The sequence below is a fragment of the Aquila chrysaetos genome, chromosome 2 (assembly GCF_900496995.4).
Source record: "Aquila chrysaetos chrysaetos chromosome 2, bAquChr1.4, whole genome shotgun sequence".
NCBI lineage: Eukaryota > Metazoa > Chordata > Aves > Accipitriformes > Accipitridae > Aquila > Aquila chrysaetos.
This window is the reverse complement of record NC_044005.1, coordinates 49,389,751-49,533,929: the sequence shown is the minus strand read 5'-3', so window position 1 is coordinate 49,533,929 and position 144,179 is coordinate 49,389,751. Positions and strand designations below refer to the sequence as shown.

The 144,179-nt window shown below is 38.9% G+C and overlaps 1 long non-coding RNA gene across 1 annotated transcript; it reads left to right on the top strand.

The window, feature by feature from the left end:
* Positions 1-33,105: 33,105 nt before the first annotated feature.
* Positions 33,106-113,333, top strand: LOC115337689. Its single transcript, XR_003922221.1, has 3 exons — positions 33,106-33,173; positions 111,568-111,682; positions 113,030-113,333. It is a non-coding gene; the product is annotated as an uncharacterized LOC115337689 (long non-coding RNA).
* Positions 113,334-144,179: the final 30,846 nt, after the last annotated feature.

Sequence of the window (144,179 nt, the reverse complement as noted above, 5' to 3'; positions counted from 1 at the left end):
ATGGAGCTGGAAGGACTGTTTTTGATCTTCTCAGCACCAGTGCAGAAGATTGCTTGACACACATGGGGAAGATAGGATTTGATGCCACACGAGGCAGTAAGGGAGAAGGTGTGGGAATAAGAGTGGGGAAAACCACAAAGATATTAGCCTTGCTAGAAGTGAGGGGAGTGAAGTAAGGAGGAGGAATAACAGGGGAACACAGGGAGAAGAGGGAGCTGAGAAAGCTTCTGTGTCAAGAAATTTGAACTTAAGGCAAAAAAGGGCAGAGAAAGTATTTGGAGACTATGTGATACTGACTGAGGAAGATCTAGAGACTTTCAGCAGAGACAAGGTAGAAAGCAAGACCAGAAGAAAAGAAGGATGTGGTTGCCATTATGACAATACATAGTCACTTACAGTAACCTTGATTTTGAAAAGTTAATTTATTTTTAACTGTTGACTTGATGGAAATCTACAAAAGCCTTACTATTCTATGTGGGTTTTTTAAAATGCTTCCCCTGGGCGGAAGTGTGTCCTTGAGATATTTTCAGAGCTTTCCATCTGTTTACCAAACAATTTCCACTTGCAACTTAAAAGTAGAAGATAATTAGCATTAGGGTTATTACGTGTGTGTTCTCTCTGTGCCCTTTACATATGCAGTGAGTAAGCTATTGCAGAGAAGGAGGCTTGGCTTAGATTACAAACTCAGACTGAACATACACATACGGGTAAGCAAACACATACATTTACTTAAATACACTCACAGGATAATCATATGTACACATGCATATACTCCTATAAATTCCTCAATATATAAGGAAATGGTTACAGTATAAACACATAAAGAGAAGGATAATGATAAGTTATGTCCCTGGGCTCTTTGTTAATGGGAGTATCAGTTTGCAGAGGGGAGGGGCAAGTAACTAACTTTAAATAGCTTTTACCAGGCAGTTTAACTGAGGTTGTTAAGATACCCTGCTAACTTACAGTACCTCAAAGAAATATTTCAGCTACAAAGAAGTTGGCTGTATATGGTGAAACAGATTTTCTTGTTTGTCAAGGAACAAGTTATTGGACATTTACCGTCCGGTGATTATTTCATGCTGGGGCAACTTTGGTTGGTCTGGGTTCCTGCATCCCTTCTGATACCAGTTCTATGGAAAATAGGTAGAATGGGAGCCATATGTCTGTGCTGTGTAGGGACTCCTGTTGACTTCACTGACACTTCAGAGGGCAAGTTTTGGGCAAGTAAGATTTGTTTGCACATCCAATATGCTTTTGTCATTTGTTCCTTAATTAGCTTCTCTATTTGGTTGTATGAGTTCTGACTATCTCTGAGCAGATTTTGATTATAAAAAAGGCTTACCAAAAATAGAACAACAACAAAAAATCCCCAGAACTGTGTTTTTCTTGAGCACAGTGCAAAAAAATGCTTTTGAAGAGGAAGCTGCATTGCCAGAAGATGAATGAATACATAGGCAGTATGAAATAGGTCTCAATTTTCTTTCGCCTGGGGGTTTATAATCATGCACTCTGGGGAGCCAAGGCCAAGAGATCTGTCTGTAAGAATCAGCGTTCTAGCAGATCTGAGCCACAGTGTCACTTGTTGCCACTGTGATGGAGAAATGGATGAGAATGTCAAGAAGAAGAAAGAAATCTTAACCTGAAAAGACAGGGCATAAACCAAACAGAAACCTAAACTGAAAGCAAATGGAAAGAAATTAATTTAAAGCCAAATAACAAATGGTTGAGTCCAGGTGTGGGTGTGTTGTCACTATGACCACAGTCAGAAACCCTGGATTCTCAGGTTTTGGTTCTACTTTATCATACATAATATGGAAAAGATGTCATTGGGAAAGGCATCTCATAGAGGTCCACAGGGTCCTGAAGGTGCATTGGAAAGAGCTGCTTACTGGCTTTTCTGATGCAAGAATTAGGGGACATGACATGGTACCTTCAGGTCGCAGAGTAAAAAAGTGTGTATGTGAGACATGAACTCCTTGAGTTTGAGGCAAGATGTTGCAGGTTAATTTTTACGTAGGTTCAAAAACTGAATTAATAGTCTCATGGAAGACAAAGCCTGTAAGAAATGATAAACATAAAACCAGATAGGTGAAGAAATCCTAGGTGGAAATTGTTGAAGTCTGGCAAAGTGCTCTGGGGAAGTATTGGTATGTCCTGATTTCAAACTCCTCCACATTCTCATGTTCTAATGACATTGAGCCTTCTATTCTCTATATGAAAAGATAAAAAAAATATATCTATATATACACCCCACACACACTTTGAGGCATTTTTAGCTTGTTCAGGAAATCAATATCTAAGCTGTTCCTCAATCCTCAAAAGTTGCTGTAGAAGTTAGAAGATATTCATCATTAAACAAAAATATTTCATTTTTTAAAAATTTTTATTAGTGTTGATTGTCAAGATTGCAAACAGTGTTTAAACAGTGTGTTGTGTAAAGATTTCCAAGCCATGTGGAAAGTTAGAATACAGAAAACTAAAGGGAAAAGCTGCCAAACCCAAAACAGAACTTCAGTAAAGTAAGAGATGCTTTTTGTATGCTGAGATGCAGAAAAAAAGAAAAAAAAAAAAAAGTAGCACCTTTGCCCTCATCACTCTCCTCAAAAACTTTGAAGCCGCCCATGATTGGGTAGGAATCAAAATGGTAGCAATTACATTAATTTCATTACTAAAAGATCAAGGTCACAACAACAGCAATTACCTGCAATTTCCCATTCCTGCAATTATATTATTATGAAAATGAACACTTGCTAACTACAGTAAAGCTTTCAGGGGCACTAAAGTGAATTTTTTTTCATTTCAGCATGCTTGCTAATTGTGTCAGGACTTCAGTGTAATGTGATTACCATTGCTTTGGTCTCATCAGAACAACAAACTGTAGATAGGTAGTGTGTGCTTCTTCTAGGCTTCATCTATACATGAATTTTATACCAGTATAACTATTTAGATTAGGAACACTGAAAGATTTATATCACTATAAATCCCAGTAGAATAAACCTTTTGGGAAGGAACTATATTAGCATAAGTATGATTATACCAATATAATTGGCTCCAAAAGAAGCAGTTGTACAGTTTGGTGACACAGTATAACAAGATGCAGAAAAATGTTCTGTTTCTGATCCAGTCATGTTGGTGGAAGAAATTACCACATCTTGCTGCTAGTCACCTGGATCTGCCAGCAAAGTATTTTTCATGTGCATTCCCTAAATTGCTTCAGGCAAAATCAGCCAGTGTATGTCAGTGAGAGAACTTAAAGCGACCTGGCAGCTTTGCCTGCGGTGACTCGGGGAGCACCCGAGCAGACTGTTCGGCTGCTTGCCTGGTGTGGGCGATAACTTCAGCACAGGGACACTCACACCAGCTGTTGGAAGTGGAGCGGTTGTCTCTTCCACTGGCAAGGATGAATTTGTAGTGCATGTCCACAGCCTTATAGCTGTGTTGCATTCTAGTGGAGATAAGGCTTTACCCGCACAGGATTTATGCTAGTAAATGCACAATTTCAGCTGACTCTCCCACTGCAGGCAGCCATGGTCCGGAACATTTTCCAGCCTCACCTTGTAACAAAATACGGTTTTTGCTTCTGCTGCTATAATAGTAGTAGAAGTAAGCTAGAGTTTTACTCTTCTAATAGCTAGAAAGCTTCTCACTACCAGTCTATATTTAGTCATAGCCTGTTTATAATTCCGTGCTCCATGGTCTGTTTACATCCTTTAGCTTAAATAGCTCTCTTCCCACATTGACATTTATGTCTCAGAGTTATCTGTAGAAAGCATTCATATCTCCTCTTAGCCGTTGTTTTACCTAAGCCTAACTCTCAGTCAGACTCTCATAAGCTCTGCTCTCCAGCCATCTCCTGCTCTTAATACTCCCTGAATTGCTTCAGGCTGAACTTGTCATTCTGGAACATCAGTATCCAGAACTACCTGTAAAAAATAAGATTTTTCTGGGTGCTTTTACTACATATAACTTCTGTGTCCTGCTAGAAATGCTTGTCCCAAAGCATTCTTGATAGCTTTTGCCTTTATTATGGCTGAATCATTGTAGTGTCTCATTGTCATCCAGTTATCTATAGATAATGTGTTTCTAGCATATAGCAGAAATTCTTTTTTACTCCTGCATGCATGACTTTGTACTCTGTCCTTTTATCTCCTACTTTGGTCCCAGAGGACTTCCAGTTTTTCTTTTGCAAAATTCCAATTTTTCTCTGTATTGACATTATCTCCCAACCAGTGCCGGCAGTGAATTTCATTAGCACATTTTTTGTGCCAATATCATTAATGAATTTCTTTGTTAGATGCTGTTAGGACTTATACTTGTCCCTTCTCTCCAGCATGATCATTTGTTATCTCTTCATTATCTAGTTATTATAATTCTTGGGGAACCACGTTCTTTAGCTTATAGTTTGGCAGCCTACCAATGAGGTCTAATAAGAGTAGATCTCCTATATAGTACGTTTTTAGAGAAAATACGTTTATCTTCACGCAAAGAGATTGTATTAGATAACAATAAAACAACAATGGGAGAAACTAGTGGACTTTCTAGATGCAGAAAGAGGAGTGCTTGGAGCTACCATTGGGTGAAGAATGTCCAAAGCTAGTGAAGGGGTGCTGGCTTCTGGGGGTCACTAAGGCTGAAATTACTAAACAAGGTTGTAAAATCAGCCAAACTGAGGCCAATGGGAATAAAGGAAAGGTGGGTGGGTTGGTTGTTTGGGGAGAGGGGAAGGGGAGAAGGGGAGCATGAGGAAAATCCAATAATGTGATCAGGGCAGTTGGAGAGTATCTGCTGAGCAACCCTGTGCCCGATCAGCAGAGCTCTGGCAGGACAATAAACCAATGGTGGGACCATGCAGGATATTGGACTTGCTTCTGCAGTCGGGGTTGGTAAAAAATGAGGAATGTTAGACATTTCATTGTAAAAGGCATTTCCTTTTAATAAAGGCCGGTGATGACATTGCTTTCATTGCTTTGTGGTTCTATGTTTTTATTTTTTTTCTGAACAAATGTCCACCTTTGGGGGACATCGAACATTTGTGGGTTTGGTTCTCACACCCTGACACTGGGTTCCTGTCCTTTTGGGGTCTGCAGTTAGCTACTGTTATGTAGCATCTCCTATTGCAGCTTTCCCTTTCAGGATGTTCTTGTGCTAGAGAAAGTGAAAATGTAACTGTATTCCTTCTGGACACTTATGAATCAGAATCCAAAACTATCTAGTGGCTATTCTTTCCCATACTGTCTGTTAATGAGACACTTTGTCCTTCATTGTACTATCAACTCGCAAAATATTTCTCTGGAAATCGTATCTTTTATAAAAATACAGATTTATGGAAGAAGTTCTGGGTATTTTATTCCTTTTTAATTTTTTTTTTTTAATTTTTTTTATTACTATGAACATAATTCTAGTGACTAGTGGTAATTCTACAGTCCTGAAAACACAGGCAATAATTTAGGTAAAGTTACCATTGCTAACAGTGTATCAACATAAGGAGTTGGTGTAACAGGATAATTCATCGTGAATCTTTTATGGTTTAAACAAAATCCATGATATTAGGTAGCACTAGCAATAATGCTGATGGATACTGTAAGGTAGGACCAAGGAACAGAAATGAATTGCATCAGGTAGCACAGCTCATTGAATAGTATGTCCTCTGATTATATTGTCATTATACACATAAGCTGGATTCCAGCCCGGATCATTTGTATGTTATCTTTGATCCTTAAAGACATCTAAATGTCAAGTTGCAGCTCTTCTGTACTTTATTAGCCAACTGCATACATTATTTTTTTCCTAAACAGTTACTTTTTTTCACCAGTTCTGTCATTTCATTAGATATTTTCTTTTGAAAAGAGAAGGGGAAAACTTGGGAAAAATATTGTGAAGCTGCTTTTAACTAACATGGTAAGATGCCATTAGAGAGCTCTTCCGTTACTAAGTTAGTGAGCTTATAGCCATAAGAAACAGTTAGAAAAACACATTTACCCACATTTGCACTATTTACCAATTCTTTTCACATCTGTAGTTAGTGGAGAGATAGACCATCCATCAGAGATGTGAAATTATTTTCATCATGGCCTAGTAACATCAACTGCCAGTAGCTAAAGCCTTGTCTCTACTGGAGAACAGTAAAAACTTTCCTTTGCATCAAACTTTTTCAATGCTTTGTTACATCAAAATAGTGAACCTACATAAAAACCTAGCAGAAGGAAGGAACTGTATTTTTTTACGTTGATGTAGCTGTGCAAAGTCCAGTAAAAGGTACCTCTGTTTTGTCTCCAGTAGGTTTTTAGATCAAGATAATGATCTTGATGCTGGAGACACACCTTTATTGCAGGAAAGACTAACCCCAAGAGGGGCTGAATGGTTTAAGAGGATTTTAAAGTGTGGATGCAAGTCAAAACCTCATTATTCTTTAAAACAGCATTCCATCAAAACCCTCAAAGGCGAAGCCATGACTCACAGCAGCGCTGCCTTTGGTGCTGGAAGAACAGGATGGTTTCAGCCTATGTACAGTGACTCGCTTCAGGTTATTGCCTATTTAGAATTTGCTCTATAGAAAGATTTCCAAATGCACTTGGCATGCAGGTCTGTATTTGTATTGGAACTCAGCAATTAGTGACAACTTGTTTATCTATGGCACTTTTCTTCTGAAATCTCCTCTCTCTCGCTCTCTGTCTGCAGCCATTAGCTCTTCAAGTCTCTTTGAGGTAGGCAAGCATACTCACTTTTCTTTTAACCCTGGAGAAATTGAGGAACAGATAGTCAGGTAGACTTGATTATGGTCTGTTTTCCAAAAAGTATGAATGTAGGTGCTAGAAACCGACGTTGCAAGAATTGATTTCCTACAAAATTCTAGACACTCTGAATTTCCTGTGAGGTAGCTTAGGTGAAGTTAGTAATACAGACCTTTCTCCAGGGCTGATCTTACTGGGGAAATCTTAATTTTTATCATGATGGAGAATGCGTTAAGTGTATGCCAGTTTGGCTCTCCCATGATCAAATTAATTAAAAAAAACAAAACCAAAAACTTAACTGGCAAAGATCGCCTTTAAAGGATTACACTGTCTTTATAAATATTAAGAGTATGCTGTAAGTGGATATGAAATATGCCATGTGGATTTGTGACTAGGAGGAAATCCATGCATTGTACAAAAATTCCAATCAGAGCAGGGTTTTGGTAATGAATTCTCTTATCAATGATAGTGCAATAAAAATATCATTAAAGTCCTGAAAAGCCCTGTAATTTTCACTCCTATCTTGCACACAAAACTGAAGGGAAATAGTCTTGTGTCAAACACACGGAAAACTGCAGTAACCTTGCAAATTACCTGCATGCCAAATTACCTCTGTGTTGGCCCTGTACAACCATTTCTGGCTTGATGTTTGGCTTTGTTTGACCACCCCTGTGTGTAAACTGTATCTGAAATCTGCAATGCTCTATGCAATTATGAATTTGTTAAAGGGGACATACACTCATTTCCTTCGCTGTTGTAGCCTGAAAGCTAAAAACCAGGAAACACATCACGCCTTCAATAAGCTCTGCTATGAAATAAAACACTGTCTCCATTGTGGCTTAAAAGATTTTTTTTTTAAGGGCATTTTTGTTGGTAGTATGAAAGGTAAATAGAAATGATGTGTTATACTGAAAGGTGCTAATGGCTTATGCCAGGCTGTTGATTTATGAGCATTCAGGCCTTGGTGGAAGATGCTACTCAGATTAAAGCATTCTTCTTGTTCTGGCATCGAAAGTTTCAAGGCTTCTTTGTGTTGTAAAGAAACTGTGCAGAAGGTGCATAGTCACCTTTCTTATAAAGGCCATGATATTTCAAAGGAGTTGCTGAGAAGTAGTTTAAAGCTTGGAGCAGAAAGGCAAGACCTAGTGTGTTAGACTGGTCTGAAATCAGAGAGAGAAGGGGAGAGATGTCCGAGATGGGATAAAGGTCCTTGGCGAGGTTGGTGCCACGTGGCAGTCCTGCATTCCTTTCTAGTTTCTTCCCTGTAAGAGGGAATGGGTTTGTACACAGAGAAGCCCTGTAATCAAATACCTAGCTGAGTGTCACTGACAGCAAATCTAAAGAGGCTTCCTACTCCCTAACCAGGAGACAGTTTAAAGTTTGGATGAAAATCCGGTAGGGTTTTCCAAATTACTGCATGTTGTTCACTAGGCCTGTAAACAAAACGCAAGTGTATTAAATCATTAGTCCAAATAAGGGGAGAGTGGTAGAAAGGGTATAAAAAAAGTCTTCAAATTTATTGGCATGTAATTTGTCTTTTACACATTACATAAATGAATTGGTGTAAGTAACCTGGCTCAAATAAGGGCAGACACACGATCAGCTCGCTGTATGTGCTGGAGAAAGGAGAGTCCCATACTGCCGTTCCCCACGTCCCCTGTAACTCGACGCTGGCTAGGTGACAAATTGCACACCGGGATCCTCTCTTATACCTTTAAAGGTCATCTGCCCCCAGAACTCCTGCTGAGAAAGTCACGTTAGTAAAAAAGAACAAGTGTCGGGGAGAGAGACATCAGCATGCCCAAAGAGTGGCTATGGATAAATAACCCTTTTAGGTTGGAAGTTTTTTCTGCAATGTCGTGTTATCATTGTATTCAGTTTGCAACACTAATCAACAGTAGATAGACAGGAAATCAAACTGCTTAGTGCTCACGGGGTAAACACGAGGATTTGTATCAAACTGCAGCACTTACTTCCTAGCTAAGCCAGATTGTCCCCCTTGAGCTATTTTCAAAATGTATCAGCAAGAAGGAGGTTATGTAAAAAGGCCTTAAACCATATGTTCCCAGGTTGTACCCACTTATATCAAATACATTAAGACCGATTGTAGATGTCTGTGCACTGTACACAACACTTGCATGAAATGAATTTTTGCCGAGGAGGGCTGGATAACTTGTCACTAACTCCTAATGACAGAAGTTGATATATAATGTATGCTGGCTTTGCATTTTGCTGATTGAATTACCGGGGAAAAGAATACCTGCACATAAAGCAAACATCTCCCTGCTGTGGGAGAACAAGAGTTTAGTGGATTTATCCCAAATAGATTCAGTGGACTGCATATGGAGACATGAAAAAACTCATTTCCAAGATTAAATATTAGTCTAAATTACAAAGTCAGTGCTCAGCAGGGCAAGCTAGGACAAGATGGTGAGATAGTGAAGGTCAAACTATCTGTTACTTATTTCTTCTTGATGGCTAATGTGAGACATTAGCTAAGGAGTGCTGGCTACTGTTTTGGCTGTAATTGCGAATGATCAATTTCTAATGGGGCTAATAACTGGTTATATTCTATTCATGTTGCTGGTAAATATTCTATAGACTTAGTCCAATCTGTGTTTACTTTTCAACTCTGATCTCTTTTGTGCCCCCTTATTTCTGCCTGTGACGTTGAATTTTCAGCAATGTTTTATGCTATTTTCCTAAAGTTTTACAGGTGAGTTTTAAAAATATATTATTTGGACTTTATTTTTTTTTAAAGCTATTTACAGTTAACGCTAACTTCTATAGCTCAGCTGTGTGTTGGATAAAATAGTCTCAAATTATGCATGTAGCCTGGGCAGCAATAACACAAAGCCAATCAATTCCCAAGGTAATATCTTTTGTTTCTATGGGTTTGCCTAGTTGCACGCAGGTGAAGAGAGATTAAGCAGCTTTTCTCAGTGTTTTTTTTTTTTTTTCCTTTCTCTCTCCATCTCATTCATTTTAGAGTGCCGTTCTTCAAGTGAGCTGTATTTCTTTCCCAGATGTATTTCAAAACTTGCAGCATACTGTAAGCCTGGAAACATATGTGAACAGAGTAGCTTTGGTTTTATTTGGGGCAAATTAATTCCATTCAATTTGCAGTAAGTTCAGGATTGCATTGGTGTGTTGAAACAGAGTATATTTTGCAACTTGTACATTATGCAGTATTACCTGTAAGGTCAATAAGTGTCTGATTAGCCACTCTGACTAGAACACCTTTTGCCCTTCATTTCAGACAGATATGTGGTCTCTTCTTAATTAATTAAAATGTAACATCTTTCGCTAGCCAATAAGCTAATTAAGTAATGATATCATTAAAGGGTGGACATTGTATTATTCATCATAAAAATAATTGAATCACATTAAATGGGAGAAAAGATAAATCATAAATTGAATTAAAGGGAAAAAAACACTGGGCTGTAATATTTAGGCTAGATTCTGACATGTTTTGAATATAACTTCCCTCCAGAGACTGTCCCACATAGGCTTCAGGATGGCTACTGATGAAGAGGAACAAAACAGACAATATGAAGCTGGGTATGTTGAATAAAGTTAGATGCAGGGATAGCCAATATCCCTGAAATTAATTTGTGTTGTCTGGATTGAACTTGAAACTAAAAGCCTAAAAGCCACTGAAAGAAATGGGTGCTATTCAGCACAAAGCCTTTCCTGCATCTCTCAAAAACACCTCCTCTGCTGTTAAAAAGGAAAAAAACCCCAACAATAGAAGACACATTCATTTTCGAAAAGCTATGAGGAGCTGTAAGGGAAGTAAATGTGGATATATAGGAATGAATGTGTTTGAAATTAGGTTTCATTTTAGTTTTGGGTTTTGTGGTTTATTCAAATGAAGACGACTTGTACGATTATTTTTTCTAGCAGGTTTTCAAGGGAAACAGTGAAGTCATTTTCAGAGGAGAACAGAGGCAGCTTTTTCACTGGAAATGATAGCTGCAGAGCAGCATGCTAGTAAAATACACAGTGCTGCTCAATGTCACTAGCTGTGCTGTAGTTTTGCTGTGGGAAGGGTAATATAAACATGACATGAAGCAGTCAATTCCTCTCTGACATGAACTGACCTTCCAGCATCTAGACTCAGCTTTGAGATGGTCTTAAGGAGTGCTGATTAGCAAAACCTTTTTAATTGGCTATTCAGCTGAGACATTCAACTGCCCCCAGTATATAAGGTGATCTCTGAGAGAGTTCCACAAATGTGGAATAAATTCTGAAGCTTAGCTGAATATAACCTGGAGTTTCTGATGAGCAGTGCATGAGGACAACTATTTCTGCTAAAATGCCTGCATGGGATGGCTTGAATCCAGGCTGGTTTAGGAAAGAAACTGCGGCAGGTGGGAGAAAATTCCTGTGGGTGCAGTGGATAATTATAACTAGTGGATTTGCCTTCTTTCTTATAGGAAAGAGATGTCACTTCCTGTGGCATTTGACTTCAAAAAGTTACATATCAGATTGTACATCATTCTAGAATCTGGGAAAAGGTGATCACAAACTAGAAGATGGACAACATTCAACTAGTCTCTGGTCTATTGCGGAATGGAAAGCTGGAAAGACATCTGGAAACAGGACTAGGGGTGTGTTTATATGTGGAGCAAAAACTCCTGGTAAAAACAAAAGGCCAAAGATATGTAAAATGTGTTGACTTCAGCAACAGCATGAAAAACAACATTTCTTTTCTAGAGCATTTATTTTCTCTCTAAAGAATAAAAAAGAGAAGTAGTGTCTGGGTGACCACGAAGGGGGAAGAACATCCAACTGCATGTGAAAACTGCACATTTTGTTGTACTTTTTTCCATAAGTAACGTTATTATATATGGTAAATCATATCCTGTCTACTGAAGAATATTGTCTGGGACATTCCGTGTCTTGTATATACATGTATGTGCACTTGGCACTGCTTTCTTTTGAATGGAACCACAGCAACTAACTTGCATATGATATGATGTAAACAACTACCAGCTTCTGTTAGCTGAATCTCCCTCATAGCTTAAACTGGGGGATGCTTTTGGAGGAGGATATATTACAATATATGAATAACTACACTGTGCCGCATAAAACCAACAATATCAATGGGCTCTGACTGTGATATGTGGTGATATTTAGGAAGATGCTATTTCCCTGGGAAGTATTACAGTGAATGTCATGGATTGAGAGAATGTCTGGTCCAGTGGGATGCAAATTGGAAAAATATAAATTCCATTCTATTCACAGTTGGTTTTGTTTTTTTTTTTAATTCAGTTTTACAACTGATCCACTCTGTCAACTTGATCATGCCTATTTCCCTTGTTGTGTTTTCCCTTGCTGCTCTTTTGGTCTTCTACACGTAGATTACAATCTCATCCAAGCAAGGCTGTGTGTCTTATTCTGTATTTGTCAAGTGTTTAGTGCAATGGCGTTGCTTTGAAGGAAAAAACTAATATGAAGGCTAAGAAAAATCAGTAGTTCATAGAGTCCTGCCTGACACAAAGAAGTTCAGATTCTCTTCAGGTCTATATTTAGTTTAGCCACAGTGATTCCTACTACTCCATCACTCATTGCTTGCCGGCACACATTAATCCTCTTTAGGGTATGCATGATCTCTAGTGTGTATTGCAACTTCTTATTTTTACACTTACACGTGCCTTTCTTTTTCTATGATATATATTTTACGGTTGTTATTGTACCTTTTGTTTTGGAAATGGGCCCTATGCACAGAGGAACTGTACGCTAATGAGAAGCAAACCACTCAGAATCTTGCTTCATAACTGAAAATAAGTTGCATAAATCCTGGATGAAATCAACATGGACTCAACATTTCTTCTTGTATAGTGGGTGACTTTTCATACAATAATCTTCTTTAATGGACACATACAGTGGAAACTTATCTTACAGAATGACAGGTAAATTTTACTGTAGAAAAAATAAATTTCCTTTCTTCAATATTTCTTTTAATAATTTTGAACATTGTATATCTTAACAAGGAATGTTCCCAGCCACTGTGATTAGCATGCAAAGCTGTTTCTTAACAGTATTCACTCTTATTTTAAAAATGACACTGAGAGCTTAGAGGCCTTTGTTCTTAATTTTTAAACCCACTAATTTCATTGTGTCTGACACAAAGCAGAACATCTTTGCCATAATTACTGTATAAGTTATTTTTTTCCACAAAGTTGTAATTTTCCTAAAATAAGCTGGACTGCTTCAATTATGTAAATCAAATATCTAGAGAATATAATGACTGCATTGGTGAAACACAATGGAACTTAACAGGACACCAGCAGAGAGAGGGAGAGAGTGATGGGGAAGGCAAAAGCCCAAATGAGGATGTTTTTTTTCAATTAGAACCACAGAAAATTCTCTGCCCTGCTGGTAAACTGGCTCCTGCAGCTTCCTACTCTGCCAGATTTGCTCTTCCCTTGCTGCCAGAGTGCAGCCATTAAGATTGGCAGGAAGTCTAGGCTAAAATGAAAGCTGGTGTGCAGAGACTGACAGTGGCTGAGAAAAAACGATGGTTTGCTTCTGTTGTTATTTTTGTGTATTTGTATTGAAGCAAATATATACGCAGTAGTGCCTAAAAGAGCCAAAGAGCTTATGATAAATTTCATGTGAGACGTCTCAAGCTATATGAGGGGAAACAATGGCTATGGAAAAAGGCCATAGTAATGGCTAAAAAATATGTTAATACTCAGGACTGACAACCTGCGTTGAATGGCTGGCATGAGGTGGCCTTGATCCTGAAAGTCCTGTGAACGGCTGACTCTTCCACACATACTCCTCTTGTGTGACTCCTCCTATAAATCCCAACCTTCTCTTACTCAAGACCTTCTCAGTGACCTAAATTACACTGTTCTTAGGATGCAGCTGTTTCTATCTCTTTGCTCCAGCTGGAATGATCAGGTTGAAGACAGCTATACAAAGGTGAAGTAGCACCATTGATTTATATTATGAAGTCACTGCAGCTTTATTTTCAATCCTAATCTTCGTGGGTTTTATTTTCAAAATCTTTTTTTAGCAGCTGACACATTCAGCAGATACCTTCACTGATCTCTCTTCAGTGATTCCCATTTTTTTTCTAAATAACTATAGCTAATATAGAAGTTGTTAAACTACAAGATTCATTCTGACAATCCTTTCTGAAATGTTTCTTTTTCTATTGGTCAACATTGACTTTTAGTGTGGCATAGAGCTTGATTAAGTTCTTGTGACAGTTTAATTTGCTAAATTATAGTTCTGAAGTTCTCCCGTTTTTTGTAAGTTCTTGGCTAAAATCAGAGCATAGAAAATGTATTCTTGTGTGTGTGTGTATTCCACATTGCTGTAGTTTGAAATCTTGGACATCCAAGCATTGAAAATCTTTCAAGATTTATTCTAATTCTAATCACTCTCTGTTTTACATTGGAACTTTAGTTTTCATCCTGGAACTATTTTGTTTTATAGTTTCATGGCAGAAGGCATCTGGTCTGATATAGCAGTCTGTACTTATTTACTTGGTGATTTCTGTGTCCGGGTAGCTCCATGTCTTACAAAGGACTTTGTCAAAGTCTACAGTGAAGTCCAGATAGATTCTATTATTTGATTTGCCTGTAGCCACTTTTTGCTGAAATACTCATCAAGGTAATTTATAATTTTGCCTTTAGTTGACATGTCAACTAACTAAATTGGTGTAGTCTAAACTGGTGTATTTTAATTGACTTCTGCTCTGTACCCCCTCCCCTTCTGCCAATACTGGCTTTTCGAAAGAGATGCACAAGGTGTTTAAATATCCCAGTATTCTAATATAGATTCTGAAAGCTTCTCACAATTTTGTAAAACTCAGTAACTGTTTCTTCAAACTTAGGTTCCTTTAGCATCGTATCCTAAGATTTTGTTGCTGTCTAATACTTTGCTCCTGCAGTGCGTCTCTTGTCTCAGTGTGACTGTGATACATTATTCCTACATGGATAGAAAACCTTCAAAACAGTTATGTCCCAAAATCTGATGAAAAAAAATTCAACCTTGTCCATCACTGAAGTGGTTTTCCTCTTCTTGGTCTAGCGATCCCACTCCTCCTCTTGATCTAGCAATTCCACTTACATTATTACTTTTTCCTCCTTCACGTAACCCTAGTTAAATCTTTACTTGTTTTTCATGTCTGTGCTTCTTCAGTTACTTCTTGCAAAACAGTTGTGTTCTTTACTAAGGGAAAATACTTTCCCTCTGGCCAAAGCAGCTGAAGAAAGCACTATGCATCTCACAGGGAGATGCAACAGGTAGTACCTAACGTGATAGGATTAATGGGTGTTCCATATAAGACCAATCATTTTGTGGGCAAGGAATCATAGGATGGCATTATTTGCATTAGTCCTTCTTGTAGGTCAGCTACATTTCACTTGATCTTTTTTGGGTGAAACTTAGAGGTATATTGATTAGGAACTTTCCTTGCATATTCCCCTACCTTGGTGGCTGTGCTGAAATATGAGATTGCTTATTGTACTTGATTGCTTAATCGTACAGAGATCGAACAGCTTTACCTCATTTTTTTGGTTCTAGCAGCACAGTGGAGAGCAAGCATCAGAATCAGACTATAATTGCTGACACGTAATCATCTTTCTTTCCTTAGTATTGTAGGTCAGTTCAGGTTGTGGCAGATGTGTTTTATGGGGATTGAAAATGAAGGGGTGGTAGAGATTGTGCATGATGTGAGTCTGAGAGAAAGAAAAATGAGAAGGGTAACAAATTACATATAACAGATAAATACTTATGTTTTGTACACATACCGGTAGCCATGAAACACTCTCTCAAGTGCTGGAGAGAATAACATGAACATGTATATTTGCATGTTTATTAATTTTATTTTTATGTTGTGCAAAGGTGGCAAGTTAGTGGCGTGATACTGTCACTTGCTAATCCACAACACATTTTGCAAGGCTTACTTACAAGATTACAGGATTTTATTACCACAGTTTAAAACTGCTCAAAGGCCTGTTTCAGGGGAAGTTTTACTGATAACACAAGCACGCAAAGGAAAAATAGCACTCATAATGCCATTCAGAAGCATGTGTTACAGTTACTTTTGCAGGAATTGGCAGCAAAGTTGAATTATTGTCATTATCTTTCAGCACACGAAACAGGCTTTAATCTCTCAGATATCTGAATTTCCAATATATAGAGGAAGTATTAGATCCTGGTTATCCCAGCATATATGAGGGAAAAAACCCACCACTTAATTATATGCACAAATCCCATCTGAAATAGTAGGTATAATTCTGAAGGACACAACAGAGTGGGTTTTGGTTGTGCTATTGCTGCAGAACAGCTACAATGTAAGAGAATTATTACTTCTGCCCTATCAAATGAAGCCTTGGATAAGATGTTATTGTCTTTGAACTCCTTTAAACTCTATCAAAACCAAGACTGAGCTAAGCAGACCATAATTACTTCATTTACCACACATGGTTTCATCCGATTTGCTATGGACATCTGTAGGGGGACCTTCAATTACAGCACAGATAACAAGGTTCTATGTATTGTACCTGAATCGAAGTACCAAAGGACACATAATAAAAATTGAGGAAAACCCACAAGAAAATACCGTCTGCTGATTTATTTACCCTGATATGTCTTGTCTCTGCTATATATTGTTGCTAACCAGGCTTCAACTAATTAAAAATGTGAGAAAACACAAGATTTTAGGGGACCAATCTTCTTCAATCTAAGAAAGGTAAAAAAATATTTTTTAAAATAAAGTTCTGAAAGAACTGCAAGTGAATGAATCAGCACAGAGAAACTATTACACAGAACTCTAGGTGTTACTGCTCGTTTCAAGAAGGCCTGTGGATAAAATAAGGAAATAATATTTCAGCTCAGAGAAAACAGGGGAGAAGATAACTCAAGTTTATTGAGCCAGGTATAATGACAAAAGATGGGTGAAGCTGCAGCTTCATTTGCAATTTTTCTTGTTATCACTTGGGAAATTATAAAAATCAAGAGTTTATGGGATTAAGTGAGCTCATAGTAGCAGTCCATTTTATGACAAATCCAGCAAAACCCTTCAGTGATATCTGGTATAACTGCATGGAATTTTATGCACTGTTAAACAGTGTCGAAGCTCTTTAGAAAGCTGTGAAAACAATTTATCATCATTAGCGACACATAAAAACAACTGCGGACAGCTTTAGTGGTCTGCTCGTAAACCCTGAAGAATGAGGGCTCAAAAACATTGGCCTATGGACTGACACACTGGAAAATCTGCTGGACTCAGAAGTTGTTTTTTTTTTTTTTTTTTTTTTAATTTTATTTTAAGATGGAATTCTTTGCTGGCCATTTGGATTTTCCACATGAAGAAGAGGAGCTGTAGGCTCAGCACAGTCTTTTCACACTCATTCTGCCTTTTCTGCATGTTGGACTTTCAGACATGACAGAATTGTAAGGGATTACTACTGATCCTTTCTCTTACTTCAAATCTGTATGAAAGCATTCCCAAGTGTTCCACCTGGTAGGTATATTAAGACTGGCAGCTTTAGCAAAGCTCTGCTCCAATAATCACAATCAAATTATCTTCCTCCTTCCATTTGCACCGTGAAACGAAAAAAAAAAGTGTTATCCTCTTTCAGGTTTACAATTGTACTTCATGTCACTATATTCCCCACAATTTCCTATAGCCTCCATTTTCTTAGATCTATACTGTAGATAGCATTACTGTAGGTCAGGCATACTGTGGTTCCAACACAAATAATTCCAAGTCAGTTAGGAACAAGTAATAAAAAGAAAAATAATTTGCTGGAAAAAAAATTCTGTTACATCTGTTTTCACTTCATTGCAAAAGGTATTTTTATACACGCATGTGCACACACACACACGCACGAATAGAAATAGCTTTTGTTTTGTCAGAATATGGACTTCCTCTCTGAAATTAAAAAAAGGGAGAGAGAATACACTCATGGAGGAATTACTAACCATTTAATTTCCTTGCTTTTTTCTTTTAATATTTATGCAGAAAAGGGACTTGTTACTTCCTAGTCCATCTTCTTTCTCTTATTTGGATCCTCCAGTGAAATCATAATAAAAAGGAGAAAAAAAAGATTCCAGCAAAGATAATTAGTCCATTTTACTGGCTTTGGGTTTCTATCACTGCTGAATACTTAAGAAAATTTGTGTTTACTGTCATAGCCTCAGGAGAGGTGCATTTTGTTTCCAAAAGCATCCTTCAGGACAGCCATCATATAAGCCTGCTCAAGTGTCCTTCAGTGCAGCGTAAACTCTGTAATACAGGAGATTTATTACAAAATCGCAGCACTGAACTGTTGTGATTTCAGTCTATTTAACAACCTTGAGGCTTTTTAAGGTCACACATGTAACAATGTTTTATCTTGTTTGCAATAAAAAGTGGGTCCTGGGACTACCCAAACCCCACTACACACTTCTGTATATAAAGAACCCAGCCCTTTGGCACAGATACTGCTCTCAGATGAGGTGATTTTAAATGTCAGAACGGAACCAAGCAAATGCTCTTTTAGCTAGGAGATAGCAGTCAGCTGACATCAGAGAGACTGTCCTTGACTGGGACTATGAACGCGTCCTGGTGGGACACGGTCCTGCTCCTGCAGCCAGTGCAGCTCTTCAGTAAGGTGGTCGCATACAAGGCACGTATGAATGTTTTATTAGCAGAACAGGTGGGACACGTTTTAGCATCTGCCCCTTCCTATTTACCGATATCATCGGGGGCCTATTTTTGGAATTGGAAATGCTAGATCTGTGCTTAATTTGCCCCTTTGTGTTTTATACATAACTCTGAAGAAGGAACTGCGACAAAAAGAAGGAGAAACAAAACTTAAGTCCTGTTCCTTCCCTTTGAACAAGTGATTAAAATGCACATACTTCACAAAAGACCTCGCTCCTTCTGCTCATAGATAGGAACGTCTTCAGAGGCAATTGTGCCTGTTTTGGAGATGCTTTGTAGTAGTCCGCTTGCTTCTATTCCCTCCTCTACTTAATAGTCCATGAAGAACTTGAGAATCTGTGAAAGCTGTGTCCTCCTGAAGCCTCTCGCTCCCTGTAGTGTGGGTCCTTCTGATGTTTCAGCCCTTGACTGTCACATATGCACAGCAGATAATAAAAAACCAAGTTGCCTTTCTAGAAAAGTCATGGCTCACTGATCTCATTAGGAACATACCTTATTCTTTCTCAGCAGATCCTTTGGCTCTGGCCCTTGAAGCTGTTTGAAATTCTCTGGCAGCTCAGGAGGGAGGCTGAATAGTGCGATATTTGTTCACTCCTCATTGCCAGTCTGACAAGTGCACAGCAGTTCACCAGAGTTCAAACATCTGGCAAACAGCTCGCTGCAGCTCTAAGCTGTCACACATTAATAAAGACCAATTGTTCTGTCAAGAACATGTTGAGAAGTTTAAAGGAAGAGAAAAGCCAAGGGGAAATGTGCTAATTAAAAGTATCTATATAGAGCTGTAGTGAATAAAGGATGATTAATTTAACTTTCTTAAAGGTAAATCTATGTTACAGGATCAGACAGGAACTTTGTTTAACCTAATTGAAGAGGAGCAGAGGCTGCCACCCTTACTCCTGTTGGATAACACCTTATTCACTTGATAGTTCCATGGGATCCCATTGGACTCCGAGGTGTATTTCTGTGGCTGATGTTAAGGGAAGATGGAAAGGCACATTTTCTTACCGATTCTTCTCCTAATTTTCAAATATACTAATCTGCTTCTGAAAGAGGACAGAAACATATCATTCCTCTTTGTTCACGTCTTGAAACTCTTTGCTGGTCATTAGCTGTCAATACACTATACATTATATATTACACAGAGTATTGGTTTTAAAATATGCCTTAAAGGGAAGCATGTGGAGAAGGTCATGAGAAGCACTCTGTGTTTCATGGACAATTCATACATTTTCTATTTCAAGAGATCTAACATTTGTCCCATCACTTTCCTAATGCCAGGTTCTCTGCTGTTTTCAAATACATGGCTTTTGTACTGCATTGCAACATTAATTCTTAAAGAAAAATCCATAGTTTTGTTAGAAACAGACACAGTATTTTAGCTTTTAACTCCGTGTCTCTGACCACTTCTCTTCGTAACAGCTTATAAAGGAAGAAAAATCTCCAAAAGAAAAATTCTTCTCACTTTGCTTCAGAGCGGATGAATTCAGAAACATCTTTACATCTGGAATAAACTTGTAAAACAAGCTGATATCCTAGGAATGATAGCAGGCACAGTGCACTCAAGAGTCCCCTTGAATTTTGCCCTGCAAGAGTGAGAGATGAAGGTGGCTCATGCCCTGTGTGTGCCTGGACAGGAGTGAAGGATGGGGGAAGAAGAGCTTGTTTTTCCTGCTTCTGCTGTGAGAAGTGGGGAACCCTAATGCTCACCACCCTGTGTGTCCTAAGATATTTCTTGTCAGCAGTAGCTGCTAGCAGGGATCTGGCAAGGGCCATGGAGACCAGGATCATTTTGCAGCCTGCTGGTCTGGGTGAACGCCTCCTGTTCTGCACCTAGAGCTTGCCCAAGTGTTAAGCAGCTAGAAACAACTCTTACACAACATGTCTGAATAATCAGAGGATTTCAAGTGGAAAATTAATGTCTTTTGGAGACCAGAAATGGGCAAGGTATCTCTAAAACTTTGGATTGTGATCTGAAACCGTGGTTTATAGCAAGTGGTAGGAATGATAATTTTTTGACAGTTAATGTTCTATCTGCAAACAGTTTTGTTGGCAACAAGCTGCTCGTCTTACAAATACCAAGAGGTCAGTGCAACTGCCAGATAGAGACTAAAGGCTAGAAAGACATGCAATGTAATGAATGACTCAGAGATTTCTTTGGAGTCATAGTATGGAAACTTACATTATTACTATAAGTGTACTAGCACTGAGAATACAGATGCACATTTCAATAAGCTCTTTTCACAGATTTTTTTAAAAAAGCAGTTTAAAATAAATGTGCAGAATAAGATTTTAAATATTTCCATTTATTTGATTTTCTTTTTCTCTGTGTCATTGATCGGAGACATGCCATTCTGCCTGATGAGTGTTTTTTAAAATCCTTGTCCAGATTCCTTCAGCCTCTGTGAGTCATAAACCCTCACAGCTGACACCTTCTAAGATGTTTTCTTCTTTGTGCCATTTTTAAGGCTGATGAGGTTTGTTTGGAGAGGTCTCAATGCTAAAAGCACTGCAGGATGTGGCCTTAAGTAGTCGTTCATATTGTCATTCAGCTGGACTCCCCGTTCCAGAGCTGTAACAACTGAGGGACACCAGGAGCTCTGTCTTGGCTAAGGTAAGTGTGGGAAGCTCTACAGGTAGGACAGAGCACTGACACTGCAGGGCTGTAGTGCAGCTGCTCGTCCAGCTTCTGCTCTTGAATTTCAGTTATGAGATGCTTTTAGTGGGACTAGTCTTTCTGCTGCCACTGGCGTGTTCGCTGGGCCGCGTGATTGTTGTGCACCTTCATAGCAGAAGGGTGGCTTCACCCCCTGAGAGAAGTCCCTTGGCAAGGCAGGAAGACTGGGCTGCTCCAGCCCCTTTCAGGCATGGTTCTGTAGAGCATGACACAATGTGGTCAGTTCTTCCAAAACTTGGAGATACGATGGGGTTGGTCAGAGAGGGGGCCAAGACACTGCTGCGGGCAGCTGCCAGGCAGAAGTTCTTGCCCTGGTGAGTCTGGGTTCTGTTGAGCAGAAGATGCAGCGTAGGAGGCATGTAAATGGATACAGGGTTTGCAATTGGGAAGAGCGCGGGAGCAGCGTGACGGTGACCATATGAGTGGTGGGAAACCCACCTCTCATCACTGATACGTGTGGACTTAGAGGCTTTAACGACTACATGCCTATTTGTGACGAGGCCTAATCTCCAACACTGTGGGCAGCCACATGTTTTCCAGCAGTCTACCTGCCAATAAGTTCTCGCAGCCAAGACTAAACAGGGGTGACTCTTTGCACAGTATTCGTCATGGTTGGCCTTGTGGTAATTCATCCATCTGTCCATTGCTGCAGCTGAGCCTCTGCGTCTGTTCAGCAGATCTTTGCTGAATTGCTGTTTGAAGATGAAGAGCTTAGATGTGGAAAGAAGTATACGGCTCTTCTTGGGGACGCTTTTTGTCAGCCTTCGCATTGCGAATCTCACGTCTGCTCCAGCATACAAGACAGCTGCACGTGGTGTCTTCACCACGAGGTTTTGAAGGCAATTGAGATGGACGGTGGAGAGACTGCTGGGGCGAGATGGGGGCACAGCTGTTCCAGGCCTGTTGGGAAACAGAAGTTGGGTGTTTTCGGTGGGGAGAGTCCAAAGCCTGAAGCACCTATGCTGCTTGTGGGCATCCCCCTGAGGCATTGCTAGGATGCTCCTGTGGCAAAGGGGTGTGAGTAGCTGGTCAGTTTGTCCCTAGGCCACTGATGGAAGACTCTGTTGCAGGACAGTGCAGGTACAACCTTGTGCCTCTGTCTAGCAAATGGGAACAGCATAAAATTCTCTATGTTGTGAGAGGAAATGGCTAAATATATCAAATACTATTGCAAACTCGACTATGACAATAGATGCTATATTTGTTCATAAGCTTCATAAAAATTTGCTACAGAGTAGCCCGGGTGTTTACTACAGTGCCAGAGGTGAAACTTTACTGGGAACAAGTAGTTTCACAACAATGTAGATTAGTGCTTCCATTTCACTTCAAAACAGCGATATTCTTTTATAATTGTACCTAAATATGAAGTATCATTTTAAAATCAGATCTGGATTTATTACAAGTTGCAATTTATTGTGAAACACATCGGATGTATTGTATTTCAGTGATCTATTTCTCTTCATTTAACATTGTAAATTTGTTAACTTCAGTTTCATTTCCCCTTCAGCAGTTGGTGTATGGGGCGCTTCGAGGTAGTGATCTTTGCTGTATATAAATGCATTAAAGCAGGTGGTTCAAATCAATTTTAATATGGAAAACTGACCAAAAATGGCACAAAAGTAGTCATGTCTTCAAAACCCATATTGCTGAGATCTGTGGCAGACTTTTCTTCTCTCCAAGGTTTTTTTGTAGTAGCTGTGCTGGTACCACGGAAATTCTCTGGTAAATTACAGTTCATCATGGTTTTATGGAGCTATTTTCCCCCTGGGTATCCTTGAGGTTTTATGGAGTCTCACTAAATATCGTGGTTGTTTACAGTGTTCATCAACACAAGTGATGGCAAAATAGCCTTTCAACACATGATTCACAATGTTATTGCTGTTAAAATAATTTGTCTTCTCACTTTCTGATGAGCTGATTTTCTTCAGTGCATCTAAAGGAGGGTATATGATCAAAATATTGCATGTAGGGTAAAAGAACACTGTGGGTGAAAGTTACTCAACAACAGCAGACTTTGGAAATCTTGGAAGCCCAGTTCTTTCTCTAACAATAATAATATTGTTGATGATGATGTAAAGTTCTGCTACTGTATTTATAAGGTGATTATATTCAAGTGTCCCAACAATTCTTTATTATGCTATGTATATAGCAATGCTTAATCCACAGCTTTTGGAGTGTCAGAAAATATATTTAACAAAGTAGCAATGCAAGTTAATATTTAAGACGTAAAATGACTGTAATAAAAAACTGGGAAAAGAAAGCATGTGAAAAGATGAAATTTACTATCTGGTATAAATAAGTGAGCCGACAGAGCATCTTCTAAGAAATCAGTACTGTGGAGGCAGCCTCATCATTTTATTATGAAATTACTCATATTGCCATTCTTGAGACTTAATTTTGCCATACGCTTTAAGGTTCTATTATCCATCATGAATTATTTTAATGCAGGACTTCACACTATAAATTTGGGAGAGAAAAAACTAAAAAATATGGCCCATGCTATATTGTATATTTGGTTTCAACTTGAAATATATAAGTGAAACATGGGAAGCTGTTAGTAACCAGTAATAAATTTAAAGGATCACGGTAGTTTTAAAGAATTCAGACTTGGCAGATTGTGTACTTTCACTGCCACAAAGCTAAAAGGAAAACCTGTGCCTTGGAACCCTAAAGGATAAAAAGTATTTCAGGTAGCAGGGTTTAGAACTTAATTTATTTGCAGTTTAGGGAAGGGTGACCATTTTGTTCTAGAACTGCATTATGTAACTCTCTATTTCTCTAATGTATCGCTCTATAGACAAACATAACTCCATAGACTCAAGATTGCATAGAGAGAGCCTGTTAGTAATTGAAACCAGGGAGTCACATCTTCATCTGGTAAATTGATACAGCTCTGGTGATTTCAGTCTGGGACTTTTAGAGTAAAGAGTAAAAGAACAGACAATTAGAAGGTTAAAACTTCTACTGCTCTTGGAATTTAAATTACTCTTCTAATTGTTGGTGATTTTCTCTAGCAGTATAGAAATATTTATAATAACTGCACTAAAATACTTGGCCGTTCAGTCTTAGCTAGGGGAAACTGATAACAGTTTTTTTTGGATGTTCCTAAATCAAAGGTATCTAAAAACACATCAGGTGAAAAAGAAAGTAGAAAATGAAGCAGAGATAAGGGACACAAAACAATTTCAGATCCACACACTCATATTATGTCCTGGATCTAGTAAGACTAACCCTGTTGATAAAAAGTAAATGGGAAATAGATTTGGGAAGGCAAATCCAAGATGAAATTTGGCATGATTATTTTTTAGGAAGTATGTGTGTGTATATTCAGCTGCCTCCTTGCCTAACACATATCCCTCACATGTATCCTGTAAAGTTTGGCATGCTTCCTATAGAAATCAGTACCGCTGTTCCAGCAGAAGTTTATTGTTTATAATTTTCACATAAAATAATTGGTTTAGTCTTTTGTTATTGCCTCAGAGATTCCTGGCCTCCACTTCTCCTTCCTCTTCCTTCCCTGGGCTCACAGAAATTCTTGGTTTTGCTGTGTAGAGCAGAACCACCCATTCATGTCCACATGATGCCTCCAGGTCCCCAGCAGTGGCCGGGCAGGCAGAAACTGCTACCAGTGGGAGGAAGACCTTCCCACAGGCACCCACAGCGATGCTCTCCCACACCCCCTTTCCCTCCGCTCAGTCTCAATTTTACACCCATGTAGGTTTCTGTCCCTCTGGAGGTGTCAAATCATAAATCAACTGTGTATGTCATCCTCTTTTAACTGAGGGTCTGAAAACCCCTGACAGAGATAGGAGGGAATATTAACTGACTGCTGAGAATTACTTTTTGGAAGTGTTTTCCTGGCTGTACTCACAAGACACATCAATCAGATTTTGTACCCATCATTTTGGTGAATCCTTGCAGGATGCTTCCCTTAAATGAAACCGTGTGAATCTTTATTCTTGAGAAGATGAAGTGGCACTCAGCTCTTGCAAGGAGTAAATGCCGGAGGGGTTAGTGCTTGCATCTCTGCCACAGGAAGAACTGCAGGTTCTAAAGTATGTCTTCGTTATGACTCCAGCTGGACAGGTCGGTGACCGCTAGTGTGCTCTACCATGTCTTGATAAAAGAGATTTTAAGCACCTAATGGTCAGTTAGTGCAATAAAAATAGCACAAGATGAAAAGGTCCTCCTCTTACAGAGTAAAAAAATACATGTTTTAAATGAAGTGTCCAACACCACAAATATAAACCATTAGGGGGACCCCCTGTGATACAGAAACTGTTATAAACAGATATGCTGCAGTATTTTTCTATTACTTTCGATAGAAGTATAACCAGAGCAGTATATCTTACATTTTTAATCAATTTTCCATTTTACAGCCTCATTTTCAGAAGCAGAGCTGGAGTTCTGCATAGCCATCACTCCTGCACTGTTGAATGACCTCCTGGATTTTCTTTGCTGTAACAGAAGTCATAACTAGTAAATGTGTCATACTTATTTGCTACTGATTGATATGTAGCTGTTAAGCATGTTTTTATATAGATGAAAATCCTGACATCATATTAAAATGTAAGTAGCAGAGAAACAGCTCCCCTTGCCCGAGAAGCACGTGCTGTTTGGCGGAGCTCAGAGCCGAGTGCTCTGCAGTTATGCCGCGGCTCCTCGGCTCATACTCGCGTGGTGTGCTCAGCCCAGCAAAGGCTCTCAGTGATGCAGCAGGGCCGGGAATTAGCAAGGCTGAAGGATAAATTCCGTATATGCGGGGAAAAGGGAACTCAGACCAAAGCAGCTTTAGCTTCGTGGAAGGCAAAACTACCTGAAAGGCTGATGCTGCAGCCGAAGCAGAGACTTAGAGCCCAGAACTTGGAGGAAGGTCTGTCTCTGAAGGACACAAACATTCCGGTTCCCGAGGGCTGCTTTTTTAACTCCTAGTTGGTGCAAAACTGATACCGTCTACTTGCTGTCATGGTCCTTGTTACCACTAGGCATATAAGCCACTTTTTGGCAGGGTTTACAAGGTATAATAGCGTCAGAGCTAGTTATATGGTTAAATTATGATTTGGAAACTCGTGTTATGCGGTTGGGTTAAATTTCCTCTGTAGTTTCTTCTGGATATTCTGGGCTAAACCTAATTATCCATTTCATTAGATCAATTCTTCAGAAATGGAAATTCACTGAAATCACTGACATTAGCATGGCATCCCACTGACTTGATGGACATGGGTTATCACCTCCCACCTAGTCTTTCTGTTTTGATCTGTCATTTAAACTATTCATGAGCTGCTAAAAAATTATAGCATCTTCCTAACTTTATCAATACTTCAAGTTTTATTGGGTGTTCCTACTTTAATTCACTAATAAAGAAAGGCATCCAACTTTGTCACATATACTTTTAGTAGCATTTCAACCTCAGAGGTTAAAACAGCAGAAACAATTCCAGTTGCTAAAAGACACAAGATTTTCAACAGCCACGGAGTTCATGAATGGGAGGGACTAACTCAAAGTTTTGCTGTCTGCAGGGGGTATGGTCATGCCTTTCCACCATCAGCAAGAGGAATAGCTAACTTTAATAAGAAAAGAAAAAATAATACCAATAATTAAACATTATATAAAGCTTTCTTGTAGTATAATTTCAAGATGTAATCTGCTACAGAGCTCCCTGAAAACATCTACAATCACTCTGAATGCTGAGATTTTTTGGCAGTAGGTATTTTAATATTTATTATCTATTATATATAATATTTTATATATATTATATATTCAGTATTTGTTATACATTTCTAATTAAATATCAAATGCTCTTATTCTCAACATGCTCAACAATTCTTCATCTTCAGTGAGTAGGAGAAGACACTAACAGACTTGACTTGTATGGCATCACAAAATGAATGAAGACTTGAGATATAATTATGGGCTACAACTACATTGTGGAGACCACTGTAGTAGGAAGGCACTGTTGTCATGGTTTAACCCCAGCCAGCAGCTAAGCCCCGCATAGCTGCTCACTCAGTACCCCCTGGCGGGATGGGGGAGAGAATCGGAAGGGTAAAAGTGAGAAAACTCGTGGGTTGAGATAAAGACAGTTTAATAGGGAAAGCAAAAGCCGTGCACGCAGGCAAAGCAAACCAAGGAATCCATTCCCCACTTCCCACGGGCAGGCAGGTGTTCAGCCATCTCCAGGAAGGCAGGGCTCCGTCACGCTAAGTAATGGTGACTTGGGAAGACAAATGCCATCACTCCGAACGTCCTCCCGCTTCCTTCTTCTTCCCCCAGGTTTATACGCTGAGCATGACGTCCTATGGTCTGGAATATCCCTTGGGTCAGTCGGGGTCAGCTGTCCCGGCTGTGTCCCCTCCCGACTCCTTGTGCCCCCCCAGCCTGCTCGTGGTGGGGTGGGGGGAGAAGCAGAAAAGCCCTTGGCTCTGGGTAAGCACTGCCTAGTAGTAACGAAAACATCCCTGTGTTATCAACTCTGTTTTCAGCACAAATCCAAAACACAACAACTTACAAGGCACTGTGAAGAAAATTGACTCTATCCCGGCCAACACAACTGTGTAAGCTGAAGAATGATACTGATAGAGGAAGAAGAGATTATAAAAGTGGTTATAATGAATTTCATCTGGGTGTGAGAAAGTTTCTGACCAACAGAGTGATGATGTTTCCAAACAGAGTAGCAAACCCCAAAATCTGAACTGATTCTATGGTGGAGCATGATAAGCTCAGGGTTCCCTGAGAGCTTTATCCAGCCAAGGCCAAAGCACAACCAGTGCCAACAGTGACTGCCCGGTACCAACTGGAAGGGGCTGGAAGAGGCTGGGAAAGGGCCATGTCCTCCCCCTGAACCCCTAGGGGAACAGCTTTAGTCACTCCTCTTCTTTTTCCGACTGTAATCCTTTGTATGACAAGGGTACCTTCAATAGCCGGGGTGGCACTTAGGCACCAGAGGTATCCCTTCCAGTCCTACATTCTTAGGAGCAGTCTTCTCCTCTCAAGTCTTAGAGGTTTTTGGATGTACTCACAATGATCCTGGGACTTTGGGGATGTTTTCAAAGGCTTCAGTAGCAGTCAGGCACCTAGTGAGATTTGCAATGGAAAGTCAATGAACACTCCAGAACAGAATCTCTTCTCCCCCTTAAGTCACTCCTAGCTGTGAGGACTTTGAGGGGATGATTTCATGTGAGAGTAGTTGCATTTTACACCTGGTTTACACATGTGGAGATGACTGTGCTGTGTATCAGGCAACACAAAATCTGCCTTTTCTGTGTACATGTTTAGACAACTAGATTTCAGAGCTTATTTATGAAAATTCTTTTGTTCTCTCTTGCCTCTAAAAGGGAGCATACTTGGATACCTTATTATCATTAAAAACATAGACTTCGCTGAAAGAAAATGGGGCAAGTAAGGTCCTCAGAACACAGTGATGGTTATTATTTTTGTTGTAAAACCATTTCTTCACCTCTTTTGAAATTATCTGACCCCTGCCAGGGGCAGTGAAAGGAGTGACCTGAAAGTGTGAGATGTCGATGCACTGCCAATGGAGATTTTTTTTTTTTCATATTGCTGTGCTGGCATGGACTCAGCAGGTACATAAAATACAATGTTCCAACCCATTTCACCCTCCAAGTTGGAGCGAGGTATGTTCATTTTCACTCTCTGCACTCACTGCCTGTTCTTAGTCAGAGAGTCAGAGCTCATGTTGCTGTGCAATCTTGAGCTTCTTTTATGAGCTTAGCTGGAACGCTGCTGGGTATCTTTCTTCATTGCAGCTTTTTTAATCTTGGCTTGCAAAATCGGAAGCTCTTTCCCGGCTGCACAGATGATTACCTTACTTTAGGTAAAGTCTCAAATACCCTGAAGTATCTCACATAAGTTCTCACAATATCGTTTTTCAGCGCTTCTTTTTTATTACCACACTTGGTGTGCCCTTTTAATTCTGCACGTTGGCTAGCGGTGGATTAATTTTTTTGACTGCATAGTGGCCAGTCTGTCTTTGATTCTGTTTCTTCTTGTATTTATCCTTTTTACTGCCAGAGAACCATGAGAACCAGATGAAAATATTTGCCCTATTTAGATCCTGAGAACAAACTCTGCTGTCAAGAGAAAAATATACAGGGCAAAATTCAACAACAGTTATAAATGGTGGATCAAATTAGCAGTTTGCTTTGCTGCACTGAATCATGATGGTTTGCTGGAACATCTAGTAAGGTGGTTTTGGAAGCCTGCAATGTCATCACCCTCTTGTTTTCACCCTTAAAAAAAGAAATTAGAAACAAACCATAACCTCAGACTCTAAATCTCCCAAATGGAGCAGAAAATCCAAGATCTAAACTTTGTTATGGACTCCTACACCAATTGTTGATCTAAAGAAAGTCTCAAATATAAACTAATTCACATTTGATGACTGAACCTCATTTTGAGTGAATCTTTTGACTAACTCTTCTTCATCTATATTTTGAATCTATCCAGTCTTTTTAGAAGACATTAGGTTTGATGGATACCAGCCTACTAAGTGGCCTCTATCATTTCAGAAAGTGAATCCCTTGAAGACATGAATAAATTTGTTCTTTCCTGGCTTCGTCTTCCACCCTCACTTTACATATGGGAAAAAGAAGTGCAGAAAGATTAAACAACTTTCTCAAAGTCACATAAGAGTTTGGTGGTAGGAATTGAACTGATTTTCTACATCCCAGTTCAGTGTTTTGAATGCATGACCAATCTTTCTGTTTTCATCTAGTGAGATATTTTGAAACAATTTAAAAACCTGGGATGAAATTTTAAATTGCAGTTGTCCCATCACCTTCGAAGATTTTGTTCTTTTTAAGTATCTTTGGGATGTGCTGGTTCTTCAGAAGCCCCAAACAGCTTATCATTTTATTGCAGCCTGGTCAGTAGTACCTTACAAAACAAACACTAGCACTTAGCAGGATGTGGGGAATCTGATGCTGGCTTCCCAGCGTAGATATACAATTTGTCAAGCTCTGATGGTTTTGACTGGCATTTTTAAAGTAGAAAAATTTTGGAAAACTTTAATATTGGCCTCGTGTTTCTTATAGGTGTTTCAAACACAAGTAATCTCCAAAAGATATTATTATTATGCACTTATTTATGAGTAAATTTGTAGGAGATTTTAATACCCTTTTAATTGACTTTTAGAGCTTATAAATATATTTTATTTCTAATTTTTTTTTTCCTGGTTAGTGTGTTGTTCATTTTGGTGTAGGGATTCAGAAACTTTGGGCCTCATATTAAATAAAACTAAAAAAATTGGATTTCCTTATTTTTGTAAATAAGCCAGATCTTGTCAGTCTTTTAGTTGACTAGCTAATAAATGGACTGTTCATTTGTGTTAATTGAGAGAAGGGCAGGGATAACGGAGAAATTCTTGAAAAGAGTATTTCAGATATGTCACGGCAAGATGACAAGCATTGCATTAACATTTACAGAGGAAGTATAAAGAGATGACAGAAATGACCTAAAGAAAGTTTAACTGCTCTGGATCATTTGTTGCTTATGGCTTTACTACAGTGGGCCAGAGTTTGGTGAGAATCCTTTAAATAAGGCTAAGTCAGATTCCTGTTCACTTCAGTGACGTTGATGTCGCTACGTCATGTGTCCAAATAAGATGAGGGAAAGTTTCCAAGTCTCCTTCCATATCTGCTCAAAAGGAATTGTAACAATCCTTCCACCTTCCTTTCTGCCGCTGTGAGGCTGCTCATTCCTTTGTTTGTGATGGCTGATGTTATGTTCATCTTCAGAAATTATCACAGTGTGGCCAGAAGCCAAACACCCACCCAGCCTCTCACTCACTCCTGTCCCCCTCAGGGGGGGACATAGAAGGAGAACATAGAAGGAAGGTGAGAAGACCCGTGGATAGAGATAATGGCAGTTTAATAGGGAAAGCAAAAGCCGAGCACACAAGCAAAGCAAAAAGAGGAATTCGTTCACTGCTTCCCGTTGGCCGGTGGGTGTCCGGCCAACTCCTGGGGAGCAGGGCCTCAGCACACCTACCAGCTGCTTGGGAAGACAAACGCCATAACCATGAATATCCCCTGCCTTCTTCCTCTTTCCCCCGAAGTTTTATTGGTGAGCACAACGTCATAGGATACGGAATACCCCTTTGGCCAGTTGGGGCCAGCTGCCCCAGCCGCGTCCCCTCCCAGCCTCTTGCCCGCCCGCAGCCTGTGCTGTGAGGGAGGATGGGAAAGGCGAAGGGCTCGGAGCTGCGTAAGCACTGTGCAGCCGCAGCCGGAACACCGCCGTGTTATCCACACACTTTTAGCCCCAGGTACAAAGCACGGCACCATACAGGCTGCTCTGAAGAAAGTTAACTCCGTCCCAACCAGAACCAGTGCAGGCATTTTTCACACACAGAAGTATGCTGATTGCTTTTCTGAGTATTTTCCATAATACCTCCTTCTTCTGAGTCTCAGTGTTATATTGGTCACCTGACTTTAATAGACTTCAATATATTATATTGACCACCTGACTTGAATAGACTTCAAGAATTTGAATTCTGAGGATATTCTGTATCACGGGCAAATACCAATTAATCTAGTACAATCATTTCCAGTGTTCCAAGGCTAAAACCACTCTTCCTTGAATATCATTATTGCTTAATAAATTGCATACTTTCCTTTTGAACAATATTAAATAATTGCCCCTCAAATTTGCAAGTGAAGGACTATTCACATTATGCATAATGCCTTATGAAATACTAATTGATGGCTTTGTGCAGTGTGTCAATGGAATAATTGCTTGTTTAGTGCAACACTTCCACTGAACAAATGCTTATTCTTTGCATTTTTTCTTTGTAAAATAGTTTTCCTTCCACTGTTATATTTTCAGAAAGATTTCTCTTTTGTAGTAATTGGACCATCATCTATGATATCATTTAATTGCTGAAGCATGAACTGTATAGCCACCATTTCTATTTTTTGAGTTGTCTGCAGGCCGCTTTTATGCCTTCCCCTTTAAGATGCTTCATGCTTGTATTTTCTGCTGTAAGATTTGCCATGCTCTATCCAAAAACTGGCTCATCAAACTGATGCTATATCACCTCTCTTAGAAACCAATACTTCCAGGTTTGAAAGAAGACAGAATAAAGCCAGGGATCCCAAGGAAAAACTGTCTTCCCATTTTTTTATTATCATAAAGAATTGCAATAGAATTGTTTCTGGTTCGAAGTAGCAATCCCCAAACTTAAGTGGTGCTAACCAGCATGGAAAAATCTGCAAAATCTAGATTGATTTGGGCTCCTGTGGAGATTTGATTGTTGAACAGTTTGTGTCCTGGTGGAACCCCTGTCGGTGTACCCAGGTGAGCAGTCAGGTTCCTCAAATGTGATTTTCCCTGAGTAAAACTCCTCGCTTTCTATGTAAGCCTGAAGGAATGCAAAACTTCTAAAGTAAAAGGGTTTTGTACTTTGTGTGCCTGCACTGCGACATTGCCGTGATGTCCTGGTGGGATGCAGCAGAGGCACGCAGCCAGAGTCAGTACTTGGAAAATGCTTCTAGGTCCCATAGTACAGATCTAGCATCAGTGAGATGAGTTTAAACACGTTTTGAAGGAACACCACGAAAAAAGCCTGGAATGGGAACCTGAGAATGAATCTGGCTATGAGAGACTACCTGGATAGTTTCTGGTAAAGATGGTATGCCTGATATTTGTCTTAGACCCACGTGCAGGCTATCAGGACTGCAGAGTTATTAACTAGTAGATTGTGCTACAACTGTATTTTTGTATTAAGGAAGCAACATGTTCAAATTCCCATAAATACGTTTTTACTTAATCATATATTTTTTAATATTGCTGTGCAATGAAGGGCTTAGTGGGTTCCCTTTGCCTAAAGCTAAAATTCCTTCCTTTCTGAGAGTGTAAAAAGAGCTGTACGGAATTATGTCTTCAGTGAGCTGATTATAACGTATATCATTAAATCCCTAAAGATTTGGCATGCAGTTCAACAATTGTTTATTTGTCAAATGTATTTAGAAATTTTCCAAAAATGTATTTTTGTTTTTCCTAGGGAAAGACTAATCAAGAAAAAACAAACATTGTAACCCAGATTCAGCAGAAGCCTTATTTATGCATGGTAAGGTGGTAGTTTTGCTTTGCATAGTACTTCAGTTAGAAACCTGCTTGCTAAGTTTCTTTCTCTTTACTTATTTTCATTGTACCCAACAAACAGCTTTCCAGCATTGATGTCAGCTGGACCAAGAAAGACATATTCTGACAATACATTTCCAGTTTGCATCCACATATGGACAAACCAAACTGAAACACAATGGCCAATCCTTTGTGAAAATTTCCTGCTGGGATTAGTTCGTTGCAGATGCATTTAGTGGCACACAAGACACAAAATGTTAAAGAGTTCCACTTAATCCCTCAGAGATTTAATTCTGAAGTAAATAGTGGATATATTCTCATTCCAGTGACTTGTATAGGATTCCACTTTGTTTCTCTGTAGATAAGTATATTTTGATTACTTTGGCAAGTTCAATATTAAGTACATGAAAAAGCATCAATGAATAAATGATAACAGTAATGAAAATATAGGTAATTTGGAGCTGAATCCTTTAATTCACAGATCCTACATTTTAGTCAAGCGTGCTCTGTTATCTGTATTACAGTATGAAAACAACTATCATTATTTCATATGCCAATAAGGAGGAAAAAAATATTTTTTTTCACTGTCCTTGGGGTAGGGAAGGATGTGTTTAAGTTTTAGGAAAGGAAGATCTAAAAATCATTTTCCCAAAGAAGGCTATTAGAAATACATTTGCTAGTACAAAAATAATCTAGTATTTTAGCCATGTTGTCAGTATATCACAGACAAAAAGGCCAAAAAGTAAATGAGTGAGGACATCTGGTCTGATATGACTTTTCTTCTTCTTTATATGACATCGTGCTCTTTAGCTAGAATACAAATTTTGAACATATTATGCTAGCATGCTGAAAACAAGATAAATCTTTCCAATAGGATGTTAAGGAGCTTTAGAACAAGATTTGTGGAACATGCATAGTTTATGACGATTTTATGGAGAAAACTTACCACCAGATAAACTAAAACCCCCTCATCTTCCAGCCACAGAATTTAGCTTAAGGATGTCTTAAATTCCCTACAAAACAAGAGAGAGCGAGCATAGATATTCTTTTATGCATGCTCCTGAAATTTAGGCACATCTAAAAGCTGAAAGTATTTATAGGAGCTTAAACCTTAGTGTGAGATTTTGTGTCACTAGTTTTGTGCATGAAGAAAGTGTACAATCAGACTTCCGTTCTGTTGCTTGTACAATGCCATGAGGGCTTTATCAGTTCAGAAGCATAAGTCTGAAATGGGGCTGCCCCATTACAAATCCTTTTGAGCCCTCCAGATCTAACAGAATGACCCATTCTTCTGCCTCATTAAAGCTGCTAATTCAGGAATTACCCTAATCCCATTGCCAACCCACTTTAACAGATGTGAACCATTTAGGTATCTAAAATCAAATTTAATTCTCTTGGAATATCTTTATTGTGGAGGCTTTTCCTTTTTACTTGTTCAGAGTTACTGAAACTTGCTACTTGTATTATCAACCAGCAGCTGGTATTCTGTGCTTGAAGCTGTAGTGTTATTTTTTTAAATACTATTATTAATCTTTTTATTATTATTTCAAAGCTTTTCTTTGCCCATCATTTCTTTACCCATAAATTAAGCTTGACAAAGTTTTTGTCTGATGAAAATTTAAATAAGAGCTTCAAATAGGAAAACAAATTGGTGCAGCAAATGCCAGATTTGTGCAGACACCACGAAAGTATACTTTGAAGCTAATTACTTCAGCTTTCTTGCATGCAGGTGCTTAGCCCTGGGAAGAACTAAGGGGTGAAAGAGCCCTGAAACCAGGGCAGAGTCAAATGGGAGAGCATAATGTGGAAGCATTTGAAACCTTTTCAAGAGCTCTAGCTGGGATTTGCTTAAACAAATGGGGGTGTAAGCTCTTCAAGAACAGGAAGCAAGGCATCTTCTGCTTGAAAACTTACTGGATGGGAGATTATGTGACAGTGTTTGTCCTTGTCTTCAGGGGAAAAGACAAATCACAGAACTTTCTGAGAAAATCTTCAAAGATTCTCAGCATTTCTGCATTATTTGTACTCTCATCTATCTGGATCTGGTGCTTCAGGGCATGAAAGAATCAAGAACATTTACCATTGTCCCAGTGAATTTGCTGGTGTGGCTCTGTAATGAGTTAGGGTCCAGCTCAGCTCCCATCGGAGTCGTTGGGAAAAGTCTCATTGCCTTGATAGCATGTTAATCAAGCTCTGAGTGCTCAGAGAAGTGGAACAGAACAGACCTGAACAGACTATTCTTTCTTATAATGTGACATTTCGGTACCAAGAGAAAAAAAAAAAAAATCACAAAGGAAAGATCAGAAACAGGTTACATATTAGGACAAAGAGATAAACTGTGAAAGATGGTCAAACCAACAATAATCCCAAGTACTTTCCAGCCTGGAAAAAGGCTGTGACATTTGGCATTCTCTTGAGGTATACACATTCTTAATGGCTTGGAAAATGCCATTAGAAATTACTATTTCCGGCCTTACAAACTCCATCATCTAAAGAGGATTATGAGATTACAGTTTAAGACAACCAGAAGAATGCGTTAAGTCTCAGCCAGTTCCTGTTTTCATTACTATCATTGTCTCAAGGCAAGATTAAATTTGTGCCATTTGCTATTTCCATTAACCCCCTAATCTGAGAAGTGATTGTCAATTTAGTCCTGTCGGGTTAACGTCTCAGGGAGTGGCTGTGCTACTGACCTCTGATTTCTTTGTCCTTTCTCTCACCAATTTGATTGTTTTGCCACTTTCTGTTTTCCCCCATGTACCTAGTTAGCTATTTGAGGAATGTGTTGTCTCTACCAATATTCAGTGTACTGTGGTTCTCTGTGTGGTTTGTAAAGAAATATAGTTTATTCCTGTTTGCTAATGCTAAGTCTACATAGCCCTTGAGTGGCTGGCATGAGAATGACTATACGATGACCCCCACCTGCGGCCATTCCTGAAAGCAGGACTTTCGCATGGGTGCAGATGATCATCCTGCTGCCATCAAACGTCCTACTGAGTCCCGGGGCAGTCTGGTGGTGTGAAATTCTGTATGCTTCCAAAGTTGACTTCTGCATACACCAAACCTGTCATAGATAATGAAAGGTCAGGAAAGGAAAACTTACCACAGTACATTTCCTGCAATGGATGAAGGTGCTTTTCTTCCACTGACAAAGGTTGTAAGGGGAATTCAGAAGGTACCTGACCTCCCATATGACCTTATCTTTAGGAATTAGCATTATTTTCCCCAGCACTCATTCCAGACTGTAATCTTATGGCCCTCCTTGCCTGCTGTGCCTGTCTGCTGTGGAGTGGGACAGAAAGTCTTAAGCAGAAGCTAAAAGATAAATGTATTTAGAAAACCTGGTGGAAGCATTTTTCCATGCAAAAGAGTAGTACAAATGTGTTACAGTTTAACAAGTTTCTGAGACAAAAACTCTGGAGGTAATTTGAATAACCAGCAAGATGACATCCTAAGGGAAATAAAGTACTTAAAGGAGTGACAGGGTGAAAAGGTTTTACAAGTTCCTTTAAAAAAATCTTACCACTAAAGGACAGCAATACTTCACTCACAAATCAATCAAAATTTTCTGGAGCCAGACTTAAGGACATACTGTAGGGAAATGTCTAGCACAGGAGAAAAGAGCAAGGCTTTGCTTTATATATTAGAGATAAAGCTTCAATTTTGTACATGAAGAATTCTTTCTCTGCCTTTCATTTTCCAGAAGAATCTGAGATGTCTTATCTAAGAACACGGAAACAATAACAGCACCAGCAACACCATTTTTGCCCGTCACTAAAGAAAGCAAAATAGAGGAGATGCCTGCCTTTCATTTGGGGAAATAAAAGGATAAGAATGATGCTCAGGTTGGCTTGAGGTGCACCTATGGCTGCTGAGGGGTTGCAAGCACACACAGTAACCCTTTGTGCTTGCTTGTCTGAAACTGAGCTTCCAAATCCATCAGTCCCTGTAATGAATTAAAGCTGCTATCTGCTTTTATTTATATCAGCTACCTAAAGAATGCAGGGCAGCTAAATCAGGAAATGTCAGACACAAGGGGAGACCTAGTTGTACTTTTCTGTCTTTGACAGCATAAAGAATCTTGAGCTCATCTTCGCTTCTCTGCATTACTGCTCAAGGACCACAGGCAACTTGTTTTTTAGCTGCATTCTTGTCTAAAAGCGAGGGTGCAGGAATTCGAGAGAGAAACCAAGAAGGAAAACAAAGTAAAAATCAAAATGGTGGGCTTAAGGTACTATAGGTACTGCCAACAGAGGGAAAAACAAAAGCGAAAAGCCAACATACATTATTCATGAATATCCATGTGCACACAGGAGAGTTAAATACATGTAAGCACATCTTTATACCTTTTTTTCTTCAAGAGGAGAGAAGAAATAAACATGAAGTGAGGAAAAAGACCACAAGTGTGCTATTAACATCCTCAGATGGTGTGAGTGATACCTGGTGGGCAAGATCCATACGGGGCATAAGGAAGTTCTTTAAACACCAGGAACGTTTTTGTTAGAGCTAGATGGAACCAAGAGTGGCAGCAGCAATGGCAGCAGATGTTTTACTGTGCTTTTCGGTGTGACTACTGCAATGTCATAAGACTGAAAATACTTGGCTATACTGAGTCTACAGCAATGTGCAAATCACGCTCCCTTGAGGCAATCACTGTTACTAATTTATCTCCAGAGTTGCGTGGGTAGTAATTATACTCCTCATGTATATTAATCTCTTGTACTATTGGAACAGAAATTCTACATTGTACATTTCTGTGACATGCTTATTCTGAACAAGATTTTCTGTACCACATGCTTCTTTGTGCTTATATTCTGCAGAAAATGTCTATTTCAGTTGGACAGAAGTTAATTTTAATCTCCAGCTCCAAAGCACAAATCTGCTGAGTTATAGAAGAAAAGTATGAAAAGATCAGTACTAGGTCCCAAAACTTCTGAGAAAGGTTGTTTTCTGATGTAATACAGGGGTCTGGTAAATAATACGTCTGTTATAATAGCTGCCTTTGAGATGAGAGAGTGAGCCACTGTAAGTTGCTTATATCAGCTTCATACTCAGGCAGTCTTGTTGTGGTTCTTCACTAGTTTAATACTACACAGAAAAGGAATTTTTAAAACATGCCATCAATGATTGCATTTTCAGATGAACAGCACAGCGGTCTTTTCATTGAGGTTTCGGAAGAGTTTGCCAGCACTTTTTGTGTTTCATAATACCATGTAAGCTACTAGGAACTGCTTTACTTGCTTCAGTCAATAGAAAACTGGAGCTGATTTCAAGTGATTTTCCCAGCTCGACACGAAGTACTGACCCATGATTCCTGTAGCTGATTCAGCAAAATGCTGTCATCTGCATTGATATAAACTCTGAAAATATACGGCTACTGCAGCAAGAAAGTAATTTTAAGTGATGGGCAGAAATGCCAGAAGGTTGAAAAGGTTTTTGTTGCTCTTGTGAGAGTAAGTGAGAAGCCATAGAGGAAGCTGCAGCATTGCAAGAGTGAGTGGGAACTGAAGTCACAGAGGATGGTGAAAGAGCTGAGGCATTAAATGAGTACTTTACAAGCAAGAACACCAGAAGATGCGCCAGCTGAAACTGGCTGTTGTATCCACTATCACGGTTGACTTCAGAGCTAGTGAGGCACATATATTGAATAAGTTAGGAGAAGTTGAAATCAACAAATCATCCATGCTGCGTGCAACCTTGAGGCTTTAAAAGAAGATTGGAATAGTACACGGCGCAGGTAGGCTGGTCTTCACTCAGCAGCTACAAATGCCAAATTCACAAATAATAAAGAGAAAACCACTATACACAGAATACCAACCTTAATTACAACCTTGTAACTACAGGAAGTCCCCACCGAGTCAGATCTGACATTCATTTTCTTTTAGTAGAGCATTTTATTTACATATTTAGTTCAGCATGTTCCACTCACTTGAAACATGTGCTTCCATATTCATGCACATTTTAAGATTTAAACGAGCCTTTCAGTAGCAAAGCGTCAGAGGTGTTTATAGTGAGCTTTGTGACACATGCCATATGATACACGTTGTATCAGCCATGTCATTATTAGTTTACAGAAGGAGAAACTGGATTAAATAGTGGGGAAGTGCCTCTCATTCTCTGGTTGTGTTTTCTTCCTTTTTTGTTTTTCTTTTTCTTTGGTGGGGAGGGAGAGGGGAGAAAATCAAGGAATCCGTCTCAGAAATCTACCCACCATCTCCTTGGAGGGCAAGATACACTTCCTAGGAATGATCTTTGTCACCTGTGGCACTTCACTCATCACATGTTTTTCCCAAGAAAAAGGCTTGTGTGCTTCCTCAGTTCCTTAGTGGCTCTTGCTAAGGAGAAACAAGTGACCTACTCACCACCTTCATAAGACACTTGAGTCTATCTTATCTTGTGTGGCTGGCCATGGTGGCCTGGCAGAGCCATCTCTTCTTCCTTTTTCCATTTTATCTGCCTGCATGCAACAGTAAACCAAATCATCCTTCATTCAAATGCCCAAAGTATAGTAAGATGTCCGCTAAGGGGGTTGTATTTTAATACATCTTGAAAGATCACTTCCCTTGTTGATTTTAACTGCAGTAAGAAGATGGCAAATGAATATGTAGCCACATAACTAGCAGATGCTGACTGAAATATAAATACAGTAGGCATTAGGGTTTTGGGTAATGCAAAGCAAGGCATCGCAAAGCACCACTGTATACAGTGGAGATTAACTTTCCCTCTGAGTGGCCACAGCACAGCTAATTAGAAACATTCTTCTTCCTCATGTAGGTGTTAATCCTGTAGTCCTTATTTACACTAGTGGGATCACTCTTGGGAATCTGAGCTGCAAGAAAAGGTCTGTAATGATTTGTGCTTCAGGTTCAAGATCATATATGTGACAGAAGGATGATTTCTTTTTTGTTATTTCATTTTGGTATATAAAAATGAGCAGACCAATTTCACACAACAAAGTAGTGTGTAAGTCATCACTGAACTTCTTTGAGATAGAATAGCTACTGTTTACGTAACTTCCATTGCACAATTCCTTTTAGGACAAACATTAATGATAAAGTGCAAGACCAGTTTGGTGCCAGAATCAGCTATAAAAAACCAGAGATACCACGCTAAAATTTGAACAATACATTTTCTGTTTGAAATGCTTACGATTTATTGCATAAAATTTAAACTCTCCTATTTTAAAAACCTTTTAGTGAAATGAAAGTGTTTATCTTTCATCAGGAACACACGTTTCCAGTCCAAATGGAAATTTCCACAGGAGATGTGTTTTCATTTCAAAAAGTTGCTGCTCTTTTCCTAAAATATTTTAGTCAACATATTTTCACAGCTCTAGTAATGGAAAACTTGTGAGTGCTATTCTGAAGCGTTTCTGACTGTTTTCCTTAACACTGCAAATTCGGAGGAGAAAAACTCAAAAGTAAAGGCAGATATATGTATGTGTTTATGTATATAGTTATATACAGCTGATACTTTCTCTCTCTGATTATACTGACTTGTCCTTGGTGAATCATCCCTGGGGGGAAATAGGATAAAAATGCAGGATCGGTACAAAAAGGGAAGTTTCAGTCCATTGTCTGTTCTTAAGTTCTGCTCCTTTTCCAAAACATATTCATTTTTTAACTAGATACATAAACCAAAGGAGGAACAGAGGAGATCCTTATATATATAAATCTCGGACATTCACATTGTTCTTCAGACCTATTGACATTACAGTACATCTGTTGTACCTGGTATTATATAGGCAAGTAATAGGAAGACAAGCCCTGCTCCAAGTAATCTGTACACCTTGGTTAAAAAGAAAACACAAAAAATCACTGATATGCAATATTTGCATGAGGTGAGGATTTTTGGATTGGAATAAGCAAGGTTTTTTGTATGTTTTAAAATTACTGTAATTTTTCAGCTATTTAGGTAGGAATTGGCTATCCGCACAATTCATAGGCCTAGGACTTTGTCTTTTAGCAGAATTTGAGACCATTTTCTTCCTACCCATCAAAGAATAATGAGTAATGTTAAAAAGAAAATCCTTTTAATAGAGGACAAAAGTTCTCCATGTCTTGCTTTTCCAAAGTCTGAGCTTTCCAACTTACTGCCCTGACAACTCAGCCTGTTGTTTCACTTTCTTCCATGGGATAAACAAGCAAACAGACAAAAATATCCTTTAAGGTGATTGTTTTTCTTGGCTTGTAATTAAGTGGAATAATTCTTGAACCCTCATGGTCACTTTTCTGCACCCCTTCATCTTATACATGGGAAGCAGTTTTGAACAGGCTGATCCTGGGTGGGCTACATCAGCCCAACACCATCTTCTAATGCTTCTAATGCCTTCAAATGCCTCCCCTGAAATGGTACCAGTGCTGAATGTCTCTGTACAGCAGTATTTAGCAATCAAAATCCATCACATCATAGAATTTCTATGGGCAGAATGTGATTTCATCCAGAAAGAATTATGCTAGCCTTTAATCTGATTTGCTCTCCGGATTTAAAGAAATTTCACATGTAGAGAGTAATTCTATCCATTTATAATATTTCCAAAGAAGAGCAGGCCTTTTTGCTGCTCTCATCTCTCATTTGGCTGTAGGCTTAGCTGCTGAATCCTATAAGTCTGTAAAATGCCAGCTGCCTGGTCCTTTACTGCCCACTTCCCAGGGAAGGATTTCATACAGTATAGGATTTAACTCATAAACTGTCATGAAAAGTGCTGAAAGAAAAACAATAGCGTTTTCCTCTATCTCTGTAAAACATATGATCATGCGAAGAGTGATATAAAGGTTTTATCTATATAATTCTGGAGTGAATCATATTTTTAGAGGTGTTATCGGCATGATGAACGTATAAAAATCTGCATTACTTGTAAGGAATAATGTTACAATGAAGGTGTGCTTTTTTTAGCCCAAACTAGTGATAAGCCTATTATATGCTGTCTCACTATTATTGTTTATTGGAAGTGTGGCAGTCCCTGTAGGTCTTGGTAGAGTTGGCAGTGTTAAACAAGCACAAATTAAGGGACAGTCCATGCCCATAAAGAGCTTATTATCTAAATTAATAAGGCTTAGAAAGGGAAAAGGAGGATTATCATCTTCATTTTAAAGACAGAGCAGACTGGGACTGTGAGGGATGTAATAACTTGTCATGTTTTTGCACAGTGTGAATGTCAGAGCCACGCTCATGTTCAGCATGTTCCACTGCACATTGTGCACAACAGCTTTTAAGTAAATACTAGACGCTCTGCTTGGTTTCATATTTATATGTGTGTCTGTGAGAAAAAGCAGCCATTTACCAGAGCACAGATCAAAATACAGTGATAACATCAGTGAAGTTTTAATATCTGCTAATGAAATCCCCAAATTTCTTTTCTCACTTTTGTAGGCTTCTGCCTTAGTTTCTTCCAGTCTTAGCCCAACTTCATGTTTTGGAAAGCTGGAAACAATTGCTATATAATGATTTATCACACCTGCTTCTGTCTCAGTGCTCTACCAGTTCTAGTTACGGGTTCATAACACTAGCAGGGCTTCAGGGGTGCGTGCTACCCATTCTTCTGTTCAGCGAAGTAATTGATTGCTTATTTTGGAAGAAAGAATGAGGAAGGAAGAATTACAGTTTATGGGAATGGCAGACAGGTTATAAAAGTAGTGATTTTAAAAAATTGTGTAGGGGAATTGCAAGATTCCCCGAGATCTGCAATATGACATATAGTCTTGTCAGATGTGGATTGACAGAATAAGTTTGTAAGTACATAGAACGCAGTCAAAAGTCCACAGAAAGGTTTTTGTCATGTTTGTTTCCCGCACATATCTGTGCTAGCTCATATACAGTGTATTTGCGTACAATGGCTACCTAAATTCTTTCTGCAGAAACAAAATATATGATCCTTTCGCACTGCTAAGTGTGGTACCAGCTGCGGCTGGCCCTAAGCAAGGTGAGGGATTTCCCGAGCTGCGCTTGAAGTGTGTTGGTGGGACTCTCCCGGGGATGCCTGGGTTCTAAAGGAGCCAACAACCAAGGGCTGGCAGGGCAGAGCTCGTTCTGCCTGCAGTGCCTCCCTCCTCCTGCCTGCATAATACAGGGGATACCTGTGTCCTCTACTATGTCAGCTATACATCAGCAGAAAGGGAATTTTTTGATAACCATATTGCAGCTGCTCAGGATACCTTAAGCACGAAAAAGCACCAATTAAGGAGAAGAATCTGGTGCGGAATCTATAGCAAGACATAGAGGTAACTGAAAATCCAAACAGATGAGTAAACCCATCTCATGCACATGTACAAGTAAACACATGCACCAGTACACAAATACTTTTTTTTGTGTTGGCTTTGTTTCCTCTCACCTTAAGCTGTATAAAACTCCCCCAAAGTCAAAGAATGTAGTACCTAAGAGTACAATCCCTTTCCCAAAGATTATATTATCTCAGCTTGAAAATTACATATATATCACTTCGCTGGGGTAGACGGATTCACACATCAAACCCTGACTATCACCTTGAGATGAGAACTCTAGCTGATGGAGGGTTTGCTCAAAATAGTAATTAGTGATAAAAAATCCACCAGTGGAGATTTTTTTATTTTAGTGCTGCTTTCCCCAGCAATAATTTCAGGATCTGTAATCTCATTTGTTCTCAGGATTTCAATAAACTACATGAGAGCATGCCTCTAGCTGTTTATAAGATTTACCAGGGACAAGAGGATATGGCTTTGTTTTCCACAGATCGGGCATCCACAAATAAGCTAAGTAGCTGCTACATCACTGTGGCAGAGTATGAACTGATTCAAAGGCTGTCCAGCAGGTAAAGTGGAGGGAATTATCTATGAACTAGCAATACAAAACTATGCCTGGGATCCCAAACAGCTGAATCCCATACCTGAGACTTACACAGGGGCATAAATCACTTTGGAAAAAACCTGCTGTATCAGTTAAAGGTGTTGTTGCCTATTATCGCTGTATGCTAAGGCACCGTGTCTATTTTGGAGCTGAAGTATAAGAGCTCTTCCTAATTCACCACGCTGCAAAATCAAACAGATGAAGTTGAACGACCCTCTTTCAAAGAGAATGATGCTAATGGGTGCTTTTGCTGTGAAGTAGATGAAGAGTGCTTGCACTACCCTTCCTCTGGCCTGAGCTGGGGAAGCCGAACCTGGAAGCAGCGGTGTCTGCAGAAGCGTTTGCTAGCCTTAGCTCTGGAATGACCTGGGCTGTCTCTCTAGATCCTGTGATGCAGCCCCTTTCTGAGAACAAAGAGAGAGACTGCATTTGTTCGCTTACAGTACTACTTTAATTTAAAACTAGAATAAGCTAGCATAAAAAATAAGAATAAAGGGATTCCTTAGATCCAGGTTAAGAAGTTGAGCTGAGCTTTTAGAATGTGTGGTGGGAGTTTGCTTTACTTCACTTTAAGCACTAAATTAAAAATAAAAATCTTTTGGCAGCAGGCCATGCGAAAGAAGCAAAATGCTAACTAATCATATTTAATGTTAAGATCAATGGCACAGTATTATGAAAGCCTGAAGGAATAGAAATGTCTTTTCTTAGCATACACAGTAATAGACTCTGGGGTCAAGAAATGATATATTACTGTAATATCTGCTGCCTTTTAAAATGACATTTGTAATAAATGGCATATATTCCTCTTATAATTTCTTTATTAGTAACACAAATTTCACCATCTGTGATTATCATCATGGATGGCAGATGAAAAATTCCCCTCTGCCAATGAACATACCAGTTGAGTTACACCAGGGAGGCATGTGGCTTGCCATGCATATAAAGAACATAGCCACGGTGGTTCCTTTAGTGTCACACAATAGCAATTATAAGCCTCTTTACTTGACAGGTGGCCTCTAACCTTCCTAGGCTTCTTCGAGCAGAGTATCAGATATCACAGGTGAGGGAATACATCAAAATTAGAGCGCCATTTACTTTCTGCGTGCATTTGGCATAGTCCTGAGGATCGGCAATGGACCTTATCCCATAATCAATTTCCTTTCCATCCTGATTGAAGGAAATGTATGACTTAGCTGCAAGCTCTGTTGAATTCCCTACCACGATCTCTGCAGATATGTAAATGAACATTAGCTGCAGAATATCAGATTATGGAAATGCTTAAAGAACACTATGGCTTGAGGAAGAGGGAAAAATAGTCTCTTGCTAGCAAGACATTTTCTCTTTGAAGGAAACACTTGAGTGACATGAAGTTGACGCTAAAATATAAATTAAATATGAAAAGCCAAGTGAGAGGTAATTATTAAAATGATTTGGATTAGATGGAGAAATTCAAGGCCTGTTTCAACAGAGAGCTTGCATGCCTGCATAAAGAAGTATGTGAATTCATTGTCAGGCAGTGACTTTCAGTGAATTGCCACAAAAGAAATAGTAATTTCTACAAACAGAGCATGAACAGACAGGAATTCAAATGAACGTAAGGAATCCACTGCTGTATGGGTGAGCTGATATCCAGTGGCAGACAGATCGAGGGTGACTCACATGTTATCGCCCCAGAGCGGCAGAGGCTTTTGTCAGTTGCCCAAACAAGGGTTTCAAGTCCTACCTGAGGTCCCTTGGGGTGTCCCGAGCCCCCTCTCGGGAAGGTGCGGGGCTCCTGTCACTCCCGTGTCACCAGAACCCCGTGGGCATCCCAGATATACCAGGGCATCTCCAATGCCTTTATAGCCACCCCTGGCTGAACTGAACGCCAAAGGACGCGTCTGAAATGTTAGGAATCTTGATTAGAAGCTAGTGAAAGACTTAATGTTTTATGGTCAAAAAACTGCAGAGCATTTACTACTCTATCACAATGTGCTGATCATGATGCCGTCTGACTCAAAAACACAAACCAGTAGCTGGTTTCAAATATTTACCTTACTTTCTGAAGATAGATTTATTCCCTGGTTTTATCCAATAGCTCAGTCTGGAAAAGGCTGTCCATTTGTTTCTGCATGTGTGCAAATATCAAAATTATTCTTCCTTCATCTAGAGGTGGTGGCTTTTTTCCCAAAACACTAAATATTTTTTCAACCCCGCATTTTATTAAACGCAAGTAATCAAAAGAAGAAATAAAAGCTCAAGTAGGGAAGGGTTGAGAGGACGTATTCAATAAATTTTATTCAGTGTTTCTGTATTTGGGTTCAAAATGATGATGAGAAATAGCTAGAGTGTCAACATTCTTCCAAAGGCAGAAGACAACAACCTGGATCACTGTCCCAAACTATACATAAATTCTGATAGACTCTGCCAAGGAGAGTAAATTTATGTTTGCATTTTTATAAGTGTGATAAGATTCTGTATCTACAAGTCTATACAAAGACATCTGTGTATTTTAATAGGGATCATGATTCTATCACACACACATGCCTTTGCAGAAGTAAATATAAGAAGAATTATTTTCCTATTCCCCACTGGAATCCCATCTGGCACTACTAATCGACCAATTACCTTCAGCAGCTAATGGATGAAATGATAAAGAAACTGTGCTGAAGGATTATATTTTTGGTTACTAATCTTGAACAGCATAAATGTCAACTACAGTTTCTGGCTATGGAAACAAACTATTTTTCTGGATAAATTTCGGTTAATCACTTTTCTGACTGTAAAGAAATAGTTTTCAAAGAAAATTTTAGATTCTACTGGGCTGTCTGACTTGGCTTCTTGTTTTGACTCTGATCCTGTTTTAATTACTTTGTCACCCTCTCTTGTTTGCTAATGAACCTGTCCTTAATGGTCCAAGTCTCTCCACACTGATGGCATATGCTCTCATAATCTTGATTCACCAAGCCAGTACATTTCTAAATTCAACCTTTTCTCATTTCAAATGTTATGACGCACTCAGGGAATGAACCAACAGAGACATTCAGGATACTTACCTCTCAGCTGCCTAGAAATTTTAACATACATTTTCTTGATGCAATTCCTTTTTGTTCCCCTGATTGCTCTGAATAAGCTATATTCATCTATAATTTAAATCTTGTGATCTGTTCTGAAAGCCTCCATACAGCCCAGTAAGTGTCATAGTTTTGGCTGTATACTGACTGAAAAGGACTCTTACATTACATGATTTGTATCATTACATTTGAAATAGACACATGAAAAGAACATAGCTACCTTGGCGCAAACATATTATAAAATGTTATTTGATCAACTTGAAAACAGTGTAAGAAAATATTTGCTTTTAACTTTGAACTAAGTATCCAGTTCATAATTCCTCATAACCAGATGTTTTAAAGTTTTTTATTTTCTGTTTTTGTGGGGTCTTTTGTGGGGTTGATTTTTTTTTTTTTTAATGTACTTAATGAAATTGGATGTTAATGTTTTTAAAAATGAAGTATTCAGCATTTTTTTTTCTCTCCCTCTTTCAGTTAATCTGATTTAGGGGTATGAACAGCCAACAACCTGCTCAGTTTAATCCCACAGAATAGCACCAGTAGTTGAATGACACCAGCCTCTAAATGAGTTTGTGTCAGCCCACTTAGACCCTAAGCACCTTAATCAAAGCTCCTCCCTCATTTCAGAAGGTCAAGTATCAAGTCAGTAACAGGACAGGCACTCTGTTGTGTACTCTGTTTTATGAACACAAATGCACTATTTTTGGTCCAGATATTTAATCGTTTTGGTTAAATGATTACCACCTTCCCACCTTGGTTTTGTTCAGTTCTGGGAAAAGAAGCTCCCTATATTTGTAAGTCAGGAATAATCAATGTTTGAAACTGTGAGCCGTGCTAAGCTTTATGATACTAGCTCATATTTTTGAAAATGTTGTACTTCTTTCCCATTTTTCCTATGATGTCCATCAAACAGCTCTCAACTTATAATTTCCCATACATGTTTCTGAGCTTCCTGGATTCATTATATATGTGCTAAATATTCTTGCCAACTATATATTCTGACACAAAGTAAATGCTAATCAGTACTGACGGGAAAAATACAGTGTTAGTGCAGATGAATAAAGCATCCATAAAGTTTCATATTCCCAGAAAAATGGAGAGGAAGCAGCAGAGGCTTAGAAGCAGCATGAACGGTAGAGTGAGAAGTGATACTTGCATTTGTTCTTTGCTGCCGTTTCTCTACCAGAAAAGCTCAGGTGGTGCTGGCTTTTATCTCTCTCTGAGCTTCGGCCAACCTTTTCCTGAATAGATCAGCCAACACACTGGCAGTTTCCTGATCTTCTGGGCCATCCCATATGTTGTAACCTGAATAAGACTATGCTCAATTATTTGTCTCATTAAATCTCCTGTAGCTGATTGATTCAGGCCCTTTTCTGAAGATAGAAGACAAATCCCAGATTTACCACTGTGTCATTGAAATCAGGTTTCAATTCTCAGTGCCTTCAGACTTTTTTCCATGGGATTTATTCCAAAAAGGAGATGTGGGAGGAGAGTGGATCTGAAGAAAGAGGAAGACACTGTTCTACACTCTCCTGAGCAATTTGAGTTTTTTGCCATGGAGAGGTAGTTCACTGTAACAGGCCTTTCAACAGAAGGAAAATAATTCCATGTATAGTTTTTTCTTCAAAAGATGCTGCAAAATTATAGTCCATGGTAGAATTTGATTTAATTTTGGAAATAATGTAGAATGTAAATACAGAGTATTATACAGCAGAGAATTTAAGTCGGAGTGGCAAACAGAGATTGGTGAACAGCACAGTAGAGCATTTCTTCTCGCAGAGATTTCTTACATCTTATCTGCCAATTATGCTCAATAGCAATAAGACCTGCTTGAATTAAAACATTACTGAAGATTACTGTATTCTTGTCTTATTATATAGTGATAAATATTAATTACACATTTGTATGTTGCTAACATGGCTGAAACTCCCCAGGCACAGCCTGACAAAATCTTTTCTGGTGGAATCTCTCATGATTCTCCATGAAGTATTAGCTGTTCAGGACTAATGACACACAGCTGAGCAGCTTATTTCCATCCAGGGCCAGGTACTGCTAACACACAAGCAGAGTATTATTTGAATAATATTTAAAATTTGAAACTGACTCTAGGTTTCATCCGATTTGAATATTATAAGAAAAGAGGCTTGATTCTGGGTCATATTCAACTTCTAACTGATTGTACTCTTAATGTTTAGTTTGGACACATTTAAAATATCATGCAAATATGGCACAAGAAACCGGTGCTGTCAAAACAGAATGAGAATCATAAAACCTGGGCTTCTGTCTGAAACTATAGTTTGCACATAATTCACCTCGAATCAGAACAGCTCTTCAGTAAGATCTTAACTGTTTTCTAAGGTACTGGAAAAACACATACGTGTGTATATGTATGATTTCCAGGAACTTTCTACAACATTTATTTTTCCATTGAGTGGCAATAGAGTGGGAAAGCTTTCACAACTTTCACAAAGCTTGCAATTAAGTTGTTACTAAATCAAAAATTGGTTTTTAATGATTGTTGGAGTAGGGAAAAATGCATCAGAAATTTCTTTCTAGCCTCAGCTGTTCAGTGCTTATTGGTTACTAATCTCAAAAAAGATGGCAGAACTAACTTATTTTCTTGGTTCTCCAACTGAAGGTATAAATACATAGCATGAGCAGTGTAGAGCATCTTGCATTTCCTCTGCTTTGCTGTGGATATAAAAGATCTTCTGGTGTGTCGCAAGCTATAAAATTATTCTGCAGAACCTTACTTGCATAGGATACAAAGAGTAGACCGTGTGTTAAGAGCTTATTATACATATTGCCTAGCCTACGCATAAGAGCTGACGGCACTGCAAATAGCCTATAGGCACGGAAACCAAGTGAAAGGGAGTGTGGTGAAATACTCGTCTCTCTCCCTTTTTATATTACACATGCTGGTTTTCTAGCTCACCTGCAACACCAGGTCAAAAAGCTAAAGGTCAGAAATGCCAAGTGTAAATATTGTATTACCTTTTTTGGTATATATCTGTTCTCCTTTCTGTCTGAATAGAAGGTGTTTTCTTTCCCTTAATACCTTTGCTTCAAGGAAAAGAAGAATCCCAATGTACAAACCTGCTATTTCCTTTCCACGGTAGAAGCAGAGGTGGGGAATATTATAATGGTTAAAAAGAAAAAGGCTTTCAAAAGACGTGCTGAAGGATTTGAAATCCAAAATGTGATTAGCAAGCCCTTGCAGTGGAATACTGTGTGCTGCGTGCAGGGGGACCATGAGATGAGGCAGGAGGGTTCCAGAAACCTAATGTAGATCTAAATTTCTGCAGCTATCATAGATTGAACCAAAACTGTCGGCCTGTGCATTTTTACTTAAACCAGAGGTCTAAAATTTTGCTGTTTAGGTCCACCTCTTCTTCAGGGTTTGATTATACCCTGGTTTTATTAGACTGAGGATTTTAACTTAACACTAGATCATAAACATCTGAAACGGGGGAGCTGGAAATTTATGAGAGAAGCACTAAGAGCCCCTTATCTACAGTGACAAAATTGCCACCACCATAATCTCTATTAAGTGCTACAAAATTAGAGTGTAACAGCTCTGAAATTACATGTGACATCTGCATGAATACCAAATCGATTCATTACGTTCAGCCCTATTACAAAAAGCACTTACTGAATTTATACTGGTTACAACTCTTACAAATTAACAGTTACCCAAGCGAACTTACTTCCCCGTGTACATGTATTATTTAAAGATCTCAGTTCAGTCAAAAGAAGGTAACAGTGCAAATAAAACTACCACTTAGCATGGAGTATCATATCTGAGTAAAGTACCCCAATACTTTAAAGCTCTTTTAAAGTGCTTGATTTTTAGAAAAGTCTTTTTTCCCCCCTTTTAAAAAAATTTTTGATTAAGCATGCCATGTCATTGTTCCATCCAGTCTCTCAAGAAATGAAGTCTAAAGAGGGAAAAACCAAGAAAGAATATGATAAATGTTCAAATTATGCAGAATTTGCCTTTTTGAAATCACATTCCCTATTGTGCAAGCCAGAATTTTATAGAGATATAAATCACAAAGAAAAAAGAAGCCAGTAATGAGATAGAAGTATATTTGAAATATGGATGCAAATCCTCACCACCTGCCGAGCAAAAATAGTCTGCAGAGACTGTCCTGAAAATTGAACTGCCATTAACATCTTGTAAGCACTAAATTTGCAGCAGAAGAATGCTGGAATTATATGTCTGTGAAATGCCAAAGGCCCCTCTGATTTATCTCTAAGCGGAATGTTTCAGCTACATCTACATAAATATTTTAACAGGAATTTAATTTTCATTTTAGTCACATAATAAATCTTTTTATTGCACAACATCATCTTGTCCTAAATAAGTTACCTTTTGCATATGAGCATGAAGACAGTTGTGTTCATTCTTCTTTCTGGTTTGACGAATACTGTTTGAATATACGATGTATCAGTGCACTTATTTACATAAAAACCTTGCCACAGGCTGTTTGATTTTGTCTAGAGCATCTATTCATTTAGACATAACTTATCCAATGACTATCAATTGACTTATATTTAACTCCAGCTCTGGACCTCTCAAGGGTACACCAGAACAGAACAGTAAAAAAACAACAAAAAGAAATCTAGAGTGGGTATATTGGCAGCAGTGCGTACACTGGCAGAGGAAAAACGTCAGAGCTTTACTGCTTATTTTCTTTTCGGTGCATTTTATAAACAGCAGTAGGAACTCAGGCAGCTCCTGTCTGACTGAATCTTACTTACTGTGCATTTCAGATATCATTGCTGTTGCAATTTAATTGTGTAGTGTTAGATATGGTGAAAATGTTTAGCCAGTAACTTATAATGTCTCCAGAGGATGATAAACCAGGCGTGGATTACTTTTTCTGCTTGGCAGTATGCTGGAAATAAGCTCCTAATAGTAGAAAGTTTGTCATGAGCAGGGCAGTCTGGTGCAGAGCTATCTGCCGCTCCCAAGCCTGTTTGGCAACGTGGCACACAAGCTACAGAACCAGGAGTGCTGACAGTGCGGGTGTTGAACAGGCGCATCTGTACGTAGCCTTTTTGCCATTCTCTTTGCAAGCTCTTTACTTGCTTTCTTGCTGAAAGAAAATTGTGATAGAGCTACTGTAAATCTCTCTTCAGGCATGTGAGTTCATTCCGCACAAATCATACTGCTCTGCCTGCAAATTAATTATCATTTCTGATTTATTCAATCTCAAAATCACGGCATAGAACATTTGCTCTAGCACTCAGAGGGGAACAGGCACAAGTGCAAATAACAACTGGCAGTTGGAATTAGGCTGTTAAGGAAGATATTTTCAAAGGCTTAAACTGAAGCTAATATCAAGCAGCTCTAAACAAGTCTTTCACTCTGAGCTGGGTACGTATCGCTCATTTTTGCCTCTGAAGATCTTCCCACAAGACTGTCCTGTTCAATAAATTTTCAAAATCAGAGGTAACCATAAGTGCTTACAAACCTGATGGCTTATTTTTTGAAAATCTGACTCTAAATTGTTACCTAAAGAAGTTTTAGGCTGTGAGCCAAATCGGCATATATAAGTTGAGATACAGTATTACGGCCTTCCCCAAGGCAGTTGCTTGCTCTGTAGAGAATTAAGAGAACAGCAGACATTAAGGTTGTCTAACCAGGATCATTCAGCAGACCTAAGCTGATTATAAAAAATTTTAGAAGAGTGCAACTGGACATTATGCAAAAAAACTTGGGCATCTTTAAACCTCAGATGACTGTACTACTCGCTGCATACAAATGTATGGTACATAAGCAGATAGATGGCAATGGAAACGTAGGTACAAAGACAGCCTGTTGAAGGGTAGGCTCCAATATAACACAGGGCACTGCAACACAATCGTCTTTCCATTCCTGCTTTGAAAGGTAATTTGTAGTTGTCTTTGTAATTATTCAGTCATTGACTTCTCTATTCTGCCTGTTAAGCCTAGGATTTCTTTTTTCTTATTAACTACTTTAGTCTTCGTCTTGTCTTTTCCATTTCCCTGATTGTCATATAAGCTGACCAGAAAAGAGTTTAAAGAGTGCTAGCAACAGCAGTCTATAGAAGAAAAGACGCTTCTCCTTGGGCAGGTTTTTAAAGGAGGGTTATGGCAGAATCTGGGGCGGGGGGGGAGTTCCCTTTAAGCCACTGTGACTGCCACGAAAGCTTCTCTTTTCCTTCTAAAGTGCCTAATGGAGAAAAGAGAAACACAGCAAATACGCTGTTGTACTTCACACACCTTAGCGAGTGGTTAACTGACCTACTTAGGAACAGTGACATGCTCAGCTAGTCTTTGTGCTTAATTAATAGAATCATTGAATAGCTGGTTGAATGAGATCTTTGGAGGTCGTCTGGTCCGATCTCCAGCTTGAAACAGGACTACTAATCAAGACCAGATCAGAAGAGCCCTGGCTTTTTCTAATTGCATCTCCTGTCTGCTGCACTGCTGCACAATTACGCTGTATGAAAGTCGTCCGTCTTCCCCAAAGTCACTTGGGACTATTCATTTTTAGAGGCAGGCCACCAGCTCACCAAACCTTTCTTTAGATCAGATAGAGAATGCTTAGCCCTAGCCCTGTTTTTTTTACCCCAGGTTCCTATAGCTTCCCTGAATTTATGGCTCCACCTGTAAGCCATAGAGCCTTCTCACCACTGGGTCAACAATTCACATTCTGAGGGATTGTGCAAATGCTATGTATTTTCCACATGAATCCATTTGCAGTTATTTAGTGTAGGTATTCCTATAATGGTAACCTACTGGGAAAGTTCAGTGCTCAATGGTCCTTATGCTCACTGTTCATTTTTTATGGTATAGTGAACTACAATAGACTCTATCATAAAGCCTGTGGGAGTACTGGCTGATTCCAGGCCAGGCAAAGGACTCTTAGTCTCTCTGTTCCCCTTCAGTCACTTGTATGTGACTGCTCATTTTGGCTCTGTAAAATCCACTCCCGGTCACCTAACGTGTAATGACTCTTTTGCTCTACTCAGGTATGGCAAAAAATTCTGAGCAGATTCATCATGGAGAAGGCAGAGAATTAAATCCACATTTTCTTGTGCCCAGGGGGGAAGCGCTGTGGAATTAAAAATGTTCACTTAGCTGTAAAGCTGTAATTGGGTGGCAGCAGATTGCCAGTACTCAGGAGTCAGGCAGCTGAAATTCCCACAAGGGAGTGCAATGCCTCCCAGAAAACAATGCAGTATTTGTGTTACATGAAATTTCTCCTGTCCTGAAATTCTTCCATTTTGTTCACAGCTGAGGTGAGGGATCTACTTGAAATAGCTGACAGAGTTAACTCAGAGATCAGTCTGCTTTGATCAGAGATCACAACTGGATTCTCCTTCTTTAGATGAGAGGCTCTTAGCATAGCATCTCCCTGAAAAAATTGAATAGTGACAAAACTTGCTTATCTTCAGAAATTAAGAACTTTTAAAATCAGAAAACCCAGATTCAAATGCAAAACATAACCTGTCTGTGGCAGATTCAGTGAGATTAGTGGACAGTCAATGACACTTGAAACCAACAAAAAGTTTATTCCTTTGAACCTGCACAGCTCAAGGAAAAAAATACTTTCTTCCTCCCCTTATCTGTCTTTCATTTTAGCATAAGATTTTGAACTTGAACATTCCTGTAAAGAACTGCAAGACTAAATTAATATGCTCTACTAAAATATTTATCAAACTTTTGGAATCCTTGCTGGGACAGGTGAGGGTCACAATTATGTACAAATATACAGCATGAAAATGAGAAGCCAGCTTGTCTTGCCACAGATAGCGGGCATGTGTAACACCAGCACCAGCACCTTCATAGGGAAAATAGATCAAGTGAAAATGGAGTGCTGTCTCTTCTATGAAATGGCAGAGCAAATAGTGCATCTGTTTAAAGAATAGCGTAATTGCCAAACTTCGGCCGTACTAAGAGAGATAAACAAAAGAAGATTTTCTGTGACACAAAGAAATACTTCGGTAGTACCCATTTTTTGCTGCCCCAAACACTATAATAGGAAAAGCCTTTTGTCTAAGAATCGTGGTGGAGATATTAGGGTAGAGTGCAAGGTCTTCACTGGTAAAATGCCTGCCTGCTTGCCTCAATCTGCTTTAAATTATGCTAGTTGTCATTCTGGTTTCCAGATTTGGGAAGAGAAGGACAAACTTCCTGCTATTCCTGTTGCAAACCACAAACCCGGCATCCTGTTTAGAGACCTTTTACAATGCAATTCCCCCAAGAAAGCCGTGAGAACCTTGGAGGAAAAAAAAAAGTGCCAAAATGTAATGTTTCGTTCAAGGACTGAATAATGAGGTTTATAGATTTCCTGTGCACCTCTCCAACAGAAACAAACTAATAGTGTGCAAGGCAGGAGGGAGGGCAAAAGAATTCCCTGGGATGGATTTCATATGCTGAAGCTATTTTTGAAATATAGGTGCCCATCTAGCTCAGGATCGCTGCTCAACAGAACAATTGTACGAATTGTCTCTGACTAATGACAATAAAAGGCCTGAATCTCTGTATTCCCTGGGCTATTTAAAATCTGAGTTTAATATATTGCAGTTTCTTTTCTGAACTAATGCAATTGCATAAAAGACATTTTGTTTAAAAGAATGCTTTGCTGTGAAGAGACACGTACAGGAGGTGTGTCTCAGAATGCTACCAACCACCCTTAAAAGAAGACTCTTAAAAGAGTAATATAGGGAAGAACATTGAAATCTACCTGTTTATCACAGCAACAATAAGCATTATTAATTGTTATTATTATCCATTTGGGCCATATAGTCTGATAAGACATGAAATCCTGCTGAGCGATTTCTCAGGGACAAGAAGGTGGTTTAGGCTTAGCCTTCTACTGTTTAGAAAAATATTCATACAAAGCCGAGTAGTCTTAAGTAGCTCCCACTAGCTCAGATACCCCCCTGTTTGCTGTTGTGGTTTCTGGGTCAAGAAATTTTTGGCTTTCTCATGGTCACATTTCCTCTTTTCAAAGCCTGTAATACACATAGACTCTTTACCCCTGCATGTAGAGCACAGCAAACCTTTCAGTGCATGGGAGTTGGCTCTCATCTGTCAAGTCTTGGGCAATAATCACCTCAGCTGTGCGTATATTTACTACATAAAAGAGTCTGCCTGCTTCTTCTGCAGATTCCACAAGAGAATGGGGTCTGCTGCTGGCTTCAGATCCCGCACTAACTTGGCAGCCAATATCACCTCTGAAGAAAATATTGTATCACTGAATAATTATGCTGGGCTAGAGCCCAGCGGCGCTGATCAGTATCTGTACTGCAGATGTGTAAAAGAAGATCTCACCCCTACCTTAGACATTTTTGAGTCTGAGGTTGCAAGGGGTATATAAAGGAAAGGAGAAAATCAAAATGGAGGTGCTTTTCATGTACGAATATATTCATAGAAAAACCTGCTCCTCAGAAATTTCCTTAATTGTTTGACTTCATGTAGGCATCACAGCAAAAGTATCTTGAGAAGCTAAACTACTCCAGTGAACAGGAAAAGGTGAATTTCAAAATATTCAGGTTCAATGTGATTTAGAAAAGCTCCAAAGAACTGTAGAGATCCTATAAAGGCCACTACAAAGTCTCGAGTGCTTCTTCAGCATGTGGTGTGAACTGAACTCCCGCCGAAGACAATCTGCAGCACAGCGACTTCCTCCCTTCCATAAAGGAAGGTGCAAAAACCCCTGCAGCAAGGAAAATCTTAAAAATGTGGTGGGGCCACAATATATTTTTCTTTTCAGTGGGATAAACGTGATGTAGTTACCAGTACTTCCCAATGGAAATGCTTTTGTTACCATAAACCACTTAGAAGTAGTTCACAGAAACCACAGAAGTCCTTAATTAATTCACAATCTAGTCTGTATTTCAGTCAGTGATACGTAAGACTATGTTATTTCCCCTGTCCTTTGCTCCCTTACAATTCTTCACAGAACCTGCTTTAAAAGCAATGTCAAAGTGTCAAAGTGCTTTTTAAGCAGGGTGCATCTATTTATATCCTGCAAATAAATCAGGGCTTTCCTTCTCAGGTCACTCTTTAAAAGCCACAGGATTTTGCATCAATGAAGAAGACTCAGCAGCAATGTAATCATGTGGATTATATTAAACTGGACCAGTTGAAGGACTAACTGAAGCCCCGTAAAACTAATGGATGTTGCTGAACTTCGGTATTCACATAAGAGAAATGTACGGTGAACTAATTACAATTTCTATTCTGTGTACTGTCATTCATTTCACAGCTTCCCCAAGTAACGTTCCCTCAGCAATCGTGCAGCAGCAAACTGTCCCCAAAGGTCACATGTAAAGTCATTATATAGAATCTGATGAGCTTTGTTTCTGGGCTCTAATTGGAACCTACATCATTTTGACTTGTCACAGCCCGGTTGTGTGTGTGCCTATCAGTACGTTCATGTCTATTAAACCTCTTGCGGTCTTCGAGATCTTACAATGCTGGAGGAGCTTGCTGAATCAGGATCTCTCACTTTACATGGTCATTCACTGTTTGCTAACTAATGAGGAAAAAACAACAAATAAATCCAATGGATGAGAACTTATTCTATCATTTATCCAACAATGCCAAAGCTCTTTAGAAACTAAGTTTAATTAGTGCTCCATGGTGAAGGCAAACGTAATTATCCTCATTTTACAAAGTGAGGAAAATAAGATTAAAGGTCTGCCCCAATGTCATAGTGAATCAATGAAAGGAGCTTCCAGGAACCCACTGTTCATTAAGGCTGTAAACTGTGCCAGACTTTGGCAGAATGCAGCAGTAGCTTAATCTGATAGGGTTTGCCCAGTACTTCTGCTTTTGAGCCTCAGCAGAACATAACCTTTTACCCAATAAAAGTATGTGATGAAACTTTATGCAGAGCACTAAGAAGCTAGTCTCCCTGGGCAATAAAGACTAGAGTAGTACATTATTCAGTCATCTCACTAATTCAGGCTCCTCCTGCAGATGACAGGCTGCAATGTATATAGTACTAGTAATGATGCTGGGCGCAGGCACCTAATGTTCTAGGACAGCCATTATGAAAGATAAGCACATCATTGCCTCTCTCTACAGTGATATTTCCCCTTGGACTATCCACTGTAGCCAAGCACTTGACTAGGATCCCAATTAATTTATTTCGAAAAGCTTAAATGGTGGTTTTTTCCCTCTCTTTTCCAGTACATCTTACAGCCAAAGAATTTTTAGTATTTGATCCCAAAAGTACTTGCATGGGAAAAGGTTTTGGGTTGGTTTTTTTTGAGTGTGTGCAGATGTTATGAACACCCACCTGCCAAGGAAGTTACTTTTGAAAAAGCAATGAGAAAGCAGCTGTTTCCAAAGCTTTTAAAGTCACTCTTAAAGTGACTTACCTAAATTCATAGAAGGTAATCTGATCTCTGCTTTTAGTAAAGAGGAATGAGGAAGAAGCAATGAAGGGCGAAAAAGACTAGCTCTGCATACAACAGACGCAGGGAATGTATCAGAGAGACATGCGTGCAGATGGTTCATGAGTGATTGGAAAAAGGTTTCAAACGCTTTTACCTCAGGATATGCCATTATCTGCTAGCTATTGCATGGAACTGAAGTTTGTATTAAATCACTCAGCTTCAGTATATGCCTAGTAGATAGTAAATCTTTACATAACATTCAGTAGAGCTATTATATCACAGTTTCACAGCCTTCCTCCTAGCTGTTAAGCATTCTTTTTCTCTGTGTCAGATCTTTAGCATCGGTTTCCTCCCTAGTTCATCAGAGGAAGGTGTTTTTTAGTCCTTTTTGTGGTGGAGCACTTTTTAAAAATCTATTAATTTCTCAGTATGGCTGATTCACCAGACCGCTCTCACATGCCAACCTCCCCCCTTCCCAACAGTGTCCAGGTACCCGCTCACTCAAGATTTAATTTCTTCCAGCAGATATTAACTCTAAATCCCAACCGCACGCTTATCCGCCCTGCCCGTTATTCCATCCCAGCTCCTTGCTTGTGCTGAGGCTCTAATGAGTTAGCCGGCCGGGGTGAGGGCTGCGCACCTCTGATTCCAAGAGCAAATGCCAGCACGGCACACCAAGCCCCGGTACCAGCCCCGAGCCCCTCTTGAAGTGACGGTGTCTCCAAAGTGGGGGAATGGCAGAGGGAGAAGAGGAACGTGTCTTCACCCGACTCTTTCCCGCAGCTGATTTAAGTTTGCCTGAGTTTTTGTTTGCTGAGAACCTTTACCGGGCTCCGCCGTAGATAAGGCGAGAGTTGTTTTCTGGTTCAAATGCAGTAGGGGGGTGGCTGGAAGAGGCAGCGAGCAGACGCGCAGAAGATGCGGCTGGAGCCAGGAGTTGCCAGCCGCCTGCTGCCTGCACGGGCACCGGCAGCGGGCTGGGGAGTGGGCCCCGCGGGCTGAGGGCTCCGGGACACCCCGCTCCCCTCCGGCAGCGTTTTCCACTCGCTGTGAGATGTCCAGGGCTGTAGCAGTGCCAGGGCTGTGTGGTACAGCAAGCGTGTTCCCAGGAGGAACCATTTTGGCGTTAGGCACCGTAGGTCGCACTCTAGGGAACAGTCCCGTTCCTCTTCTCTTGTCGTGGGTTAAGCCCAGCTGGTAACTAAGCACCACGCAGCCGCTCGCTCACTTCCCACCCCAGCACCCGGCCTCCCCCAGTGGGATGGGGGAGAGAATCGGGGAAAAAAAAACGGTAAAACTTGTTCGTTGAGATAAGAACAGTTTAACAGAACAGAAAGGAAGAAAATAATTATGATAATAATAACAATAATAAAATGACAATGCTAATAAAAGGATTGGAATATACAAAACAAGTGATGCACAATGCAATTGCTTACCACCTGCCGACCAATGCCCAGTTAGTTCCCGAGCAGCGACCACCCCTCAAGCCAACTCCCCCCAGTTTACATACTGGACATGACATCACACGGTATGGAATACCCCTTTGGCCAGTTTGGGTCAGCTGCCCTGGCTGTGTCCCCTCCAGCCTTCTTGCTGGCTGGGCATGAGAAGCTGAAAAATCCTTGATTTAGTCTAAACACGACTTAGCAACAACTGAAAACATCGGTGTTATCAACATTCTTCTCATACTGAACCCAAAACATAGCACTAAACCAGCTGTTAGAAAGAAAATTAACTCTATCCCAGCTGAAACCAGGACATCTCTTCAGAAAAGTGATTGCTAAAGAGCATTTATAGCTACAGTAAAGTGATGTATGCCCCTCTGCATGATGAGCTACATTAGCTTTTCAGCTAGTCTTGCTTTATTATGCCTGAGGTTGATCTAATATGAGTGAAATTATTTCAGTCTTTCCTTGAGGAAAGGTATAAGACCTGCTTTCAGCAGCAGAACTGTGCCTGTATGTATCAGCATGTTTTCAATACAGGAGGTTGGCTTAGGTAAAATCATGGATGTCACCCAAGGCAATGGTCTGGGATACTCCTCCACACATCCAGGCTCCTGAATGTGGTCCAAGTCCAACTCCCCAGCTGCGCATCGTCTGTGTTCTGGCTCTTCTGTGTGTGGAAGGATAGAGGCGGTAAGGAAAGACTGGACAGAAATCTGCAAATAAGCATGAGGTTGTAGAGGGATTTTCTGTTTCAGTGGATTTGTTTGGGAAACCTTGAATAGCCAGCACCTGGAAACACTAGTGGCAGAGTGTTAGTTTTGATGATAAATTCATCGGGTGGGTTTTCAGAGAGAAAATCTCTGAAGAGATTTTTGGCCGAGAGATGAGACTGAGATTTAGGGACAATTAACACAACTCTCCCATGTTGGTGCCGAGTCCTTCAGTTGCTTGTAGACCAGCTACTATTGATGGGGTCTCACTTTTCTCCCGGGTTAGGTCTATTCAGCTTTGCACAAATCGCTGGCTAGGATCGCACACAGGCGTGTGAACCAGGCTGCCCCATGTCCCAGATGATACCTGAGCAGCTGGGCTAAAGCACCAAGAGCAGCAGCCCGTCTCTCAGACTACACCTCCAGCAGCAGAACGGACGAGCAGGACCATGTCTTCCACGTCCCTTTGGCAGCAGTGCAAGAGAGGGACACGTCCCAGTAGCAAAGTCCTAGGTCCTGGCACACGCCGGGGCTGTGCTCTTACCACTAGCTGGCTGGTGCCTGGGGATCACACACGTACATTGCCAGATGAGTGGAATGAGATTGGTGTAGAGGATGATGGCTTGCTCTCCTTGCATGCGGGGTTCTGCTGATCATTAGGGTATGCTGCAGTGTAACATAATCTTCTTGTTTACCTGCAGCTTCATATAAAGCTCCCTTTCACTCGTGGATCTGAATAAATAGCACCAGTTAAATATGACAATATTTGCCAATTATTTCCTGAATTTTCAATATTCATTCTGGTGTTAACATTCACCAAAGAAAAGAAATGCTGTTTATAGGACTATATATTTAAAATCTCATTCATCATCTTTTTTTCTTCTCTCAGATCATTGCCTCTTGCGTTCCTTATAGATTTAGACCACTGGGTATGCTTTGTTCAGCTGTACAATTTGTATCATGTAGAGACAGGGCTTTCCTTCAGGTATTCAACAAAGCAATTAACAACCCCCTGAATACAAACGACAGCCTTACGTGATGGATGTTCACATTTGCATCTCCTCTCATTCTGTTGCCATGCTGAATCCTGTACATTCGTTTTCCTTTACGCTTTCCTGGCAGGGATTTGTTTTTGTACTACCGACTTCCATGCACAAACCAGTCAGGTGTTGCAGGGAGTACAGGAAGAGCAGTAGCTCTGTTATAGCACCGGTTGTACCAAGAAGCAGAGCATCAGGGAGGCCTAAGGCAACAAGAAGCTGCCCTAAGCACAATCATTCTCCTTCAAGTCCACAAAGATATCCTCTGCTATCATATACTGCTTCCTCCTCTACACAGCAGCCTTTTCCACGACGACTCAAGGACTTGAGGTAGGTGCTACAGGAGAGTAAATACAATATGCTGGCTGCTGTGGGAAAAGAGGTGCTCAGTCTCAGTTCGGTAAGAGAAAAGGCCATTCCCTACTCCTCCCTGCAGTTGTTTGGGACCAGGCAAAACCCACAGGAGGGATTATTTGTCCCCTGCCTCTGGAGGACAGGCTGGTCTACGGAGAATTTCCAGTCTGACAAATAAGCCTCACTACCGATGCATCCGACAGAAAACAATTCAATCGCCAAAGAGGAGGAACTGTCTGTGGGCTGCATGGAGACCATTAGGCTGTCAGCTATTGCCTCTTTTAGGAGCCAGTGCTTATCGCAGTCTGGTTCTAGTCAGTCTTAGAGCATTAGAGAAGCTTCAAAGCAGCACAAAGGAGTTAAAATCTATCTATCTATCTATCCATCTATCTCCTGAAATACCACAGTGACAGCAAATGAAAAGGCTGTCTGTGGTGTGGCTGACCTGGGGCCATGCCAGCTGGCTGAGTTCTGAAACAATAGCAAGAAAATAGGTCACTTCCACTTCTTAGTGTTTCTTTCACTTCTTAACCCCCTAGCAGAGTGGTTTGTACTAACGCAAATCCCAAAGCTAGCTCATGTACAGTCATAATCTTGATAATGGATGCAAACCTCTAAAAGGTGAAGGGATAAGCAGTTAGTTATTCAGACCAGTTTTTGAAATAAAAAACATATGTTGAAAATCTGGCAGGAAAAGCCCATTTCCATGAGATTTTTCAGTAGATCTTGATTTAGGATTGGCTTGGAAACACTGAGAGGGCTTTCATTATATTTTTATATGCCAATTTTTCTTGAGAGAATGATTTGAAAATTTTATGTTACTATCAGGAACAAAGATTTTCAAATGCTGTAGTTTTGCTTTCACAGAACTAGTCTAGAATCTCAAAAATCTAGGATCTCCCATATTGGACACATGCAAGGTCTGTTTACTTTAATCATATCTTTAAAAAAGAGGTCTTTTTTAAAATACACCCCCCCCCCCCCCAAATACCTGTAGGATTGTTCATCACTCCTCTAAGGAGCGTGTCTCGATTCAGTATCTGCTGATTTCATGGCTCTTCTCATGAGAAGCATAGCATACATAATCTCCAGGTTTGGTGACGACTAATGAATCAGAGGCAGTGGTTTCCCTTCATTTATCTCCAGTGTTTTCTGAAGTCAGTAGACACGTGGGCCTTTTTTCACGTGTTGTTAATCAACGGAGTATTCTACTTCCTTTAATATAGTGTGCCTGTATAAGTAAAGCAAAGATTTTGGAATAACAAACCTGAAATAATTGCTTGCATAACTTTAGATCATGCAGATTAAAACAGGGAAGGCAATAAAGGAGAGAAAGATTCAAGGTGTCCCTATTGCAGAATGACTCCTTGACAGACCAAGCAGTTAAGTAAAGACCGGCCTCGTGGAGGAAGAGTTAGAAACTCCCTTCATTAGGAAACTTATAGTTAGAACAAACCAAGTATTACTTAAAAAACCAGCTTTGTACTAACAACGTGTGAGCCAAGATTTTTTCTGCATCACTATTTCTGCTCTTAATTAAGATTTTTAGAAACTAATCCTTTGGCTCTCTAACATTCTGCCTTTTCCCACAGCACATACTCCACTCTGGCTTTCTCACACTACCTAAACCAAAAGGTACAAGAGGTTAGATTTCAGGCTGGCTGGCTCTTCAGCCTGTTCTCAGCATTTCTTTGCAACTGTCCTGGCCACAGAACAAATCTTCTATGCACCACCTGTACTCCCTTTCTATTAGCCTCCAGGAACCCATTTAATACATCATTCACTACTCACCTGCAGATCATTTCTCTCCAGTTTGCTTTCTTATGTATATATTTTAAGGATGCACCAAGGCACTGACAAGCTTATTTTGCAACGGGCATTTCCAGCCAAGTGCTTGGAGTAGTCTTTTAGAACAGACTATTTTATTGTGTTAGCATTTCTAGTGCCAGTGTACCACACCACTGGCCCCTAAAATTAGGAAAGAATAGAAAAAGCAGAATGGATAATGGTTATGAGTTGGGGCTGTGGGGTGGCTGCAGCGACGGGTGAGCTCTGAGCCCACCAGTGGTAGCTTTGCTGGGGAGCAGAGGGGAGAACCTGCTTCTACCACTGTGTGTTTTATATTGGGTAAGGAAGGAAAAGACGGAGAGATTAGATGACAGACTCTGTCCAGAGGCAAGTCTGCATTGTGATTTTTTTCTTCTTCATAACTGTCCCCAGTTTACCAGTTTGATGAAGCAGTTCCCAGGCTTGGCTGCAGGTCCACCTCCCCTAAAAGGAATTTGATCTGAGCCAGTGACTCCTACTAAACGGTGTTACAAAGCATATTCTCACCCTACAGCCTACAGTCAGACCCCCACTGGAGATCCAGCCCTGGCTACTGCTACAGCCAGTGCTACTGTGTGCCGCTGCTTTGGGAAGAAACCTTTCTTGCTAAATGCTAGAACAAAGAATGTGAAGCACCTGCTTCTCCTAAGCTCTCCAGAATTGCTAATGCTTTTCCCAACATTTTTGTTTTTTTTTTTTTTTTTTTATAGAGCAAAGTAGTTGCAGTTTAAATTTAGACCTAAAAACTAGTAAAGCTTCACTGATGTTTTCAACTAGCTGTGTGAGACTGCATTCTTACTGCCCTTAGAAATATTAATGGAAAACTCTTGCTGCTATCTGTACACCCTGAAAAAAGTATTAATATTTGCTTCACTTTCAATGCACTTTTGCAAATGGATGTTAAGGTCCTGAAAGAAGCATTATTGCTTTGTTACGTGGAACTACTATATTCTCCTTTTATCATCCAACTTATGGGAAAAAAAAGTTAAAATCACCACTACCTATAATAAAAAGGAAAGCTTTGGGCTTTGTGCCCTTTTTTGTTTGTTTGTTTGTTTGTTTTGGTTTTTTTTCTGTATAAAAAGATAAAGCAATAAATGAGCAAATGTGAATCCAATTTATTTAACATATTCTCTATGACCGCTGCAGGTCAGGGAACCAATTCAAAGAAATAAATCGCTAATGGTTATTATTGTAGTATGTCTGTAGAGGTAGCATATGTTATGAACCATAAACAGGGTTCCTCTACCTCTTATGGGAGCTACTTGCACAAAGTCTGCAGAATGTGGCAACAGCTTCAGTCACACAGTGAATTGCAGTGTGTGCCAGAGGATAAAGGCTGAGATTAGAGCATTTTAGAGAAAGCAACAGGACTATACTTCATTTTATTAGTTCATCAGAGACATGACAAGACTAAGTACAGTTCCTCAATGAGTTCATTGATACTGGAACATATGGAAGACTGTCTGCCGCAATCTTATTAGTGCAAGGATTTTGCTGTCTTTGGACAGCTTTGGATGGACTTTAGAAAGCAAAAACAATACAGCTGTTAAGCCTCACCTTTCACCTTGGCTAGGGAAGTTTCTGAGGGAGCAGATGGTCCTGAGTTTCAAATCATGAATCACTGTCACAAAGTCTATGCTACGTAGGGCTCTGTGGTGTGTTGAACTTGGATGAACACCAGGTGCCCACCAAGCTGCTCTATCGCTGCCCTCCTCAGCAGGACAGGGGTGGAGAAATAAGACGAAAAAAATCTCAAGGGTCAAGATAAAGGCAGTTTAATAGAGCAAAAGCAAAGACTGTGCATGGAAGCAAAAGAAAACAAAAGATTTGTTCTCTATTTCCCGTCAGCAGGTGATGTCCGGCCACTTCCCGGGAAGTAGGGCTTCTGTGCGCATAGCAGTTGCTCTGGAAGAGAAATGTCGTAATAAAGAATGACCCCCCCGTCCTTCCTCTCAGCTTTTATTGCTGAGCATGACGTCATATGGTATGGACTATCCCTTTGGTCAGTTTGGGTCAGCTGTCCTGGCCATGTCCCCTCCCAAGATCTTGCCCACCCCCAGCCTGCCGGTGCGGGGGGAAATGTTGGAGAGACAGCCTTGATGCTGTGCCAGCACTGCTCACCAGTAGCCAAAACACTGGTGTGTTATCAACACCTTTCTAGCTACCGATACAGAGCACAGCACTATGAGGGCTGCTATGGGGACAATTGACTCCATCTCAGCCAGACCCAATACAGGCTGAAAAAGCTCAGTAGATAACATTTTAATTATTATCAGTGTCACTTTGATCAAGCACCCTTGCTGCTGAGAAGATCTTCATTACTGAAACACTAAAGCACAAGAATCAAATAGCAAGAGTCAGAAAGTCACACTGATTTGATGCCTCTAATTGATGGAAGAGTAGGAGCACACATTCTTTGTGTTTATTCAACTGTATTAACATCTGTAAGTAGAGAATAGAATAGAACAGAACAGAACAGAACAGAATAGAATAGAATAGAATAGAATAGAATAGAAAAGAATAGAATACTTAAGTTGGAAGGGACCTACAATGACCATCTAGTCAACTGCCTGACCACTTCAGGGCTGACCAAAAGTTAAAACATGTTATTAAAGGCACTGTCCAAATGCCTCTTAAACACTGACAGGCTTGGGGCATCGACCACCTCTCTAGGAAGCCTGTCCCAGGGTCTGACCACCCTCTCAGTGAAGAAATGCTTCCTAATGTCCAGTCTAAACCTCCCCTGGCACAGCTTTGAACCATTCCCACTGAACATTCCCAACATATTGTGACAGCCCATTTGCTGTGATTTTGGAGCAAGTGTAATGATGCCATGTGAAATGCAGTTGCTCCTAATGCATTTTTATAAAGAACTTCTCCATCTTTAATATCCTTTTCTCTATTAGAGGACACAACCGAATGAGTTGCAGATAAGAAATGCAGATAAGAGGCAAGCCTTTCCAGGTCTATAAGAAAAGTAGAAGTGCTTAAAAAAAAAAAAAAAAAAGGCAAGACGAATGAGAAACAGTGGGGAAAATGAAAATTTGATGAATTTCATGATTGTGTTCAGAGACAGAGAGCAGAAAAATAATGTTGAAAAGTTCAAGGAAAAAAACCCTATTTTTTGAGAAAAGAGGTGTGCAGATGGGAAGCAGAATAGAATTCTCTCTTTATTAAAAATCACTTGTAGGTATTGAACTAGATGTATGTGAATGGTAGGAACCTGGATACTTGTCTGATCTGAGAAGTCTTGAATGATTTAAAAACACTTTCTATTTGTAAGAATTATAGCTCCCAAAATGACATTTCAAGTGCACCTAGCTTCTACTGATAGGCATGAACCATAGCTGTATACAGCAGTGGTCTCCAAAAGCTGAGGAAGTTCCTCCCTTGCCTTGCCTTCCGTTTCCTTCCCTGCAAATGTCCTGTACACTCTTGGAATAATTAAGGCTGACTAACCTACCTCATTGCTTACTCTAACAGTCACGTATTTCCTCTGCTGGGGAGGAGGCGTGCTTTGGCTGTATGGTAAATCCTTCTAGGGGCTCTGCTGCTGGAAACAGTTTTCCTCTGCTTTGAACGTGCTCCTTCCTGCACTCACCCTCTCCGCTCTGGGGACCGGTGTAAATGTCCCAGATTCAGTGCCAGGCAGGGCTGTGACTACCCCGCGTGTCTTTCTTTTAGGTTACATCTCTGGGAGTTTGTGTAATCTCTGGTTTGCTCCTATATTTCCAGTCAGCGCAAATACTTCAGGCGATAGAAGGCGGCAGAAAAAGGCTGGGCTCAGGCCAGAGGCTGGTCTGGCATCCTCCCCAGTCCCAGTGTGCGAGTGCTGATAAATTCCCTTTTTCTTACGAGCTTCCCTGAAGAAGTCGGGGCAAAACATTGCTTGGTTTAAGGAACACCATAACCTAAAGGAACACCGTAACCTAAAGGAACATCATAACCTAAGGGACGAAGCCAAACAATCTTCAGGCTGTTGCAAGATATAAAAACCCCAAATTGGATTTAATTTCACTAAGGAAATACGATCTGCAATGGTATTGAGAAGAGCTGAACTGTAAAGTATGAAGCAAATCAGAAAACATGAAACTTCAAGCTAATAAGACAGAGTTTCTGAATACGTTGTGTTTGGGCTACATGTCCGAGTTTGTTAATGTAGCTCTGCAGCAGCAGGTTTGTATGGTAGGTGCTGTTTGACATGGGGCGCAGCAGCAGAAAGCTGCAGCTTAAGACAGTACGTAAGAACGGTTGGCTACAACCAAATTCACTATCATTACAGTTACTGCAGAATAAACTGTGTGGGGAAAGGTGTGCCTGTTCAGGTGGAGAACATTAAGTAGCTGCTGGAAAAATGGACTCTCCGGTATGATGAAAAATACAATATTACTTATGCATGATCCTTTGCATTCTTGATAAAAGTGCACGTATCAAGTTGTCTGGCACATTGAAATGTGTTTGATTCATGTAAATGTACCCAAAGGGCTAGGCACCAGATACATCATTTTGCAACTAGGCTTTCAAAATAAAATTATAAAATAAATTTACTATTATTACATTATAACTGTAAATGGAAAGTGTTTTTCTCTTCCAATTTACAGAAAAGAATAGTAAAAAACCCCATCTTTTCATGTACAGATAGCTCTTTTTATGTGAATTGCTGTTTTTTCAAAGTAATAAACCAGCTTTCATATTAAAAAAAAAAAAAAGAGTTTCTGTTATGATGTGTATTTCTTCTGAAAAATTTAATTTGTCTTTATTAAATGTCTTTCCTTTCCAGCATATATATTTAATAATGGCAGTTTGTAAAATGTTTATACACAGGTATGTGCACACACAGGCTTTCGCTTCCAACAAAGTTCCTAAAGTACAAAAAAAACTTGGCATCACAGCACATCTGAAACTGCATTACAAATTCATGAAACAAGGCACAGGAAATCAAAGAGCTGGATTTTCAAAGTTCCTTTTGATAACTTAAGTGGAAACAATTCACCTAATTACTTTTCTCCATGTTTTAAATTCTATTAATTGTTTTCCACCACATCTTCTCTCTAGTGTGACATAGATTACTCTTAACATGAAGCAGTAGCAGAAGATGAAAGAAAGAAAAAAACCCAAACATGCGACAATATTTACAGATAACTACATTTGCAAGCAGAGCCACAGTGTATGAAGTCACATGGCCAGAAGGTTTCCTTTGTATGCTCTGTCCCTTTCCAGCTACATAACACACTTTTTAATGGGTTAAATTAACTCTGTGCAAAGGGCCAGCACTTGACCAATGTTCCATTTAAATGCCACTTAAGTTCTGCCCACCTCTGCCCTTTCCTATATCCTTCTGTGTGAGAGTTAATCTAGCTCAAGAGGGAATAGCAAACCTCATTACCAGGAGAAACAGAGAGGACAAACTAAGATTTTGAGGAAAAATTATCAAAAATCTGACTAAGCAGTTTCAAAGTGATCTTAATAGTTTTTGTGTAGTAAAAGAAATACTTAATTTGGAGCGGGAGTGAGTTTCTTCTGCTTTTACCATGTGAAAAATCAAAAGAAGGGTTTTTTTTTCAGGCAAAGACCATTTAGTCCAAGGATTTTGATATGGTTTTAACATCATATCAGTAGAGAAATGAAAACAAGATAGGGACAGATAACTGCATGTAACGGTCCCTTTAAATAATTTTGACATGTTTTCATACTTTTTTTCCTGGTGATAATTCAAGAGATCTATCAGATAATTACTTAAATATATGAGATGTGCTACCCATCCAAGGAAAAGGTTAGTGCCATCACAGGCTGTGTAAATCTTCTTTTATGAAAAGGAACGCAAATGAAATGATCACCTAAGTCAAGGTTTTATAAAATATTGACTAGGATTATGTTTGCTTTGGGAGTAATTTTATTTTAATCCCTCATTTGAGATTCTATTCCTATTTACATTAGATGATCAATCAAGAGATGTCATTGAATGGCAGGTGGGAATAAGGTCAAAACTGCAATATGCTTACCTTAGGAATTATTGAATATTTCTTTTATAGACTTGCAAATAACGGCATAGATCTTTATCTTCTGGTGGTGTTCCTCATAGATGCAGCTGTGTGAGAAATAAAGAATATGCTGCTCCCAATGGATGCCAAGAGTGATCCCAGACTGCTTGTTGCCAGTATCTAATATAATTGCTGCTACTTAATTTCTTTCTAACTAGACCAGAATTTTAATTTCTAAAAGGATAATATTTTGAGTTTTTTTAAGGAGTCTCAGCATCTTACATTCACTGAAAACCCAGGCTTTTATTTTTACGTCCTTTTGTAAGTGAGGCCTCCTGAGAGATCTGACTCCTTCCCACTTAGGCCCTGGAACTACTTAAAAGAGCTGACTTTTATGGCTGTTGCATGTCTGCCACATTACAGAATGCAAAATGTGTCATGATGACATTTTATTTGGCAATAAAATGTAAACCCCTCCCCGCTATGGAGCTGTGCAATTTAATGTGAAATGAAAGCAATCATCTTTCTCCTTTAACTTTTCAGTCTGTTTTAGAAAGAAGAAAGGTTTCAAGAAACCCAAAGGAAAACAACAGTCAATGCAGGATAGGAAACAGAAAGTAAGGGACAAATAGATGTATTATTGAAACAAAACCAACACCAACAGCAGTTTCTGAGGTCTGAATCAGGGGTTGTAGTTCTGGTGGTTTTACGAATTCCTGCAAAGGTCTGGTCCATCTATCAGAGCACTGCAAGCACACAACACTTAAATGTTTTGCCAGCCCAATTAATGTGTTTTGAGATCTGAGACGCAGGACGTTGTACCTGAGTGTAGCACTAAATGCAGTATCACAATGCTGAGAGAGAGGGAAATCTTTGCTTTCAGTGGAGCTCAGTCTTCACCTCTCAGATACAAACGTGCATATCTTAGTTCACATATGCTAAGTTGGCATTTGGGTGTAGAAGCTTTCAACCCTAAAAATTATTTAAGCTTTGAATTCTCTGTAATTCTCTGCAATTTCAATACCTTCTACAGCAAATTTCCAAGTGTAACGTCTAAGAAAAAAGAATCTCTGCAGAAAGGTTTTTGCAAGTTTAGCAAACCAGGTCTCATGGCCTAAACAAAGCCCGACAGATAGCCAGCAACTAGAGGGTTTTCGTACTTGGTTGGCAATAAAAACATATAAGGCTTTGGATATGTGACTTCAGTGTGTTGTATCTCATCCTCTTATTATCAAAAAAACCTAGCTAATAATACTTAAAAGGCTGTTTTGAAAATTAATTGAAGTATGTTTAGCAGCACTAAAAAACCTTAACATCCCATATTACTGCCAAGTGCTATTATTGTTGTTGTGGGATGAACAATAGCATCAGCCAGAGATAGGATCAACCCAGGAATAAAAATATCCAGGGAAAAAGACTTCCAGAAGCTTCAAAAGAAGGAGCCACCAAAGATTATGCTGAAAGGAGAGAGTGTTGGTGGTGTACCAGGAGAACTTACCAAAGAATCTGTACCCTTCCTGGTTAACGGCTTCACATAGGTTACTCATTAGGCTTCCTTTGAATAAAAACAGAAGGGCTTTTTTTTTCTGAAAAGTCCTTTACAAAAATAAAGCTCACAGATTTTCTTCACAAAAGCAGACAAATGAGTTCTTAAATCTACCCACATTTTATTTTTACCTGTAATCATTCCAGGAATTTTCCTCACCTTTTTATCTGACATGGGTTTGTAATTATTGTCTGTCATATAGCAATTTGTACGTCAAGTTCTCCTGTGTTAAAAAATGCTGGATACAGGTTTTAATGATTGACCTAAATGTGATACAGCTGTGTAGATGAATTATAATCAATAAAGTTCTAAGTAATATGACAATGTATTTTTTCTGACTGTAATGACAATCAGGAGGCAAATTATTAGTATTTATTAATAGTAAGGAGCTTAGAGAAATAGTGCTATTAACTATGTCATGCAAAAAACACTTCACAGAGATGCCAGAGCAATCTTGAAAGCTGTGGCCGTGTCACACTTCACAGGAAGTTAATGCTTGCCTCAACCCTGCGCTGAAATATCCATATTGCTTTCTCTTCTGAAATCAGCCAGATTTCTGTTGTCTTGATCTCCTTCATGCCATACTCCACCATAGACAAAGTGACTTTCTTCCCCTTTATATGACTGAAATTTGAATTACATTTCACAAGTGCAACAGATTTAATTTTTATCCTTGCGTACCTGCATCTGAAAAAGAGCTAAAGAGACATTTAAATGATCTAAATTGGGCCTGCAAATTTGCTAGTACAATGGAGACTTGGTTAAGGATGGACTGCATACAGGCGTGTCTGTGTTAGTGCACTTAGTGCACATGCAAAGACACAAATATATATGGTATCAATTTGGTAATTCTATTTCTTGGACTTTTGCCTGCAGTATTGTGGCACTTGTCATTGGAGGTACCTTCTTAAGTCACATTTGACACTTTTCATATGACTTTTTACTTTAAAGGTGTTTTTAGCTGACAGTGTATAAGGGCATCATTTCAGGAGAAAACCAGATTTGAACTCAGTGTTGGAGTCCATTTTCTGTACACAAACCCTTTTTTTATGGATGATGGCAAATTCTGGAATACTGTTAAATTATTGCTATCTAAAGACAGCAACAACTGGGTTTTGGAAGGCTAAAGGAATCATCAGTGCTATGTTGATTCAACCCTTCTGAGAAATTCCTTTTTTCCCCCAAATAGATTAGCAGAGCTGTACCATACCTTGACATTGATTTTGCATTGTTCAATGCAATTGAGCAATAATTCACAATAGGCATTCCTAATATAAGGGAGATTCTGAACAGTTAATTGTGACATGATTTATAGACAATTTTGAATAGTGAAAAAGAAAGATATGCCCTTTTGATTGGGTATATAAAAAAATGGTCCAACTCTTTGAAAAATCCTTCTCATACCTTCTAAACATCCTTGAAAGCTCCTTCTGCCTCCTTCCTTGAAAGCACTCCCAAACAGGCATTTTAAACTTCCAAACTAGTTTAAGATTTAATCCCATGTACTGCATGTTGAAATAATCCAATTTTACTGTGTCTAAGTTAAATGAAATGGAGTCTAAAGGAACTTGCTACGTATTCCTATCTAGATGCACACAGGGAAAACCCTTTCCTGGTTCTGTTTTTAACATTGTCACTCTTTCTTAAGTGATGAACCAACTGTGTTTGTAGACTGTGAGTACCAGTTAGCAAGGAAGTTTAACTAGCAGTTTAATAAGGAGATAGCATTTTCCCAGTATTTGCAGTACTAGTCATAATGGTTTCTTCCAGAGCTATTGTGTAAATCTCAAAGTTGAAAAAAAAAAAAGAAAAAAAAAACCCAGAGAAAATTTGATTTGGTTTTATGGAAGTGAAACTATTTTCATGACATGATCTCCTGGCATGCACAGATAAATTCAGAGTAATGGCTTTGTTGCTCTGTATTATGGTCTTCTTTCAGGTTTTGATTGGCAGCAAGAGAGTCTTACATAAATGTCACGCACTGAGTCAAATTCTGTGCTCTCTACTCAATTCGTTCTGAGACCTTACCTGAAAATATCCTATTAAATAAAGAGTGTCTGAATGTTTATGCACTAAGACACTTAAGGAACAAAAATTTACTAAAGATATAAAGTTAGCATGCATTATGTCACATTGGAGTCCCTTTCTGAATCCTTTGGTTTACAAGTACATGCCATTTGCCTTAGCTTAAATCCCCATCTTGAAGGAAGTTTTAGGATCCCTGTGGACAGTTTGGCTCAGTGGGTTTGCACTGCCAGCTGTTCTTTTAGGGCCACCCCGACCCAGCTGTATGTTAGGTCTGCAGGGATTAAATGATTAAGTCAGAGATACAGAGCTAAGGACGGGAGGGAAAAAGTGGCGTGTGCTGAAAACACATTAGAAGCAAGGAATCTGCATGCGTGGCTGAAGACACCTCTAGGTCACCAAGAGGAATCGTGACATAGTGGGCAATTAAAGAAGAGAGTGAAGTAGCTCAGCAGCTGATGAAAAAATTTCTTTCAGTCCCTGTTGTAGAAGCCATTGGGGAAATTCCTATTCCAAGGACACTTTTTTTAATGGAAATAACAGCATGGTCTTGACAGAGATTGAAGTCTCAGAGGAGAAAGTTATGGAGCAACTCAGCAACTAGGACAGCAGAATATTCATTTGAGAGGCCTGAAGTAAAGAAAGTGTAAAGCAGCAGAGTTAATAAAAAGGAATTTATCCTTAAAATGGTGACTGTGCTTGAAAAGGGAAAGTCACTTCTTTGCTTCCTCCAATTGAAGTAGGACCCAGGGAAAATCCTGCAAATTACACCTTGGCAAATTGTAGGTTTGCTCAGGGGAATGCCCTGAAAAGCCTAATTAAAGAGTAAGGTAAGTAAGCGTAACCTGATATAGTTATGCCAATCTAGCTCCTCTAAGGAAAAGTGTGACTCATTTATCATGCAGAGTTGTTTGAAAGAGTTAGCTGAGTGGATAGATAAAGGTGAATATAGTAGTGCTCACTGGGGTGCTCACTGGGGGCTCACTTTGCACTGGGCAAAGATAAACTCTTAAAAAGTCTACAAAAAATATTTTAAATGTCCACAGGGACATCCACCACAATGACATACGAAAAATAACGTGGAACTTCCTGCAATGTCCAAGACTGTCCTGTTTTTATTTTTCTTTGCCTGTCACCAACAGCATGCAAGCACAGACCAGTGAGTGTATGAGAGGCAGCAGTAGGTATTTATGTTGCATAGATATATATGGCATATACATATATACATATATGGCTTATATGCAACATATGCATGACATATACATTTATACAAATATGGCATACATACAACATACACTTATGTTGTATATATGGCAGGGTGAAAGTGAAGGTGCACTGGGAATACATTAGAGATCCCTAAATGCTACAAGGAACTTTTCTGGGGTACAAGGTTGCAGGACAGACATTATGTCAGTAGACCACCCTTACATATTGTAGGGCTGATGTGAGAAAGGAATCTGAAATCATCCTGAAGAGCTTATATTTTGGATGTGGACAATTGCTTAGCCAGTCCTCACGACTCATCTCACAGTGCTTAGTAAACACGCAAAAAAAATTTGCACCTCCCAGTGAGAAATGAGACTCTTAAAAATCCTGAATGACTGCACACTTTCAGAAACAAAATTTCTGATGTCCCTGTTCACAAAACAGACTGTGTGCATCTTTTAATATTTACTAAGATGTTTTATGAACAATGAAGGACCTAAAACAAATAAAGGAATTTGCTGTCCCTGAACCATGAGGAATCAGATACTCTATCCTTGGCAGGTGTTCTTATTCCTTAAACCCACTACATACTCCAAGGTGGCTTAAATCAGAAACCTCTCTTTACATTAACGTATCCTTCCAGGCCCAGTGAGAAACATTCCTCTGCCTTTATAAACTCAGTTACTGAGTTTGTGATTGGCAGAAGTTAAAGCGAAAGGTATTACTCTATTTTCAGGTCTGTGTAGTCCAACATCATGAGATTCCTTTGCCCTCAGTCCTTCCCCCCATTTCTCTGTGACACCAAACAGGGCAGGACAAGGTTTTTCCCGACAGAAATGTTGGGAGTTTTGATGGAGCTGATAAACCTCACTCAGCACCTGCCCTGAATGACAGGGCCCGTATATAGCAAGGTCCTTGGCTTTGGCCAGTTCTCTCCAACAGTAATTGGGCATTAGGTGTCCAGCAAACCAACTGGGCATAACCTTGAAGGATCTCAGCAGCAGGGGACTGGTGGGAATTTCACAGAGATGAAAGAAAGGAAGGGGAATAATGGAGATAGGCATCCATCTGGTATTCACCATGTATTGCTTCTTGTTGCCCATTTTTTTCTCCTCCTGTCAGAAGGAAGACTCTGTCTTGTGAGAAGAGAAATCTACTGCCAAATACAGGGACAGTGTTGCAGTGAGGATGAAAAATGGCTAATGGTAAACTGGGAGATGAAAAAGAAGAAAGAACTGTATGGCCTTGAGAAGTGCAATAATGCAAATGGGATCAAATGTAATGTTACAAAAATAAAAAATCATGTACTGAGGAGGAAGGGAATTTCTGCTCTAAGCTGGGAGCTGATCAGCCAGGAGTGACAGAGTGGAGGAAAGATGTGGGTGTATGAATCAATCACGGAATGACTCTGAGCAACCAGCATGATGTGGCTGTAGGAAAAGATTAATTCCATGCTTGGGAATACCAGAAAGGATGTGTCTGGCACAGAACTGTGTACTACATATTTTGTGCCTTACCAAAGGACTTGTGTATATAATTCTGGCTGCCTTTTTTCAGGAAAAGTGAGGGAGGAAGAAGGGATTTAAACTAAAGGACACTAGCAGTATCATGAGGGGTCTAGCTTTGGTCTCTTCTAACCTATGCTTCTGAACGAAGGGGAGATGAACAGCTTTGCTGTGTTAGCAAATATCATTTTTTTTTTTGTGAAGCCATGTATAAAGCATGGACTTTCAAGCATTTATATAGTATTTTCACTGGATTAATTTTATACGTCTTAGTAAAGCCTTATAATGCAAAAATGTTACAACTGAATTTTAGGTAATACAGATAAAACAAAGTAAACTCCAGTCAACCTCTCTTTCTCACTAGTCGATGATATTGTTCAGACAGTGTCTCATTTCCTTGGGAAGAAAGCAGGTGCAGTCATTAAACACCCTCTGGTTTAAGAGTGTGTATTCTTCCTTGGACAACTTCTGCTTGGAATAAATACCATTTATTTAGCTCCCACCTTTCTTTCCCCGTTGTGGTTAGTTTTTGAATCAAGAAGTTTCAAAAAAATCTAGACAAGAGTTAACCTCAAAATATGTACCCATAAAGCCATTTACAGCAAAGTCACTAATTTCAATCTTGCCAAGCTATTTAAACAAATTCCTGTAGTTAACATGATTTCAACAAATCCTGAGGATAAGGCAATTTCATCTGTCTTTGATATTTACCAGCCCTTTTTTTTCCCCTGCAGATCTGTCAGTCCATGACCTTGAAATCATTATTACTCAGACTCGAGCAAACTCTTGCTCATTACGGCTTCTTTTCTCCACAGGCAGCAGATAGGGTTTTTTAAGTTTTAAATGTTGAAGTTTATAATTAATGTAATTTAAATTACAAGGCACCTAATTTTAGTACAGTAAATAGAAGAAAATTTTAAATCTTTTTTGTGCCCTGGAGTTGGGAGTGTCTAGGTTTCAGAAAAGACTTGGTTTTCTAATCATCTAACTCTAGTGGTAGAATAATTTAACTTGCATGGACACACACTAATCAGTGAAAGCTGGATTGTTAAATAAATGACCTGTTACAGAAGAAACTTAGAGATCTTCATTGTTTAAGATGGAAATCCAAGCTTATGGCTTTGGAAAAAAGTCACAATCAAATGATCTAAAAAAATTTCTTGCAGTCACATTGTTTGGCATGGCTAAAAGCATGGTCAGAATAAGTTGCCTTGCTGGTATTTTAACCCAGGCTAAATGAAAGGTCATTAGGAAAGAGGATGTAGGGTGTTGTCACCTAATGTCTCACAATCTTTGTGACTGATAGGGTCAAGTGTGGTCTTAGAATAGTGGGATGATGATCTAATTTTTTTTTTTTATTATTATTATTTTTTTTTGGTCTTGGTTCATAGACATAAAGTACACAACAGGAATGTGATTCTGCAGAGATGAAGAGAAAAAGATTTCTGCACCAGTACAGAACAATAAGATCCTATTTGATAGTGAGACTTGCCCTGCAGAGCCTCAGTATATGTTGGCAATTGCATGCAGTACAACCCTGATAGAAGGTTGTGTTATTCACTCAGTGCAGATGGTACCCTAGCAGGCAAAATCAAAATCAAAGAGAACTTATCTTACTCCAGAGGATCCATTATTTTTGACAATTCAGAAGGAAAAAAACTTGAAGATTTCTTCTAATGCTTGCTGTGGATAAGGGACAGTGTTCAGAGAGCTTGACAGTATGGAAGAGAATTCAATGGGAATTTTTATTTTCACCTTGAATCAATGAACTCTGTATTGCCGTATTCTTCCCAGAAAAAGATTGCATGTTCTGTTTTGCTTTTTAATGGATGAATTTCAATAAAAAATTATGAGGATACATTCTGGAATTTGTGTTTAGAAATGCCCTTGGATAGTAATATACCTCCTATGTTTTCACCTCTGTGTTCTAACAACCAGATGGTCAGGGCTATGGCTTTGAAAAAGTTGCTGAATAATGCATTTGTCTGATAATATTCAGTTCAGTCTTTTCATTGACTGTTCAATTGTCTATTCTGAGCTTGTCGTCTCACTGTGATACATAACCATACATTTCACTTCTTAGCCACGTCTGCCATATTGCCCAACATGGGCCTGCTTTTTTCAGTGTTTTTAATTTTGATGTATAAAATGTTTATGAATTTGGATGATAAAAATGTTTATGAGTAATTTACCATGCGTGCTGGAGTATTTAAAATGTCTTATTGTGTCTGGCTGTACCATCTGCAAAGAAAGTCACTAGACTTTTCAATGGTTCTCATGGGAAAGGAATTTTTTAAGCCTTTAGTTTGTTCTAATCAATGCATTTGCCAATGCCACAGAAGCTGCATACTGAAAATGCATTAAAAAAATGTTTGTAAATATATTCACTTCTACTACAGCTAAGGAGTTAAGCATTCAGATTAATGATGCACTAATTAATAATGAAATTCCATGCCCTTCTTTAGGAAGTACAATGTTAATGACATCAGCTCTGGCCCAAAGGGAATCTTCCCATTCAGTCAGAATAAGCACAAAAACCTGCTAGCAGCTCTTCCCTTAGATTTCAGTTATGTGAAAGCATCTTGTTAGTGTGTTTGATTGTAAGATAAGTGACTATGCAAGATGGCCTTATGTGGCTTTTCGTATGTGTTGCTGTTCTCCATGGGTTACATATGATCTCTGATCAGTTTACACTTCAAAAGCTGTTTTTCCCTGCCATGTCCTCACAGGACAGGATTCCGAGCTTCCAGCTGCAAAAATGGAGTGTTCTGATGCAATGAAACCTACCCAAATCCTGCAGAAAACCAATGTGGGAAGCACATCTTTCTTTTTTTGTTTCTAGTTAGCAATACATCATATTTTGAAAACATTAATATCATCACAAAGAAGTGACTACAATTATGATCATTGTAATAACCAAGAGATATGACCTCTCTTGTTTTTTTTTTTTTCTGTCTCCAAAATGAAAGTCTTACTGTTTCTTTTGCATGCCTTCTCCGAGAAAGGGAGAGTAAGAGTTCTAATTAAGCAAAATTTCTGTAACACTACTCTAATACATCTAATAATAATAAAGGAGCACAGATTTTAATTCTATAGAGGACACATTTACAAATCCTGGAGTGGTTATTTTATCACTAACTCTGTAAGATGAGTATTCCCTCTGCAACAGCTGTATCACCTACAGTGTTCCTATGAGCTGTTTTTTATTGCCCCCAGTTTTACTAAAGAAAAAAATAAAATGAGCATTTCAGGCAGTCAGACAGGTTAGAATAAACACCATATGAAAGTGGTTTGGGCTAACTTGAGTGACTGTGCCTGCAGGACAGAATCAATTTATAGAGAGTGATGAATACATTGGGGTGGGGGAAAGTGTATAATACCTCCAGCTGGCACAGCACAAGTCAGAAAAGAAAGTATGCCTACAGCCCAAGTCAGACAAGCTTCAACAAAAGGATGCTGGGATGGAATCTTTCTCACCTTCACTAGCGTATACATTATATCTATGCAAGGGGGTATAAAAATATAAGCAAACAAGACTTCCCTACTGATATTTATGATAATAAGTAAACCCTTATCTGAAATTATGTATTAAAAGTTTCCAAATAAGGGAGAATTAGGCCCACCTTTCCACTCTTTTAATATAACGGGCGAGTTACTTTGGAGATTATACAGAATGTTTCCAATCTCAGCTAAACTGTTTAATATGCTGAATGATAAGAAATACAGTGCCTTGTTTACAAAGTATATTTAGGTCATGCTCTGCATTAGGACTAATCTCATAGAACAGCTAATGTCTGATGTGCTTCTCTTCTCTTCTTCCAGTGATTTTAGAAACAAAAAAAAAAAATACAGGAGCAAATGAGGGATGAAAATGCATCCAAACAATGAAATGCAGTGTTATTAAAATGACATTAATTTATGTAAAGTTGGAAGAAAAGAAAGATGTTTTTCATATTCCTTGCAGAGTGTGCATATATTGAATGTGCTGTATAAACTATTTCATACAGAAGGCATATAAAAAGGTTAGACTTAAAAAATTTTGATATGCATATAATGTAATTGTATCTGATTCAGTTCTGACCATATCAGTTCTATTCATATGATTTTCTTCAGATATAAGAAGGAAAAAGAAAATTTCTTTTGCATGGCTGAACATCTGCCATATTGTACAAATTTTGACAAATTGACACATGTTGGTTTGTGATATTTTGTGGAAAAGAAAAAAAATCCTCCTGGGTATTAAATATTTCATGCAACAGCTGAAAAGAAACATGTTGAAAGTAAGTTGTACTTATTCTCAATTCGGAGCTAGCATCCAAGGAGTTTAGGAATTGGTGAAAAGGATCAGCAGAGTTAATTGTTTGTATTTAAAGTTTACTTTAAGGGTTCAAACAATAGGTTTCTTTTAGAGAACTGATATGGAAGCAGCAGCAGCATAACTTTAAATGGGACTGTGTCTGGGCTGGGAAGCATAGAATGGAGGAAAATCATGCAAGGAACTGTGCCTGGCTCCTTGAAGTTCTTTGGGGCAATTACTGCATTTCTAGTTCCTGGGCAAAATAATTTCCTTTTGCCTGACAGCTTTCCAGCAAGTTAAATGGATTTAGTGATGTTAAGGGACTCTAGAAGTCTCTAATATAAATGCTGCAGGAATATTTAAATTACATAAGGTATTCAAGGCCTTTCCAAAGCCTGGAACAGCTTAAAGCCATCCTAGACCATCTTTCCTGCTGAGATACCATTTCAAATAATTGGATCTTCTGCTACATGCAGAAGTTAGATGCAGATGACACCTAGCTTCATGTCTCCAGAAGTAAGAAATCTTCTGTTGTGCAGATGTCAAATTGGTTTAAAAAAAAGAAGCATAGAAAGAAAAGACCAGATGACTTGGGATTTCCACACACAGAGAAAACTGAAATAGCTTTTCTTAAAAGAAGAAAACACTGCAAGGATATTCTGTTATAACTTCACCTGCCAGCTCGCAATCACAGGGTCATGTTAGATTCGTCACTGTTCTAAGACAGATAAAAATAGTAGGAAGAAATGTTTTCTGTCATCACTGGCTTGCCAGGATACATTACCTTTCTCAACTGGACCAAGCCCTAGTAACTATGTTTCATGTCACGTTTCAGAAAGGTTACTCAGTACTAAGCTAATGCTGAAAATGGTGGAGGAAAAGGCAATGGTCTCTAGGCATTAACATATGCATCCTTTTAAAAGTGAAAATAAAATATGTGGGAGTGGGTTGTATAGACAAAGGTCATCTTGATAGAGTGATGGCAAGGGATTATTACACATTTTGGGTACTGTAGACTGTTGACCTATAAATGCCATATATGAGGAAAAGAACCAACCTTTACTCCTTACTTTTTAGATATCTGCACTAAACTTTTGCCTAAGTGGCAGTTTATCATTCTGGCTGTAGAGCCTGCTAGATTATGAAGTACCAAATGTTCTTGAGGTCTGTCTGTTCTTGGAATGTAAAATGAAAATGGCACCAATTCTTCTCTCACTGTATTAAGTGCAGTGAGTCCTTGAAGGTGCTAATTAGCCAAATGTCACAATAAGCAGTTTTATGTTTTGCACTTAAACTTGCCAGTCACTTAAGCTAAGATATAAAAAATGGTGAAACAACCCTAGAACTTTATTTCAGGAAAATGGAAACCCCTCTTCAGAGGAAGATATGTGCCTTTTGCAACACTGATGTCCTATGTCAAACATACAAGCCAACTACGACAAAAACTGGTTAGGTGTTGTTCTGAACATCTCCGAGGCCTGAATTTCTCCTCACACCATGTATACATGTGAATATCACTGACTTTGTGCGTACACATGTACATCATTCAAGGAATCTATATTTGATGGAGAAAAGAGCAAGGGGCATCACAGTAAGCAAAATACATTAGATTAAGGAATGAAGTTGTGCAGCAGATATTCATATCATCAATACTATGAAAAGTATTGTAGGTGTACACTCAGATATGGAAATGATCTTCAAGCCAGTCTGAGTTTTCTCTGTCTGTTTTTCATATAATCTTAGTAAATCATTAGAAATATATTCTAACCTCCTCCTTCTCTTTGCTGTCCAAGAGTGCCTTTATTTTGATCTAAGGTATTTGCTGCCAGTAGTTGTACAAACAGTACCTGAGTGTAACTAATTATCTGGAGTCTTGCTGGGGCTTTGTGAAGTTCCATGAAGTTTAAGAAGCTCCCATTCCTCAGCCACTTGGTATTCCTTTTCCACTGAAATATAATGATTTCAAGAAGTGACTGGGTAAATTAATGGAAAAGAAATGCATCAACAGCTATTAAAACAAACAAAAAGAAAACACCTCTGGCTTGGGCAGTCTTTGAGTCTAGCTCTAGGATGCGATTCTAAGCGATAACATAGCATGTATTTGGGCTTATAACATGGGTTATGTAAAACACTCTCCAGAGGCATCTAATTCTTTCTAATTTAAGAGCTTAAAGTTAAGAAGCTTGAAAATTCCCGTGTGCCTAGAACAACCTTTAGGTGTCTTTCAGCTTTTCAAGAGAAAGTGTTGTCTCTGTGATAAAACAAGGAGCTAAAATAGATTAATCTTTTGCTGTTGTCATAGATCTAACAGATCACAGGATATTTATTTGTCAATATGACACACGGCTAGTGAGATTTATTTACTTTAGATTATTTTACCTAGCTTCATTAATTAATGTATGCAAATACTTAGAAATCAGTGAATGAAAAAAGGCTGCCACATCAAAATAAGGCAGCATTATTAATGTTGTTATTTTATTTGTGTGGCATTTGGGTATGTCTTATCATTCCCTTCTACACAGAGGAATAACTTTCTCCCTGCTGCTCTTTGCTGCTTGATCTTACAACCTCATTGTGAGACAATGAAGAATTTAGGAGTATGGTTTTTGTGAAGGGCGCCATTTCAGAATCAGGGTTCTTTTCAGATTTTTTTTTTTGCTGCATCACATGAACGAACAATCAATAAATCAGAGTCTAGTTCTGAAATCTGGAAACAAAATAGTTGCTCTGAAATTGCCTTTTCTTTAAAAGACTCCATCACAAAGGAGAACATTCTTCACTGTTAATGCTTAGTGAGATGCTAATTTGTTTTTTCTTTAATAAAAGAATGAGTGGCATCTGAGGTTTCATTTTGACCAGAGATGGAACCCAGTCAGAACATGACAAGTAACATTAACAGAACATAGTAATTTCTCATCTATCAATGACCTTTAAAGAGAACTGTAGTTATTACCTTAGAATATTCTCTCATTTATTACCTGTCTCATCACTGAATTCCAATGCCTTTATGTAGCAGAAATACAGATGCTTGGCTTCAAAACAGAGAAATATGATTTAACTATTATAATGGCTGCAGGCGCTGAAGTCTAATTCATTTTTTTCACATTATATGGGATTTTTGAAGATGATGGTGGTTACTAGACCAGGCAGTTCACTGGAGAGAGTAGAATGAGTTTATATCTTATCTTAGGGCTAAATTAGTTATAAAAGGGTATTTCTCAGATCTGGTAGAAGTTCATTAAACTGACTAGATGTGCTTCTTGGATAGCAATCTAAGCTATTATTATTACTGAAGTCCTTTACATTGTAAGCAAAAATATGGATATTGAGATGTGAAAAATTATTTGAACACTCACCCTTTCACAGAAGTAAAAGTCAACCAGGTCCATCCTTGGTGGAGCAAAAATCAGTGGCAGAATTAGTTTTGTAATTTTTTGAACACAGGCACTTTCAAATGTCTTTTATTTCACCTTCTTGGTCCCAGTGCTCTTGCAGTAGGCACACAAGTTCAGAATTCTTTCTGACAATACAAGCTGGAAGGTTTTACATTGTAGTTAACTCCTTGATGGCTTTCCTATGCTTCAGCATTTTCTATAGTTAAGCATTTTCCTGAGCTGTCAAACAAATGTTGACCTACCTGTTCTTCAACTAAACTTTGACATAATGGCAGGTGTTGCTGTTCCTAAATGAGTAAAACTAGGAACACTTAGCAATAATTAAAATGGAAAGATGTAATCCTCTGAAGAAAAAGTTTATGCAGGCAGTAACTTCTTGAAGGATACTTAGATTATCTTGTTCATCATAAAAATTTTATCATTACTATAATCTCTTTTACTGAACCTTGTGAGAAAAGACAGAGATACAGAAACCAACAAATATTTATACCACTGATAAATGCAGCTCTGTGATGCCAGTCTTCAAACTGACAGTTACAAGTTAGAAGATTTTGTAATCATCACTGATAGTTTATTAAAACTATTGGCTCAGTGGGCAGCAATGGTTCAAAAACGGTGGATATCATCCACATATCGAGAACAAGGCAGAGGATGTAACTTTTCCTCCATATAAAACTTTAATGTGGCTACACTTTGAGTGTTGTATTCAGTTCTACTTTCCACATTTTAAGAAGTATGTAGTGGGTTCAGAGACTACAGTGAAGAGAAATGAAAATAACCAGAGGAATGAAGCAGTTGCCCTACAAAGAGAGCCTAAAAAGGCTGGGATTCTTCAAAAGTGTGGAGAGGAGAAGGGTAGGAAGGATACAACTGAGTTTACAAAGTCACGAAGGTCTGGCTGTGCTGAATGCAGAATGGTGAGTCACCAAGTGCCACCATCCTGCAACTAAGGGACACTTGTCCAAACTAGATGGAGATTTATTTAAAACAGATAAAATGTAGTAACAGGTAGAAGGTATCTTCCTATCTTTCTGCTTCTATCCATCCATTTCTAACTACTGGCTTTTTTCATAGTGGCTAATGAGCTGATGGAATTTTCAGGCACAGAAGCTTGTGGAGGCAGATAGTATCAGGAGGTTCAGAAAAAGGATCAGATCAATTTATGCAATGGGTGAATAAAAGGGAATAAGCAGGATATATCCTTTAGGGCCAGGTTTGTGTGCCCTGCCTCAGTAGCAGCTTCAGTGGCTATAGTCAGACCAGAATCATTGGCCAGGTTGAGCTGACCCATTTCTTAAACTCTTACAAGCATTATTCTGCTCATGTTGCTCATTTGTTTGTTTGTTAAAGGGTTTCCTCTTCTAATTCTCAATTAGCTCATAAAACTTACTTATCTGGGTTATCTCTTACTATGTTTTATCATAGCTCCTAAGGGAATGGGACCCCAGTTACCCAGAAACCTCTAGACTTAATTGTAATATTCCCACTAATTATTATATTCCTGAAAATATTATTAAAATATTATTATTTTAAATATTCAAACATACGTACCTTGGATTACTCACAGAAATGGTATAGGCAATTTAATTATATATACCAGGAAAACATGTACCTCATGCTTCTTTGAGAAAAATTGTTGCTACATGGTTGTTGCCATAGTGTTCTCTGGAATAAATGGTGAGGGCAGACTAGTTTAGTACAGAGGCTTTTCATGAGATCATCGTGGTCTTTCAAAGGCACCTCCTTGCTGCAAACCTGGTTTCTCAAATAAAGAGTAGCACGTACATTGAAAATGATTTTCCAGAGGTTGAACTGAGTGATTTAAATTTCAGGCTCCTGGTTAAACTTGATCAGCACTATTTAAAACAACCCAAAAGCTAATCTGCCCAAGACATTATAACCTCATAGTTAATGAGGCTTGTTTTGATTCTGACTAGAATTTTCTTTTCAGGGCCAGCCTAAGTTCAACAAATCATGGTAAAAACTATTTCAAACAGCACACTTACGGGTCTTTGCCTTTTCTCCTTTAATCAAGCTTTGCAGACCAACGCAATTGAAGTATGGTCCAGCATTGTTGTTTTGGTTATTACTTTGGCAATAGTCCACATTTCTTTAGCAATTTGGAACACACTAGAACCATCCTGCTGATAGTAGACCCAGGCTAGTCTTTAAAGCTTCACACATATGGACCACAGCAAAAAGACAAAGCATGTCATGCTCAGGGTAAGGTTGCTGCAGAGTAAAAAGGTCATTTTCACCCCAAATCTTGTGTGCTGAAGGGGAGAAGTAAAGTTATGGGAGGTCTCACCCTCAAATACCATGTATCATTGCTGTTAGAGGAGCACAGTAATGGGGACAGGTCCCATCCGATGCTCCAGGGCACAAAGGAGGGAATGTGCTTTGTATTTTTCTTGTGACCTCAAGTACCCGTGCTGGAGTTGGCATGACTCACAGGAAACCACGCAGAAATGTGCTGACCACCCTGCCTCATGGCATATGAGATTTCCTTCAGATACATTCACATCATCTCAACATAATTTGCTTCCTCAGCGCTTAATTGCTTTCCTAAACTGTTGTATATTGATGAAAGCGCTTGTTAAGTAACTCTTCTTATTCATATACCAGAGAGAAAAGAAATTACTTATATACAACACATAAAGTTAGTGGATTCCTCTGGACTGTAAAGAGACTATTTCTCTACTCTGCAAATACTGGTGTATGATAGGCAGCAAGGCCTGCAGTTCTGATACTTCACATTATAAAACATTACTTTCAAAACCACAGTAACTGGGCAACTTGATAACTTAATAACTTGATCAAGTTTAAAAAGAATCTGGGCTGAAATGCTGCATGCTGGGAAGTTTTGTTGGGAACGTTTCAGCACTAATAGATATGTTGTTTTTGAACATTTTTGGGAAAATACTTAAAGCTGTTTCTTTAAGAAACCATGTTATCTCCTGAAACTTGGAACAAATATTTGACATTTGACCCGGCATGTGACAAAAATCCTCTCGTGAGGAAGCCTGTTGCCTTCTGCATGAAAATACAGTCAAGCTCATTCTTTGAAAAGTTACTGGTTTTCACAGTGGAGAATAGTGAAGAGTTTTACAGCTTAATTCTCCATGACTTCTTGCTTGTCTCAAGCTCATTCTTTTCTTAGAGCTTCTCTGTGCCAACAAAACTGGGATAATTCACAGAGCCATTATACTTCCCATTTGACAGTCAGTCATTGACCAAAGCATAATCCATCCATCTGTAAATCTTTCCAAAGATTTCACAGATAATAATAGCAAAAATTATAGCAACATTAAAGTTACATCAAAGTTGTTAACTCAAATGCTTCAAAGGTTCTAGCATTTGAGCACTTTACTTTCCAAAAAGAATACTGTCTTTTCCTTTCTTACTGGAAACAGAACATAGATCCAGTTCTCTTCGTGCACTTGCACAAATGCACACACACGTGGTGGATGACATAAAAGATATAGAGAATGTGCTTCATTAATTAAAAGAACTTAGTTGACACAAAAATCCCATAAATTTCCCTGACTAAAGATGGTCTGCGAGGTGTGAAAATTACTTAATAGCATGTAGTAAGCATTATACCATATTGTAGGGCAGTATCTGAAAAGTTGTTTTCTTCCAGGTTTGTTGCGTAGGATGAAGTACACTAAGATAACACAAAGGCAAATGTAACATTTAAGAATATCTGACAAACACAGTTAAAAGATGATTCTAAGAAGTTATTATTCCTTTTTCGTCTCTTTTTGCTCTACAGCTTCCTGGTACTGAAAAAATGGGGCTGTTGCTTTGCAGACTTCCCTTCAGCAGGCACAGACAGCGTTACTTGGGCATGTATCAAAGTAGCTGCTTACACTTGTTCTTATGATATCCCTAGAGATATGTTTACTAGTTTGATTCTGAAGTCATTGCTAGTCTTGCAGAAGACATTTGCATTTCCTTTTCTACTCTGACAGCAAATGTCTGTATCTGAAAATCACAGATGACTTACATGGGCTGGTTTATCATGGCAGCAACTTAAAAGCATTGACTCAGTTTACCATAAAAGCCATATCTGGCTTTAAATGGTTTTGCTATCCACAAGAAGCATTTGGGGAAAAAAATTATTCCCATAGTTATGACATATACATATGATATACATACATGTGTCATAACGTATCACATGTATACGTCATATGCTCTACTGTATAACCATGCTGTTAGCATGCCTTTGTATAATTACACAGCAGCATCACAAAGATTTGAAGATGTCATAGATAGCAGATATATTCGTGTATAAATGGCACATCAATTATTTGATATTTATATAGCAAAAATCTATTCACAGTCATCACTTTTATAGTAGTGTAAGGTTTGATTATCTTCCCAGAGGAAAGACTGAAATGAATTGGAAATAGGAGTCAACTCACAGCCCTTCCATATCAGTGAACCTTTTAGCCCCCAACCTCTTTAACAGAAAGAAGATAAATATTTTCATCAGTTATTGCATCTAAGTTAAATAAGAATTGATTTTCTAAAACAAATCTTTTGTCACTTATCGGGCACATAATTAATAGATATTTTTACACAGCTATAATTTAGAAAGCACTCAATTACGTTTCACACAATGCAAAGCCTATTACATCTATATTGAATCTTTTTGTGAGACACTTCATTTAAAATGTCACTGCATTTCTTTCTATAGAAACTGATTTTATGCATTCTGTATAGAAGATTTGAAATAGGAGGCCCTATATGTACAGCTCACAGAAGAAATATCCAGAGGGAAATGTATTGCATAGCTGGCTTTCCCCTAAACCTCACCTGAATTTTGTAAAATATTTATGATGACATGTCTTCCTTTTGATTTTTCTCATAACTAGAATCTGAAGCCTTATCTCAGACCTGGACACAGCACATAAGTTAAAGGGTACTTGTTGGGGCTTGCGTATGTGCAGGTGACTGTCTAAGCCTCCAAGATTTACTACGGTGAACTAAAAATAGGATTGTCTTTGTAGAGAGGAAAACCATTTGGAAATAGTATTTTAGTTTTCTTGTCAAACCATTATTTTAAAATTCTGTTATGGAGCTCTTGGCAGGAGACAAAGTATTAAGTTACGTGCCACTAATACATGATGGTGGGGCTGAACCTGCTGCCCAAGAAGTTCAAGGAGGTCAAGTCCTACATGGCGATTTTCCCAGCACGTTTTGCATTTCCAGAATCTTCCCATTGTGTGATCAATGGAGCTGGAAGACACGTGTTCTAGGCGACTGCATCTTTACATCTAAACCTTTATCTGAGTTTATATTCAACTACCTAGTATATCAGTCTAACATACATACCAACAGAGTTTCAAATGAATAAATACTTCTTGATATGAATATGGCGGAAGAAATCTTTTCACACAGAATGTGTCAACATGTTGTTGGAGATTGTACATGGTTCCTAGGCGTACTGCCCAGATACAAAAGTACATTGAGATGCCTAAACACCTGTTCCTTCCAATGAGGAGTTTTTTGCCCAAATAAGATTAGGTCCCTACATTTTGGATCTCTTCCCTTCTGTTGTTAAATAGTACTTTAAATATTTGTTTCATCTACATTTGGAACTTTGTGCTGTGTCACATGTTTTTGCTTATTTCTATTTCAAAACCAAAAAAACTTCATTAATGTTTCCACACAGAGCATTTCTCTACTGTTTCTTATAACGCCTTTTCATTGAACATGTTCTGCCTGATGTCAATACTTTAAAGATGCAGTAGGAACAGCTGGTACAGGATAAAACCCACAATTCTTATGTTTTCAGGGAAGTACCAGGAATTCTACACCACTTGGATTAAGTTCACTAAGTACTCAAACTTTTCTTAGTTTTTCTATTCGTTGACAACTTTTAAATGCTTGGAGTCATACATTTAAAAGTTCTTCAAGGCATTTTGATTTTGACCAATCTGTATTCTGAAAGGGAGCAAGAGGTGACAAGCCGGGAAAATATGTCTAAATATTATACTTACTGTGTCTTTTGAATGAAGGGAAGGAAGAACATCAGACGTTTGTGGTCTGAGTAGATTACTCATTAAACTTGACAGAAGCAAAGAGGTCGAGGCATCAAAGAATGGCATTGCTACAGGGAACTTAAAATTTTAGAGAACCGATTTGCTCATTCTGATCTGGGATGAGCCACTGAAAGTTTTGCTGCCTCAGTAGTTTCAGGTGACTCCACTTTCTGTCTGACCATGGCATTGAACATTACATGTCAGCTCTTGTGTTCCAGACCGTCACCTTCTACTGTGTTTCTTGAATTATTCTGGCTGGTTTCATAAATCAGTAAAGACTGCGTATTCCACTGATTTCCTAATATCTTTGCCACTGAGATCTCACAGGTCAGAAGGAGCCATGAGGTCTGAATGGAGCTGGCGAGAATGATAACAGAAATGGTCAGAGGCCTTCAAAAGCTCTTTATGTGGAAAGATTATACTTAGGTTAATGTATGCCTGAGCAAAGACAGATAACATTTGTAATGTTTTAAAGATGAAAGATCCAGGAGTATTGGGAATTACTAAGTGTGATGTAAAGGAATAGGGAAGAGAATAAAAGCAAGCTGATTAAAAAGATCTGGGAAAACTTAAAATTCTCCTGATTTTGAAATGATCACTTGATGTTATGCCTACCCAGAGCTTATTGCAGAATTACAGTGACTGAAACATGGTATGACTTGGATGGTGACAGAAAGAGAGTTGTTTGGAGTTTTTGGAGCTAGTCTGTAGTCTGAAGACTCCCTTCACATGCAGTAAGCTGAATGTCATCACCAGCAATCTGTGCACTGATACACATCCAGACTACATCTCAAAATCATGAGATATTTACTACTTTAAAGAAGAGATCTTTTTAATTAGAATTTTGGCTACATCTTTTCATTATTAGATGACTTGAGCATTATAAAAATAAAATATATTTATTACTAACAGTAAAAGTAATCCAAGAGTGCTGTGGCTGACACGATAATAAAAGCCAGCAATAGTGTACATTTTTCTAGGGACTTTCACCCCAGGATTCCAAAGCACTTTTGTACATAAACATACTACTGAGACAACACAGAAGTTATTCTGGGCCAGCAGTATTGCTAACAGTTTTTAGGAGGGGAAGTAATTAATAACTTCTTTAATTGAAACTGCAGGAAACATTAGGGAGAGAGAATATAATTAGCCAACTTGGAATTTCGCCAATGAGCTAGCATTAATACATCCTCACTGTTATGAAAAGTGCCATGGGATTGTCTATAACTTCCCTCCAGTTTCATTTCTTATGGAAAGACAAAACTCACAGTGTCCTCCTGTGACTTCTAGGAAAATGTTGGGAGACTTTAAATTCAGGACAGGCCAGAAACTCAGCTGCTATGGTGGTAAGACTGTTCCTAAGACATGTTTAATAATCTCTAAAAGACAAAAAACATTGGATCAAGTGAAAAGAAACTTGCCAGATGCATTCATCGTCTTTGTCTGTAATTCAGTTTAGTATCTGTCAACACCAGTAATTGTCCCTCTCAAAACCCACTCAAATGAGAAAGATTTCTTTTTATTTTTTCTAGAGGTCTTAATGCACACCAAGACATTAAATAAAAGTCATGATTGTGATAAATTCTTTTTTGTTGTCTTTCACTGTCTAGTTTAGAGCCTTCTGTCACTGTGTCTTGAAGAACATTTTTGATACTGTGGTTGTCTCAGAAATGCTGTGTTGCACGTCGTCTCCTGGCATCAGACCCCGTGTTGTTTGCCTGCCAGTTGACTTTTTAATGTAACAATCTGAATCTGAACTGTTTTGCTTTTCAGAAGACCAAAATGTGAGGTGTTTGGCTGGCTGTGAAAGGCACATCTTTCCCAAACTGGTGAGACAGATGTTTTCACAGGTTGTCATGTTTTGCCTTTTTTGCTCCTCTGTCAGTAATGTTGTGATCTCTGATCCCATCCATATGGATGGTGGAGAAGCTTGCTCCCAATGCCTGTGGCAGATTGCATGTACACCATCAAAATGAGGCTAAAAACAAGAACTCCAGGTCCTCATACCAAATTGTAAATTAAGAAAACAGATGAAGAACTGTTTATGGATGAGACAAGTCTGGGCTTTTTGTAAGGGAGAAGGATGACAACAGGGCTGAGGGATCCTCCATGCCAGTGCATGTCCTCAGGGCAAAGGAGTGTAAAAACCAGGAGCTGAAATCTCCTACAGGTGCCTGGGATATGCCTTTTCCTTGCTCAGTTGTGGTGGATGTGGGGAAGGGTCACACTGCATCTTAGTAAGCAGCTCGGCTCCTCTTGCCTGGTGGTCCTAGAGGGTAATCCAGAAGAGATGCAGCTTGAGCCCTGCCCTTTGGCTGAACAAGGCAAGCAACACGCGAATGTGGTCAAGTCCTGCCGCTTAGCTGGGGCACAGGCCTCTGGCCAAACCTCCCAACTTAATCCACGCATGGATTGGAGCTGCGGGGAGCATTTGGGCTGCCACAGCTGAGAGGCAGAGGCAGATGGTGGCTGCTCACAGGAGCTCCTCGCTTGTCGCAGGAGCTCCTCGCTTGTTATTCTTCATCCCTCCAGAGGTTTTCTCTAACTCGTTTGATGAAGTAGAGCAGAGCGAAGCACCTCTCCCAAGACATGTATAGGTCTCAGCTGGCACCACCCCTGTTAGTACCAATGTCTAGGAGAGCACAAGATGAGATCTTTTCGTCGTCCTGATTCCTGGAAAGAAGCAGATGAGCTACCATCTCCTACATCACAAAAAAGAGGAATACTCTTACTACAGTGCTTTTTTAGTCTTGGCAGAAAAGTTTGTGACTGAATCCATTCTTTCTCAACTGAGATCAATTCCCATTATCTTCTGAGGATGGGAAATGATGAGAGCAGATGCATTTGTGCAGTTCAGTCCCATTCACAGCTGGAAGCAAATGCTGTTATTTGCCATGTCCTAGCTGAGCTGGGAGACAATTTTTTCCAGTGTTCCTTCTCTGCTCCTTGGAGGCTACAGAGGTGGTTAACAGAAACAGCATATTAAACAAGCGCAGTTTTGTTTGTTTGTCTGTTTGTTTGTTTGTTTTTCTCAGTTGCTATTCTACTCTCATTAGGAGCAGGGAGGGCGGGGAGAGGGAGTGGGGGGAGTTGTGGTCTGGACCGTCAAGCCCAGGATAGCAGGCGAGCAGTTGGGAATAACATGAGCACTCCATTGTGGTAGATATGTAGATAGTTACATACATGGATAGATACAGAGATAGATACATGTAGGCAGATAGCTATTTAACTACCTTGTTAGATGGATGGGTGAATGGATGGGTGCATGGATGGATAGACAGACGGAGGAAGGCACTTAGAATGAATGATGGTATCACAAACTATACATTTTCTGGTAATGATGTATGCATAATATATCTATTTTCAAGTGTTTTTTGTTTGGTTTGGTTTGGGTTTTTTGTTTGTTTGTTTTGTTTTGTCAGAGAACTCTGGCTACGGGAATGGAAGCTACTAATTTTCTCTGGTATTGAAAGGAGTTGTCCTGACAGAGTATTTGATCCAACATCAAGGTCTAGAGGGATCTGTAACATTCATCTTAAGTTTTAGAATAATTCGTCACTGAGAGAATGAAGAGCATCATTTCCTTATTACTCTCTCACCAACTGTATCTATCTCACCACAGTGGACAGCAATTCCATTTTCAGTCCTGTGTAATAATATCAGTGACCTCTGAAGCACATATCTGTGGATGGGTTCTTGTATGTGGATGAATTCTTGTTCATAAGAAAGGCAGAACTCCCACCAATTTCCATAAATCAGTTATGTTACTTATAGAAGCACAAGTCAATCTGTAAGCTCAAACCAACCAGTTTCGGTTTTTCAGTAGGTCTTCCTAGATTCCTCATTTTTCATGTGCTTTTTGTGAGGTTGCGTAAGATTTATGCACATATGGTTGTACCAGAGGTATGATTCTTAACTAGCACAGATAGAACAGTTGAACATATCTTTACCAGTTTTGCCAATATCATTATCTTTCTTTTTCCTCTGGTTCAGAGTTGCTTTACAGTTCTGTTATAAAGATTAGGCTTACTTATATTCTCTTTGACTAATAAAGGAGCTTGATAGAGGTTCAAACAAGAATTCAATGCTGCTGAACTTCATGAATGTTTTGCTTGTGTCAGGGCTATATGGTTGCAATCATAGCATAATTTTCAAGGAGAAAATACAACATGGTGTGAATCAGTGTAGTTCTGTGTAAATTCCAAACCATGGGTAGAAATGGGCTAAGATGGAGCAGATTTCTGGAGAATAAATCTTCTTTCAATTGTCCCTGGGTGTGGGATATGTATGTGCTTTCATCAGCCTAGACTGTAGAGCATCTAAACACCAATTTAAGAAATTAAAGTTTTCAGTATGTTCCTAGAAAGAGCATTCCTTTCCTTTTACAGAGTACTTCAAAAAGAGTATCTGCTGAAAGCCTTACTTCACTAATATATTGCTGGTTATGTACAGGAAAGGTTATTGCAGAAAGATCTGTCTTACCAAGGTCTGCAAGGTCCCAAGTGGATGAGACTTTTCCTACTAATGTCAAGGAGTGCATAGTCAAATCCCAAGCAGGTCAAACCCCATGATAATTTCCCAGGGAGTCTACATCTGCATTTATATTTTTAGAGGATTACCTCGATATCAACAGCACCTAGCTCCATTATATTCATCAGCATAGTCTCTGCTGACCACTCTATTCCCAAAATAATGTAGGAGAGGTAAACCCTCACACCAAAGCTCTTAATGGATTTCAGTAACAGTGATAATATTTTGAATTAGAATGAAAGCTTTTTATCTTTTTTAAAGAAAACATTTTACAAGAAAATGTCTCGTAAATATTGATCTAAATCCATCATTAGGATAACTCTGTTGAAGTTGGTGAAGTTATACTCTGAATGAATTTGACTTCAGTGTTTGGAAAAATGTTTCCTTTAATTTTACTGCTAAACCGGATTTAGCAATGATCTACATGCTTGCAACACACATAATTTTTCCAAGGGATTCTAAGAGCTATTCATTTTCAGCCCTAAGGGGTCTTCAACATGTTAACATAATTGCCACTGCAAGCATGTGTCCAGTTAATTTAAATCACATTGAAGTGCATTATTTTTTCTTCAGGTCTCACTGAAATCATGTTGCAAGGTTTTAGATTGTGCCAATGTTACTCCTATCAGTTGGTCTTTCTGATGGGTATCTGGGCACATTCCCTGCTTCCGAACTTGAAAGCAGCATCTAGTCTCATCATTTGACATGCAATAAGATTACTGCCTTTTTATAATTTCATCTGAATCACAAAAAAAAGAATCTAAAATTTTAGGAGGATGGCTTGTAGGCCAACCCAAGATATATTTAAAATATTTATATCAAAGAAAGAAGCTATGGTAAATACTAGTCATTTTACATGACATAGTATGTAGAGGCAAAAATAATACTTGCATGTAAGCCTCAGGTACAAAATTAAGACGAAGGAATAAAAAATCATTAAATGTGCTTGCATGCCCTTCAAGCAAATATCTGTAAGATGACAGTTAGCGTAATATATCCATTTGACAGGGACATAGAAAACCAGACCACTTTTTCTGCAGTCCCCAAACTGGCTGTCAGTCAAATCCATGAAATAAATGAACAGATTTTCAACCAGCCACTATGTACACACACACACAAACACATGGAGACAGACAGTATTATTCCCTTTCACAGGAGATGTCTGGTCCTTTCTTTGTGGATGTAATAACAACTCGAAGAAATTGTGTAAAACTGTGAAACAAAAGCTTTATGCTGGTAGAAGAAGCTTACTGTGTATTACTGGAGCTTCTGCTAGCCATGATTTTGGTGCCAGGAACGAGTAAAGGTCAAGGCTTTCAGCCTCCTGGTACTTCTGCCCTTCAAAGCTATCACAGGAGGAGAGGTCGTGGTCACAGCACCTGCCATGGTCTTCCTGGCACAGACATGCAGCTCACCCCTGGGGCATCCTCCAGATGCAGCAATGACCAATGCAGGACAGTATTCAGCGACCTCAAACACCAGACTCCTTATTTTGTGAACTCACGTGAATGAGAAGGAAAAACAAATCCTGGTGTTTCAGATTGTCTCTGAGGACTTGTCCTGTGGCTAAAACTTGTGCCTGGAGGTCAAGGTGCCTTTGTGGGTCAATTCTAGTCCACATTTGACTCTCTACAATTTAGCAAAAAATACTTTTTCATTTTCCAACCTCTGTGTTGGAACTTCTCACTTGTATCAGAGGGATGCAATTGTAAAAATGAATTAATGCTTACAATTTTGAAAACCTTAAATGAACAATGCTGGAATTAGAAACTAATATAAAAAGCAAAGGAGCTAATTATGAGTTACAGTGTCACAAATCCGGATTTAGGATCCTGCCGACTATGCCAATTTTTCGTGAATGGGCGATTTAGACTGCTTAAAGAACCACTGTCAAAGGTATCAGCAAAAGTGGTTTTATTGCAATATGATGTTGTAAAAGTGCAACTTAACAAAGCTCAATGGCAAGGTTCACTCTATTCCTGTACTGCACAAAGGATGTAACAACAATTCAAAACCACCAAGACAGAATCAAAGTTACCAAGACAGAATCAAAGTTGCCAAGATAAAAACTTAGTGTACTATAATACAAGGTTATGTGCGATATCGGTCACTTACCAAAGGCCTGCAGTCTGTAAGAAGTCTCTCTGCCTTGAGGAGCACCCCTGAAAGGCGTCCCAGCTCAAGGGGATCACTGCCATGCTGCCAGTTGCTTGGTAGGGAGAGCCCAAAGAAGGCTCACTTAGGCTGTCACATTTATGGAATAAAGTGGTTGGCTTGTAGTCAAATTACGCGCAGTGGAAAAGGTATGTATGAGACTCCTTGTACCCACAACTTACTTTGTTCATTGATAAATGAGTCTTGGAAAAGCTACCTGCTATTCATGTGTTAATCACATGATGGGTGTTCCAAGCTCATATGCATCAATGCTCACTGTCACCCAGTTGCTTTGTGGGTTTTCAGAGAACAGATTGGAACTAGAGAAGTTCTCAGCCCCGATATGGCTTAGGCCTTTACCTCCTTTGGAAGCTGTACCAAACTACTGCTAGTTTGGTTAAGGAGTTGAGTGTATCCATCACACCTTCAGATGATCTGATTTGCAAGGGAACCTCCTTAAAAGCAAAGAGACCCAACCAGGGTACAACACTTGTGAATAAGCTGTGCTACAAATTATCAATTTATTTGCAAAAATTTTTATAAACCCTTGTGACTTTGTTCTAAGAAAGCCTCTTAAAACTACCCCAAGAACATTATCTGGAACAAAGCTTTTATTTATTTTGCAGTATAACCAGCCAGATGGAAACTTTATTTGTTTCTTTTCTGTTTATTCCTGTTCTCTTTAAATCTTTTGGGGCCCATCATCTCTGTCCTTTCAGCAAATCTCTGTCTGAGAAGTGCTATTCTTTTTTGAAATATGCAGCCCAAGGCTTTGATATAGTGAGTTATAGAAAGGCTCAGGTTTGACGGTCCTGTTAGGCATTTAGCCCCTAAACTAACCACGTCAAGTGGAAAATTCTCAGAGCTTCCTCAGGAAACATGCAAGACATAAGCTGAGGGCCTTCAATTTCTTTCTCAATACACGGGTATTTGAAACTGAATTTAAGCATGATCATTCATAAGACTCTTTCCTCCCATACCTTCTAATCATCTATATGGAGATAATTACCTGCCTGCCTGAGTGCCCTGTTATCATTACTGTTGTTGCCTTAGCTGTATCATTTGAAAGACAACCTGCTATTGTCTGGTAATTATAAACGTTGAACCCACAAAGTGCTGCAGTAGTTGTATATACTTGGTTTTCATGCTGTTATATGTACAATGTCCTATTATTTCAAAAAAGATAAGAAGAGATCAAATAGCTATTTCCTCTAACCCACCCCTTATCCCTGGGGCATTTGAAGAGTTATTGGATTTTGAGGAGCAGGATGATCAGCCTTTATATCACCTTTTGACAATATACTGAGAAAGAATAACCTTTTTATCATCTGCAATCAACAAATCCTTCCCATTAGTGTGGCCATGGAAAGATTGCTAAATGGGTTGTCATTGGAGATGTTCGAAATTCCACACACAACATTTTCTGTGTGTTTTCTCGGCTATATCATTTGAGGAAACAAATGGCTCACGTAGCATGTTTTACAAGGAATGATGATCTAACACTGTGGAGTTTGTAGACACCTTTCAAATCTTGTTTTAAATGTCAGGCCAGATAGTAGCTTTTCATAGGAAAGAACACAATATTGGTTTCCTTATCCACTTTTTCCATTTTCTCTAAAATGTGTTTTGAAAAACAGTAAGAAAGAAGCTGACCTTCATATATACAAGTTTATATCTTATTGTATCAATGTTAGTGGATGTTAGGTTCCTCATTGCATTCTGGAAGGTGGGGTGGCAAAATAGTCTTTGGATATGATCTTAACTTGTTAGAGGTCCTTCAAAATATATAGGACAAATGGTTTTTCAGGAATTAATGTTCTCTGCCTATTCTTGGCAGACAATGTGTAGGCTCACAGTGTCCCAGAGAAAAATAACTGTGAACGTTAGCATAGGCAATAGAGCAGAGTGGAGAGTGAAAACACTATCACTAAAAACTAATTCTGCTATGAAATAAGTTAATGCTTTCTAGATAATGGAAACAACCAACCAAGCCTCCCCCTAAAACATTTCTGAAAACAGGTCAAAATTTTAAAACAGCACTGAAGTCAATAATATTTGCTGCAGGGTCTCTGGTTAAACTTTTCTCAGGTTCGAAGACCAGATATACTATATAATGCTTGGAAATTAATCATGCAGACCTAAAAATGCTGAACACCTGTGCAGATCCATGTTTTGGGATATTGTGAGTGGTCACTGTTAGCAGAACCTTAGCACTGAATACTTGAAGATCTTGACATATCCAACTCCAACAGAGTTAGGCACTTAAAAAAAATCTCTTTGTCTAGTTAATTGAAAATGTACTGTTCTATTTTTTAAATCTGCCCTGTGGTAATCCTAATGAAAATTTGTGATTGAGAGAAAGAGCTGGCCCAAGCATGGCTTTGGGATTAAAAAAAATTCACTGTGAGTCCAGACTGAGGTACACCAGCAGAACTGCTTGGGATACGTAAAGAACAGAAGAGCAAAGCTTATTCGCCTTTGTGCTTTTAGGTACATTTTCATCAGTAGTACGTTCACTAACCTATATGTATATGACATATACATGTCTTAAAAATCCATACATTTTCTCTTTTCTCATTCAAGAACTGAAATTAGTCAAAGAACTCCCATCCAAGACTCAAACTAATCATTGCCTGTTAAAAAAAGAGAATGATTTACACGGTACTACAGCCTTATAGAAAGTCTTAGTTCAGGCAGCCGCACTAGGAGGCAGAATCACAAGAGGGGGACCTTGTCCTTTGCTACTGGGTAAGGCTGGGTTATTGATTCACTCCATATATTCCTAATAAAACACTCTCTACTCTTCACATGCTGAAGTAAATAACACAGTAACATTTGACTCCCCCCACCCCCCCCGAGATGAAAACTCATTACGTCCTATTGCAGCTATTTCATTCTGAAGGAATTGAGAAAAGCCTGAACAATCCAGACTTTTTCCAAGCGTGATTCTTACTGCTTTTTGCACAGATGCGGTTTACCTTTTACTAGCAAAATAAATAAATAAAGCTACACACTGTAAAATACTTAGAGAAAATACTCCCTGAAGGGGAAAACTGTGTATGCAAGTTGGTTGCTTAGATGAGGCTTGCAAATTGCCTCTGTTGGAATGGGAGTTGCCTCTGTGTCAGCTTCAGAAGCCAATATAGTAATAACACTTTGTGCTTGCACAAAAGAGTACCTTTCATTAGGCAGTCTTCAGAGCCTGAGAAACCTCGTGTAACAAAATCTCCCACCAGCCTTGTGAGGTACGTAAGTAGCAATATTAAATACATTTTTAGTACTAATTGGAACTCCATGTTTTTGTTCCTGTAATTTGTGATTTTTCTCTTCATCCCACATTGGAAAGAGAAGTCAACATTTTAAAATTGTCTGCAAGAAAGTTTACAAGAAAAAGTTGTTCCGGAAATGTTGAGAAGACCTTCCTGACACATTTAATTGGCTGCTTTTAGTTTTTTCTGTCTTTACACAATACAATTAGATAAAGTATGAACAATCAAAGCAACTGAATTAAAATACTTCCTTTTTTTCTTTTTTGAAAAAAGATAGTGTTCTTATGAGATTGAAACAAAATATATAGCCCTTATAAAAAAATTTCCTCCCTCCAAATCTACAGATGTAAAAAGTTCTGATAAAACATTTAAATTCCAGATTGCCATGTATGTATACCTACATCTATATAATCTATATCTACACCTATACCTATACCTATACCTATATAGTCTATATCTGTATGGCAATATATGTATTTGGCATGCACTTTTCAAGAGGATGACCTTTGTGCTATGGGCAACCATCTGCCCACAGCACTGCAGTCTTAGTAACATGGAACCCGCTGGCAACTCTACACTGACTTTGTTGGGTTTAGGTTATGTCATTTGGGGAAAACAGGCTAACATTTAAATCCTTACCAAGCACATTTACCATACCCTTCTCCTACCCCTCTTCAACCCATCTTCTGGACCATACTGGGCCAGGGGTCCAAAGTAGGGGTTAAACACCAAAAGATAGAAGTATACTCCAACCCAGCAACATTTTCCCTTGCTCTGTGGTTTTTACCATAGGTTAAAACCTGAAGACTAATGAAAGTCATTCATATTTGTCACATCTCCTTCAGGGCAAAAGCTTCCTTTGAAGGATATTTCCTTTGCCTGTTGATCTCATTTAGTTTAGTCCTGTGTATTTCTTTTTTTTATGTCCCACTTTTTCACCACTATTTGACTAATAGCCAGCCAGTGCCATGCCATTAGAGCTCCACTTGTTTGTTCATCTGGCAAGTGTGATCCATAGATATTTAAGTGTACAGTATGAGGAAAGAGAACAGTTATCACATGTTCCCTGGGAAATGTTATATGGTTCTTTTTAAGGACAGCACTTACAAAACAGTGCTTGCTAGGTAACTGTAGAAAGGTAATCAAACATTTTAATATTTCATTATTTTATACTTTTTAGCTATATTTCTCATATCAATTGGATTTTTATTGCTGGTACTCTGATTTTTTTCCAGCTGCCATTCATCTAATTCACAGCAGTGGCCACTCAAATTGCTGTAGTCAATATGAGAGCCAAACTACTTTACCTGTCGACATTCTGCTTTTGTCTTCATTCTAAATATCATTCAACCCTGAGAATATTGTCTCTGCAGGTGCAGAAGTGAGTAGGAATGCCAGCAGAAATTAAATGACATTTTATCACTTTTGAGATAGGATGTGATTTGTTTTTAAGAGGTGATTGAATTTTCTACACATATCCTATCAACCAGCATCTCTATTGCTTCTTGATCCAACTTCCCCTGAAGTCAATGATAATTTTTCAGAGACTTCATATGGAGCTGGATTAGGCTCAATATGACTGATAGAAAGACATTCATGAAATACAATAAATTTAACAATTAGGTTGGCAATCATATTGCCTCAGTAGATCTTAGATGCTTAAGGAAATAATAAGTACCTAAATAGATGAAAGTACTGATCCTTCTATTCTAGTACCCTGTTCCTGGCAATGAGCATTTTCAGGATTCTACCTGTTGATTAGGAGTATAGCTGTTTAATTCCTGACTCTTTCAAGTCTTTGCATATGTAACCCATGGAGAACAGAGGTTGAATGTTTCTGTTCTCACTATAACTTTTATAGTCACCATTTTTACTAAAGATCAAGAAAACAGCCAGAATCATCAGTCTAAGAGTAATTAAATGTGGTGAGGTGCACAGAGTGAGTAGATTGCATATAGAGAGGAACTGTCTTTCATTCACTTGTAAATTTTCTGCATTCTGGATATGCCTTTTCTCAGCCCTTGTCCTCTTCCATACAGAGTCAGTATTGTCACTTTACTCATGACATGTCAAGGCAGTTGCCAGGTGATGAATCACCAAACTTTTGTTTCAGTAGTGACAAGAGCTTTTAAAATCTCACTGCGTCTCTTAGCTGAAGGGCTAAGCCAATGCAGCCATAGCTTGTCAAGATCACACTGTAAAAAAATCATCCTCAGTGCATGTTTATTGATGCCTGTTTAAAAATAACTGGAGAGCAGTTGTTAATAAAACTCAGTACATGAATGCTTGCTGAAAGTAATCATACAAAGCATTCAAAAGAGTATTGTGTGAATTCATGTAGATGTTGAAACAAATATCCATTGAAAAATGGTTTTGGTATTATCTCAGCTCTTGCCTGAACTTCTGAGATGGCTTGTGAGCAAAAACATAGAAAGGAATAATCTAAAATACGTTTACTGGTAACCAACACACCTTTGAAAGGCTACTTTTAAGTGAAGTAGAAATATATGCAGAAGTAGAAATACAGTTCTGATAGTGTCGTGTTTTTAATGGTCTACTCATAAAAATGTAGTGGTGCTGGTGAAATGTGCTGCATGACTTTCTGCTATTTTTTTAAAGTGGAGGGTTTCTTTCTGCTATTTTTTTTAAAGTGGAGGGTTTCTTACTCCTCTGATCATTCCATTTATTTCAATGGGAATAGGAAGTTGCTTGAAGAGTAAACATTATTCAGCATGAATAAAGTTGGCAGGTTATATTTTGTTTTAGGACGGGGAAGACCATCTGTCAGGTAATCAGAACCTTTCAATCCACAGTATGATTCACTCCAACTCTTGCACAACTCTGAGTACCTTTAAAGCTTAGATGTTTCACCGCACATGGCACAAATCCATGGGCAAAACTCAAGAGAGCAGAAAGCCTGCAGAAAAAAGCCCCAAATGACAAACTACTTATTTTGAAATTAGATGCTCAGCTTCTAGGAAATAGTTGACCAGATAAAAAGTAGATTTATGGAAAAGCAAGGAGGTGACTCACTGATGGTCATTGTTAAGAAAAAAGATAACAGTTTTGCATATTAGTTGTAAAATATTTATATGAAATTTCAAGTCACCTACTCAATTAACTGGTAGCTGAATTCATTACAAATATTAACTTATTGTCCAAAGGACTCAAGTAATCAATAATTTACATGAAAATCTTGTTTGGTGGAACTAGAGTTTTTTACCAACAGCTATTTTGAATAATATCCTTGCAAATAACTCTGATAAATATTTACCTTGCCTGATGAGGATGCTTGATGTCACAAAGCCATCACTTTATACAGGGCCCAGAATTACTGGATTTGGGAAATTCCAGGTTTGGATTTTTTTTTTTTGTCTGAACATGAACAGCACCAAAAGCTTAAAATTTCCAGTGTTAAAATATATTAAAAACCCCATACTTTTTATCAAGCAAATCATTCACTTAAACAGAATTGGATTATAACTGAGTTCTCAGTTACATAAAGCTGTCTCAAAACAATACAAAACCCAAATAGCTCTATTTCAAAAAGATTGCAGTTGAGACATTCCTTTGACATAAAAAATAATTTCCAAATTTTTTAGACAGAGAGTTTAATTTAAAACATCACATTAGTGTGCAACATTCTTAGGTTCAACAAATTTCATATTCTTGGAGAATAACATTCCACTGATTTTCTTTTTAAACCAGCTGCACACTTCAGCTTTAGTCTTGGGCATATTAATCCATAAAAAGGTACAGCATGGTGGTAAAACAAGTTTTATGTCATCCGTAGAGGAAAAAAAAAGAGGGAATACAGACACCTAAAGTAATAAAAACCCTTAGTCAGTCTTACAGAGAAAAGTAGAGGGCAAAATCCCCAGCAGATGTTAAAATCAGTGTGGCTAACCTCAATCCAATTAGTCTATGCTGATTTACACTAGCTGAGGTTCAGGAGGTGAATGCCTGAGGTACAGACGTGAACTACATAAGCTACTCCAACATTTGAGGACACTTCTGTCTTCAAGTCAGTAATGTGTTACTTAGGCACCTTGATTATATTCATATTTGTCTCTTGCCATTTACATGAGTTAGGTTGTCACGATTAGTTTCTGGAGTTTTTTACATTAGTTTGTTTTATCCCAATGTATGCGTATCTACTGTGACTTTTTAGTGCCTTTCTAGATTTAACTAGCGTCGGAAATGTGTCTTCTTCAAATCTGTGCCGCATATTCCAAAGGTCATAGCTAAACTGAAGCGTTCAGATTTATGCATTATAATTCTTCTGCTTTTGCACTTACTGCACTGAATCCTTGTGAAATATTGTATTGATTTTTATAATTCTAATGTGGCTATTTTCAGAATCTTTCCAGTGTCTCTTACCTTAACTGACCAGTTAAATGACTGAGTTAGACACATCTTTCTTTTAGTTTATCCAATCAAAATATGCTTCTGCATTTAGCATGTTTTAAAATGGCTTTCTGTGCTTTGATTTCTAACCTATGGAATACCCTTTCAAGGGCAAGTGAGCCTGAAAACCTCATCGCTACTTGCACGTTTCAAGGCCTTTCTGGTCGCAGTGCTGTCTTTTGTTACTGAACCGTTGCCGTTGGCTTAGCCCTATCAAATAGATTGAAATTTACTTTGTGTAGCTTGCTGTCTATAAACTTACCTATATAAAAATAGGAAGGGGGATACTCACTGTTATTGTATGAGTACCTACTATGATATGAGGCTGTCTGGAAATCACAGGGAAACCTTTTGAATCTATTTTAAAGAGCAGGTACTATATCAAATATAAACAGCTGCTGCAATTACATAAGGTGGAATTCAGTTTGCAAGAGCTGTTGAGCTTTGGAGCACAAGCCAATTACCAGCAGGAGTCAGAAATTGTTCCACCTGGAAAAATTATCTGAACTATATGGGAGGTAACAGGGATTTCCATCCTGAAACATTTTATATTCTCTCAGTTTTGAGGGAAACAGTTTCTTACCTAGCAATTGCAATCATTCCAAGGCACTTATCTAGCCAGGGCTATACAGCTATGGACTGCATCCCACAGTCATTGAAAAAATAATCAACCAGTGGTGCTATTACACATCCCACAAAAACTTGGAATAAATTCTACCATGTGAAGAGAGCTCAGGGGTTATCTCCCTTTGGCTCCGTGGTTTCCAATTAAGCAACTTCTCTTTGCATGTAGTGGTGGTACTGGCCTTTTTTCTTAGATCCAAGCTGTGGTCTTAAATTCAGCCTTGGCTTTATTTCTTGTGTTCCTACAGCAAAGCATGGGTGCTTTTTAACATTATTTTTCCCCTGCACTGAAAGAGACCAAACACCAACTCACAGCATGGCAGAGCTGAGCCAGAGTCTAGGTGTGTGCAGAGGCCCGGACCTTCTTCTCCCAATTCCTGTCCTCCACGGTACTCAACAAGATGCATCGGTGTTATTTCTTCACAAGACAAAGATTCTGTACGCATTAGTACTGTATGGGGGCAACATGTCCAGGAAGAAAAGGGTCCATTTGCATCACAAGCCCCCCGGCTATTAGTGGAAACTCACTTTTCTGGCAGGCCATGGAGGAGCACACCTGCCTTTTTCATCCCCTGTAGGGACGTCTTTGCCACAGCATTTATGTACATATATAGATAGCCTTGCCGAGACTTCTCTTCTTCCCTGGGCACTTCGTCAAGTCCGGCATCCAGCCGTACCTCCTGCACAACAGCTGCAGAGTTCCTGTGGTTTTGCTGTGGCAGCCTAACCTGCAAGGCTTAATCTGACAATCCTGCGGCATGGCTTCTTCTGTAACTGCCCTATGGAGCCTAATATCAATGGTAGTAATACATTACTTGCTGTTTGAAAAATGCAGGTGGTGGCAGTCACCACAGGGTAATTGAAAACAAAGTACATCAAATACTGGCAGAGCTCAGAAGAATCAGTTTAAGGAGGGCTGTAGAGCTGTACATGAGGATTGCACAATTCAACACTTTGGCTATTGTTATGGGTTTGTGTGGCACAGGTTTTTTTTTGGTAGCGGGGCAGGGTGCGCAGGGCCGGCTCCTGCTGGAAGCTGCTGGAAGCTCCCCCGGCCCCGAGCCGGACCCGCCGCTGGCCCAGGCCGAGCCCCTCAGCGACGGCGGCAGCGCCTCCGGGAGAGCGGAGTGAAGGGGGGAAACCTGCGGTGAGTGGGGATTGGGACGGGAGAGGAACCCCTCTGTGGGTACCGAGGTCGGGGAAGGAGGGGAGGAGGTGTGCCGGAGGAGGGGATGCCCCCTGTGCCGCGGTGAGGCGGCAGGCTGTCCCCCCCAGCCCACGGAGGGGAGCGGGGGAGCAGATGCCCACCTGCAGCCCGGGGAGAGAGGAGCCCACGCCGGAGCAGGGGGATGGATGGACCCCAAGATGGCCGCCGCTCCCTGGGGAAGCCCGCGCTGGAGCAGGCTGGCACTGAAGGACTGCAGCCCACGGAAAGGTCCCACGCCAGGAAGTTTGTGAGGAACTGCAGCCCGTGGGAGGGACTCACGCTGGAGAAGTCCGTGGAGGACTGTCTCCTGTGGGAGGGACCCCACGCTGGAGCAGGAGAAGAGTGAGGAGGAAGGAGCGGCAGAGACAACGTGTGATGAACTGACCCCAACCCCCATTCCCCGTCCCCCTGAGCTGCTGGATGGGAGGAGGGGGAGAGAACCGGGAGTGGGGCTGAGGCAGGAAGGTGGGAGGGCTGCGGGGAAGCTGTTCTCAGGTTGGGGTTTACTTCCCAATATCCTTGTTTTGATTGGATTGGTAGTCAATGAAATTAATTTTGTTTCTTCCCCAAGTTGAGCCTGTCTTTTACCTGTGCCCATAAGTGGGGAGTGATCCCTCCCTGCCCTTGTCTCGACACACGAGTTTTTCTTTATATTTTCTCCTCATCCCACTGTGGCTGGGGGAGGTGGGGGGGAATGAGCGAGCGGCTGCATGGTGCTTTGTTACTGACTGGGCTGAAACCACAACAGCTATAGAGATCTATTTCAGTGATTTTCAATTATTTCCTTTTCTTAGTGAATTTATGACTTTTGAAAGGCTCCATGCTGATGGCCACAGAGATGGAAATCCTTTATTCGTAAAACAAGTAGTGGTAGTACCAGCTTTCTAACACTAATATGCCTCAAATGCAACTCTGTCCTAAAGAAATTATTGCAACTTTTACCTTCTTTCATGACTTTGCTGGGAGATTAGTGGGCATGTTGATAAGAGCCAGATGAGTGTTTTCTTTTCATTAGGTGAATAGATATTCAATGTGGGTGAGATTTAGATCACATGCATTCATACAGTTGGCTACAACCATCATATGATGGAAATTTCTAGCCAATATGGACTTGAATGAAAAGTTAAACAGTAACTTACACCTGAAAGTGCTACCCTTTGTGTCTTGGGAAATCTCCTATAAGTGTTCCAAGACAGATGTGATGCTTGTGAGTCCAAGAAAGAGTTGAGCCCTGTACTAAAGGCACGGTTAGACTTAAGAACAGTAACAAAGATGAAAAAAGAGGAAATGTGACATCTCAAATACTGATTACATCTTTCTTAACATTTCCATTAACAAGACTTCCAGTGGGAAAAAAAGTATGTTTACAACAGGAAATCTGTAAAGAATTTGAAATTCACAGTTTGTGTGATCTTTACCTAGGTATTATGACAGCATCTATACATAATACATGGTATATGGTACATTCTGTAGAGAAAAAAAATTCAAATGCACACAGAGCAATGAATAGGACTTTAGATAGTGTGTGTATCTACCTATATGTATACCTATATATATACACATAGCTATAGTATGCTTAGTTCATCCAAGAAGTTACTATTCAAAACCTCCTCAGAGAAATTAGTTACCTCCCACTGTGATAAATTAATGTGGGTGCAGGGAGGTCATTCTACACCTGGTGGCACTAACAGCAGTGTTTCCTTTGTGTTTTTTTTTCTCTGAACTATCTGCCTGCATAAACACCCACAGTATAGCCAAATATCTAGGTCACCTTTAAATCTTTAAACAATGAGAATCCCTAAAGAGGAGCAGTTATCAAGCTTTGAAAGCAAAAATTGTTCTGTCCAATCTTGTCTAAGGAAGTGCCTGAAGTTTATAGCAGCAGACACTCCCTATCCTGCACTGTTTTCCAGGCAGTTAGGTTGATGCCATCCCTATTTGATTTTCAAGCAGACTCTAAACATGGTTCAGAGATTATTATGGTGGCCCAGAGGTCCTCAGCTTACAACTCTTAGGTTACATGCAGCTTTTCCAAGAGGTTCCCCGGAAGTTTCTAACTGAAGATTACAACACAATTATTTTGTTTTCTCCTGCAAGGTGACTTTTCAAGCTTAGGAAAATGAAATGAAATGAAATGAAAGGAAATGAAAGAGAGTTAGTCCCTTGTGAAGCTATATGAAATGTTTTGTTCTGTTGTGTTGTATAATACTCTCCATCCAAAAAAAACCCAACCTATATGGATGAAAGTTTTCCCACTGTAAAAAAAAAATCATGTGAAAACTTGTAAAAATATGTAACTTTAACTATCTGTGCAAATCATAATAGTAACTTTGGACCCATTGTTCACAGTAAAAATCAGCTACAGTCAACAATGGCACTGTTGACCTTGACCTGGAGTTCTGGTCATATTTAAATAGCGATCTTTCTAATTACATCTCCATACATATGGATTTCTGTTTTCCTCTGACTACAGACTGCAGTCCTACCTGTCCATTATTATGTGCTGATTCCATCCCTCCTTCTCCCCCGGATGGGATAACAAATGTGTAATTGGAAAATAATGACAGCAGTACTGTGAATAACCCCAACACAGGCTGAGAAGCCAAGTCAGATGTAGCTGACTACTTAATGAACATGCTACTGCATGCTACAAAACACGTGTGTGCGCGTGCACACACACACATAATGCAGAGTTTCCCACGTTAATTTCTTTTTCCCAAGGTGAGTCATCATGGGGCTAAGAGTCTCGTCTCCTCCTGGTCTGATCCTGGAGAGAGGAGCCATGACAACTTTCTACTGTGGCACTTTCCAGGTGCAGGACTTACCCCGTAGGGCTGTAGACAGCTGAGCGTAATTTAAGGAGCCCCAAGGCTTTTCTAAATTGCACTGGAGACTGAAGAACAACAAATATGATTTATAGCCACCTTGTTTTTCCCTCCTTTCCTCAGCCATGCCAAGCTTATACTGGCTTCAGTTTAAGCATCTAAATTAGTTCTTTTTATACTTTATTCACACAATTCATGATAGGCATAAATGGTGATGCCCTCATGAGGTCCTTTTGGCCTTGTAAATCTCCACAAGAAAGATAAAACTGTGTTATGTAAGTTTTATGATATTACCAATCCATTTCTCAAAAATGCAGCTGATTGTAACTGCATTCTTTGCAATGGATCTGCAGCAATGACAATCACACACTCTCTCTTTTGAATAACCAGGTTTTTAAATCATTAAAATCATTAAGGATTCTTACAGGCTTTGTAAAGAAAAAGGATCGCAGTAATAAGAATAATGTATAATATAGATTTCTTATATATCAGAAATAAGGTTTAATTAGCTGAAATCGTGTGACATGGTGCTAAATGGGGCATGTCACAAGTTACCCTACAAGAATTTAATGCAAGATCAACATTTATTGCATACAAACTGATGCTATTAAACTAGGTAGCTCTACCTAGTCTGTGATACTCCGAAATAACTCTATGGATACATCTATAGGATTGCTGTAAAGATAGAAAAGTGATATGTATTCTGTGAGTAAAAAAAAAGTGAGAATTAATGCTAAGCAATGAAGAATCTTAAGAATCTGCTAAATATCCTATTTTAGTCCAGTTTTTCATTCACTTTTCTTTCTCTGGTCTTGTGTTCTGAGCACTTACCGATGTAAATAGCTTTCTCGGTTATTACATTTGCCTGCTGCAGTCCATGGGTTAAGGCTCAGCTTAGAAGTGACTGGAAGAGGACCCATCTCTGCTCCCATTGAAACTGGCTGACTTCAGCAGGAATGGAACTGGTCGTGGTACAGCTGTAGGAGAACAGATACCCTCAACTTACTAGCATCAGCTGTAACATCCAGCGGGATAAAGCTCCACTGGCAAAAGTCCGTGGAATATCTGTGGGTTCTGGTGACTGCAGCCTACTTCATCACCTTGTTACCCAATTTAATAGCTATACTTTTTGCCTAAGAAGGAGAAGAATTTCCTTCTTTGTACTGAGGGAAACCAGTCTGCAAGTAAATTGCACTTTGAACCCAAACCAAATTTTCTGAAGACTTTTTCAGTGGTGAAGACTTAGCTTGGCAGGCGGTTGGGTTTATTTCCTTTCTAAATTCCTGCCTAGTCTAAATCATCCTGTAGCGAACATCATTTAAGCGATCATCTCAGTTGTGCCATCAGACATTAAAATAACCTTACCTAAAAGACCAAGGTAACATGAAATGCTAAATCTCTCACATCTCTAGTCATTAAGAAGAAACAATAAAGCCATAGGTTTGCAAAAGTCTTACTAAGAAATACAATGTCATTGTAGACTTTCAAGAAACAGAAATCCATGATGCATAGTAAGAAATCTGAGTGTTGGTCTCCCACCCACTTTGGTAGTGTGAAAGGGTTATAGAATTTCCCAAATGCTACAGATTTATTTTCTACAAATTGCTTGATGATGGAAGGATGTAGCTCATTCTATGCTGTACTTTCCAAGCACTCTGGCAAAGGCAAATGTCACAGAGAAATCAGTATGAGTGGTTCAGACTATTTGCTACCACAGAGTTGAGGAGGTCCCTTTGGGATAACTGCAATGCCCAGAATTGCCAGAAGAGCCCTGAAAGACATCTCTATGACAGAGACAATTAATGCACAACACAATCATTGGCCTCGTACAGTCAATGCTTCTCAGAAAACTATAAAATATACTCTGCTTAAAATTATATAAATCCATCCAAATAATGACTATTTCTACAGCAACCCTTTTCTTGCAATTTGTCTGAATGGTCTCTGAACCCGGTCATTGCCTCATCCATTTCAAGGACTTTTGGCCTTGTGAAATAATAGCATGTCACATTCAGGGACAGAATATCCTCTGAAAAGCAGCAGGTCTATTCATTCAGCTCTCAATCCATATTATTATACATTATTCATATATTTTCAGTGTGCTGAGAATACTTCCTGGTAAAGGCGTATTTGTTATCTCACCCCATTTAATGAAAGTCTAAATGTGTTGACTTCATGAGCTTTACTTCTTATTTATATCAGTGTCTTAGGCTCATAATTTACTCTCTGCTTGAGTTTAATCTTATTGTCCTAGCTGGAGACAACAGAAACAAGGAAAGAAGCGGTCTTAACACTGTTGTAACCAAATGAAGTCATTGACCTCTGTGAAAGCACATTTTCTGGCAAAGGACAGAAGATCTTAGTTCTTCAAACCGTGGACATCTCCTTCATTTTTTGTGCAGTGTTTTCATGGTCTCAGGACACAAGTTGTATGAGTCTGAACTTCATGAACTAAATTAAGGCTTAAATATGTGAAAAAGCCATTTGTGTGAAAAAAGTATGGAAGACTGTGAGAGAAAAAAAAGTATGAAGAATGTGCTCCAGAGTTTGAATAGTGCAACAAGAGGAGAACTCAATGAAACATGCAAGAGCAGTAGTATTGTTTGTGCTGAATAGTGGCAGCAGGACTTTATATGCCTTGTATTTTGGGATACTGGATAGAAAGAAGCCTGTGACCCCAATAGCTACTCTGTTTTTTTCTTTGCCTTTGTTCCAGATTTACCTTTTTATTGAGAGTCTATTTATGGAGACGGTCTGCAGCAGAGCTACGCTTTCATGCAAGAAGGTGGTATGTCATGCTGTGGTTTCTTTTTGGACCAAGATCTTCCCCTGTAAGGAGGAACATTGATAGTTCTTGCATGTCATAGATGGCAGGGAAAGGAACTGAGTGGATTACTCACTCTCCTGATGGAAAAGGGTGTTTTATTTTACCTATTCGGAAGCAAGAAATTATGGGAACCCAGGACATAAATATCCTTTGCCTTATTTCTGCCTCACTTTAAACAGACAAAGAAACTACACAAAATTCTTTTCAGTCATGTCTTCCGATTTATACCTTACAAACAGATTTGTGTTTGTTAAGGATTAGGATAAGTCATAAAGCCTTGAAAAGAGCCTCCAAAGAAGCAGAAGTAGGAACTTTGAAAGAAAGAAATTTAAAAGAACTACCATTCCATATAAGTGATACCATTTCAGCAATCCCAGACTGAGATGTACTGGGTGACACTGGCTTGGAGAAGTGGCTCCACTCTGTAACTAGATCTGCCCTAGGGCTGTAAGTCAGTGAAGCAATTCAAAGTCAGTGGATCTGCATGGATTTTATGATTCAATCTTAGTGTGAAATAACAGGGATACTCTTAAATGAATGCATGGAATGAAAGCTAAAAGCAAATTAACTAAAACTGACAGAAGAAATAAAAGATTAAAGATGGTGCTTGGCTGCCGAGGCTTCTTCTGGCAGTAGAAGAAAATAAAGTATATAGACTTTTGCTTTCTTCCTCAGCCCACAAAAGCCTTACAGCCAAAACATTACTCCTAATCTTAGTTTCTGTTTTGGTAAGTATGTTTCACTAACCTATTATATTACTGATTAATAATTAGTCAGTTGATTTTAGACGCTGTTTCAGGTTAATTACTTTCTTAAAAATAATGACAAAATTTAATCTAGTTGGAAGTCAATAATTATTTTTGGTATTTAAAATATACACAGCACAAGTAAGTGTGCTGAAAAAAGCCTGTCTTCATCATAGTTTAATTAAGCTGTTGAGAAGTAGCTAGTTGCTATAATCCCCGATTTTTATCTCTTTTAAAGAATATTCGTTATTTATTAAATTAACTGTTCTCCAGTTTTGAATTTGCTGATACTAACCTGGTAATTCCTTTCATTCCCTTATTAGGATTTTTTTTTACTGAAACATTAATGTATTAAAACATTCTCATGTAATTCTAATTCTCCAATCTAAAATCCCAGCTCTGTGCAAGATAACTGAAAAGGTCTCATCTATTTTGGTGGGATCAAGATTTCATTCTAGCATAGAAAATAACAAGCTTCGTAAATGAATGCATGAGTATTCATATTTGTGAAAAACTGCCTGTCTAACCTTTATGATTTTTAAGTGCAAACCTGTCTGAATGCACTGCATTGTTAATGGAAACTGGTGTCTTTTTTTTCTTTCTAGGTTCAGTATTAGCACACAGCATCGAGGATTCAAGGAAAACCTCCTGCACCAGCCATCAAAGGAGTTATGAGAGCAGTAGCTGTGTTATTAATTGAAAGGAGAAGGTGCCTATCTGCTTTTGTCTGGGCTCAGTGGTTTTCCTTTCTCAAAGAGTAAGGTATGTGCCAAAGGAGGGCCGTGGGCTTCCAGCGCCCAGACAAAGAGGAGACAGTGGAGAGGAACTGACAGGGAAGTTACAGACAGAAGTCTGTACAGAAGTCAAGCTGCTTCATTGCAGAAGATAGCTTAGCTGAGGGAAAGAATACCCTGAATGTAAGTCGTTTACCATGTTTATGCATTAATCTGAACGTGTTGTGCCTTTGAGGAATGGATAAACCACAGTAAGTTTTTGAGGGAGCTGCTTAGGCATCACTTTAGTCAACTTCTGTCATGTGTCCCCAGCTGGAGATATTTGCAGGATCTAACCTGGCTGGATCTGCTGAAGTAGTAGTAGCTGGTACCCATGTGACCAGCTGTGGTCTGAGAGAAGATTAATGACAGATTTCTATTTTGGTTAGAGGCTTGAGATCTGACAGCAGGAAGGGAAGAGGAAAGGGGTTGGACATGACCTCAAGTCAGCCACAGCTGTGCAGGGAACATAGACCCTTGCAGTGAGTTCCCTAAACAATACCCAAAAGCTTTTATACAAACAAACAAAAAAAAATCCCAGTTTTAGTAGACTATAAAATAGGTTAATTAACTTTTTAAATATAGAAAACTAAGATGGAATAGTAACAGAAAGGGGTTCTAAACCAACTTCTCCTCGTCCACTGTATCCTTGCAGGCAGACTGTTGTCTCAGCCAGCTCAGTGGCTTTCTGAAGTACAGCAAACTCTGCATGACCCCTCTGGACACCTTTTTGCAGTGCCTTGGGCCCAGCAATGTCACCAGTTCCTGTTCCTCTGAGCAATATCTTGGTTGCTTTCGGAGCTGCATGCTCTCTTCTCCTTGATGCCCTTCTTGTAGCCCTTCTTCCTTGTAACTCTAATGCCTAAAAATCTCTGCGTCTGTGCAATTCCTACCAAAGAACATTATCCCTCCTCCTCCAGAGTGTTATATATGATCTCTAACTCCCTTTTTAAGGAGCATAGTGCCTACACTAAAAAAAACAAAGAAAGGGTACAGTTTGTCATACGGCTGCTCTTGCTAAAATCCTCAAAAAGGAAAATGGTCCTTCTACTTCTGTTGCCATGACAATGACCATTTTTACAGAAAGCCACAGTGCGGTTAAGAAACATATTATCTAGCAGTTCGAACAAAGCATCAGCATCATAACAATGACCTTACTGAATTGAACTAACAGGCTGCCAAGCCCAATATCCCTTTTCTGACAGTGACTAGTACCAGATGCTTCAGAGGAAGATGACAAAACATATTTTTAAACAATTATGGCATAAACTGTCCATAGAGGATGTTTCTAACTGCTTTTAGTTAGAGATTAGTTCATGGCATAAGTCAAGGGTTTAAATTATTTTCTGATTACATAGCCTTCCTATGCAATGTAACTGCACATGTTCTCACTGGGCATATAAATGCTCAATTTTCTTTAACCATCTTCTAAAATCTTATTTCCAAAGTTGCCTGTGGCTATGAGTTAGAGTCAATAGTTTTACATTGTTTGAAAAGGTATTTATTTTTTTATCAGTTTCTTATACATCAACTACTTTTTTAATGAGAGCTCTTACATTATGAGGAAGAGCAAACAGAATCCACTACAGTCACTTTGTCGTTTGGCATGTCTCTACTTTATCTCACCTTACTTGCTTTTCTCACAAAACCAAACAGACTATACATTTTTACATTCACCTTGTCCATACGTTGGTCCCTGTCTGTATAAACTGACCATCTCCTCTAAGTGCAGCCATGTCTTTTTGGAATGAGATCGGAACATGATCTGAACTCTAGGCTAGGGTGTACTCATCGTCATGATAATGACATCACACCAGCTTCAGTATTTATTTCTAACTTATCTACATAAAACAAGACAAGAGAGGTGAGGGTGTGGAAAATATGCAAGGAGTGAAGAGGTAAAAAGTACAATGGTAAAAAGGAAATAAAATGCCAACAATTATAGCAGAACATTATGTTTTAAAAAATGGAGAAGAAAGTCCCTTAGTTGGCTCATCATAAGAGAATAGCACTAAAACAAACAAGAAAAATCCACTGACTACACACGTGCTCAGGAACCACTTAGATCACTCAGACAGTGGTTGGAGAGTGGCACAGATCTTCAAACAGACCTTGACAGTCAACTTGAGAAGTCATGTAGGAGTTTTGAGTTTTGGCCCTTTTTGGATCCTGCTAAACTAATGGTGTCTTTTGTGAGCAGCTGACCTACTTATTTAAAGGACTAAGTGTATTTGTTTCTTTTCTGAATTAAAGACTAGATCATTAAGGTAGTAGCAAGAACAGATTTGGGGGCACTTGAGGCGAAATAATGAAATACTTCTTGCCAGGGAGTTAGTTATCCCAAGTTTCAACTTGATAACAAGATAAGATGCAATAATAATGATTTTCCCCCCTTCTAATAGAAATTGCTGTCACAGTATTAATTATCCTCTTGTACATGAAACAACAGTGTTTGAAATAAAAAGGCTTTGAATCAAGAATATTACTCACAAGTCAGCTGTAATTCCATTTCACACAGAGAATAGTAAAATTTCAAGGAAAGCCTGAACTCAAGCTTTGGTGAATATAGGATGGTTAAAAACTAAGAAGTGAAAAGATGCTGTGGGCTTGATAGTTAGATCATGACATCAGCGGAATTTAATGTATTTACACAGCTGAGTTATGGAGCATTCACTTTTTTCAGTACTTTAAAGATGTACATTCTTGGCAAGTATGAATACATTAAATTATAAATCCAATAAAATACAATGCATATGATTAAGTTAAATGGACAAGCATACAACAAAACCACAAAATCTATTTTTTTTCAGGATTTTAAATAAGTCCATCTTTATTTTACTTATATTAACTTAAAACAAATATTTAATGAGCAAATTTCTGGGCAGCAGTGCATTCTGGAACAGACAAATATAAAATAAATATATCAGGAAATTTGTTGTAAGATGATTTACAGCTTGTAATTGTTAGTATTTACCCTAAAAAATTAAGCTTGGATAGGTAAGATGTGAAAGTAAACGTGACAGGTAAAGGCAAAAGAATATGATCAGTACTATGTCCATTTGAAAGAGTGCAAGTTTGTAAATAAGATATTAAACGCTTGGTCAATGACCAAGACCAAAGCGATGCATGAAAATAGACATATTCCATTGACATATTTCTTGAGTCCTAATTCCACATCTTAGCTGGGAAGAATATGCCCCTCCCACTCAGAGAGGGGATCTTGGGAAAGGGAAGAAAAATGGCATTTGAACCCCTTTTTCTGTTCATTCCATAAAGGTAATTATAAGCTCGTTCAAACCAAACTATCTCTGCCTGCTACTGTTTGCTATCCAAATTACTAGGGAGTAAAGTCCAGAGAAATGGGCAGGGTTCTATTTTCACCAAAAATGATATGTTACTAATATGTCTGCCAAACAGCCAAAATTATCTCTTCAGTTTGCTAAAGAATAATCTACAGAAAATGTCTAAGACACTTAGGTATTTAAAAAGAATCAAATTAAATGGGAGTGGAGGGTGAGGGGAGCAGATAATTTTCACAGGGGCTGGTTTAAAGGGGAAAAATGGACCTGCAAGTGATCTTGCTAAAATCTAATACATATTAGAGACCCAATCTCCAATCTCATTGCACAGTGCTTGTAAGGGGTAACATATTAGCAGAGCCATGGTGCAGCCTGCATTTAAAATGCTCCATAATTGAGTCTTTATTCATTTCTTTGTAGGATTACTTGTAATTACAGTGGGGCCCTTGGTCGTCTGATGGCAGCCTGCTACAGAGAGATTGAGCGTCCAATTGAATTAAGGCAAATATGCTCCAGTGAGGGAATTAGGAAGGAGAAATTGAACAGAAAATAGATGGAATATTGTTTTAATCAGGGGCATGACTTTTCTGTGGAGGTCACTGTACATAATTCAGATCTACTGATTAACAACATACAGACTGGGGTGAATACAATAAATTGATGTGGGTGGTGCAATAATTGCAGGGTCAGAACAGCATACACTGCCAGAGGGGTCTTTGCAGGGTAGAGGATCAAACAGGGGTTAAGTTTAGGATTTACACTGCGTGGCTTCATGTGATCTTGGTGTTATCTGTGGTAGCAAGAGCACGTCTGTGAACCCAAATAGGTGGCTAAAGCAAAAAGAGTTCCACAATAGAAATTCATCTTGAAAACAACATCAGAAGAACTTAAATTGTTTTGGTTTTGATAAATACAGTGAAACTTCAAATTAAGAATCCTCCTCCCTTTTGTACTTAGCCTATTAGGGCTAGGGCCACTGCACTCTATGATGATACACTCAGTTTCATCAGTGAGCAATGATTATTGCTCCTACTTGCATGGGAGACCTCCAAGACCACCCCAGGTCATTCTCGAGAAATGCTGTGGTCGATTAAGCACTGTAAGGGTCATTCTTCCTTCAGAATGAGCACTGACTTAAGATCCTAGCCTGGAACAGGCACTGATGCTGTTTTCAGCTGAGACATAAAGCCAGAATCCAAGAGGTACAAAAGCACTTGAATGAAGAGTGAAAGTGTTACTCTAAGCATCTCAATTAAATCTCATTTTTTCCATTAAATCTGCCCCCAAATTCTGCCTGCTTAGCCATTACAGTGTTTGTCAATACAGTCTGCTGTGTGCTGTCATTTTACAGGAGCCTTTCACCTTATAGAGCTAGGTCAGACACCAGTAAAACACAAATTTTAAAAACATTCATTATTATTTTTCTACTACCAAAAAGAAGCTTTGCCTAATTTTGCCTGACATAGCTCTAATGAACTTAAGTCAATGGATTTAAGTGGGTTTCAAACTCAGTACCAACTGCGAATCACCCTCATATTGTGGTAAAAAAAATGACCACTCTAATTCATTTATTTTGATTCATTAATTTCAAATTTTATTTTCATTCATTAACTTAATACCACTTATCAGGCTGTCAAAAATATTCACGTCATAAATATTTTTGTTAAATATATTTAATGTAACCTAGAAAATTCTCAGCAACTGAGTAGCCTAAGTGACAAGCCTAGTTTATTTCAACTCCTTTCTGTCAGAGATTCTAGTTCCTCTGACACTAACAATTCAGAATAAGAAAAGCTTTTGCACTGCTCTGCTGTATGAATCTCCCACTCACAACCACAGGCAGCTTGCATAGATGCTAAAGGTATTTCAAGAGTCATTAATTAACAGTCCTAGCTTTACATAATTTGAAATAGCATTTAAAACCAAATGCATTGTAAACCAAATATATCCTCCTCTCTGTGATTTCCATTTTCACTCGATCATAACAATCAACTCATATTACTCACCTGAATCTTATATCTTAGATATGAAATTCACAACATTTCCACAAGTATTTTACAGCAAACACAGCAGTCAGTCCCTTAAGCCAAAATAAAGTCTCTCATGAGAGAAGAAATGAGCCAGTCAATTAACGTGTGTGCATAGCAGGATAATTTGGAATGTGAAATGATTATTGCAAAGCATTTTTGGAGAACAGCACAAAATACAAAAAATATTACTTTATTAGAACCTTTCTGTTAGTAATGTGATCTTAAACCTGTGATTACATGGGGAAAATATTTTAGAATGGTCTAGTTTTTATAATATATGTGTGTATCACAGTGGACTGTAAACATGACATGGATAATTAGAGGAAGAGAGGGAAACAAATTGACTAAGTAGTGAACCATGACACAGCTCAGTGTTAGAAGCTGTTCTCTGTCTGCAGCAAAACCGATTTACTGCAGGTCCAATACTGTATTCAATTTCTGTACATTTTATGCTATAGAGGTAGGCAGACTAAAGGAGTTAAGGGTGAGTTATAAAAGCCAACATGGTGAAGAAGGCAATGGTCTGTAACCATACGCAGAGAAAACACTGTGGGCAATGTTAAAAGCCAAATTGTTAACATGTAAGTGGAAGCATAATTGGCATAGTTAAAAATAGGTGAATAGAGATAATAGATTGAAATTAAGACAAGAAAAATATAGACTTTGCTAAAAATCTTCTCATAGCAGTTATATAAACCTGTAGAATAATCTCCCGTAAGAAATACCAGAAAACCCATAACTTGGGCTGGCCAAAACAATAGGAAGCATGTGACAATAAATGGCTGTACAAGAGGAGTGACAAATTAGATGTCCTACTATCACCAGGGCCTCTTTTCCCTTCCAATTTCCATGAGCTGACCCCCCTGCAGACGCATCTGTAAAAACAGAAGGAAATGAAAGATAGTTGAGCTCAAATATTTGGTATAATTTTTTTTCCCTGCTCTTCTGTTTCTGTGTCTTTGAGTAAACATACAGCAGGATAATTAAAAATCACTGAAAGCACAGTGACTACTAATACAATCAGACTGAATAGGTCTGACTTGAAGTTATATTAGGCTAAGACAGTAGTAGGAGTTGTGAGGAGCTGATCTTGACGAGTCCTTCAGGCAGGCCGTCTCTGTAGCTGTAGCCAGCTGTGCTACCTTCGGTAGCTGTGCTTACGCTCACCTCCTCTGGGCTGACTTGCATTTGCACCGCTGGCCCTAATTTGCTCGTGGCTCTTGCACTTCAGTTCACTAGAGACAAATTCAGGGCCACTGCCTATCTCGTATGGGTCTCCCTGGTGACTGATGGGTTCCCCTGAAACCTGCTCGTCTGTAGTGTGCACGGCCCATGATCGATCTGCTGGTACAGCCTGTACTGGTGCAGACAAGGTGCTCCCCCTGCTAGTGAGATCCCTGATGGCGAAGGGGTTTGTTTCAGGTTTAGCTTTTTTGGAGAGTCCAGATGCAGGAGGAGGTGAAGGCTCTTAAATCATTGCTGATGTCCCAGCAGACAGAGTTACAGATGGAGTTTGTCCAGTCTGTCTTACCTGGAATGATTCTTTTGCAGAGGGAAGTCAATGGACAGAAAATATTTGTATGAAAATGACTCCCCTCTGGTGCTTTGTCTTGATGTCTGCTCCAACAGCCCACACACAGCCTTGAAGACAATTGCCCAATGCCCAAAGAATTCCGTAGCTTCTGGATTGCAGCTATTTGTATGTGGACAATCATATTGAGACAGCAAAATTCATCATTAAAGTTATCATAATAAAGTTGTGAAGTCTTAACAGATGTTTTTTCTACACTGATGTGGCAAACATGAAAATTATTGCTAAACATGGATCAATGTGCCTTCAAAACATGGATTCACATATTTAGTCTGCTGCCCACTCCTGGGAAATATAACTGTAAACAGAAACGGGTATTATTTCCTTATAGCATAAGGCCTGTTAACATTCACAGCCATCTCACAGATTGTGAATACATAGCCTATATCAGATTAATGAAAGTTCTTGTGCTTTCAAAAAAATAGTCATTTTTGCTTTTAACCTGTTCAGTCTCAGATACTGCAAAAGCCCTGGCTATAGGGGATAAAGGCTTATGTCATGGGCATTGCTCCAAACTTTCTGCTGCTCTTGGTCATTTTCTTGGACAAAACTGGGTAAAGCTCTTCAAGCAAACTCATTTCCTGCAAGGCAGCTGTGGAGTCTGCATTCAGATAATTAACTACAAATGGAGGATTTTGTATAATTTCCTGGACTTCATTGCCTTAAATTTCCTCTAATTATTATAACATCCTCTGTACTTCATAACTTCTTTGATGTCCTCATGAAATTGTTCTAACAGGAGTCTTCTCTGATGTCACCATGCAATTGTTCTAACAGGAGTGGGCTTAATAAGTCAGGACAGCTGGATAACCATGTACTTGCATATCCCAAGAGGAAGAAATAGTTTGGAAAGCCTTTCCCGAAGGCTGTGTTCCCAGTCACTTTAGCAAATAACTCCTTTGCACATCCTTATGCCTTTAGACATCACTGGATTTGCAATATCCTGAATCAATCCCTCCTTTCTGCAATGTTTTGCTTAAGTATCGATTCCCTCATCTCTTGTCCTAATTGCAGACTCTGAACTGACAGAGTTTGTTAGATTGCCTATCTAAGGCTCTGTGTGATATGAACGTTGCAGCTGCATATGGCCCCTCTTTGCAGGGCCAGTGACACTAACACAAGATCTGGTCAAAGAGAATGAACATGCAATATCTCCAGAAAAGCACAAACTGGGGAAAGCTCATAATCTGTTATACTCACTCCTTCAGGAGAGTGACAAAATGTCTTGCCATAGTTCTTTTTTAGCCTATAGTGAGGGTATGAGCAGTAAGAAAACCCAAAGCTCACAGGCATTTTAAATACTGCAATGGAAAATGTGACTGCAAAGTAGCATCAACATTCTCCACCTGAATTCCAAATAAAGTCAGGATATGTTTGGTCCCAAACTAGGATAATATACATTTTCTCAAGAAATAACTTTGGTATCATCTGGGACAACACATAGTACTACACTCTATTCCACTAAGAAAACAATTCAACAATATAGGTGTAAGATAAAGGTCATCATTCCCTTAAAAGTACAGTAGCAAAGGAAAAGGTTGAAGGTTCCTCCTCCTACCCAGAAGGTAAGAATGAAGAAAGGTCTTCTGGAGCTTGAGAACTTTAAATAAATAAGGAAGAGGTCCATTTTTATCTCCCCCAAGAATGCAAGGTGGAATTCAAAATTCAATCAAACCAAAAATAATTAAAAGAGGTCCTGTTAGAAAAATTTTCCCAGCAAACCAGTGAGAAAGTAGATGTTCCCAAATTTGTGTTTGCATCCCTGCTCAGATAAATTTTGCACTCTCATCCTCTGCTCCCACTGTCTGAATGACACCTGCCACACATAGCAGAGGTAGAGGAACCCCAGTTGCCCACCCGGCAGTGGCCAGGAAAAAAATACAACAACTTAATTTGGTTCTTTCTAGGGTTTTCTGAGGTGTTCATCATTCCCCAAGCACTTTCCTTCAGAATACAACTGATTAGGTCCTGGTAATCATCCCTTAGAGATGTTTTTAATGAAATCCTAGTCCTCACACCCGTTGGAAAAATTAAGCCACACTCAAAGTTTTTTAAAATCTTCTTCTGGTGATTGATGTAAGCAATACTTTAAAATCTCACTCTAACTCTGCTCTAATAGTGGGGTGTTTGCGCAGGGGACTGTTTCACGCAGCATACAATAGGAGTACCAAAGAAGTTACACACATGAGCTCTTCTGGAAATTGTCAGTAGCAACCTAACAAGAAATAGTACCAGCACATTTCCTATTATTTCATTCCAGCAGTAAGGATGTAAACTGGCTGCCCAGCTTTAGCTGTGAGCTAAAAAAGGAAAGTTTTATAAACATCCATTTACAGGATTTTTCCTTACCCCAATGATGAGTTTGACGTGGCTGTTCCTTACATCCTAACACACTGCTGAATGGGGAAGTAATCTTTTCCAAAGCACATTAGTAAAATCTTTTGAAGGTACATAAGCAGTATGACATGCAAACCTGTATCTCCTGCAGATGATATAAGGCATAGTTTAAAACCTGACTGGAAACCAGACGCTGCTACTTTGTAGTTTGTCCTAAAGTTTAATTAAAGTCTAACATTTGAAGTTAATACCTTTCTGGACAGACTGCTTTTCTACAAAGAGAATATCAGTGTTTCAAAAGAAGATGCTACATGGTACAGTTGAAATCCTGGACACATTTACTCCCATTTAGGAAGGACGTTGGTGCAGCATGCTGCCTACACCAAAATAAAAGCAGCCTAAAAAACAGTCTGAGTGCATACTTCTTTAGCATGGTATTTAAATCAGTGACATTTGATGTATGCAATACAGATAGAAATCACAGGATTGTACTTGTAGAGAGCAGCTCGTTTCCTTCTTCTTTTATTAGATGGGCAATTTTTTTTTTTTTTTTTTGAAATTGCAAATTAATAGCTGACATTCCTCTTCCCTAACATTTCTTAAGCTGATTAATTCTGAGAACTAATTCCAGTAAAGGTATCAAGTCAGGCTACATTAAGTGATAAGGATTACACTAATTCATCTGCAGCATCTTGATAAACAATCTTTCAGTGACGGATGAGAGGAATTTAATTTCTACCAACTATGGCCTGAATTCCTTCAGAGTTTTATGACCTGCTGAAAAAGGTCTTGAATACGGACATATAAACTGACTCCAGTGACTGAAGCAATGAAAGTAACTTCTGCTTGATTACCAACTGCAAATCTGCAAGCAGTAGTTTGTGCATTGGTGATATTGTTTCAACAAACAATAGATTTATTGGGACACTTCAGAGGAATCTTGATACTCCTTTTTCAGGGATGTGGTCTCCAGTCCCATTCTCAAAGTGCTTAACATCTTACAGGTTCTGCATCTTTATTAAGCCATGATTCATGCTGAATTCTGTCTAACTGGGAAAAATTACATGGAACAAGTTTCATATAGAAGGAAATATGATTTTTCCTAACGGATAGGCAAGCCTAAGCAAGACCATCTCAGTCAGCATAAAACTTGATTTTACAAAAATATTGCACTCCAATTATGATCAATTATCCAGCTGGAAAAAGGACAGCAAAAAAATCAGACCAGCTAATCTGGCCCCATAAATTTCACTATAATAGTAACTACAAAGTAGCATTTAATATGAATGTGTTTCATTTCTCTGTAATACATAGTGTCTTACTACTTTCACTGATTTATCTTCAAGTATTTCTCTGCCTTATGAAGTCCACTATATATAGAGAGTAATGTCTTCATATGTAGAAGACACTTTGTAGTCATGGGCTACACAATATATGTGCATTTACCTTCTGCAGTCCAGTACTTTAAAACACATTTTTCTGCATGACTGATATATACATGAGGCATTTCAGACTAACCTCACTAATCCTCTTATCCATTGTCATTCCTAACAGGTGGATCTTCAAATCCCTTGGAAAGGCAATATCAAAATTTCTTCTATTATACTACCCATTTTTATTTGAAATCAAACAGTTTGGAGATGCTTCTCTCTTCGGGAATAAAAACTAGGAATGCTGTTTTGCATTTTGCTACTGAAAATAGAATGATAATGAAAAATACAGAGGAAAGATATGGCGAGACATAATAAGTTAAAGACTAGAAGCATGTACACAGATTTCAGCTAAGGAGCCAAACACTGTGCTACCACAAACTGTTTTCTACATCATAAAAAAGAAGTAAAAAATTAGTGGTTAGGAAATTCATCTAAATACCTAGTTGCATGTAATCCTTCATTGTTTGCTTTTATTCCTTTTCCAACCAATCTTGTGTCTTTTAATATTTATATTAGAAAATTGGCTTAAATACATTAGCTGTTACGGAGTGACTTTTCATCCTCTGTAATAGAATATGAGTGGCTGTACTTCCACTTGCAAAGTTACTTGTAGTATTCATCGCCTTGTACTCTCAGTTCTGACTCTGAATGTATTCAGGCCTTTCTTTCATTCGTTTCAAACCTGAATCATAATATTATACCTTTTCCTTCTTCCCACCCTGCCCCCCTCAGTTGTCTGGAGTGTCTTTTCTAGAGGAATTATGGCATTACTTAGATGTATTAAAATGTATTACTGAATTACCTTTATGATAATTATTATGAAAATACATAGGCTGAAAATAACAAAGTTAACACTGACTTCAGGAGGCTGTCAGGGTTCAACAAGGCTAGATCACTCCTAAAAACTATCTATTAAATGAAAACTATTTCTCTAGCTAATATTCAATAATTTTTTTCTTTGATGTCAGTAGTACTCTGTGAAGTAGTTTCCATAGCTTCTTATCTAATGAGCACAAAAGAGAGTCATGCATTCAAACTAGGGCTTAAATAAATGCAATCCTGCATGAAATCTCAGCTATGACACAGTGTAAAGAGTCAATGACATTAAAGCAGAGCTGGCGACTCCTCTCCTTTGCAAATATTGCTGAACCAGCAGTTTTGCACAATGGGTTTTATCTAAATTAACTTTGTTTCACACTCAATTTGTTGTGCATAGTTTACCCTGCCTTTCATGCCAATTAACTTCCAGAAATGCTTGGTGTGCAAAATGAGGAAGATCTAAATGAATTAAATAGGAACTTAATTGTACTATGTGATAATAGCAGCTTTGCAGTTTACAGAGCAGTCTCTATTAATGTGTGTGTGTTTTAATAAGTTGCATTTTTAATGTATTCACCTCAAAACCACCTGGGAAGTCAAAGTAGGTAGCTGTTTCAAAAGCCTGAAATCTCTTGTGTTGTTATATTAAAGAGAAAAAAAAAATTACTTGATAAACCAGCAAAGATGCTAAACATATCACTTTGAGAAGAAGTTACGTGATGCCAAATGGGAACAAAATCTCTTGTGATAGTCAATTGTCTTGTCTGTTCATCATTAGCAAATGCCAATTAGTTAGCAGAATGTCCATTCCCTTTAGGTGCATTATGAACACAATTGAGTATCATTAACTTGCCATGACTGTAATAATCTCAGAGGTAAACAGATATATTTTTCAAATGCTGACCTAAATATAAGCAGGCACTTTCCACTGGCCAGAACACCAGTCTAGCAGCCAGCAATAATGGATGTTTATGACTGGCCCCTCCACAAACTTAATCTGGTTATTTCTGAAATTCGCCACCATTAATACAGGAAATACAAATATACATATAATTACATATATATATATGTATTTTCACAGAAATTAGTTAATTGTGAAAGTTCTTTAAGATCTGTGGGTGGAAATTTTTGTATAGGTCTTGAGAAAGAGCTAAAGCATCTGCAGAAATATTAAATAAACTTCTGTGAATCTGTGATGTTTATGAATACTATAAATTTATCTGACCTAGAATAACGGTATTTATCCAGATGTGAGCTCTTTGCTTACATTTGGATACGAATATCGTTCGCTCCCATAAGCACTATTCTCACTGTCTGCAATGCGCGATTGTTACACCCAATATGGACATCACCTGTGAGACCGTATACATTAGCTGTGAATCGCCATGCTGGAGAGAGCTCCCTGCCCATTGGTCTCAAGCCCTGGTAGCATAGGAGAGCTCAGGAGCAATACGAATTCCTCCCTGTGAGGAAGCAAAGTCTTCTGTCCTGTCCTATCAAAAAGGGACTAGCCATCTGGTCCTGAGAATACAGAATTTCCAAGACTGGTTATCAGTCATCTGTTGTGGTAGTTATTTGTGAGCATTTTGCATGTCTTTAAATAAGTTGAAGTAGATCTCATAACATTCAGGTGTTAATGTATTTTATGAAGTTTGCAATAGGATAACATATGATGTTGCTTTGTTCAACTGACAAAGCTGAGATACTATTTCAGTTACTATTCCTAGGTGATGAGGATGTATGTGTACTGTAATGGTGATGAATGTGGCATAAGCATTAAAAAGAGAAACAAAAAAAACCAGAATCAGACAGACAGATGTTTTCTTCCTAGTCCATATTGTAGCCAGTCTTGAACACTAGTAAGCAACAGAAAAACCTGACAGAAGTTGTTGAAGTGAGAATATAACACAAGTCATGTTTTTGTCTCTTCTTTTAAAAAATTGAATGCAGTGCTCTAAATTTACCTGAATTTTGAAATGTACCATCTGTGAATGTAACCTGCAGAAAGATCTCAAATATGTATTGATATGCAGTTATGCAGTACATAAAGTGTGTGTGTGACACAGATCGTGTAGACATGACTGTATATTCGTCCATTGTAGAGCACTTGTGGAGGTGCAGCCCCCCCGGGCCACGTTGTGATGTCAGGACCAGCCGACATTGTGTTCTCACCCAGTGACTTGGGACAAACCAATACTTTCTTATCCTGGCTATGGTATGGTGAGTCAGGACGATTAGGCACTCCCTAACTGTACCTGAAACTTCTGCTGCCTGGATCATGGCTCACTTTTGTGGTGGCTTGACAGGAATTATGGCTGGAATGAAATTACGCTGACCAAAGTCAATCATCTCATGAACCTATAAACAGCGGTACTAGTTGAGGCCCTTTGAGCTCTCCTGGACCACAGCGGGCTGCAATCAGCATCTCCCTCTGAGGGGGACACCTCTCAGAGCTTGCAAACTCTCCAGTTTGTGAAAATCGGAGGACTGTTGCTGAAAGCTGACAATGGGACCTGGGCTGATACCCTTCACTCCTTGAGGCTCAACCCTTTGCCTATTGAGAAACGCCGAGACATTTGACATGAATATGTCACTGAACTTGAGGAGAACTTTTAACAGGTATACCTTTTGTTTATATATATACATGTCTCTGTGTCTGTATGCGTGTGTGTGTGAATTCACCTAGGCATCCGACAGAAAATACAGTATAAATATAGCCCTTTGGAATCCATAATTAAGTTGCTGTTGCCATTGTAGTAAATTCTATTGAATCACTTGGTAAATGTTAAATTAGTCAGTGATTAAGTTCTGCTAAATCTTGTGGTTTACCTCAAATGGTCAATGAACCTCAGACTGCTGCTACACACATAATCCCTTTAGACACAAACCGTTGCCCAGGTCTGGGACTAGGAGTAGACCCAGCCACACCCAAGCTCCATCAGGAGTTTAGAAAGCAAGGGGGTCTTCTCTGAACCTCGTGACTCAATGGGAGGGTGTCCCTTACCTTTATACATCTCTTATCTTTGTACTAATCATGAAAAATCAATTCTAACTCAATTTTCCTTTGTATGTTTCTCCCTTATCCTTTTCCGTCTTTGGTCTCTGTATATATTATTCTAGTTTGATTCTAACTTAATTTTTCTTTGTACACTTCATCCATGTATTAAGTAATAGAGTGAACCTCGCCATCAAACTTTGTGAAGTTGTGCTTTTATAAATTCCTATTAAATCACTTTTGCTAATACCTTTGATGCTGATTCTTTAAGTGGCCTGACCCACTCATTTGTGACAGCACTCTGAGAAGCATACCCCCTGGCCACATGTGGACCTCAAAGCTCTGGAAGATGGCCATTGTAGACATCTCTTCTAAAAGATTGTGACTACAGAATGAAAATAGGCAGTCTTAGGTTTTTCTGGAAATTCTTCAACAGAGGTTTTGAATGCTCTGTGGAGAGGTATCCCATGCTTTCCCCTGGAGCCAGAAGAATGACTTTGGGGTGAATCAGAAGTGCTGGGAACACATATGGCATCCCCCTTGCTGCTGTACCTTTTTTTTGTCTGCCTTCTCTACCGCTTGGAAGGGAGGGCTGGCCGCTCCCTTTCCCCCTTTGCTTGACAGCTTTTACCAGTAGCAGGTAAACATTCCTTGCCAGCTGAACACCTGAGGAAGCCCAGATCCCTTCATCCTCAGAGGCATCCAGAAACCATCGGGGCAGCAGTGAAATAAAGTGCTCTATGTATTTGCGCAAGTGTTTTGCAGTGTCTATGCTCCTGCTGGTAGAAATGAACCAACAACGAACCAACAACTGCAAATCTCCTCCTTCTAGCTTCCACCCTGGGTGGCCAATATTCAGAATTGAGAAGCCACACAGACACCACTAAATTTAAAACAATGTAATTGTAAAAATGGTCTTGAGAATGTGACATATGAGAAATCATTTTTACCGTTTGTAACCTGTTTTTTACCCTCCATTTTCATACCACACAATTCTGAAGTGCTGAACAAGGCAGGATTTAGCCCAGATGATACAAGAGAACAACCTTCCGGGATGATTTCTTAGAGACGTGGTAAACTGTCTAAAAATTCAATTAAATGCTATGTGAAATGTAGGAAAGCTCTTGCGTTAACATTCTTGGAAAATAAGCCTACTTTTCACTTCATGCAAAAGGAAACAACCTTGTGAAGCACTTCACAATGCAAGATAAAACTGAGAAGGGCTGTTTCCTAATGAAATCCAGAGAAGCCAAATTAGAAACCTCTGTACAATTTCACAGGACTCGCAGGGGTGCCCAGCATGATGTATCCACTCAGATATCTACACTCTTGTGAAGAATAGTTGATGGAGTGTAATATGTTTGCCTGGAGGCACGACCCATATCAGTGCTAATTTTGCAGACTGAGGAACCAAGGAGTAATTAGACAAGCAGGGGCATCATTAGAAGGTGGCATGTTTTCCTTTTCTTCTCATAAATTTCAGATGCAATTGGGTTGTTTATAGAGGAGAGAGGAGTCAGTGCTTGCTGCATTATTAAAATTCTGAATTATGTTTTGAATCTTAGTGCATACCATCTTTCTCAAGACAAATGACTATAGCTAAGCACTAGCTTCAACCACTCTACGAGACAAACAAGGTAACTAGTTATATTCACTTTTCAGCAGAGGCAGAGGTTTATCTGTGCTCCTTTAAGGATTTGCTGAAACAAGTGTATCTCATTTGCAGCCACAGTAATCAGCTTACCTTTAATCTTTTGTTTTCTTTATTAATAACAGAGATTTATTCGCTTTGAGCTGTCTAAAACCAGAGCTACCACAGATCATCCAAGAGCATTAATCTTTGTTCTCTTCAACCTGATTTCTGAAAACTGGAGACAAAGAAAAGAAGCAAAGAGGTTTTCAAGTGCTTACAGAAAGTCGAATAAACACATTTCTTTCCAGATTCTGGGGCTGTTGTCACTGAGTTAAGGTGTGAGCAAAAGCATTTTTCTCCCAGCAAGCTGCAGTATTTCAGTTCAAGAACAGTTTTGAAGTAAGTCTTTATTGATTCAGATTTTTTTTTTTAAATCCATCTCCACAAAATTTCTTGGCAAGTTGCTGTCCTTTATTAAAACGTCTCCTCCCAGAATACTAAACAGCAAGCAAAGATTAAAACAGCCAATCAGCAGAGTCATTCATCATGCTGATGAGTGTCAGAATTTGGCAACGCTGGTGGAATTAGGGCTTAAGCTTCAAACTGAACCAAACCAGATATTAGCGACACAGTTGGTATGTTACAAACCTTAATTAATCTTATTAGTTTCTTGCTTGCTCTGGTTGGAATGATAATTAATGTAGTTATGATTAATAACGGGATGTCTAATTGCTATTTTTCCTCACTTCTCTATAAATGTGTGTCCTTTTTTTATTTAAAGACAGTATTTTGTGTAAATTGTATTGCATGTTTCTGAAGCCCTGATTTATTCTTTCCCCCAAGTAGCTTATTACAAATGTATGACAAAGCGGTAATTACTGTCAGATCTGGGCAAAGCATGTCACATGTTCCAAAGTATTATTTAAATCTATTACTGCATATGTCAACTTATTTTGTGCAAATGGGAAATTTCAGGAAGAGACAAAAATAATGTCAATACAAATGACAAAAAAATGAAAATTATGAATACTGTAGAAAAGTCCTAAGCCAGGCCATGTGACAAGGGAAATAACCTTTACAACTAAGACTAGGTTACCTACCAGAAGGCAATAATTAATTTCAGTTTTCTTAAACCAACACATCTGAGCATCACAAATTTACTACAGCAGTAAACTAACCAGAAAGCCAGGTGCTACACGCCTTCTGTTAACTCTTCCAGTGAACTTAACAGAAGCTTTAGAGGCTTAGAATCAGCTGAAAGGAGCACACAAGACATCAGCTTTATTCTCTCTTCTGGAGTGGTAGGTGTATTTCTGTCCCTTAGGAATGATGTTGGTTTAGTAAAACTGATCAGTGCGTTCTGAAGTTTCATCTTTCAGTACCTTTTAGTGTAAGCATGTTGACTATTGATAAGAGCTTTTTTTCTTATTATATTGAGATCTAATGGAACTTTTTAAACATCCAAGGTTGGGGTTTTTTTTGTGGGAGGTAAAACTATTTCCTTTGACCTTTTCCAGACCACTTTGCTGTTTGGCTTACTGGATCATGAAGCTATCTGAAAACCAGCTGATGTTATGGATCCTCCCCACGCTATGATGGATCATTAAGGGGGAAAAGCATTAGTATCATTTTTGATGATGTCAAAGCTGCATCATGTGATGCTGTTCCTGAGTATGATTATAGTATGAATAGATCTTTGCTCATAAAGTTCTGACAGTTGTCCTTCATCATGCACCAGTGACAACAGCTGGTCCGTTCCACAGATGTTATTCATGTCCTTTAAAACAATACAAACAAATGAAAGGTGATCTCAGGATCATCCAGTAGTTCTGAGCCTTTCTTCCAGTGGATTTCTAAAATGTTCTTCAATCTCTCAAGATAACATAATGCATTTTCTGATGCTTTTAAGGGGTCTTTTCAGGACAATTGTTCTTTCTGAAACTCGCTTAAGCAGTTGATTGTATAAATATACATTTAACATTTTTACAAGATCCAATATGTTTTTCCTGACAATACCTTAAACTAATTTTTAATAAACTTCCTTCATCTTAGCAAACTTAGTTCTTTTACTGGAAGACACCTGATGGTTCCAGTCAGTTTGGCAGCTGGGCTATGATGGACAATGATCTTACCAGATCTTATTCTATGAAGGATTTGACCTGTCCCTGCTTGGAAGGAAAACTTTAGGGGGTGTGGGGTGTGTGTGACTTATTAAGGTTACTGTATTAATGCTATTCAGATTAGAATCAATGTTTTAATACGCAATGAAAATGAGTATTTGTGCTCTTGTAATTGACGTTTGCCAAATTACTTTTAAAACAAAAGCCTTGACCACTTGTCAATATGGAAGATGAGTTATCACTTTTCATATACAAGACAGTGGTGACTCTCAATGTAGTGGTCTTGTTCCAACACAGACAATCATTTTCCATTTTCTTCCAATTTAATATATGTTTTCCAATGGTTGTGGTGTTTTTTCAAATATCGTCTAAGCTGTTGACTAGTGTTTCTGCGTACTATGGAATAACTAATGCATTCTACCTCAAACAGGGCTACATTTCAGTTATAGAAAATTGACCTGTTAAACACCCACAGAAAAAGAAGGTATCATTAAAAGCACACTATTCTCTGCTCTAGGTAGCTGCAGTAACCATGGTACTGTTGTACACATAACACTAAAGGTACAGAGAAACAATCCCCATGGAATGGCAAATGTTGAATTTTAATGATTCCTGCTTTATTTAGGTTGTAAAGTGCTTTGGGATAGGTATCCTTCAAGATGAAAGGTAGTACAGAAATATAAGCTATTGCTATTATGCTTTGAATTAATCACTTGCTTTCCCCTCCAGAGTGATGCTGAAAAACATCTTAACATCTATTTTACTTGCAGCCTGAAAAAAGAAAGAAACCTTCCCCTCATAAAATAGAATAAAGGAAAGCAAAATAAAAAGCTCTTTCAAATCTGAGAGAAAAAAAATCAGTTTCATGTTGATATATATAGCTTTCATCCTGCATTTCTCAAAATCGATATTCATCTGAAGGAAAGAGAATGAGCTACGGAAACAGGATCGAGTCCTTGGTTATTAAATATCTGCTAGGAACTATTCTGACTGAGTAATGTCTGTGAGCCCCTAAAGTAGGAGAACTGAGGAGAGAAACCCTACCAGCCACTTAACACTGCTAGTGTGAACGAGCTGCTATCATAATGCATAGTAATTATGGTAATCAAGATGCAGACCCTTACTTAATTAAAATTCACTGCAGTGTGTGAGGAGCAATAAATTTATACAAAATAAAAGCAGAAATGATTTAAAACTAGGCTGGATAGCATATTCATGCAAGTGATAATAAAATTTATGTATATGGACACATTGATAATTAATGCTTGTAAATCACTCAAAGGGGACCCTGTTTCAAATGTGCACTGGCAACATACATAAGGTTACATGTGTGTACCGGTGACTAATGGGATGTAAAGCAGCCTCTGTTTATTTGATTTCTGTCTCAGAGAAGAAAATTAGAATTACAGAAACTAGAGAATTAACATTGAGGCAGGGACATCATGTTATTATTACATCTTGTGAAAGAGCACAGAATAAACAAGAAATACCCTTGTATTGTACAAATACCCAAGAAAATAATTGTTGCCATCCCATTGAATTTATAATCTGAATGTGTGTAGGTGCAGATGAGGAGTACAAGAAGCAATGAAGTAAGTGTCGAGGAAAGGCTTGCTGTTCTGAGGACTTTGCCAGCAAAATTGTTATTAGAGAGACTAGCCATATAATTATGTAGTTGGTATAATTTATTACAGTTCCCCTAAAGCAAACAAATGGTAACTTCATAAGGGCTTTTTCAAATCTATAATTGGCTCTGCTGTTCAGTTTTAGCCACAGAGCTAAATCAGTGTTGGCCTGGAATTTTTTCATACTCCTGATTGACAAATCCTTATGAAGAAAATTTTAAGAATAAAATCATTGCTTCTGAGCATGACAGAGAATGAGTTCAGTCTCCTGTTATAATCTCCTTGTTTCTAGTAATTTATTAATTATCAGCGTGTCCATATACTTCATGTTGGCACTGGTCAAATGGGATGGCACCTGAAGCTAGAAAACAGAAGAACAATATTTTTCCACCCAAATACATGTAGAGGTTCAATTATAGACTAAGCCTCTGATGTGCATCTCTGGCCATGAATTCCCCAAATCAGCCTTTTCTCGGCTCCTGTGCTCCTGGAGGCAATGTGCAGGCATAGCCTGTTCAGACAGGCAACAATGTTCAGACAACAGAAATTATATCTAATTCAGTTTTAGAAAAATCTGTCAGAAAAAAAAAAAAAAAAATCTTTTGAAGGGCCAGAATGCTGATGAACTGGAGGCTTCTGTGTGTGAAATCCTCTGGATGTGGGATGTCCTCTGAAGAGCAACCTGTATTACATGCTGAGGGCTAGAATGTTATTGTCATGCTGAAGATCTAGCTAGTGATTTTCAACAAGATATATCTGGTAGGCAAGCACTCCTCCTGCTTAAAGTTGTCTGTATGGCTACTGCAGGCACAAACCAGGTTATAGCCTTGTGTACAGTATTCTGCTTCTCCCTTATTGCAGAGAGCCCCATATAATTTGCGTTCTGCACAGGTGGGATAGTCTAAGCACAGATTCATACAGTGGTTTGGGTTGGAAGGGACCTTAAAGATCATCTAGTTCCAACCCCCCTGCCATGGGCAGGGACACCTTCCACTAGACCAGGTTGCTCAAAGCCCCATCCGACCTGGCCTTGAACACTGCCAGGGATGGGGCATCCACAGCCTCTCTGGGCAACCTCTTCCGGTGTCTCAACACCTTTATCATAAAAAAATTCTTTGTTATATCCAACCTAAACAGGGTTGGAACCTCTTTCAGTTTAAAACCATTGCCACTTGTCCTGTCACTACAGGCCTTGGTAAAATGTCTTTCTCCATCTTTCTTATAAGCCTCCTTTTTATATTGAAAGGCCACAATATGGTCTTCCCAGAGTCTTCTCTTCTCCAGGCTAAACAACCCCAACTGTCTCAGCCTTTCTTCATAGAAGAGATGTTTCAGCTTTCTGATCATTTTTGTGGCCCTCTCTCAATCCACTCTAACAGGTCCATGTCTTTCTTCTGCTGGGGACCCGGTAATGCATGTTTGTAACCTTGATTGTAGTGGAGAAGATCTAGTGCTACTTTTTTCCATTCTCCTACTTAACACTAATGGGAAGAAGAAAGATGCTTTTTGTTATTACCCAATCTGCTCAGAAAAGATGTTCACCTCAGCCATCGTATCTGGAAGCCCACGTGGGAACTAGCGGTGGCATAGGAAAGGACCACAAGCAGAGGTCTGAAGAGCTCCTGTACTACCTTAACCGGTAACTGTAAAAGAGTCACTGTGGTTTTAGATCACTTCTTTGACTGATTCAAGACCAGTGGTTCTAATTACAGGCATCACAGCAGCATGAAGGTTAACCTATACCACACACTCCATCACAGCACCCATCAATTATTCTGAGAGTCTTGAATTGGTTGGGCACAGGAAAATATGAAACATCTCTCTAGACCCATTCTTCTATTCTTTGGGTGTTGTAACATATGTATGTTATGTATACATGTGTGACATAGATATATATGTTGCTAATATATAAGCAGCTTTAGAGACTCTCAGTCATCTGAGGATTTCTTTGAGAATGGTTCCATTAGCAGGTGGCTTTCATGGTGTCCTGATGGACAGAGGGACCTGGCCTTTGACTTTGAGTATATCTGAGATACAGTTCTAAAAATGTAGGTCAATGATTCAGTGATGACTTGCACAGATTTAATGAAAAAAAAAATCATAAAGGAAAATACAGCAATGGAAACCAATCGGCTATAGTTACATCAGTGAACATCTGAACTATAGCCCCATCCTGCCACACAGGTATATACTTCATACTTCTTGCAAAGTTTTACCAGAATAGGAATTTCTGCCTGGCTTTCTAAATGGACTTAGTCACTCCTATACCGGACTCCACTTAGATCCCACTCTTTTAATGGCTGCTTTGATCAGGCACCTTCACTCTATGCATACAATGCAAGAATGCACCAAAGTTACCAGTTCAGCATACACTCCTGGTTTACTGTAATTTTTCAAACACTTTGCCAGTTATTAAAGTCTTTTTCATCCCTTCTTGAGAGTTTAAACATGTTAATGAAAATGTTATTTACTATAATAATGCCAGAGCCTGCTGTTAAATTAATAGAGCAACTCAACCAAGAATCCCATAAAAGCTGTTTATCCCTGCTCTCCATGCAACTGAGCTCCAGCTAATGTGGATTTGGCCATCTGAATTCCACACTGTTCCATCGACACTGCATAAATAGTGTTCAGTTATAGATGATTATCATATTAAAGTTAATTTGATTTTTTCCCCCTCTTCAGTCAATCATTTAAAGCAGCAGTTATTGAATCTATGTTTACTTCACCCTTTGTCTTCTTTACCTTTAAATAATCACTTTCGATTTCTTCCTACAGATGCAAGATGTGTCAATGTGTCTTTAGTACCTTATCATAAAGCTAAATCCTTTCCCCAGTGCTAAGCAAGTCTAAAATTGGGTTTTCCTAGATCTGGGAAGGCCTTAAACACCCATGGATGCTTTCTCCAAAACCGCACTTAAACCTGAAGGCTGGAAGATTTTTAAAATCCCATGTCTAATTTTCCATGCTGCCTCTGCTGCTATTTCTATTTTGCATCTGAAGAAAAGAGGTAAAAGAAAGGCACCTGAGTCACAGAGATTTTGTTTCTACTGACAATTGGAAAAGAAGGGTTTTAAAAGATGGCACTTGTCTTGCTGTCGTCTCCTTATTAGCAGCCATAATTTGATCACAAAAGACACATTAGTAAGAGTGAACCTCTAAATACAGACTTACGAATGAATGGCTAAGCAAATGTATTCTCAAAAGTCCCCAGTATTGCCTCTGAAGTGACTTTTCATGATTCCAGCCTTCTGGGTTAAATGCTTAGGTGGTGTAAATTGATGTAATATCATTGACTTTAATGGAGTCAAACCGAATTAGATGAGCTGAGTATCTGAATATCTGTCACAGTTTACTGAACCAGATTCTTTGTACTAAAAATTGCGTTTTTATTTTCAAACTTTATTCCCAAGTAAAGATGTCATGTCTAGCAGGAAATCTCAATTTTTGTGCTGGAGACTTGGTGAGTGTTTCTCAGGTATCTCCTGTCTTGCTGGGCTTGGCTGATGCCTTGCTAAACAGTGCTTGAAACAGGTGGGACAAGTGAATGCAGTGAGTACAGGGTAGAATTTTCATTTGTCAGGTGGTCACAGCTTGCTTGCTTTCTAACATAATAAATTCCATACTTCCTAGACCAGCTTCCTTGGAGAACTGCACATCCAAAATTCTTTAAACATCTGAAACCTCAGGAAGAAAAATAAGCTATTTACTCTTAAAAATGATGGGCCCAGTAGACCTACTCCCAAGGGTTTGGATGTCCATCTGCTATCTGAAAAATTAAACTGTTGATCTAATATCAGTGCATGGGTGTTTAGTGTACCTCTCTCTAAGACTATCCTGTACTATTGTATCAAGGAAGGTCTTCATTAAGGATTTTGCAGGTCTTTGAGGTTGAATGTGAAGATGTCAGCAGGATGGCTGAGTGGCCCCAATCAGAGAGGACTTTTTTTGCAGTGGCTGAATGGGACTGAAAGGTAGTTTACATGGAGCAGAAAGAAAAATGTTACCAGCTTTTGTTATTTTATAATGAACGTCACAATAGTCAGTGTCACTGAAAGATCCAAATCCAACAATTGCTTGAGACTATCATGTCTTTTTTTCTTTTATCTTTTCATTGTGGTTGCAGAAAAAAATCCTGAAAAAAAAATGTAATCCAAATGAACTTGAAGTCTCCAGAACCATAATCTAAAGGGAATCATAAAGACGTTATTATTTTAAATCTCCTTTTAAAACTTAACCTCTCTTCCATTCCCCCTCAAATAAAAAAAAAATCAATGACTTACTTAGAAGGCTTGACCTGTGACATTGGAATGCTTGTTTTTGGTGCTTCTTTTCATCCCAGATTAAAGGATATTCCTTCAATGCTATATAATGATGGGGCTTTTATGCCACTCTCAGAGTTTCTAGGGTAAAGTTTTTTTTAAAAGGCTTCATGGCCAAAATGTATTTGCACTATTCTGATCTTCCAGTGTACTTTGATTTCTTGTGACACTTTGTAGTTAGAATTCATCAGCTAAAACTCAGAGCAAAGAGGGAGGGCAGTGGATCAGCTTTTAGAAAAACAGATTGAAAAGGTGAGGTTTAGGTCCATTTCCAAGATCCAGTTCTGTTTATGTAATACATATCCTAGAAACCTGTAGAGCATGAAAATGCTAGTGAAGTCTATTTGTTGTGATTTCCAATGCAAAGCCAGGGTCTGTTTAACACGAGAAAATATGAGCAATTTGGATTTTTTTGTTTTGGATAGATCCTTAAGAAGTGCATCGGGTTTAGTTTTACAATTCACCGTGAGAAATTTGGTTTTGACAGCTCAGCTTGGCCTAAGCAGTGCTCTTGATGTGGTTACCTGTCATTTACAAGTAGCAAGTCTCTACTGATTTCCTCAGCAGATGTCAGCCACGCAGCCCATCAATCTTAGTTGGGTAGACGACTTGCTCAGATAGAAAAAGAAAAGAGAAAATGAAAACACATTTCTAATTTTCCAGCCAGCAGATCTCTCATATGAAACCTGTAACTCTTAAACTCTAATTCCTGTGAAGCACCTTTCCCTGTCCCCAGCCACCCCCCCGGGGCTTGTAGTGTAGGTGTTAAGTACTTGCCATAATGCGGGCACAGTGGACATCTTCAGGTACCTACCGAGGAGTTATAGAAGGCAGGCAGATGGGAATGCACTGCTCTCTTTTTCTCTTGTTAAAATCAAGAAACCTAACAGACTGGCTTCGTAATCTGCTCACTGGAACTATCCCTTATCTCATTTTTTAAAAGATGCGGGTGTGTTCTGCTGTGTGAACTCTTATCTCCCGCTGTGACCCCTGTCGCAGGATAATTGCTTGTCGCTGTGTGAGTATTACAAATCCGATTGCATGGATGGAGCTCAGCTCCTCCTGCAAGGGAAGTACTGGCCTCTGCTCCTGTAGCTTAAGGAGTGCATCAGCTTTTAGTAATATAGAGGCAATGAAATACGAAACTGTTCTTAATTTTTCTAGAACATAATGGTATTACTCATCAGCTAATAATGACAGTATTTAAGCTCCCTTTTTGCACATAGAAGAAAAGCATTTACTCAAACTACTAATTATTACTGATATTAAAAAACCTAAACTAACTATGAAGGATGAGTTTGAGCTACCAAGCTTTGAAGAACGAGAAAGGTCCATCTTCAACAGAAGCAGAGACAGGCCTTTCTTGCTTTATGAAACTGTTCATAATTCAATAATTTATTTGTTTCTCGAAACTATTTCAGAAGAATGAACTATAGCAGAATAGCTGGATATTTCTTTTATCTGCCAGCAAGAACTTACTAGAAAAACTGTACATCCTCCTACAGCTACCTGAGACAAGAATATTTTAAACACATTTTCAGAAGAATATTAATTTGTGAAGAGACATCTGTGGTGTATTATTCATTATTTGTATTTCTCATTATTTGTTTCTCAACCTCTCCTTTCAGAAGTTCTATTTATTTGAACACAGATCAAAAATGGTATTCTGCGAGTTAATGGTCAGTCTGCTAATTCAAATGATGAATTGCAAGAGCCTGGCAAACTCAAAATTATTTATCCAGTGCAGAAATACAGTTAATTTATGAACAAAAAGTAAAGAATAAAACCCATCAAATAATTTCTAGAGTGAGACACTCCACAAGTTTCTTTCAATTACCAAGTTAATACTTACGTACTCTTGGAAATATATACAACTTTAAGTAACTATATATATATAAATGTTTATATATATAGCTGGAATTAACTTTTTAACTGTACTTTCTCTGTTTCAATGAATAACTTAAACCTTCTCTGATCCAAGTATACCGGCAAATCAGTTAGTATACAGTCAGCTTCAGAAAGAAATTGCAGATTGATCACTCGTGCATGATTTTATTTTCTTGGCTATCAACGAGTGCTTTTAAAATCCTCATGGTCCTTTAAGAAAGAACTGCAGAAACCAAAGTTGTTCTTCACTACAGAACTGAAACTGATAATTTGGTAGCTTTCAACGTACAAAGCAACAAATCTGATATAAATAAGTGGAGAGGTGGGAGGGATGTTAAATAAGGATAAACATACCAATATACTTACAAGATCAACAGTCCTATCAGAATTAATAAGGATTCTGGAGTAAAATACAGGGATTTGAAGAAGCAAACACAGGGTAGTACAGATGGTATATTTACTCATAACTGTGACAGTTCTTATGCTTATAAGAAATAAGATATACATGTTTTTTTACTGACTTTTGTTAAACAAAGTAATTTACTTCAAATCTCTCTTGTTCATTCAGACCCATACCAAAGTACCTCTAACAGGATCATTATTTAGAAGGGGGAATATACACTTTCTGTTAATTTTTGTTATTTTGTCAGAATGAACGTTTCCTCTGGTAACATGTTATAAACTTCACATTTATAAACTAGTCTTAGCACTTTGTAAAAAAACTACAGTCACACTATGTAAATGATCCCTACAATGCTATCTGGAAAAAAAACTCCAAACCAAAACCAAAAAAACTACTTCTGCAGGTACTTAATGACTTCTATGCTAGTATCCCAAAGACCAGATTTTATTTCTTCTTGGAGATGATATAGATTTCTATCTTCTATGCTGAGAAAAATTCAATATTGTTGAAAGTATCAAAACAGAGAATTGTGGTAAAAGAAGAAATATGATTCTATACACTGCCTTTGTGGTTAAAGAAGAAATATGATTGTATACACTGTCTTTCAGCACAGCTCCCAGTTATAGGTCTGATTCAAAGTTATTGAGGTTGGTGGTAGCTGGTCCATTGACCTCATGCTCCATGGGAACACCCGGGGGCCATGAAGGTACTTTGTTACTTCCTTCCTAAATGTTTCCTTTCTTGCAGTTTGCTATTTCTGGTACTGTTTATGGTAACAAGGACAGATTTCACTTTCATGCCTTATTTTCTTGTTCTCTCTGAGTTTAGCAGTCCATGAAGTACAGTTACCCCATTCCTGCCCACCCCAAGGGACTGTATCTATCACTCACTGAAGTCAGGGTTGATTTTCCCATCACTGTTGCTTATCTACCAACAGAAAGAGAGAAAATAACCCTCTCTGTAACTCTGTATGTGGCACATACAATAAACTGTAAAGCAGGGACCATACCTGTGAAATGATAGCTGGATGGCCAGGGAAATTATGCTCTTTAAACATTTTTGACAGATTGATACCTACACGCCCTGAATTCTCATGACTGGAGGGCACACAGCCATGTCCTCGCAGTACTTCATAGGAACAGATCATTTGCACTCCCTCCTAAGTAAAACAAGGTTGCTAAAAAAATCTGTTCTTTTCTGCTTGCAAACTATATGAAGAGATTTACTATTTTATAAATCCATTCTGCAAAAGCATGTCAGTTTATAGGTCATTTCCAATCAATTGCATGTGAGTGTTTGGTAAGCAAAATGTGAGCAGTGTCACTGTGCACAGGATTCATATAACTCACATATGCAGATGGTCACATTAATACTGATTTCAAAATGAAGTTTCTGAAAATATCCTTCAATGTCTTCTTTCCTCTTGCTGGTTGCACTCACCATAGTACTCTCATCGACTGTTGGATTTGCAGAAAGTAGCACTAAAGGGAAAGTAATGGCAAAAAAAGGAGCAAAAATTAAGAAAAAGTTCACAGAAAAAATATTTGCAGTATTATCTAGCGTTGGTTTTCAGCAATGAATCGAAACCTCCCAAGGTCACCCTGAATTTCTCACTGATGTATTGGACTTCTGCTGCTTCCCTTTGTTTCACTAACACACTGTTTAATTTCTGGTCAGCAAGGAGAATTCATGGCAAGACCTAAGGCTCTTTTTTGTTCTGAGCTGCAGTTGATATTAAGCAGATGTATGAGGCATAAACCCAGTCTGTTTCTGCATAATTGGAGCAATGCTGTATAAAATTGTAAAACACGGTCAGAGGGATGTGTCAGTTAATACGGAACAATGACCCCAGTTTGTGATCTCTGCTATGAATCCTGCTGTTGCAAAATGTTGGAATTTTTTTTAAGCATCAAAAAGTAAAAGAAAAAAGTTACGATTGACATGCATAGATCTCAGCTTAACACCAGCTGGTATCATCTTAGTTGTCAAGAAATCCCTCTCAGAAGTCACTGTGGCCACTGAAGGGATAACTTCACTGTTTATAGAGGCCAGCAGACCCATTACAATCTACACACCAACTGATTCTAGTAATGCAGCATCTACCTCTGTTTTCCTCAACATATAATTTGCAGCATCTTATTTGCTGTAATTTGCAGCAGTTTAGTAGCCTGACAGATGAGCCATCTACCCAGTTGAGTGGGGGTGAATAGTTGATGGTTGGAACTATAACAAAAATAAGCCATTTTTTCTCATCAGATCCCTCTGATTCACAAAGCTGTCAGGAAACAAAGCATCTATAATTTTAAATAGAAAATGATGCTATGTTCTTGTAAAGGAAAAATATTTGTCCTTCGTTTCTGGTGATAGTATAACATAGCAGTGTAGGACTGAGAAATTGGCCAAGGCCAATTGTATGAGGTTCAACAAGGCCAAGTGCCGGGTCCTGCCCTTTGGTCACAACAACCCCACGCAGCGCTACAGGCTTGGGCAAGAGTGGCTGGAAAGCTGCCTGGTGGAAAAGGACCTGGGGGTGCTGGTCGACAGCCGGCTGAGTATGAGCCAGCAGTGTGCCCAGGTGGCCAAGAAGGCCAACGGCATCCTGGCCTGCGTCAGAAATAGTGTGGCCAGCAGGAGCAGGGAGGTGATCGTCCCCCTGTACTGGGCACTGGTGAGGCCGCACCTCGAGTCCTGTGTTCAGTTTTGGGCCCCTCACTCCAGGAAAGACATTTTGGTGCTGGAGCGTGTCCAGAGAAGGGCAACGAAGGTGGTGAGGGGCCTGGAGCACAAGTCCTATGAGAAGCGGCTGAGGGAGCTGGGGCTGTTTAGTCTGGAGAAGAGGAGGCTGAGGGGAGACCTTATCGCTCTCCACAACTACCTGAAAGGACGTTGTAGTGAGGTGGGTGCTGGTCTCTTCTGTCAGGTGGCTGGAGATAGGATGAGAGGAGATGGCCTCAAGTTGCAGCAGGGGAGGTTTAGGTTGGATATTAGGAAAATTTCTTCTATTCTATGAGAAAGCTACTATTTTATTTATTTCCCAATGGAAAACAATCCCAGAAGTCTCCACTGTTTTACAAATTTTTTTTCACAATATTTTTTTGTCAATTTTAGTCAATTTTTAATGCTAAGCCAGACCACTTACATGTCACCTTAATGAACAGACCCTGTCCACATAAGAATATAGTAAAATAATCATTATTTTATTTTAACTATTCATTACTTCGAAAGAGAATCCAACTGAGACAACATAGGAGTGAGAATGAAGTGTATTTTCTTGTGCATTGTTGTAGTGACTCCTTCTTGTAGAGACAGTCATGACAGTGTACAGGCGCATTCCATTTACAAAGGTTTAATTACACCCAGATCAGCTAATTTAGCTTACAAGTTACCATCAAACAGCTGGATGGAATATTAATTAAGAAATGCTTTCAATGAAGTTAGGTTTGTATTCACAGAAAGTATTTCTTCCTGACTTTCTAATTCTAATGACTTCCAACTTGAATATTCAAGTGTTTAGCATGATCTAAAAAGTGAAGATTCAAACATGAATACAGCGATTCCAACAACACTATTTACCATATTCAATTTTTCTATTTATATAAATACACAGTGGGGAGGAAAGATATAGAGAAGCTATTTCATTACTGTCTCAGATCAACTTTAAAACATACAGTAGTTTTAGGTGCAGCACATGGACCATGCACAGGCAAGCTGTGATGGACTGAATAGTAAGATGCTGTTGCTCTTGCTTTTTACAGATAGCTTTATTATACTCGATGCATTCCTAGTGGTACCTTTTCACATAATTTTATTTGACCACTGATGGAGGAAACAGTGCTTTTTTTAGAGCTGGCTATGAAGAGGCAGTATCTACAAGAAAAATAATTGCAGGTGAGATTGTCACCACAGAAATTTTTTGCATTTCTGGAAGAAGGAACAGATTATTAAATCTTATTATTTAAATGACAGCTTATATGACAATATTTCTCCTTTACATTGTTCAAAATAAGAGAAATATTCATTTTAAGAGCTTAAAGTCTAAAAGGCAGATGCTGAAAAGAAAGGACACAGAAGTAATCCTGTAAGTTACAGTCACTAACATTTTTTTAAAACTAACATTAACTCACTTCATGATGGCATCATGAAAGATGTATTTAGCAAGCAGTCCAGATAGGAAAGATGACTTCCAGAACTGGCATGGGTATTATACTGTGCAAAGACATGGGCTCATCGACAAATGGGCATTTGATGTGGCAAAGCACATGGAAAAGCTGTGTGTCCTCTGACAACTCCACTACTGAGCCTGCCCTTGGTCCGTCCATGGTGTTTACTGGACAGCCGGAGGTTGTAACAAAGCTCTCCGCTACGTCTTCATTCCTTCTCATTTGCAGTAGACAAACAGTTAAGTTCCTGCTGTGGTGTCTGCCTTTCATACCCGTAATCTGGTCACGTCTTCAGGCCCGTCATCCAGATTGTCACCATCAAACTTTG